We start from the raw sequence: 144,179 nt of genomic DNA, 5'->3' as shown, positions 1-144,179 counted from the left end.
GTTTTAGGTGAAGTACAGATTGTCTGTAGTCTACAGTAGTCAAATAAGTTTAGAATAATATAGCAGCTAATTTGCATGTCAAAGCTTTCTACCTTACTACTCACCCAAATTTTTGTATGATCTGGATGCTTTTATCACAAGGGAGAACAACAGAATGAAGGCTGAGCATCTCACTTTCCTAATGCTAGAATTCCTCTGTTTTTTCAGATACAAAAATCTGTATACTTTTAGAGAAACAAACACAAAGACTTTGCTTACTCCATTTTCTCCCTATTCAGGAGGCAAAAGGGAAGTTTTATTTGAACTGTCTGTCTAAAAAGCCAACATAATTATTTTAATTAAATAGTACTTTCTTCCAAGCTCACTCAACCTCTATTAGCTATTACAGTGTGTTTACTACATATGATTCTTTCCACCTCTACCATGCCAGGAAGAAGCAGAGCGTTTTCCTCTCTAGGCATGACTAGATAAGGACTCTGTGAACAATTATTTGATATGCAGGTGTTCGGCCAAGTTGCTTTTTAATAATAATGGGGACAGAGTCGACAAGCGAAAAGACAGTAAGTGGATGACACTCATCCCCTAGTTAAAGGTCTAAAGTCTACTAGATTTTACAGAATATTTGTTTAATTTCTCAGGATTTGATCCTGTCACTATTTGACTATCAGCACCAGAAGATAGATTTATTTATAAAAATAACCAGCACCAAATGAAAACTAATCAGCACAAGCATCCATCCAGAAAACAAGGAAAGCTATGCTGCTTTCTTTTGCTGTTTTTCCTATAACACCCCAAATCAACAAGCAAATAGCTTAGCAGTAACTCTATCAAAGTGAAAAAGAAAGCTATATAATGGTAACTAACTACCTGTTAAAGTTAGATAAACCCCCATATCATGATGGGCTAACAAAACTATTTACTTGGTTCTCCTCCAGTCGTCTTGACACCACCAAAATATTCTTTATGCTAGAAAATAACACACTGCAATAAGAAATGAAGAGTGCCAAAATTCAGATTATTTCACTTCCATTTGTTGGCATTTGTGCATTTTAGTCTTTTTGATTGATCAAAGCCTCCTGCTTGTGAGCTAGCAAGTCACACAGGGTCACTTTTAGCAACTGTGGACTACAGCTGTTCCAAGACTTCTGCTTTTTGCGCTAATTTTCAGAATAGACTAAGGGTATTCAAATATCCTGAACACCTAGCATGCAATTCTCCAGCAGCAGACAAAGAAACTGAGCACAAATACTGCTATACAGGAAGCAGAGTGTAGAATATCAATACAGTGCACAAGCGTCCAATTGCACACAACAGCTGTCACATCTAACCTGCTCCTTGACATTTATGCTAACCCTTTCTTAACAAAGACCAGGGTATGGTTTTATCACGACCTGATAACAAAGTAATATATTGAGTTATGGACTAGAGTGCTCAGAAAAGCAGGTCAAAATAGAGAATCTTAATACAACCCGTTAAAATAAAGAACAAAATAAAGGAAATAAAACAACTAGACCTAATTTTTACTGCCTTTTTCAACATTAATTTCCATAAATTTCATTACTTTAACAGTGGTTAACCAGCTTTACCTCTTATGCCTCACCCATCTGTACTGTCACTAATTTTCCCCACCTTCCTCCAGATCACTAGGATAGATGTGAAGAAGGGCAAGGGCTACTTAACAGAACCAAGTAGTAAACCCAGCTGAGCAAACTCAGCTTCAGAAGGAAGCAAATCAGGGCTTGCATTGTCAATATGACCAATCTCAACACCATAGCACTATACAGAACAGAAGAGCACACCAGGAATTGCAGTCGCTCTCTACCACTTGTAAGATGGCTGAAGATGAAAACAGCTTTGAGCTCCATTGCATCCCTGTGTCACTTGTTCATGGCATAGTTTTGACACCATGGCCTCTAAAGGCTGGCCATTTTCCTTTTCATGCTTCAAGCACAGTCTAAACTAGAGCAAAGTTTCATCTAATTTCATTGGACATGGAAGTGCCTTTCCTTTCAAGACAAATCCCAACCAGCAATTAGAGCCCAAAGCAACTTAGAGGTGACCAGTTCTGGTCAGGGCTCTTCAGGCTGCCGTGAGCCCTGTTATGTCAATACAGAAGCACTTCAATCTTTTAGGTCAGCTGCAATGATTTATTCCTATGTAGGTGACAAGCTGGAGTTTAAAGCTTCAACATATGAAGCTTAAAAAACCTTCTTCTTAAGTGGTTTAAGATTTGAATCACAGTTCCATCAGCTTGTGGACTTATAAACTGCTTTCAGCTCATGGAGCAACTGTATTAATTCCCACCAAATTGGAGGGCAGGTTGATTAAAAGATCAAGCCAAACATTTCTCAGTTCCTATCTTTCTAGCACTAGGCTAATGGTGTAAGAAACCACTGCCTAGACAAAAGTGCTGTGGTCTTCAACCATAAACCTATCACCTTTTACTGTATTTATTGTCTCTTGAAGTCAGCAACCTGCTCCTTGTGCTAAAGTAGTCACTTTATGAAAAGTGACTGTTAGATAGCAGCAGTTCAGTTAGATTTCTTGGAACATGTCTCCTTAGTATGAGACCAAATTTTAAGACACTTATGTGTAAACTCACTCAATATATATATAAAGAGAAGGGAGGGGAAAATGTGTATCCCTAGCTATTTTGAAACAAAGAGGCTGACCAATGAAGAAAACTCAATACATGTACTCATATGCTTATATTTATTTACAGAGCAAGAGGAAAATAAATTGTAGGAAAAAAGTGGAACAAATAGACATAGAAGTTCAACAAATTGCCTTAGTACAAAGAGAAAAAGTAGCTGTGTTTTTTAAGTGAGTTTAGGTTTCATACCTATGCATGCTCATGTACAAAGCAGTCAAAGCTGTTATGTACTTTCTGTGGTTTCTCTTTGATATGAAGAAGGTGATTAGGAGCGAACAGATTGAGGGACTGCCATGTAGGGTGTCAAAAGAAAGCAAGCTCATGTTATCCCAACTGCACTACCATAACACTTTCAACTACTACTTGCTTGTTAAAATGGAACAAAACTGAAAAACCAGGGAAACAAACAAGAACTAAAATAAACCCTAGTAAGTAACCCTTGGCAATAGATCTCAAAGCTCATTTAACTCTAAAGCTCAAGTAAAAAAAAAAAAGTGTTTCTAGCACCAGTTAGAGTTTCCAGGTATGCTTCATGATTGCTAGAAAATATATTGAGTTTTATTTGATCTAGATGAATGGGGAAAAAAATATTAATTCCTGTATCTGACGAGGCCACTAACAGCTCATTGATATGTTCAACTGAGCCTCTTCCAGTTTTTTTCTACTTTCCATAATACATATACTGGCAGTCAGTAGAAACAACAACAAAACATAGTATTTCACAAGGTAAGGAAAAAGCCAGTACATAGCCAAAGTTAAACATAGATCAGCATTTAAAGCAACTTTTTTCCTGTGTTTTTGCTTCTTCCTCTTAGTGTGTATCCTGATGGTTTTCTACAGTTATGTCCTTACAGGAGCTACTGTTGAAATTAGTATTAATTTAACATACTAACATATGGAAATCTCTCTGCTCTTGCAAGTCACACATTTCTTCCGGTATTTTATGAGGTTTTGAGATTCCAGGTCCCAGATGCCACTTAAGTTCCACTTGACACACATACAAACATAATGCACAAACATATCCATGCATAACATGAAATGTCCGTTCATCGATTCTTTCCCTCTCTCCATGCTTCCATTGCTACACAAGCAAATATCCACTTCTTCACTTTAAAGATTCCAATACATCTTAGCTTATGTCAGTTCCATAAAGCAGTTCCGGTAAAGACACTCATAAAATTCTTTGCAAGCGCACACTGAACCTGGCTCATGTTCAATTTCTCATTCACCAACACCCCCAAGTCCTTCTTCACAGGGCTGCTCTGAATCACTGTGCTGCCACATAGTATCACAAATGTGCATTCTTGCTGTTATTTCCAAATTACAGAAGGGACCAAGTAACTGAAAACTGCTAAATAACAAATAGGGAAAACAAAAAAGGTGACATAGCACAAATCTAATATAAATTCAGCTGCCAAAGTCAGACTTCATGTTGCTTTCTGTGGGCACTAGCTGTGTCAGCCAGGCACAGCTGTTGGTGATAACGGGCAATTTCAATGTTTTACAGTGGAACAGAGCAGAATATAAGTTAGTTCTTCCCAAAGAAGTTCCACCCAAGGGGGCATCCTTTAAATAGAAATATAAGACAGCAGCTCAGTTTGGAAGTAATGGAGAATAAAGGTGGAAAGCTTAGCTGAGGATAAGGATAATAGTATTTCTTGTTCTTAGGAAGGAAGGCATAGAAAAAATATAGCCTTCAGGAAAACAAACTTCTATATCATTACAGATGTGGTCACTAAGGTCTCATGGGGTAGATGAGAAGGGAATAAGGACAGCTGGTAACCTTTAAAGGGCACAGGTGCCAGCTATCACAGTGCAATGTAAAGATAAGGCTTGGAAAACACTAACTTGGCTAATTTATATCTTCAGTGATTTCACAAAGAAAGCTCAAAGTAGAAATTAGGTTAGATTATTCATTAATATTATTACTAATTTAAAAAAAAAACACAAGAAAAAATCTATAAAGACTAATCTTTGGAGAGTTAAGGAGAAATTAACCTTATTTGGTAAGTAATATACTAAGAAAACAATCACCAAAAGAGCTGGTATGATACACAATGGAGAGAAAGTGCTGCTTTAGAGTTCTCAGTGACTGACATATTCAAAACCGATTTGGTTCCTTCTTCAGTCTGGATGTGATCAATGTTTAATGTAACCAGCCCCGATGACAGAAAAGTAAGAACTACAGCCACTGCAGATTAAAGAGCATTTTGAACTTTTTCAAGCTGGCAGTGCTGTTGAAGTTCACCTTTGAATACACTGATGCTGGTATCTCCATGAACAGTGGATCCCATCTGATGGCACACTTGGGCTGAGATGGGAGGAACCTACCCCCTTGTCAGCTATGGGTGGTTTATTGGCCCATTCTACTGTCCTAAAACCAGTGCTTGCAAAAGGCCAAAGAAAGCGCCTCACGTTGGCATGTGAGGGGGATTCAGATTTCATAAGAAACCTGGATGAACTCGGAAAACTGTGAAGAGGACAGAAAAATACACCTGCTGTCTACCTTTAAAACAGGGAAGAAGAAAGGTTAGAACTTGGGACTCAAAGCCCTGGCAACTTACCTCCACTTCCTAGACAGCAGGAGAACAAGAAATATTAAGCACCAGAAAGGTAAAAAGTGAATGAGAAAGTGCCCCATGGAGTAGTAGCAAGCTATTCACACTTCCTCCGCTTCCTCTAACAGGACACAGATTCTCCAGAACGGGGTAGAAATAGTAAGTGTTACTACCTTGACTTTAAGCCTTGATTGTAAAGCTGTTTCAGATTATGTTCTTGTAAGAAATGAGAAAAAAACAAGTCAGAAGAAAGAAGCATATAGGACAAGCTAAATACAAAAACATTATCAGCAGGTTAGTGACATGTTGGCACAGGGTATGGAGTGAAGTTTTACAAGAACCTATCCCAAGCCCAGAACTATTCAGTATTTCTTCAGTAATTTGGATGAAAGAAGAAACAGGTACAGTTAGAAATTTACAGGTAATATTCAGGAATGAAGGACTCGATTATAATTCAAAATCTTAATTATCTGAATTCTTATTGATTACAGCAGAGGTTAGGCAGTACTTAGTAAGTGCAAGTGCAAAGGTCTACATTTAGAAGTAATCAGATGCACATAGTATAACAAACGATTGGACACACAGCTACATTGCAGAGAGAGATCTGAGAATTAACTGGTGTATTTTGTAATCCAGGGGGAATTGCATAATGGAATAGGTTTTATCACTCACAAGAATTCCTGCACTAGTTCAAGCAACAAAGTTGCTCTTAGCTGGAGATTCATGCCTAATTCTGGGCACTAATTCAAGAAAGATGTGAACCAGCTGGAAAAAGCAAGAAGAATAATCAGAGGTTTGAAAAACAGGAAAGGCTGAAAGATTTTGAGTTACTCAGTCTAGAGGGATGAAGAGGGATGTGGCAAAAATCCATATGTACACTGGCATAAACTTTTAAGAGCCATTGTCAAAAAGACAATAATGATCTTAGTTTAAGTTTTACTTTACATGCCAATAAAAAAGTCTTAACATCCAAGACTTTTAGAAAGAAGTGCCTGTGACTCTTCCTGTTTTAGAGCAGACTGGACAAACATCTATGATAGCTATACATCTGAATTAAAGTTGGGTTGTTTGCGTGGCAAGGATCTGGCAGCCGGGGGGGGCTGCAGAGATGGCTTCTGTGAGAAGCTGTTGGAAGCTTCCTCCATGTCTGACAGAGCCAATGCCAGCTGGCAACAAGACAGAGCCACCACTGGCCAAGGACAAGCCCATCAGTGACAGTGGTGGCACCTCTGGGGCAGAGTCCTGGCAGGAGCTGTGGCCCCATGGAGAGAGGAGCCTGCACTAGAGCAGGTTTTCTGCAGGGCTTGTGACCTCACAGGGGTCTCGTGCTGGAGCAGTCTGCTCCTGAAGCACCGCAGACTGTGGAAGGGACACATGCTAGAGCAATTCACAAAGAACTGTAACCTGTGGGAAGGATTCACACTGGAGAAGTTCATGGAGGACTGTCTCCTATGGGAGGGGACTCCATGCTGGAGGAGGAGAAGAATGTGGAGTCCCCTCCTGAGAAGAATCAGCAGAGGCAATTGACTACAACTCCCATTCACAGAATCACAGAATCACAGAATCCTAAGGGTTGGAAGGGACCTCAAAAGATCATCTAGTCCAACCCTCCTGCAAGAGCAGGGTAAACTAGAGTACATCACACAGGAACGGGCGGGCCTTGAATGTCTCCAACGTAGGAGACTCCACAACTCCCCTGGGCAACCTGTTCCAGTGATCTGTCACTCTCACAGTAGAGAAATTTTTCCTGATGCTCACATGGAACCTCCTATGCCCCAGTTTACACCCATTGCCCCTTGTCCTGTCACTGGACATCACTGAAAAAACCCTAGCTCCATCATCCTGACACTCACCCTTTACATATTTGTAAGCATTAATGAGGTCACCCCACAGTCTCCTCCAAGCTAAAGAGTCCCAGCTCCATCAGCCTCTCCTCATAAGAGAGATGTTCCATTCCCTTAATCATCTTTGTAGCTCTGTGCTGGATTCTTTCAAGCAATTCCCTGTCCTTCTTGAACTGTGGGTCCCAGAACTGGACACAATATTCCAGATGCGGCCTCGCCAAGGCAGAGTAGAGGGGGAAGAGAACCTCTCTTGACCTACTAACCACACCCTTTCTAATGCACCCTAGGATGCCATTGGCCTTCTTGGCCACAAGGGCACATTGCTGGCTCATGGTCATCCTCCTATCCACCAGGACCCCCTGGTCCCTTTCCCCTTCACTACTGTCCAGCAGGTCAGCCCCCAACCTGTACTGGTACATGGGGTTGTTCTTCCCCAGATGCAAGACTTGCACTTGCCCTTGTTGAATTTCATCAAGTTCCTCTCTGCCCAACTCTCCAGCCTGTCCAGGTCTTGCTGAATGGCAACACAGCTCTCTGGTGTGTCAGTCACTCCTCCCAGTTTAGTATCACCAGCAAACTTGCTGAGGGTACATTCAGCTCCCTCATCCAGGTCGTTGATGAAAATATTAAACAGCACTGGTCCCAGCACCGACCCCTGAGGGACTCCACTAGTCACAGACCTCCAGCTAGATTCTGCCCCATTGACCACACAACTCTCTGCTTTCTTCATTCCAACCAGTTCTTGATCCACCTCACTACCTAATCATCAAGCCCACACTTCCTTAGCTTATCTATGAGGATGCTGTGGGAGACAGTATCAAATGCCTTACTGAAATCAAGAAAAAAACACATCTACTGCTCTACCATCATCCATCCACCTAGTTACTTGCTCATAGAAGGCTATAAGATTGGTCAAACATGACTTCCCCTTGTTAAAACCATGTTGGCTGCTCTTAATGACCCCCTCATCCTTGATATGCCTAGAGATGGTGTCAAGAATAAGTTGTTCCATCACCTTTCCAGGGATGGAGGTAAGGCTGACCAGTCTATGACTACCTGGGTCCTCCTTCTTTCCCTTCTTATAGACCGGTGTGACATTTGCCATCCTCCAGTCCTCAGGCACCTCACCTGTTTCCCACGACTTACTAAAGATGATGGAGAGTGGCTCATTCCCCCATCCCCTTGCACCACCCTGGGGGTGGAGGTAAAGAAAATTGGGTTTGAAGATAAGCCGAGAAAGAAGGGTGGGAGACATTTTAAGATGTACTTTTTAGTTCTCGTTACCCTATTCTGATTTGATTGGCATTAATTAGTTTCCCCAAGTTGAGTTTGTTTTGCCCATGACAGTAACTGATCTCTCCCTGTCCTTATCTCGACCTACCACCCTTTTGTGGTATTTGCTCTCCCCTATTCAGCTGAGGAGGGAAGTGATAGAGAAGCTTTGGTGGGGAACTGCTGTACAGCCATGACCAATCCATGACAGCAGTAAGAGTGTCACACTTGAGGCAGGTCTCTTTCCCTTTTCATTCAGTGACTTCTGCATCCAAACCTTGTGTTTTATGATCCTTTAAATCTCACTAGATTGACAATTTATGGAACATATTCTTTGCAGATCAGATGCTATCTCTGTCTTCAGGAACTGAATCATGAAAAAGAAGAAAGTAATGATCTAGTTAGTATTTGTTAGTGTTTGTAAGCTTTACCACTGGAGATGGGATTAAAGAAACAGAAGACAACTGATTGATGTTCACTGTCTCATTTAATGATACACAAAGCACACGACGCTTTCTCATGCCAAACCAGTATTTCTACCAAGATTATCTTTATATTGCCCACGGTGGTATTTGTCATTTGGGCAGACAATTCAAATGCGATGCCAGAAATACGGCAGTAGGTGGCACTGTGATCTAGTGGAAATTTCAGCTCCACTCGTTTGCCTAAATCATACTGACCAAATATTTTAAAAGAAATAAGGGAAAACTGCTGTACACTTAAAAACACTGAGAAACTTAACAGACTGAGAAAGTATGATGCTGGCCAATGAACTATACAAGTAGAAACAACACAGTGGAAAATAGAGCTGTGTTTTCTTGTTAGAGGAAGTTGTGCTCTAGGCCCAAATTTTTATAACAGTGGAATCAAGCTGGAATTTGGGGTTTAAATTCCCTTTGCACAATTACAAACAATGAAATTTTCAGAAAAGAAAACCATCATTGTCTTATGCAGATGCATAATGTGGTTAATATTACTAATCCTTGCTTTAAGATTATTTTTTTCCATATAGATTTTAATGCAAGGTTGATTGGACATTATACTTCTGGTGGTTTTTTAAGGAATCATAATTACTAGAATTTAGAACTAACTATATATCAGAATTTTTCTCTGTATCTTCACAGCCATCATAGGTTTTCAGAAATTTCATGTTGAGCTGCTTTAAATTAAAGCTCTCAGCGAATTTCAGACTACAATCTCCAGTGATGAGTAGATATTAAAGCATGTCACTGTAAAAAAAAATGACACCATAAACAACATAATGTAACAGCTTCAGAGCCACAGTAAAACTAAGCTTCCACCACCAGTAGGGGTTAGCAGTACTTTAAAGAAGACTGAATTTCATGGTGCTTGTTTCCTCCGCACTTAAGAATGTTTAGAGATGCATGCTGTTTGAAAAATACTTTGATCTTTCTAGAGTGCAAAATAACTTCTTCAGTAGACATCAGCATTATCTTGCCCCTAGGTTCCTTACTCACTGAATAGACCACAGGCTCTCAGAAAGGATATAAATAAGAAAGACCTTCAAAAAGCTATAGCATCACAGCACCTAATAACTTTAACATGACAGCACCTGGAGACAACAGTGATCCAGGCAATCCCAATCAATCCTTCTTGGAATCACAGCTTTGATTCCCCCTTTCACCAGTTATCTTTACTGGTGCCTTTCCTTACCTAGGTAAGTTTTGAAGACTGTGGGGCAATATGATGCTCTTATGCGCAGTTTAGGCAGAAACATCACCATCCCCTCCCCATTTAATTACCTCTTCTTTCCTAGCTCTTGCAGGCAAGCATAATCTGTTTCTACCTTGTACTCAGAACTTGGTTTATTTTCCTGGTGATGCACAGCTTCTCTTCTGCCAGAAGAGCCTCGGCAGTATATAACAGGTTGTTCCACCATCTAAGCCTCTATATGGCACATTAGAAACTACAGAAAGGGACAGTTCCTCTGTACAACATTCCTAGCCCAAAACAATTTCAAATGCAACCTACTAAATTCATCAATACTAGTCAATTTGAGATGCCTATCAACGTGCCTTTGACTTCAGGATATAATCACAGAGAACAGTATTACTGCTGGCAGAGGGAAATACTTTGATGTAACATGACAGCATGGGCCTCTTTAGAACTTGCAGATTCTGTTCTCATATGCAAGTCAAATCAAGTTGCATCTTGATGGGGTTTAATTTAGTTCCTAAACAAAACAAGCTGGTTTGGGGAAAACGTTTTGCAACAGAAAATGTTTTGTAATTCTTCCTCTCCTTTCTCCTCTCCCCCTGCAGTACATGTACATCCTGGAATCCAGATGAAGCTTCCAAAACAGAACAAATATTCATTAGGCTCTCTTCTCCCAATTATTTCTACTTTGCAGGTAATGGATATTTGACAAGTTTGAGTCCACACATAACGAGTCTATGGTCTTTTCCTAGTTCCTTGCAATAATCTCTGCTAGAGAATCCATTCCATTGCTGGGGCAGGTGGGGGCAGTGAGAAGGCTGTTGTTAGTTGGTTTTGGTTTGGTTTGGAGGTTTTTCTGCTTTTGAGTTTTCTCTGGTTGGTTGTTTTTGCTTTTTTAATAACTGAAATCATCTAGATCTTTTTAGCTTCTGTATTTTTATTTCTGACACTGCCCTGACCGAGTTCTTCTTTACTACAGAAATACATTCTTCAGGCTCTTACAAGTCCTCCCTTTGAAAGAAGTCAGGGGCATTTACTTTTTTTTTATTTATCCAGTAACAGTTTTCCTCTTGCCCAGTGTCTTTTCACGTAATACCTGTCCCAGTTCCCTATTTGCCCATAGAAGTCAAGTCCTGCTTGCTTCACAGGACATAAAATTGTTCTCTGATAGAAATAAACTTTCTTTTTGTGTCAATGGCTTCTCTCAGCATTATTATATCTACTGTTCTTTCAGGACACTAGCAATGTACAGTTGATATTAAAAAAACAAAACAAAACAAAAAAGCCCCACATCACTTTAGATTAACAGCTCAATGCATTATACTTTTTATATTTTGTCAGCAGAATGCCTGCTACACTTAAAAAGAAACCTTATGACAGTTTTATTGTAGTTCAAGATTTTTGCTGATACTGGGCAAAATCTGCTGAAGTTTTCAAACACAAACACTGTTGTAAGCTTTTCCATCCTATAGGTTAAGATGTGTTTCTCCTTCTACTAATTGTAACAGCCTATTTGTTTTTTTCTGGTTGGATCTCCACATGCTCATATGCTAGTTTCTTTCACTGCAGTATTCCAAATTTGTAAATCATCTCTATTGTTTCAGGCACTATCTGCCTTCAGAATCCACTATCTGCCAAGTACTATTAGCTGCTTTGTCAAGTAGTCATTGTTTCTCAGAGTTTTTATTCAGTATCCAATATTTTATTGAAGACAATCTTGCCACAGCTCTCTCTGCTCAGAAAAAGTCATCTCTCCTCCAAGTTCAATATTTGCAAACACTGTATTCTTCAAGTCCCTATGTTCACATCTGGAGCTGACTCTACAGAACACATCCTTTCATATAACTTCATGTCATTACATCAAGCAACCCTTCAGATACGCCATGTCACAACAGCAACTGCTTGCTGGAAACCTGCATTATCACTCACTACCTATTTGTAGGGTCAAGCATGGTTTGATTTTTCTCAGCTTATCTTTACAGAATTTGTTGAGGCTAGAAGGGACCACCAGAGGTCATCTAGTCCAACCTTCCTGCTCAAGCAGGGTCACCTACTCAGGATTGTGTACAAAAGGCTCTTGACTATCTCCAGGAAATGAGACTCCACAACATCTCTGGGCAACCTATTTCAGTGTTGCCACTCTCAGAGTAAAGAGGGTAACATACTCATGTTCAGGTGGAACTACTGTGTTTTAGTTTATGTCCACTGCTTCTCATCCCTGACACCATCTCACCATCTTCTCATCATCTGACACCATCGAGAAGAGTCTGGCCCTATCCGCTTAACATGGTCCCTTCAGGTACACATTGATCAGATCTCCTCTGGGCCTTCTCTCCTCCAGGCTGAATAGGCACACCTGCCTCAGCCCTTCTTCATATGAGAAATACTGCAGACCCTTAATAATTCTAGTAGCCCTTCACTGAATTTGCTCCATCTTGTACTGAGGGGTCCAGAACATGACACAGTACTCCAGGTGAGGCCTCACCTGGGCTGAGTAGAGAGAGATTACTTCTCTTGGCCATTGCTCTTCCTAATGCAACCTAGGATATCATTGGCCTTCTTGGCCACAGGGGCACATTGCTGGTTCATGGACAACTTGCTGTCTACCAGGACCCCCAGGTCCTTCTCCACAGAGCTACTTTCCAGCAGAAGTCACCCCTCCCCAGCCTGTACTGCTGCAGGGGGTTATTCCTCCCCAGGTACAGTACCCTGCACTTGCCTTTGTTGAATTTCAAAACAATTGTCTCTGCCCATCTCTCCAGCCTGTCTAGATTCTTCTGAATGACAGCACAGGACTCTGTATCTGCCATTCCTCCCAGCTTTTTATTATAAGCAAACTTGCTGAGGAGGCACCCTGTCCTTCATCCAAGTAATTGATGAGTAAGTTAAAATATCACTGGACCCAGTATTGACCCATGGGGAACACTGCTAGTTACAGTTCTCAGACTAGACTTTTGCCTCTGATCACATCCCCTGAGAACTGCCATTCAGCCAGTTCTCAATCCACCTCTCTGTGTACTTCTCCAGCCCACATTTCCTGAGCTTGCCTATGAGGATGTAATGGAAGACAGTGTCAAAAGCCTTGCTGAAGGCTGAAGTCCAGGTAGAAAGCCTCCACTGCTCTTCCCTCATCCCTCCAGCCAGCTGTCCCATCATAGAAGGCAATCAATCAGGTTGGTTAAGCATGATTTCCCTGTGGTGAATCCATGCTGACTACTCCTTATCACAGAATCTTAGGATCATAGGGCTGGAAGGCACCCGAAGAAATAAAATGGTTTATGCAGAGGTTTGATTCCAGACACTTATTAGCTACAAAAAGCAAGCTTTCGCATCACTCATTTCTCAAGTACCTGTGATCTGCAGCTCTTCTGCAGGAAGCAGTCAAGGAATTGGCCTGCAACCACTCAACAGATGTAAGCTGCTCCTGAAAAGGGTAATGCCTCACCAGAAAGCAGGACAGAGCAGGTACTGCTGTTCAATGTCTTTAACTTTTCAGCACCTGCTAACTAAATATTGTGCTACTCAATAAAGAGCTATCAAGCATGTTGTGAACACAGACAGGCCATTTTTCTGGACAAAATTAACAGGTTTTGTGGCACCTGCAAGTTTTCATGTCGGTGCTTCATAAATGCAAGGGAATATAACTCCTGTGTATTTTTGCAACAAACTGCAATTCTCTTGCATTTTAATCTTCAGCTTCCTGCAATGTCTTTAGACTCTCTTCCAATGAACTAGCACAAAATAAAAGGTTTACCGTTACTTTACTCAACCAAGAGCATGTTCTTACAGTACTAATTTGGAAATAGTATTTGAAAAGATGGCGTAGCAAAACAGACATTGCATAGAAAATAATAAAAAAAAAATATACAAATGCAAGTCACTGTCAGGTCAAATCACAGCTACTGAGACATAATTTCTTAAATTATGATTGAGAATTAGTAAATTTCAGTGCAGCATTAGGAATAGCTCATGAAATAGCAGGACATTGTCAGAAAAAGCTTCAGGATTGTGGCAAATAATGTAAGGATATTTCTGCTTGCGTGAAAGATCCAAAATGAAACACATCGGGATTCAGGCTGTTCTCTAGGAATGGTTTAATTTAAAAGATTTAAAATGCGTAGTTGATTTTATTGACTTGCTTTCTGAATTTCAGATATCAAATGAATTCATAGAAAGCCATGCAAAGAAATGGGAAAGCAAGAAGTACTTGTGCTAATGATTATAAATGATTATAAAACCCAGCAGCAGGAATGAGTGATGGGACAGCATAGCCCACTCAGTGATGACTGATCCTGGCCTCCAACAGGTCATGGGCTATCTGCAGTCCTTCTACCACAACCTAGACCTTTAGGAGAAAAACATCCTTATCTGAAGGTGTCTGAAATTAAACAAATGAGAACAGGAACGAAGTGAATATAATTATGTAAGGCAAAGCAAATGTTTTTAGAAATGGTGTTCTGGGTTCAGCAGTAGCAGTCATTTTTCTCCTTCTTAGTACCTGGTGCAGTGCTGTGGGTATGACTTTCAGCCTGGGAACAGCATTGACAACACCAATTTTTTAGTTGTTGCTAAGTCATGTTTACTCTGACCAAGGACTTTCTGAGTCTCATGCTCTGTCAGGCAGCAGGGGAAGCCAAGAGGAAGCAGAGACAGGACACCTGACTCAAACTAGCCAAAGAGGTATTCCATACCACAGCATGTCATGCCCAGAATGCAGAACTGGGGACAGTTACCCAGAAGGGGAGATCACTGGTCAGTCGGGCTGGGTATCGGTCGGCGGGTGGTGAGCGGTTGCATTCTCTTCCCTTGTTATTTCTCTTATCACTATTACTATTGGTGGTAGCAGTAGTGGTTTTGTGTTACACCTTAGTTACTGGATTGTTCTTATCTCAACCCATGGGAGTTACATTCTTTTGATTCTCCTCCCCATCCCTCCAGGAGCAGGGGAGGAGGGAAGGGGGGCTGATCAGACTGTGTGGTCTGATTTTATGGCTGGGCTTAAACCATGACAGTTCATTTTGGCAACCAATGTGGGGCATGAAGGGTGAGATAACAACAGATAAGGCCAAAGTGTGTCTAACTGTATTCGTGATAAGCATTCATCGTTTTGGATTAATAATCATTTGTCACAATGCTGATTTATTGGCTCTCAAAGCTGTTGCTCTTGATCTCAGAGTTTCAGCATGTAGTACCTTACTTACAGCCAGTATTTGCTGTGTTAGTGTTTATTAAGTGGGGGGCTTGGGCTAAGGTACTTGTTTCATTGTACTTTATGGTAATGACTTGTAATGCAATAGACTCATTGATCATGAAACTGATCTGGCTTCTGTTCCCAGTGTGGTCACCACCTCTATACCTTGGGAAATATATAATGGAAGTATTTAACAATTATACATCTTTTTTATCCTCCTCGGGTGGTCAGCCTATGACGGAGCCATTCCCACACACCCTAGTGACAAGTACAGCAGCTGTTGGCAGTCATACAGAGTGTGCTTTTGCCATGACCATTTCATCTAATTTCAAGAGTTAAGAAGAGACAGCTTTAGGTCTTCTCTGTGGTTAGATGAAGATACAGGAGGACCAAGAGATTTTCACCAAGGCTGGACAGCCATGAGTGGCAGGGTGTGTGGGATATTACGGGCAAGTATCTAGGCCACTGGGGCCTTCCAGTGCTTTGGAATTTCACCACCGAACAAATGCAAAATCCAGAAAAATTAGAATGTAACTCCCATGGGTTGAGATAAGAACAGTCCAGTAACTAAGGTATAACCCAAATCACTACTGCTACCACCAATAATAATAATAATGATAAGAGAAATAACAAGGGAAGAGAATAAGATACCACCCGCTGAAATGAGCCCAACTGAGGAGAGAGTGCCCTTCCGGGTAACTCCCAGTTACCTCCCCAGGCATGATGTGCTGTGGTATGGAATACCTCTTTGGCTAGTTTGGGTCAGGTGTCCTTTCCCTGCTTCCTCCTGGCCTCTCCTCCTCCCTAGCAGAGCATGAGACTCGCAAAGTCCTTGGTCAGAGTAAACATTAGTGTTATCAGCTCTGTTCCCAGGCTGAAAGTCAAAAAACACAGTGCTGCACCAGCTACTAAGAGGGAGAAAAATTGACTGCTGCTGCTCAACTCAGGACACAGAGACGGACAAATCATGGCAACGTGCTCGGACTTGGCCTATGCTTACAGGGCCTTGTTCAACACTATTCAACACCTTCAAAAGGAAAAAAATGTCCCCAGATCTGAGGGCAAAGCAACAGACAGCGCAGCTACTCCAGTTCCAAGCACAGCAGCTTCACCACCCCCAGCAACAAGTACAGTCACTACTCAAACTTTGGCTGCAATAGACAGCGGCAGCTACCCCAGCAACAAGTACAGCAGCTACTCAAAATTTGACTGCAACAGACAGCACAGCTACCTCAGCTCCAAGCACAGCAGCCTCACCACCCCCAGCGAGAAGTACAGTAGCTACCCGAACCACAGTGATAATCACTGCAGCTAAACCAGAGGACCAATTCGTACCAATATTGGTTGCCCCTGTACATAAGAGGAAAAGCAAAAAAGAAGCAAGAAGGGTGAAGCAAGATGAAGAAACAATGTACTTACCAACCGAGCCAGCATCTGATCAGGAGTCATCATCACATCACAAAGAAGAAGAGGCGACTTCTTGATATAGGACCTCAACCCAGCTACAGAATATGCAAAAAGATTTTACCCGTCAACCAGGGGAGCACATCATCACCTGCTTGCTCCGATGCTGGGACAATGGGGCCGATGGTCATGAACTAGAAGGTACAGAAGCCAAGCAGCTGGGATCACTTGCTAGAGAAGGGGGAATTGACAAAGCAGTTGCAAAAGGGAAAATGTCCCTCAGTCTTTGCAGGCACCTGCTGGCAGCTGTGAAAGAAAGGTTTCCATACAAAGATGATGTTATGAGTCGTTCGGCCAAGTGGACTACTATAGACAAAGGCATCCAGTCTCTGAGGGAATTGGCCATCGTAGAGGTGATCTATCTACATCAAGCCGAATAACCCATAGATTCAGATGAAGTCAAATGTACATGACCCATGTGGTGAAAACTTACACGGAATGCACCGTCATCATATGCCCATTCATTGGCAATAGTAACCTGGAATGACATAGTACCACTAACAGTGGATGAAATGATTCATAAACTCCGAGAGTTCGAAGACAATCTCACCCCTTCCATCATCTCAGCTGTGGAAAAACTGTCCCAGGACCTCAAACAATTGAGGGACGATCTATCTGATCTATCCAGCTCCTCACGTGTACCGACACACGTCTCAGCTATTAACAAAAGGCGTCCTACTGTTTGAGAGAGAAGACATAGAAGGTGTACACCACAGGCCACCCGATGCTTTTACCTGCAGGATCACGGAGAAGACATGAGCAAGTGGGATGGAAAACCTACTTCAGCTTTGGAGGAATGGGTGTGTGAAGACAAAAACAGGAGTCAAGGATGATCATCCCATAAAAGCTGCAGCTTCAGTCTCTGGTGAGCAGGTTCCCATACAGAGTAGCAATGAAGATTTTACTCCAGCTCCTGTGACAAAGACTAATCCCTGTCAACAAGACTTCAGTGTCCAACGTTGTGATGACTATTAGAGGAGCCCTGCCTCCAGCCAGGTGGAGGTAGGGGCCAATCAGATTTACTGGACGTTGTGGATCAGATGGCCTGGCACATCAGTCCCACATGAGTATAACGTTCTAGTCGATACCGGTGCAGAGTGTACCCTGATGCCATCAAGCTGTCAAGGGGTGGAAGCCATTTATATTTCGAGAGTGACAGGAGGATCACAAGAGTTAACTGTACTGGAGGCTGAAATCAGCCTGATTGGGAGGAAATGGCAAAAGCACCCCATTGTGACTGGTCCAGAAGCTCCATGCATCCATGGCATAGTCTACCTCAAGAGAGGGTACTTCAAAGACCCAAAAGGGTACAGCTGGGATTTTGGTATTGCTGCTTTGGAGACTGAGGAAATTGAGCAAATGTCAGCCTTGCCTGATCTCTCAGAGGAGCCTTCTGTTGTGGGGCTGCTGAAGGTCAATGAACAACAAGTGCCGATTGCGACCACAATGGGGCACCGATGGCAAAACCGCACCAGTTGAGACTCCCTGGTTCCCTCCATAAGCTGATCCGTAGACTGGAGAGCAAAGGAGTGACCAGTAGGACTCACTCACTCTCTAACAACCCCATATGGCCAGTACAAAAGTCTAACAGAGAGTGGAAACTAACAGTAGACTATCATGGCCTGAATGAAGTCACACCACCATTGAGTGCTGCCGTACCGGACATGCTAGAACTTCAGTATGAACTGGAGTCAAAGGCAGCCAAGTGGTATGCCACGATTGATATTGCCAATGCATTTTTCTCAATTCCTTTGGCAGCAGAGTGCAGGCCACAGTTCAATTTTACTTGGAGGGGCTTCCTGTACACTTGGAACCTACTGCCCCAGGGGTGGAAACGCAGCCCTGCCATCTGCCATGGACTGATCCAGACTTCATTGGAAAAGGGGCAAGCTCCAGAACACCTGCAATACATTGATGACATTATTGTGTAGGGTGATACAGCAGACAAAGTCTTTGAGAAAGGGAGGAAAATAATCCAAACCCTGCTGAAAGCCGGTTTTGCCATAAACCGGAATAAGGTCAAGGGACATGCACAGGAGATTCAATTTTGGGGAATAAAATGGCAAGATGGACGTAGACAGATCCCCACAGATATGATCAACAAGATAACAGCAATGTCTCCACCAACTAATAAGAAAGAAACGCAAGCTTTCTTGGGTGCTGTGGGGTTCTGGAGAATGCACATTCCAAATTATAGTTCGATTGTAAGCCCTCTCTATTATGTGACCCGGTAGAAAAATTGATTTTAAATGGGGCCCTGAGAAACAACAAGCCTTTGAGCAAATTAAATGAGAGACAGTTCATGCAGTAGCCGTTGGACCAGTACAGACCGGGCCAGGTGTAAAAAATGTACTCTACACCGCAGCTGGGGAGAATGGTCCTACCTGGAGCCTCTGGCAGAAAGCTCCAAGGGAGACTCAAGGTCAACCCCTCAGCTTTAGGAGTCAGGGATATAAAGGATCTGAAGCCAGCTATACCTCAACTGAAAAAGAGATACTGGCAGCCCATAAAAGGGTTCAAGTTGCATCGCAAGTGACTGGGACTGAAGCACAGCTCCTCCTGAGACCTCAGTTCCCCGTGCTGATCTGGATGTTCAAAGGCACGGTCTCCTCTACACATCATGCAACTGATGCTACACAGAGTAAGTGGGCTGCACTAATTAGACAATGAGCTCAAACAGGAAATCCCAGTCGTCCAGGCATTCTAGAAGTCATCATAGACTGGCCAGAGGGTAAAGATTTTGCAATGTCACCAGAGAAGGAGGTGATGAGTGCTGAAGAGGCCCAACCATATAATAAACTGTCAGAAAGTGAAAAACAGTATCCCTTCTTTACTGATGGGTCCTGTCATACTGTGGGAAACCACTAGAGATGGAAGGCAGCTGTATGGAGTCCCCAACGACAAGTTGCAGAAACTGCTGAAAGAGAGGGTGAATCAAGTCAGTTTGCCAAGGTGAAAGCCATCCAGCTGTCCTTGGACATTGCTGAACAAGAAAAGTGGCCAGTACTTTATATTGACTCATAGATGGTGGCAAGTGCCCTGGGGGATTGGTTGCAGCAATGGAAGCAAAGCAACTGGCAATACAGAGGTAAACCCATCTGGGCTGCTGCACTGTGGCAAGATGTCGCTGCATGGGTGCAGAACCTGGTGGTGAAGGTATACCATGTAGATGCCCATGTGCCCTAGAGTCGGGCCACTGAGGAACACCAGAACAACCAACAGGTGGATAAAGCGGCTAAGATTGAAGTGGCTCAGATGGACTTAGATTGGCAACATAAAGGTGAATTATTTTTGGCCTGGTGGGCCCATGACACTTCAGGCCATCAGGGCACAGATGCAACATATAGATGAGCCCGTGATCGAGGGGTGGACTTAACAATGGACACTATTGCCCAGGTTATTCACAAGTGTGAAAGATGTGTTGCAATTAAACAAGCCAAACGATTAAAACCTCTTTGGTATGGAGGATGATGGCTGAAGTATAAATATGGAGAGGCCTGGCAGATTGATTATACCACACTTCCACCAACCCGCCAAGGCAAGCGCCATGTGCTTACCATGGTGGAAGCAACCACCTGATGGCTGGAAACATATGCTGTGCCCCACGCCACTGCAAGGAACACTGCCCTTGACCTTGAGAAACAGATTTTGTGGCGACACGGCACCCCAGAGAGCACTGAGTCAGACAGTGGGACTCATTTCTGGGATAACCTTATAGACATTTGTGGCAAAGAGCATGGCATTGAGTGGGTATATCACATCCCCTACCATGCACCAGCCTCTGGGAAAATCAAACAGTACAATGGGCTTTTAAAAACTACACTGAGAGCAATGGGTGGTGGGACTTTTAAACATTGGGATACACATTTACCAAAAGCCACCTGGTTGGTCAACACCAGAGGATCTGCCAACAGGCTGGTCTAGCCCAGTCAGAACTTTTACATACTGTAGAAGGGGACAAAGTTCCTGTGGTGCACATAAAGGATTTGCTGGGGAAGACAGTCTGGGTTATTCCTGCTTCAGGTAAAGGCAAACCCACTCATGGGATTGCTTTTGCTATGGGACCTGGATATACTTGTTTGGTAACGTGGGAAGATGGGAAAGTCCGATGTATATCGCAAGGGGATTTGATTTTAGGGGAAAACAGCCAATTAACTCAATTGCATACTCTTGCCTGCTATGTAGCACTTTTATAGCCCACCAACTAGATGTCTTCAGGTCACCAGTGACTGGCCTTGACTTCCCTCCGACCATCATCCCAACAGAGAACAAATTTTGATAGAACCGGATGAGTTCTGCGGCACAGGAACGGTCAGCATCAGCAGGCAACAATCCAACACTGCACACAGCCTCTCCTGCCCCAAAAGACTGTTACAAGAGATGGAACCCAACATCATGGACCGAATGGACTCAACAGCATTATAGGGATTGGTCTATGCACTAAGAAAATGATCTCTTTCTCTCGGTTTGTTTGTGTGTGTGGATGTATATATATGTGAGAGAGATGGTATATTGAAAATGTGGGATCTGAGCATGACGTGGTATGGAATGGGATGGAATAAGGAGTGGATACTGTCCTGGGTTCAGCAGTAGCAGTCACTTTTTTTCTCCTACTTAGCAGCTGGTGCAGTGCTGTGTTTTTTGATTTTCAGCCTGGGAACAGCGCTGATAACATCAATATTTTTAGTTACTGCTCATATGTTTAGTCTGACCAAGGACTTTGTGAGTCTCATGCTCTGCCAGGGAGGAGAGGAAGTTGGAAGGAAGCAGAAACAGGACACCTGACCCAAACTAGCCAAAGAGGTATTCCATACCACAGCACGTCATGCCCAGGAGGTAACTGGGAGTTACCCAGAAGGGCTGGTTCACTGTTCAGTCGGGCTGGGTTTCAATGGGTGGTATTGTATTCTCTTCCCTTGTCATTTCCCTTATCATTATTATTATTGGTTGTAGCAGTATTGGTTTGTGTTATACCTGAGTTACTGGGCTGCTCTTATCTCAACCCGTGAGAGTTACATTCGTCTGATTCTACTCCCTGTCCCTTTGGAGGGGGGTGTGGGGAGGGGTGGGAGGAAGAAAGGGTGGGGGGTAGGAGGGGTAGACTGCGTGGTTCAGATTTACGGCCTGGGCTTAAACCACGACATGTATATATATGAGATAAGAGTGATGGTATATTGAAAATGTGGGATCTGAGCATGACGTGAATGGTATAGAATAAGGGGTGGATACTGTCCTGGGTTCAGCAGTAGCAGTCATTTTTGTCCTTACTAGCTGGTGCAGTGCTGCATTTTTGACTTTCGGCCTGGGAACAGCATTGATAACACCAATTTTTTAGCTGTTGCTCAGTAATGTTTACTCTGACCAAGGACTTTGTGAGTCTCATGCTCTGCCAGGGAGGAGGGGAAGCCGAGAGGAAGCAGAGACAGGACACCTGACTCAAACTAGCCAAAGAGGTATTCCATACCACAGCATGTCATGCCCAGAATGTAGAACTGGGGGCAGTTAACCCGGAAAGGGGGAGATCACTGCTTAGTCGGGCTGGGTATCGGTCAGCAGGTGGTGAGCAGTTGTATTCTCTTCCCTTGTTATTTCCCTTATCATTATTACTATTGGCGGTAGCAGCAGTGGTTTTGTGTTATACCTTAGTTACTGGACTGCTTTTATCTCAATGCGTGGGAGTTACAATCTTTCAATTCTCCTCCCCATCCCTCTGGAAGCAAGGGTTGGAAGGGGGGAGTGAGACAGAGACTGCATGGTCTGATTTACGGCTGGGCTTAAACCACGACAAATGGAATTTGAGAGCAGGAAGCATAAGGAGGAACTTGCAATGGTGAATGTGTATGTCCTGGGTTCAGCAGTAGCAGTCATGTTTGTTTTTTTTTTCCTTTGTGCTAGCTGGTGCAGTGCTGTGTTTTGACTTCCAGCCTGAGAACAGTGTTGGTGAAGTCAATGTTTTCAGTTGTTGCTAAGTGATGTTTACCCTGACCAAGGACTTTGTGAGGCTCATGCTCTGCCAGGGAGGAGGGGAAGCCGGGAGGAAGCAGAGATGGGGCGCCTGACTCGGGCTAGCCAAGGAGGTATTCCATACCACAGCACGTCATGGCCGGGGTGGGGGGTGACTGGGAGTTACCCGGAAGGACACGGGGGCTTCCGGGCGGAACTCGTCTTCTTGGCCGGTGGTATCGTATTCTCTTCCCTTGTTATTTTCCCTTATCATTGTTGTAGTTGATAGTTGCGGTGGTGATTTGTGTACATTGGTTGCTGGACTGTTCTTGTCTCAACCCGTGGGAGTTGCACTCTTTCGATCCTCCTCCCCGTTCCTCCGGGAGTGGGGGAGAACCCCGGTGGGGGGGGACACACGGACCTCGATTGTTGTCAGCTCGGCACCACTCACTGGAAGTGAGTGAACAAGTTACCTGACTGGGTTTAAACCACGACAGTTCTTTTTGGTGCCCAACGTGGGGCACGAGGGATTGAGATAAGAACAGATCTGACTGGATTGGTAGTCACTCGTCACAATGCTGATTTATTGGCTCTCAAGGTTGTTCCTCTTGATCTCACAGTTTCAGTATATCGTATCTTACGTCCATCCGGTATTTGCTGTATTAGTGTTTTTCAAGTGTGGGGCTTGGGCTAAGGTTTTTGTCCCATTGTACTTTATGGTAATGACTTGTAATACAATAGAATCATTGATCATGAAACTGATCTGGCTTATGTTCCCAGTGTGGTCACCACCTTTATACTTTGGGAGGTATATGATGGAGGTGCTTAGCAATTACACATCTTTTTTCTCCTTCTCAGGTCCTCAACCTGTGAAGGAGACATTCTTTTACCCTCCCAGTCGTCCCCCCAGACCATTTACATTTGCGAGTTTTGAATTTTTTGAATGGCATTTTAATGCTGTTGAGACTTGTTTGCTGATCCTGATGGGAATCACCATGCTAACACGCATACAGAGTGTGTTTTGCCCACAACTGATTTCAAGAGTTAAGCAGATTCAGGTTTGGGTCTTGTCTGGGGTCAAACGACAATGTAGGAGGACCGAGAGATTTTCCCTGAGGCTGGACAGCCATGAGTGGCAGGGTGTGTGGGATAGTATGGGCAAGTATCTAGGTCAGTGGGCCCCTCCAGTAATTTGGAATTTCACTACCGAACAACTGCAAAATCCAGAAGAATTAGTAAAAGACTTAAATGAGGTGTGTGGTCATTCTGGCCATACCAGAGATGGACAAATCACGGCAACGTGCTGGGGCTTGGCCTATGCTTACAGGGCCTTGTTCAACACTATCCAGCACCTTCAAAAGGAAAAGAATGTCGGCGGATCTGAGGGCAAAGCAACAGCCACTACTCAAACTTTGGCTGCAATGAACTGCGCAGCTACCCCAGCAGCAAGTACAGCAGCTGCTCAAACTTCAACTGCAACAGACAGCGCGGTTACCCCAGCTCCAAGCACAGCAGCTGCACCACCCCCAGCAACAAGTACAGTCGCTACTCAAACTTTGGCCTCAATGAACTGCGCAGCTACCCCAGTGGCAAGTACAGCAGCTGCTCAAACTTCAACTGCAACAGACAGCGCGGTTACCCCAGCTCCAAGTACAGCAGCTACACCACCCCCAGCAACAAGTACAGTTGCTACTCAAACCACAGTGATAATCACTGCAGCCAAACCAGAGGACCAGTTCGTACCAATATCGGTTGCCCCTGTACGCAAGAGAACAAGCAAAAAGGAGGCAAAAAGGGTGAAGCGAGATGAAGAACCAATGAATTCACCACCCGGTCCAGAATCTGATCAGGAGTCATCATCACATGACGAAGAAGAAGAAGAAGAGGTAACTTCTCGACCTCGGACCTCAACTGAGCTGCGGAATATGCGAAAAGATTTTACCCGTCAACCAGGGGAGCACATCATCACCTGGTTACTCCGATGCTGGGACAATGGGGCCGATGGTCATGAACTAGAAGGTACAGAAGCCAAGCAGCTGGGATCACTTGCTAGAGAAGGGGGAATTGACAAAGCAATTGCAAGAGAGAAAAAGTCCCTCAGCCTTTGGAGGCGGCTCTTGGCAGCTGTGAAAGAAAGGTTTCCTTACAAGGACGATGTTACGAGTCGTTCGGCCAAGTGGACTACTATAGACAAAGGCATCCAGTCTCTGAGGGAATCGGCCATCGTAGAGATGCTCTATCACATCAAGCCGAATAACGGGGATACATCTATAGATCCAGATGAAGTTGAATGTACACGACCCATGTGGCGAAAACTTACACGGAATGCACCGTCATCATATGCCCATTCATTGGCAACAGTAACCTGGAATGATATAGTACCACTAACAGTGGATGAAACGGTTCATAAACTCCGAGAGTTCGAAGACAACCTCACCCCTTCCATCATCTCAGCTGTGGAAAAACTGTCCCTGGACCTCAAACAATTGAGGGACGATCTATCTGATTTATCCAGCTCCTCACGTGTACCAACACACGTCTCAGCTATTAACAAAAGGCGTCCTATTGTCCAAGAGAGGAGATACAGGAGGTATACGCCACGGGGTACCCTATGGTTTTACTTGCTAGATCACGGAGAAGACATGACAAAGTGGGATGGAAAACCTACTTCAGCTTTGGAGGAACGGGTGAGTGAACTGAAGAGGGGAGCAAGGGCCAAGACTGATCGTCCCATGAGAGCTACGGCTTCAGTCTCTGGTGAGCAGTTTCCCAGATGGAATGGAAGAGCTGATTTTACTCCAGCTCCTGTGATAACGAAGAATAATCCCTTTCACCACGACTTAAGTGTCCAAAGCTGTGACGACCATTAGAGGGGCCCTGCCTCCAGCCAGGTGGAGGTAGGGGACAATCGGATTTACTGGACTGTGTGGATCAGATGGCCTGGCACATCAGTCCCACAGAAGTATAAGGCTCTAGTAGATACAGGTGCACAGTGTACCCTGATGCCATCAAGCTGTCAAGGGCTGGAACCCATCTATATTTCTGGAGTGACAGGAGGATCCCAAGAGTTGACTGTGCTGGAGGCTGAAATCAGCCTGACTGGGAGGGAACGGCAAAAGCACCCTATTGTGACTGGTCCAGAGGCTCCATGCATCCTCGGCATAGACTACCTCAAGAGAGGGTACTTCAAAGACCCAAAGGGTACCGGTGGGCTTTTGGTATTGCTGCTTTGGAGACTGAGGAAATTGAGCAGCTGTCCACCTTGCCTGGTGTCTCAGAAGATCCCTCTGCTGTGGGGTTGCTGAAAGTTGAAGAACAACAAGTGCCAATTGCGACCACAACAGTGCACCGGCGGCAATATCGCACCAACCAAGACTCCCTGATTCCCATCCATCAGCTGATCCGTAGACTGGAGAGTCAGGGGGTGATCAGCAGGACCCGCTCACCCGTTAATAGCCCCATATGGCCAGTGAGAAAGTCTAATGGAGAATGGAGACTAACAGTAGACTATCATGGCCTGAATGAAGTCACACCACCATTGAGTGCTGCCGTACCGGACATGCTAGAACTTCAGTATGAACTAGAGTCAAAGGCAGCCAAGTGGTATGCCACGATTGATATTGCCAATGCATTTTTCTCCATCCCTTTGGCAGCAGAGTGCAGGCCACAGTTTCCTTTTACTTGGAGAGGTGTCCAGTTCACTTGGAACCGACTGCCCCAGGGGTGGAAATACAGCCCTACCATTTGCCACGGACTGATCCAGACTGCACTGGAACAGGGGCAAGCTCCAGAACACCTGCAATACATTGATGACATTATTGTGTGGGGCGATACAGCGGAAGAAGTCTTTGAGAAAGGGAGGAAAATAATCCAAATTCTGCTGAAAGCTGGCTTTGCCATAAAACGGAGTAAGGTCAAGGGACCTGCACAGGAGATTCAATTTTGGGGAATAAAATGGCAAGATGGACGTAGACAGATCCCCACAGATGTGATCAACAAGATAACAGCAATGTCTCCACCAACTAATAAGAAAGAAACGCAAGCTTTCTTGGGTGCAGTGGGGTTCTGGAGAATGCACATCCCGAATTACAGTTTGATTGTAAGCCCTCTCTATCATGTGACCCGGAAGAAAAATGATTTTAAATGGGGCCCTGAGCAGCAACAAGCCTTTGAGCAAATTAAACGCGAGATAGTTCACGCAGTAGCCCTTGGACCACTCCGGACCGGACCAGATGTAAAAAATGTACTGTACACTGCAGCTGGGGAGAACGGTCTTACCTGGAGCCTCTGGCAGAAAGCTCCAGGGGAGACTCGAGGTCGACCCCTCAGCTTTTGGAGTCGGGGATATAAAGGATCTGAGGCCAGCTATACCCCAACTGAGAAAGAGATACTGGCAGCCTATGAAGGGGTTCGAGCTGCTTCGGAAGTGATTGGCACTGAAGCACAGCTCCTTCTGGCACCCCGGTTGCCCGTGCTGGGCTGGATGTTCAAAGGCAGGGTCTCCTCTAGACATCATGCAACTGATGCTACATGGAGTAAATGGCCTGCACTAATTACACAACGAACTCGAATAGGAAATCTCAGTCGTCCAGGCATTCTAGAAGTCATCATGGACTGGCCAGAAGGCAAAGATTTCGGAATGTCACCAGAGGAGGAGGTGATGCGCGCTGAAGAGGCCCAACCATATAATAAACTGTCAGAAAGTGAAAAGCAGTATGCCTTGTTTACTGATGGCTCTTGCCGTATTGTGGGAAAGCATCGGAGATGGAAGGAAGCTGTACGGAGTCCTGGACGACAAGTTGCAGAACCTGAAGGAGAGGGTGAATCGAGTCAGTTTGCCGAGGTGAAAGCCATCCAGCTGGCCCTGGACATTGCTGAACGAGAAAAGTGGCCCGTACTTTATCTCTATACTGACTCATGGATGGTGGCAAATGCCCTGTGGGGGTGGTTGAAGCAATGGAAGCAGAGCAACTGGCAACGCAGAGGTAAACCCATCTGGGCTGCTGCACTGTGGAAAGATATTGCTGCCAGGGTGCAGAACCTGGTGGTGAAGGTACGTCATGTAGATGCCCATGTACCCAAAAGTCGGGCCACTGAGGAACACCAGAACAACCAACAAGTGGATAAAGCGGCTAAGATTGAAGTGGCTCAGATGGACTTAGATTGGCAACATAAAGGTGAATTATTTTTGGCCCGGTGGGCCCATGACACTTCAGGCCATCAGGGCAGAGATGCAACATACAGGTGGGCCCGTGATCGAGGGGTGGACTTAACAATGGACACTATTGCCCAGGTTATTCATGAGTGTGAAACATGTGCTGCAATTAAACAAGCCAAGCGGTTAAAGCCTCTTTGGTATGGAGGATGATGGTTGAAGTATAAATATGGGGAGGCCTGGCAGATTGACTATATCACACTTCCACCAACCCGCCAAGGCAAGCGCCATGTGCTTACCATGGTGGAAGCAACCACCGGGTGGCTGGAAACATACGCTGTGCCCCATGCCACTGCCCGGAACACTATCCTGGGCCTTGAGAAACAGATTTTGTGGCGACACGGCACCCCAGAGAGAACTAAGTCAGACAATGGGACTCATTTCCGAAATAACCTTATAGATATTTGGGCCAAAGAGCATGGCATTGAGTGGGTATATCACATCCCCTACCATGCACCAGCCTTTGGGAAAATCGAACGGTACAATGGGCTGTTAAAAACTACACTGAGAGCAATGGGTGGGGGAACTTTCAAGCATTGGGATACACACTTACCAAAGGCCACCTGGTTGGTCAACACCAGAGGATCTGCCAACAGGGCTGGCCCAGCCCAGTCAGAACTTTTACATATTGTAGAGGGGGACAAAGTTCCCGTGTCAGCATATGAAGAATTTGCTGGGGAAGACAGTCTGGGTAATTCCTGCTTCAGGTAAAGGCAAACCCACTCGTGGGATTGCTTTTGCTCAGGGGCCTGGATATACTTGGTGGGTAATGCAGGAAGATGGGGAAGTCCGATGTATACCTCAAGGGGATTTGATTTTAGGGGAAAACAGCCAGTGAACTCAATTGTATGCTGTTGCCTGCTGTGTAATGCTTTTATAGCCCATCAACTAGATGTCTCCAGGTCACCAGCGACTGGCCCTGACTTCCCTCCAGCCATCATCCCAACAGAGACTGAACTTTGAACATCATGGACCGAATGGACTCGGCAGCATTATAGGGATTGGTCCATGCACTAAGAAAATGATCTTTTTCCTCTTGGTCTGTATGTATATGAATGTATATATATGGGAGAGCGACGGTGTACTGAAAATGTGGGATCTGAGCACGACGTGAATGGTATGGAATAAGGGGTGGATAATGTCCTGGGTTCAGCAGTAGCAGTCATGTTTGGTTTTTTTTTCCTTTGTGCTAGCTGGTGCAGTGCTGTGTTTTGACTTCCAGCCTGAGAACAGTGTTGGTGAAGTCAATGTTTTCAGTTGTTGCTAAGTGATGTTTACCCTGACCAAGGACTTTGTGAGGCTCATGCTCTGCCAGGGAGGAGGGGAAGCCGGGAGGAAGCAGAGATGGGGCGCCTGACTCAGGCTAGCCAGGGAGGTATTCCATACCACAGCACGTCATGGCCGGGGTGGGGGGTGACTGGGAGTTACCCGGAAGGACACGGGGGCTTCCGGGTGGAACTCGTCTTCTTGGCCGGTGGTATCGTATTCTCTTCCCTTGTTATTTTCCCTTATCATTGTTGTAGTTGATAGTTGCGGTGGTGATTTGTGTACATTGGTTGCTGGACTGTTCTTGTCTCAACCCGTGGGAGTTGCACTCTTTCGATCCTCCTCCCCGTTCTTCCGGGAGTGGGGGAGAACCCCGGTGGGGGGGGACACACGGACCTCGATTGTTGTCAGCTCGGCACCACTCACTGGGAGTGAGTGAACAAGTTACCTGACTGGGTTTAAACCACGACAGTGTAGAAAGGCTTGCAATGGTGAATGTGTAGGAGTAGTAACTGCTCATAAAAGCACAGAACGTGAAGGGGAAATCCAAACTGTAATTGCTCAGGCATGGATGGCAAGAAGGGCTAACTGCAGGAAGTAGTCAAACTGGCTGGAAGGAAGGATGCCAGAGGCAGAAGGACTCCATGCAACAGAGTGAAGTTCCCTTGGTGACGAGTTAAGGAACAGTTCCAGTGTGGTCTTGTAGCCACCTTGCACATGCTCAAGGGCCACTTCTGGGCAGCAGAGCTGGACTGAGCATGGTCCCAGGGCTAGGCTGAGGTGCCCCATGCAACCGCTTACAGGATTGATGCTTGGGAAATACATTTCCACAGGCAGATGGAGAACACAGAGGGAAATAGAAGAGGCCAGAAGGCAGATATTCAGGGCACCACATGGCCAAGTCCAAGCAACGCCCAGAGGAGGAGCCATTCCACCAACTCAGCAGGCCAGGCACTAGCTGCAGCCCCAGCCCTGCCCATCACAACTCTTGCTCAACAAGCATTCAAGCAAGAGTTCCGAAGCTACTGCTGCAGCACAGAAGGCAAGAACACTTCTGCATGCGGGGGAGATGCCCAACAGGATAACTTCCACAATGGGGCACTTTGATGCCTAGAGCTGAAGACTTCCCTCTTCCTCCCTAGCCACCAGCTCCTACAGCCAATGGGACACAGCACTGCCCTGGTGTTGCCTACAACATTGCAAGACGGTTCGATTTAATGTTCAGATCACAAGCCCAAACATCTGCAGCTTTGGAAATGATGAGCAACAGCTAAGTAATCAGCAGATTCCTCTCTTGCTGCTGCAGCATGCCAGGTCACAGGCACCAGGCTGTGGCATCACTTCCATGCAGCACAGATGTCATGGTCACATTTGGGAGCTTCTCGGCACCCCTAGCCAGCCTGTGCCAGTTTGATGGTGCATGCTGTCTGGCAGGACTCAGCCCAGCTGCCCAGGGAAATGCCTACAGCTAGTCACCACTTTGGTCTAATCTTGACAAAAGAGTGTGAAAGGGATCCATCTCGAGCAGAAATATCATCTGCTTCTGCTCTGGGTAAATTCCTTCAGTTGACAGACTCAACTTCTCCTGTCCCTCCAGGATAGGCAAAAGAGCACCAAGTGATGCTGATCCAGCATCCGTCAAGGATACAAAGCGAGGACCACAGCACCAACAGAATGCAGCCCATTCCTTCAGAGGAGACCTCTGGTGAAACCAATGAATCTGTAACCCTCACTTTTCCAAAGAAACTCTGGAAAGTGCTCCAAAGCCATTGTTTTCAGTCCGTTTGATGCGTTGATGAGAGCATCTGCGTTGCCATTGATGAAGAAGCCTCCCTAAAGGAAGTGCCTTCTGGCAGAAGAAGCAGAAGCACCTTCTACTTACAGCAAGGTACATCACTTTCCTTTCACATGAACCCACCCTCAGGATAATTCTCACATAAGAGAATTACCTTCTGGTAACATAAACCTTGGAAATGGAGGTGTCACGGTTTAAGGTCCAGCCTGTCACTCAGAACTATGCAGCCGCTCTCTCACTCCCCCCCCCCCCCCCCCCCCCCGGCCTTAGTCCCCCCACTCCCGGAGGGAAGGGGAATCAAAAGAATGTAACTCCCACGGGTTGAGATAAGAACAGTCCAGTAACTAAGGTATAACACAAAACCACTACTGCTACCACCAACAGGAACAGTGATAAGGGAAAAAACAAGGGAAGAGAATACAACCGCTCACCACCCGCTGACCGATACCCAGCCCAACTGAGCAGTGATCTCCACCTTCCAGGTAACTGCCCCCAGTTCTACATTCTGGGCATGACATGCTGTGGTATGGAATACCTACCTTTTTGGTCAGTTTGAGTCAGTTGTCTTGTCTCTGCTTCCTCTCGGCTTCCCCTCCTCCCTGGCAGAGCATGAGACTCACAAAGTCTTTGGTCAGAGTAAACATTACTGAGCAAGAACTAAAAACATCAGTGTTACCAGCGCTGTTCCCAGACCGAAAGTCAAACCCACAGCATTGCACCAGGTACTAAGAAGGAGAAAAAATGACTGCTACCGCTGAACCCAGGATAGGAGGAGAGAAGGAGGAGGGCAGGAAACATTGTGAGATTCATTTCTTTGTCAGGTGAAAACACAAGGGTTGCTGTTACTTAACAGAACCACAGCTCCATTTGTCAGCCTAATCTTTAGGATTCAAATGCCCAGCAGACTTTTTCAAGACCTGTGCTGGTCTGTTGCCATTAGAAGGATTAGTTTCTTCTCTTGTTGTTTTCCCATCTCCAAAGGCTGTCAACTAACTGTTCGCCTTTTACGTGATTTATTTACTCTTCCACTACAACCCCAGCTTCAGGAGAGATGATCCCCACCTGCTTGAGAGGTGCAAGCAACGACCTGGTCACAGGAGAGCAACTGCATTGTCACCAGGCCTGGCTCTGAAGGAAAACTACCACAAAAGAAGCCCAGATCAGATATGCAGCCAGGAAGAGGGGGCAGCTACTGTCAACCTTGTGCCCCCTCCTGTTTACCAGCACAGTGCAGCCAGGCCCCACCTGGCCTCCATCAGGTTGCTTCTGCTGTACCCACTCCTTCACTGGGCCACAGCTCATCTCCATGAACAACTGGATACTTTGAACAGGAGGGATGGGGCTTCCCACCTTTCCATCCTGCAGACAGGCTCACCCCCAGCTGCCCTGCCTCCCTTCTGGCATCTGTGGCTTCCCATGGCTTTCCATGCTGGCAGCAGCCTCTGCTCTGGCTACCAACACAACTATATGGAGACTGAAAGAAACATCATAATGGAAAAAGCCAAAGCCTCTCAGGACTGGTATGTGTTTAGGTGCTATGCCTCCCAAAAATAAAAGGCAATGCAGGACCTAATGCAACCTTTGCTATGTATCTGCAGTATAAGCAAAGCAGGCCAGGCTTTCTTGGCTGTGCTTTTTGAATATTTCACCAACAGCCTCTTCAGCCTTTTAAAGACTGGGTAGTGTGAAACCTGGAGTGAAAGCAAGAGATCATGAATTTCATACACCAGCTGAAGCTCCTCTGAGAATAAGTAAACACAGGCTTGTTCAGTTAGTGGCTTTATAACAGGCTTTCGAGATTACATATCACCAACTGCACACTTTGGATTTAATTCCCATCGTTCGGGATAAACTGAAAGGCCCATTTTCCAATAGCACACAAATGCCTACATTTTGACTGACTGCTAGATGAGGGAAAAGTTTTCCATTTATCAGAATGAAGTCCGTTCAATAAGTAACATGGAAAGCATTACCAAAATTAGTAGTTCCAACACAGGGGATGAGAGGTTATTTTCAACACTGAAATATACAAAGAACTACTTTCCTTGGGAAAAGAACCAAAAGGATACTAAATACTCTCTTCAGTTACCACAGGACTGCAAGCTCCCACAAGCTGAAAAGTTGCTTTTAAAGTCTTCCTGTGCAGTTCTGGGTAGCAAAAATAGATACACACAAAATTAAAAACAAAAAAGGATTAAAATACTTGAAACTGCACAAGCTTACTTGCTTTAATAAACCCAGTTTTTACTTAATGAAAGAACAGTTTTTTTCCTCAGGCACTTCTAACAGCCAGCTGTCAAAGTAAATGCTGTGCATGCTTTCAGAAGGTAAGCCTCTAAATATACTCTTTTTCAATGTAACCAAGCCAGAAAATTCATCTGCTATTTCAGCTTACCTGGTGTGCAAATGAGGAATTCCCGATAGGCCATTAAGTGCATGACAAACCAAATACATTCTTCATGTCCCTAACATGAATTTAACTTAAGATCAAGTTAAATCACAAAGCAAACCAGGATGAATATCAAGCATATATAATCTGTTTCACCAGTTATGTAATTAAAAAAAAGTCCACCAATGCAGCTCAAATTGATTTGAGAGCTTCTTCTCCTGCTACAGATGTTATATACAGATAGAGAGGTTACAAACTGAAAAATGTTCTTTTGCAAACTGCTGTTATAATTCACTGACAAACACGTACATTTCTGCTTAGCAATACATAGGTTGCTTGTGTCAGTTTTTTAAATACATTTCTAAATATTGTCAACACATTATTCTTTTCAACAAATCCTGTGAAAAATTTGCAGAAGGAAACCTACAAGAATAAGGATGCAACAGAGAGAAAAAAATACTAATAGTGAGATTTGTAAAATGTGCAGCAGTTTCTTGCAGCCACAACACTCTTACTGTGGTTGAGGTCTAAGAACTATGCCAAGATACACTTTATGTCCACTAAAATGATGCTTAGTCCCATGTCTGTGTAACTAAACCATGAATTTTAGCACTAATGATGAAGCAGAGTTCAAACACATTCAATCCTTATTTTAGTTTATGTCGTACTGTTTCTTGAGCCCACAAAGTGTGTTCTTATAAGCAAAAGTATTAAATGTTTAAGGTAAATATGATGCAAGTACAGGCAGTCCACTATTCTAGCAATCCAGAACCCTGACTATGGACTATGTGGTTATCTGTATGCAAGAGGCAGAGCTACATGCTACTTATGAGGAGAAGTTGAGCAGAAAAATTCAGTCTCCAGACGATAAGATGAAGTTAGACACTGCAGAAGTCTTCAAAACCCATGGGTTCATAAACAGACAGATGTGGATGAAGTAATAAACAGCATAGTTTATGGAGATGTTGGTATTTCTGATCCCTCTTCCACTGCTTCCCTTTGAGAAAGTGGAATTTATAAAGTATTGTTCAGAGACACTTGGTTCAAAGATGCTAAAAGCAAGCAAGTTTGGGGGGTTGTTTTCCAAACAAGCAAATCACACAAACTGTTCCCCCCCCCCCCCCCACTCCTAAATAATTCACCTATAAATTTTCCATTGAATTTTCAGAATTCAAGATGCATACTTAGTTCCACATGTATTCTAGTCACAAGCTTGGCAAAAGCCTTCACACCTACTTTGATCCAGTCAGATTACTACATTATCTGTGTCTGCAAGCTTGTATCATACAATAGGCAGTCTGGATAACCATTCATCATTTTAACAAGTGCATTCCAGAAAGCAGACAAGCTATGGATTTGTAACTGAGCATAAATACCCTACCATACACAAAACCAATTCTTCTTTCTAAATCCAGATTCCAGAGCTAAACCTCCTTTGATTACACTTTCCCCCATCATGTTCAGGACATATTCAACTCTCATGATCAGATCAGATTAGTATCTAATGTGTCACTCTCCATAATTAATTCCAGACATGTGATTTAATATACCAAAAACCTAATATGCTGATGCTCATGCATATGAATTGGATGATGAGAAATATCCTCCTTAGAGGGCTGGGGAGAAAAAAAAAGCACTAAACCCTGCTTGTTGATGAAGCTAAAACAGAGCACAGACTCAGCAGTTCTGCAGTTAACTAGCCTTCTCAGAGCTATACATTTGCTCAAGTGTTTCCTTACTCATCTCTTCCTTTTTTTGAAGGCTCAAGCTTCATGGAAGTTTAGTTATTATTCACCACAACCACTATGCAAGATATGGATTATTCACCATTACCTTTTAATTAACAAACCACAAACATTCACATCATAAACAAGCTACAGCTTATGTAGCTGGATCTCACTAGCACTCACTCACACCTGGTAGACACATTCTACTCTGCTATTGAATAATTTCAGATGCAGAAAATACAATATTGTCATAGAATGTAAACAACATTGAGTAAAAACCAGCCTAATAATTTTTCTATGGAGAAAATATACTTGAAAATTCCTTTGATGTGCAAATTTTTTTCTTTCCGTCATTTTGCATTAAAACTAGAAAATAACTCACAGCAACTAAACCATCAAGCACCTGTTTTGACATCTGGCTGCTTTTGGATCTCAACTTTCTCTCTTGTTCCACCTCTCTTGGCACAACCCCTTAAAGGAGCTTTACATTCTCTTCCTGCAACAATAAACTACATTCAGGTATCATTTTATGAGAGTCAGAAGGGCTAATGAATCACAGTGGAAAAAGTTTTCTTTCTTTAGAAGAAAGACCATTGCTGAAGAGCTCTGTTAACTATTAATAAGTGCACTCCAGAGATATCCAAGAGCTTTCTCAAATGGGAAATATTTGTAAGGGATACTCTTTAACTGAAATGTTATCAGAGTAGTTTTTAGAACATATGAATCAATAGATTATTAAACATGTCAAATTAACCCCAAACCATAGAATATTCATGCACAAATATTTTGCAGTACTGTTTTCAAGACTGACTGCCAGACCTGCAGTTTATCATTTGTATTAGCCACCACCCCAAGCAAATGGGAACTGGTAGCTGCAGCACCACAAAGAGAGCTGCAGGTTTGGGGTCCCCGAGTCTGGCTCCACAGGAAGAGGCAAGCAAACACCTGCAGCACAGGCCACTGGGATGCAGAACCCATTAGGTGGTGCTGGTTGCCCGTATATTTAGAACCCTGAATTCGAACCAATGATAGCAGAATATTCACAGGGGAAGCAACTTTCTAAAAAAGAAGAAAACAGGATAAGGCTTCAGAAGATCATTTCATCAGCTTTCTTTCTGTCATCTCCATAAGTGGTACTGGCTCCATCATATCTTTTCCTTGAGGCAACATTAGATGAGAGAATTAAACTTTGTCCTAGTATTACAGGCTTGGAGAGGTGTTTTCCTTCTTTAACTGTTGCTCTTGAAAAAAAATTCAAGGCTTAGGCTGCCCTACTGATAATGTACATTATTCAGACATATACTAAGTTATACCATGTCAGAGACTTCTTATTTTATTACATCAAAGAAATAGTTAACATGTTTGAAAATAATTTACACAGAAAATGTAATTTACATTGTTGGGGAAAAAAAAACAACACAGCAAACAAAAAACCACATCAAAACCAACTTAGATTGTAGGGAGCAGAGCCTGACCTTTTGTTTCCTGAACTTTCTCCAGTTTATACAATGATATATGTCACAAGTTACCAAAGACAGTCATTTTCTCATGGAACAAAAAAAAAAATAAAATACCCACAACAAAATAATAAATAAAACCCCTCACATTATACACATAAGCTTACAAAGGGTTGAGTCATATGGAAACCTTACTGAAGGGGCTCAAGGGGAGAAAAGTGTGGAAAGTACTAAGCAAACAAAGCACAGCAGATTGCATCAGAAAAGATTGAAGTCATAATAAAAAAAAACAGTGGAGATTTAATCATTAGCACTTTCAACAGAATTTAGAAAATTAGTATCTTATTGCTGAAGGCCTGAATAAAGCTAGAGGAGAAGAATTCAAGACAGCAATTGCAGATGGTCAGTGAAGAATCACATCACAAAATGTTTCTAAGGGAAAGCTCAGAAACAACACAGAACACAAAAGTTAGGCTGAACATATGTTAGGCAAAGAACAATTCCAATGCTTACCTGAGTAACAATACTCAATCTGCTGATAAAAACTTCTATTATACATGCAAAGTTATCATCATAACTCAAGAATTTAGTATAAAACAGTGAGTTTTAACAGCATTCTCAAGGACATAGGATTAACACTACATTAGAATGTAGAACCAGGCTTCTTAAAGTAAGAAACAATTCTGATTATAAACCAAAATTTATTCAAAGTATGACTGCAGAGGTTTAATTTAATCTTTTAGATATAAAATCAACAAAAATGATAAGGGTTGTAAAAAAAAAAAAATCAAGTGAAGAAAAAGTATTTGTGTTATTTTCTGTCCTTCCTTAACACAAATAATCTACTGCCAGATTAGATCTCTCAGAAAGCAAATTAATAGGCAATAGTTGCTATAATTAAATGCTAACAATTAAACATAAAAGCTAGCTGTTAAAAAGCCTAGTAGTACTGTTTCCAGCTTTATGAACACTGGGCTGCATTTCCTGTTTAAGCATAAACACACTTTGTTCACTTTCAGTACTGTTATACTATTAATAACAAATTGATAGCTTGGCATAGTGAAATGACCTACAAACCTATACTTAGATTTAAACATAAAAGATTGTTTTGGACACACCAACAACTTATTTGGGTTTCTTATGCTATTAGCTTACTAGGTATCTTTGTTACATTTTTTGTTCACTATAGATGGTATTTTTCAATACAGCATAATACAGAGCAATGATCTGGATGAAAAGCCTAATTCTTTTTAAACTATAACCTATGTACCACTGGAAAGTACAAATGCTTGTTACATAGTGACAGATCTAATAGAGATTCGAAAAGTGTTTCCTTATTTTTTCACGTTTCTGCATATGCTAATCATATAATTTATAAATGTTTTCCCCCCAAATTGCCAGTTTTGTTGCACTAATATTTTTTTAGATTTTGATCACTTCCCTTCAAGGAATAGGAAAAACTGTCATAAGATTATTAAAACAGATATGTAAAGGAGGCTGCTAAAAACCCCAGTTACCATTACCCGATGAATGCATGCAGAGATGAGCAGATCAAAACTACCATGTTTCAGCTCCTTCAGTCAATGCTGCCTACTGCAGATTGAACTGAACAGTAACTTCATGTAATTCATTTGAAGTATTAGGGACCCCAAGGACACAGGCCGGTATTGCTGGTCAAACTGAAGAGTTGAAGTTTCGAAGGCTCACTTGTCGACATGACATGGGCTTGAAGAGGCTTTTCAAACACTCAGTATTAATTGTTAACAGAGACTAAATCAGAATCCTCTGAGTTCCTTTAACCTTCCCCAAATACCGTCACATCTTCAAGTTTCACTTAATGTAATTTTAAAACGAGGTCTACTGTTAATCAGCTCTCCAGGGTGGCATTAACTTCATTAGGTGCTGTTTGTACAATGTTTTAAGCTCCTCATTAGAACGTGCACAGGAGTATTTTAGACAAATGAGGCTCTATTTTTATAACCTTTTGCTGCATATTTGCAATTTCTTTTTAAGTAGCTGTTGTAGCACAAACTCTCGTAAATGGTAAATACTGGCATAACAAACAGTTTTCATTGACTTGTACTTTAAAATAAATTACTGTTAGGTTGCAGACTGTATATCTACAAGATACAGGCAAAAAATATAAATTAAAAAAGGCAAAAATAGAAAGAAAACTACACAGGTGACCAACACCTCACCCCTGCAGAAGAGGGCTGCAGCCTCCTTTTTTTCTCTGTGGCCCCACTAGACAGCCTGCTTTGCTGACCAGATGAAGCAAATAATACCCTATGCAGGACTGGTATATACAGCAACTCATGTGCAACACCTAAGAGTGTTTTGGGATTAAACAAGTTAAGCAAATCAAGGGAGAACCAAAAACAAAACCAAACAAAACAATGTCCAGGTTGCAAACAGGAAGTCTGCTTCAAACAGTTTCTGAACAATGTAATATCTATGCTCTCCTTTGCCCTTCAAGAAGGAAAGACATAAGGCTTATGTAATTTAAACTGTGTACACACAGCTAAATATAAAAATGTCTTCAAGGGAAAAGAGCCGCACCTTAAACCTTATCTTTCCTGATGCCCTAACAAGATTCCTTCTAACTCTCATACCTGGGTAAAACCAGTTTTGGTTTAAACACAGCTGCACAGAGAAAGACAGATTAAAACAGATATTTGCAGATGCAGGGGGATAGAAATTTATCTCTGAAAGGACATTCAAAAGGAAAAAAATGAAAAAAAAAAATGTGCAATCACTTAAGATTAAAGTTGTCTCTCCAACTTTTTCTCCTATTGTTTGCATTAAATACAATAAAAATATATGGTAAGAGTTATGGAATATAACAGCAGGGCCCATATTCTGATCAGCAGTTCACCAGAGCAGTATGCTGCCACTTTTATTACAAAGTTTTAAAGTGCTTAAGTTTCCTGGATTTGCTTACTTTCCTTATGGGTTAGCCTGAGAAAATCCAAGTAACCAAATCCATGATGGTTCAGACTGTCTTTATTGATTACTGTAGGCAAGTTCATATTAAGCAAGGTTTTTGCCAGCTATAAATTAAGTTCACACACTGTTGCAGCACAGGGCTGCCTGACAATGATCTCATTAGAAGTCTGATCTGATGAAGCTTCTGTTTATTGGGAAGGAGGGGGAGGTGTAATGTCTCAAATGTCCTTCCCATTTTAAGGATTTGCTGCACTGACATATTACAGCTGGCCTCATTGGAGTTTTATTCTTATTACCACCTTAGTGTTATTTTACCAACAACTGTATTACCAGCTGCTATCTCACAGACATCAATAGTGTCTCACAAGTCTACCTAATGCTACACTAGCTAAATATTACTGCAATTTCCTGTTTTATTCACTGGGCCATGCAGTCCTTGAGATGGGGTGTCACTACACAATCGGCAATGGTATTTTACATTGTGCAGTACCTCATTTACAAAGTGTTTGATAAAGCAGAGATCTAGATAGAAGGCAGTAGCATAAGCTCACCTAGAGATTACAGTACTACAGGTAAGCAAAAATCAGTATTTTACAGCTCTGCTTACTGAATTTATTTCTCCCTTTCACATCAGAAGCCACTAGCTTGGTAAGATATCAAGTAAACTCCTCATTCTTAGCAACATTTTACTCCAGGCCTGGCTGTAATCCTCACTGTTACTGCTTTGAAAGCATGACCTTCACAAACTCACCATATTCAAATGTGTAAATAAAAACTTTGTGGGTTTTTTTTTTTTTGTGTTTATTATTGTCTTTTTACACTACAAAGAGGAAGAGGAAGAAGAGAAGAATCAATTCCTGGTTTTTAATACTTAGATTGACAGTGCTGCAAGCCTCTAGGCATCACTTCAGGAATGAGAAATGCAGCTATTTACAAAATTTCTTTACTTTTTTAAAGCATATCTTGGAAACATGCATAAGGCAAAGAATGGGCTATTCACTAAAATAAGCAGCAGCCTGCAAAAGTCACATGCAGTAGCTTATTTACTTCACATGCCTACATTCTCTTGTTTACTACCACAGAGTCTATATTCCCATTCTCACCCAAGCCACTCAGACCAGACATTATTAGCAGCAGGAGTCCTTTAATCAGCTGGAAGATTCGCCTTTTTGTTTTTTTGTTGTTGTTGTTGTTATTAACAATTCAAGTCTCTCTCACTGGGCAACAAACTCAGGCACTCTGTCATATTTATCAGCCTCTAGTGCTCAAGCATTAAAGCTGCACATACACCGAAATTATAAATTTCAGGGTTTCCTACTGTTATGAGAAAATTTTACAAAACCTCATCTTCCGAGTCAGAGTTGCCTTTCATAATCCCCACAGACTCACTTCTCCACTCCAGCAGCTTTCTTCCAAGTTCACTGGGTGTGGGTTTGTTTTTTAAAAACCTCTTTACCGCCTGGAAGTAGAGGCTCCTAAATACAATACACCCAAGTACTCCATGTGGGTAAGTAAGTCTCATCTATGTAGTTCCAGAAGTTCCAGGGAGAGAAAGGTGAGCATTCATACAATGGAGCAAGCACAACTACATCTACTGAGATGAGCACGATGTCATAGAGCAAAAAAGCCATAGTTTTAAAGAGAGAAAATTAGTCACTGGCTTTCATAAACATAGACACCACACCATTCAGTTCCTTCCTCTATACCTGCAGCTGCCATTCTTCTTAGCTACGTTTTCATTTACCTCTCACTTCACACTACCTCTTTAAGTTTGTTGTCTCCTTGCTCCATAAACATGTTTCTGATTCTACCAGTTCTGCTCTCATTCATCATGCAGAGCAGCACAGAAGGAACCACAGAAATCCTAGGTATATGCCTGTAGCATTCCACATACTCAACAAAGTACTGATGTAAGTTTAAGCAGAAACAGGCACAACTCAAAACTCACTACATACAAACTGACTGTATCTCACTGCTTTCAGACTAAGCATAGGGTAGAAAAGATTAAATACAAGCTCGAGAGGAAAACCAAGAAATCTAATATTAAAAAGAGGAATAGAATATAGGAACCTAAAAGTAAAACTTACCTAAAAATGTCCAAACTGATTTTATAGTGAATTATATCTGATCCATATTTCATTCTGGAATTATCTGTGGAAAGCTGTACTTTTCAAATGTAGAATTCATAGAAAAAATACTAGGTTTTCCAAGGGCTTGGTCCAGGGAGTAAAAGAGAAAAAAACTAGATGTCATCCAAAGCATGAAAGACAATGTCAGCTCTGAATCAGAAGAGCTGCTTCTTTATATAACACAGAAAACAAAAATTATGTGAGTCAAAACTATAATGCAAGAACTCTGTGCTCTAGGCTACTAGTTAAATGTTGTCATGTCCCTCCCCACCCATTCAGTTATTTGAAGGATCATATCATACTCATTATAGAATCCTAATCACAGAATAGTTAGGGTTGGAAAGGACCTTAAGATCATCAAGTTTCAACCCCCTCTGCCATGGGCAGGGACCCTCACACTAAACCATGTCACCCAAGGCTCTGTCCAACCTGGCCTTGAACACCGCCAGGGATGGAGCATTCACAGCTTCCTTGGGCAACCCATTCCAGTGCCTCACCACCCTCACAGTAAAGAACTTCTTCCTTATATCCAATCTAAACTTCCTCTGTTTAAGTTTTAACCCATTACCCCTTGTCCCGTCACTACAGTCCCTAAGAAAGAGTCCGGCCCCTGCATTGTTTTAGGCCCCCTTCAGAGCCTGGAAGGCTGCTATGAGGTCTCCACGCAGCCTTCTCTTCTCTAGGCTGAACAACCCCAACTTTCTCAGTCTGTTTTCACACAAGAGGTGCTCCAGTCCCCAGATCATCCTCCTTGCCCTCCTCTGGCCTTGTTCCAAAAGTTCCATGTACTTTTTATGTTGAGGACACCAGAACTGTACACAATCAAGTGAGGTCTCATGAGAGCAGAGGGGCAGGATCACCTCCTTTGACCTGCTGGTCATGCTCCTTTTGATGCAGCCCAGGATATGGTTGGCTTTCTGGGCTGCAAGCGCACACTGAAGCCAGCTCATGTTCATTTTCTCATCGACCAACTCCCCCAAGTCCTCCTCCACAGGGCCGCTCTGAATCTCTTCTCTGCCCAGCCTGTAGCTGTGCCTGGGACTGCTCCAACCAAGGTGTTAAATACCTTGCACTTGGCATGGTTAAACTTCATGAGGTTGGCATCAGCCCACACCTCACAAGTGTGTCAAGGTCCCTCTGGATGGCATTCCTTCCCTCCAGGGTATCAACCAATCCACACACCTTGGTGTCATCAGCAAACTTGCTGAGGGCACATTCAATCCCACTGTCCATGTCACCGACAAGGATGTTGAACAAGACCGGTCCCAACACCCATCCCTGAAGGACACCACTCGTTACTGGTCTCTAGCCGGACATTGAGCCATTGACCACAGCTCTTTGTGTGTGGGCATCCAGACAGTTCTTTATCCACCAGGTGGTCCACCTATCAAATTGATGTCTCTTCAATTTAGAGACAAGGATGTCATGCAGGACAGTGTCAAACACTTTGCACAAGTCCAGGTAGATGATGTCAACTTCTCTACTCCTGTCCGTCAGCTCTGCAGCTTCATCATAGAAAGCCACCACATTGGTCAGGCAGGATTTCCCCTTAGTGAAGCCATGCTGGCTGTCACCAACCACCTTGTTGTTTTTCATGTGACTTAGCATGCCTTCCAGGAGAATCTGCTCCAAGATTTTGCCAGGCACAGAGGTGAGACTGACTGGTCTGTAATTCCCTGGGTCATCCATTTTCCCTTTCTTGAAAATGGGGGTTATATTTCCCTTTTTTCAGTCGTTGGGAACTTCACCTGACTGCCATGGTGTTTCAAAAATGATGGACAGTGGTTTAGCAACTTCATTTGCCAGTTCCTTCAGGACCTGCAGATGGATTTCATCAGGTCCCATGGACTTCTGTACGTGCAGGTTCTTAAGACGGTCTTGAACCAGATCCTCTCCTACAGTGGGCCTAAGGTCTTCATTCTCACAGTCCCTGCATCTGCCTTCCAAGACTTGGGTGGTATGGTCAGAGCATTTGCCAGTGAAGACTGAGGCAAAGAAGTCATTTATAACCTCAGCCTTCTCCAAATCCTGTGTAGCCAGTTCTCCTGATAGCTTCCTGAGAGGGCCCATATTGTCCCTAGTCTGTCTTTTATTTGCAATGTACCTATGGAATCCCTTCCTGTTATCTTTCACATCCCTAGACAAGTTTAATTCTAACTGGGCCTTTGCTTTCCTAGCCTGGTCCCTAGCTTCCCAGACAACATCACTGTATTCTTCCCAGGCTGCCTGTCCTTGCTTCCAACTTTTATAAGCCTCTTATTATGCGCAGTCTTGTTCCAATTCACAGGCCTCGGACTTAAAACAGGTGCAACACAATTGGTACTGCTCTTGTATTTCCTGCCATTTCTTTTCTCAGAAAAAATACTTCAGGAATTGAGAAAGCAAAAATAAACTACCATTTCTTTTCCTGGAGTAACTCAAAAACAAAAAAACAAAAAAAAATACACAGCAGTCATGAGGCTAAAAGAAGAAAAGAGAATTGTAAATTTTTCAGGACAAATTCTAACCTTTCAGCAATGGCCACTACAGACAGATAAAAATTGTGGTCAAGGACACCAACCACTTTTTTTCCCCCCTCTGCCTATCAGAACCAATTGTAACACTGCTAGACTCCACAAGATACAGTCTCACAGGTAAGAGATAACAGTGTCAGTGACAAAGGTCAGAATTAAAGGGCATAGTTTGATAACTGAGAAAAATAAGGATACACTTGGCCAAATATACATATGGAGTTGAAGAAAAGTAGATTACAGGAAAAGAAGGAGAAAAGCTGTTTTCATTATATGAGACAGAAAGAGATAGCCAAAACATGTACTCAAGCTTACAAGCCACTGAGGTACTAATTTCTTCAGAGCACGAAGAACAGTTCTCTGGGGAAAACTCTGTGTACAGCAGATAGCCACACCATCAGGGGTATCAACTTCTCTCCACACTTGATCCACTGCTTCAGAAAGAAAAAAGATATTGGTGTCCGTTAACTACTGCTAAAAGGTCTGAAGCAAGCAGCTAAAAAAAGCACTGTATCTGCCACATGCCTCTATAGGTGGCATTTCTGCAGGTATCTAAACCTCCCCTGAAAAATTTTACAGGTACCAGGAATCAGAAAGGCTGGGTATGACTGACTGCTTTAAAAATTTTCATACTGATTATAAAGCACAAAGTTTGCATAAACTTGCATCAAAATAGGGCAATCCTGAAGCTTATCCTACTTCTTAGATTCCCTTCCAATAAGAATGGCATGAATTCAAGTATTTTATAAAGGCACTATCACATCACTTGTTTTGGGTTCCTAACTGCAAACTGCCATCTCCTCTTTTTCCAGCCCCAAAACAATCTCCAAAACATCTCAAGATCACAATTGCGCAGTGGCACTAGGTATCAATAGTAAACTCAGTTTGTCTGAGCCTTACTAAGGAGCGGCACACTCCATCCTTTGGGCATATAATGACTTCAGTACCACCATTGTACCACTCTGCTCCCCCCTGAAATGCATCTTGAAGGCTTGATCCTCTTCTTTCCAACAATCCAGGCAATTACTGCTGCAACACTCAAGAAAGGTGAGCCCTCTTAATGAGCAGCAGCAGTAAGAGTCTCAGGGCACTGTCACACAAGCCTGTTTTGCCTCATATGGCCATACATAACGCCAGTGTCACTGCCACACAGTTCAACTGGTGGACTTCGCAGTGTTAGGTTTGCAGTTGGACTTGATCTTTAAGGTCTTTTCCAATCTAAATGATTCTATGATTCTATGTAGTCAGTCCCTGACCTACTCCTAAACTAGCTCAGTAATACCAGCTGTGTAGCCACAACAGCATTTAACTCACCACCAAAGTACCTGGCCTTAGTATAGTATAGTACTAGCATGGACAAAGCTAGAAATCTTCCAGGACAGGCACATGTGATTGCAGTCATATAACTGCAGGTTGGAAAGCATAGATTTAGCCTGTGGTAGCATATATGATGGAATACAGTAGTTTAGAGGGGAGCATGGTGCTCTGTGAGAGAACTTAATGGGTTTGTGGACAACAGCAAAGCCACATAAAATTGAGAGGAGGAAATTGTGTCATGGTTGCTCCTTGCTAAAAATGTTCCTGCAGTTACCCATTTAGGAAATTAAATTGCCCTCTCTGTGTACTTGCTCTTTAACATACAGAAGTAACATAGTTGCCATTTTGACTGTTAATTAAAGGGTTTCATTATGTTTTATTGCATAAATAGATTGTTTTCAAATATAAATACTTCATGTTAATAACTTAGGAGTTCACTATGTCATTTAAGAGTTCTACTCAGTTTTAAAGATGTTTGTTTCTTCTATAAGAAAAAAGACTTCCTATCCTAAGTGGATAGACGTGAACATCATAGAGCCAAGGCCAATTCTCCTCGTGACTAGAGAAGGAAAATAGATTATTTTTTTTTTTTTACTGTATTTGTTGAAGGTTATACTGCTTGTTTTATGGAGAAGGAATAAAGTACAGAGACTTTGCCTAGCTAGGCAGCCTTCTGTTTGTAGCCTGCAATCACGCAAGATCAAGCAGAATCAGGGTAACAAAAAGGCCTAGGAAACCAATGATGTATAGCACAGGTACTGAAGGAGGCATTAATTAAGCACATTTAACTCAGGAAAAACAGGAAGACCAACACAATTTCCAAGCAGCTTAAATACCGCTCCTAAGTACAAGCATTCAATTTTTTCTGTTTCACAGGAAATACCTAAGATAATAAAGAGGGCGTACTTCATTCTTTTTCTGCCTTTTTTTTTTCAAGATTTTTCACACTTTTGCAGAATCTTCCCTTCCAAGGAAACTGCTGCTTTGTCTATACCATTCCTTCTTAGCTATTAATGCTAACCCTGCTTTTGATAGTTACTGTTTCTCCTGTTGTTTCTGACATTTATAATTTCCTTACAGTTTGCTAAATACTGACCACAAAACACATTTTATATTTTATAACATAGTCATACAAAGAAACCAGGAACAAAATCACAAAAAAAAAAAACGAAACAAACCCCCACAGAGAAAGACATAGCGATTTAACTAGATGTCTTTGAGCATGCAAGTAAAACCTGGGAACAGTCTGAATGAATTTGTATTGCTTCACAAACAAACTGATTTTGTTCAGTTCAGTTCTGGCGCATTGAGAATTAAAAGATTATCTGTATAATCTGCTGAACCTCAATGACTTGACTTTACTGAAGCTACATGCAAATATGTGCACCAATGCGTCACCAGAGAAGTGCAATATAATAGTTTTAACATGTCAGGACAGGTGGATATAGTCTCTTCTGAAACCTAAACAATCATGTTACTCAAACTTCAGAGTGAGGTAGATAATTCACGAAGTAGAATTTATGACAGACCATGTTAAAGTTTTTTGGTACAAACATGTTAATGACACACCATTTGAGACAGTTTTTTTATTTTGCATTACCTCTTTTTCTTAATTCATTAAAACAAGTTATTGCTATTAATAATGACATTCCAAAGACACAGTGCACCTAGATTTGATTATTTTTGTTTCAAAATAAACCTATGAAGTGCATCGGAGAAAAAAGAAAACAAGCTTATGATGTCACATGAATATGTTACTCATTAACTGATTTTAACAACTAACCTGAGCTGGAGTCACAGCAGCACTGCACTTCCTACAGCAGTGAAAACTTGTGCGTTTGAAGGAGCATACTGGAACTGAACTTCCAAGCTTTGCAGCTAACTCCATTAAAATGAGGAGAAAAAGGAGTTCCTTAGAGGACTCTGTTTTTCATTCTCAAACTCAGAACAGCTTCGGAAAGTCAAGTAATGACACTCCAGTCAGCCCGACAGAGAGTTTTGGATCAGTATTTATAAGGTAAATCCTGATGAGTTTTGAGTATTCTGTATGCACTTTATTCTGGGGGGGGGAACAACACAGGAGGCAGCAACAGGGGACGGCCTGTGGACAAATACACCAGTGATAATACCCTGATGAGGAAGCTTTTAATATGAAATGGCAGTGCATGCAGAGTTGGTAATTTCACTTATGTTACTGATTGCACTGGAAAGGGGAGCACTACTGTAATGGAGAAATTTGTAAAGGAGGCAATTTTGTTCTCTCTTTGCTTACACTGAAGTAGGGCTTTGAGTGCATATAGAACTGTACACAAAGTCTTAAAATGACCTCTGCAAGGTCATCCAATACTGTCTATGATATCTGAGTGGATCACTGCACAAAAAAATGTAAGCTTTGAACAGAGAATTTAACAAAATGTTTTGATGTGTGTTTTGGCCCATATAAAATGCTTATTTTATAATGCTCATTAAATTGTATTTCAAGATAAAAGCTATCATAATCACAAGGAGTATTCATAGAAGCTGAGCACTCGAATGAATACTGCTGAAGGCTTTGCTGATAGAACAATCGCAAACAGTTTCTAAGGGGAAATCTGTTTTCTTACTTTGGAAGGGTGAACTCTTGTGGATTGTGGACTTCAATTGAGATGGGATTCACTGTAATGAAGAGCTCTGGATAAATCATGCACGTTTTAGACAGCACAGACACATGCGGGAATGTGGCATCAGAGGGTTACGAGCATTTACTACTTAGCCTTCCCCATCTACTGCAGGAGTGAGACAAGGGAACATCCATGGAATTTATGTCAACTCCTTATGAATAAAATATTCAAAGTAGCTTTAGCCATTTACTAGCTCTTAACCAATTTGAAAATTCTTTACCAAGCACTATCCTTAATATCTGCTCAGTGCCCAGCCACCCTGAAGAGTGATTTGGAGGGGGCACCTCTACATGTCTTTGTGCAGCTGAATTACATTTCTTTGTAGCTGTGCACAAATTCTTTATGTGGGGTGATAGCTTATATCACTAATTGGGTCACAAGTATAAATAAGTCTGCTGGCCTCATTTTTTCTCTTTTGAAATGTTATTAGGGCTTCTTAGTATTTTACCTGCGTAACATCCTTTCTTCCAACTCAAATGTCAGAGATAATGTCTGTTTGAACAGAGAATAAGGAATCAGAAATTTTAATTAGAGCCCTGTCATGGTTTAAGCTGAACCCAGGACAAGCCCTCAAAGGCTCTTACCTAAAATTAATCCCTTACAGCCTGCTTTTTTAAAAACATCCACATGTGGGGTTTTATGCCTCTCTTGATCTCATCCTCCAATTAGGCATGTAACACATGTATATACAGCAGCGTGTGGAGGCTTCAGCACAAGTAGGTGATGTTTAACCACTTCTAATTTGGGCAATAGAAAGTTTGCCCTCCTTTCTCTGTCCAACTCAAAACACTGGGCAGACAGATTTACCTACTTTTTTATTTACCACTTGATAACCAGTACACAAAAGAAAAGCTACTATATATGCTCTGACAGCATGTGATAAGCCCTTACAAAGAACAGAGTACTTTGCCTCAGATTTCTCAACGATCAACCTGCCTGCCAAGTAGCAAGTGGCAAGGGCAGGCCTTCTAGAAATCCAGCTCACTCAATTGCTGTTTCAGTAAGAATAATATGATCATAAAACCCTGCTGTGAAACTATACCTCTATCAATAGAAAAGATGGAATAGCAGGCTGCAAATACTAGTCAATCTAATAAGCAAATGCATGATCACAGAAGCATAGAAAGGGTTAGAAGAGACTTTAAAGATTTTCTAGTTCTACCCCTCCTGCCATGGGCAGGGACACCTTCCACCACACCAGGTTCTTCAAAGCCCCATCCAAACTGGCCAGGGAAGCTTGAACTGTCATCAAACTTGCTTTTCATGTGTTTGTCACTGCCATGATACACTTTTCCAAGATGAGCTACGTGAAAAATGAAGGAAAATGTCCTGGGGAGAAAGAAATGCAGGCTCTGCATTGTTAGGTACTATTTTCAATATGGTCCTATTTACTTAGAGCATATATATACATCTGTGATTGCTCTTGTTCATCCTAATTATTCATGCCTGAGGACAAAATCTGACTATATGCATAAGTTTTATATACCTCTGTTTTCCACACACTGCAATTGGCACCATGTAGATAAGCACACATTTGCCAGAATTCAGGGGGGTATTAACATTTCAGACAGGGAAGCTCACAGTTTATCACCATGGCAGCATGTTATTCCTGACACAGAGCAGAACTGATTTCAGAAGCAAATTAAGACTCTGGAGCTATAGAGGACATGTCCAGCCATGCATAATAGATGAGAGATTTGTATTGACAAAATTATTGGCCACATGTGTATGCAGCATTTTATCAGCATGAATGAACAGACTTGCTCTGACACTACAACAAAACATTTTCCAGCAGTCCAGATGAAAACACTGGCAAAACAATAGAGATCTCAACCTCCCTTTTGGAGCCTGCCTCTGTAATGCGAGTCAATACCCTGCATCCAGATCTCTTAAAGTTTAGAAGAATCTTAAGCCTCGCAGTGACCAGCCTTCAGAATGACTGTGAAAAAAGTACACTGAACACAAGAGAATGAGATTTTTAAACAATATACATCAGCTGACCACCAGCTGTCTTGAGTGTCACACATGGTATGTACGTTAACATCAACCTTAGCAATAATCAAATGTGGGTTGTATATCAAATACTCATTAAGAAACATCTACAGAGAGAAAATCTGAATGCACGGAACCTGTCCTGTGTCCAAATAAAACCCATCAGAGACAAAACAATCTTCATAGTTTTTGTTACAACTCGTCATACAGTTTTTCTGTTATTCTGCTGTGCACAAAAGGCAGGTAAATACTAATGTCAGATCACAGTTGAAAAACACAACTATTGTTATTTAATTGGTTAATGCAGTGCATCAAATGAGCTGCCAAGCCAGGATTAGAGACAAGGACCCTTTTGACTCCCATTTCCATGACTTTGCATTTACAGAATATGTCTCCATACTCTACTTTTTTTCCTGGTGGTGGTATAATAATTATATAATATTATAATATTAATATATAATAATATTTTTTACCTAATATGAATGTTACTGGCAAATGCTTCACTTTTGTTTTTTAACCAAGTATTTGTGGAACCAAGTATTTAGTAATGACTCATTTTTACTGTGCTGCAGGTATCAATTTAGTTGAATATAGGGGGTTTTCTACACTAAATGACTTGACTAATTAAACAGAGTGCTTTGCATACCATGGGAGTGGAGCCAGATAAAACTAAACCAGAGACTGTATTCCAGGGACCAACTAGCTCCTTTCCAGTACACGTCTCTACCACTGTGGCAGAGAGAGGAACCTCTGGAAAAGAGTGAACAAAACACTCCATGACAGCATTTATTTCCTGCAGCTAAACCTTCCAGAGACTGAGAATATAAGCACTCAAAAGACAGTTATTTGTTCAAATACTAAAAAGTCAGATTTTTGCCTACTGTAACCCAGAATTACTCTGCTGGAGTGACTGCAGAATAGTTTGACTTGGCCTCAAAACTGGCACTAAAATAGCAACCAATACCTTTCTAATGTAATGGAAAGTCTCCAAAAATGAGATGAAGGGTAGGCAGTCACTTTACCTACTGTTTCCAAACACATTGTGCATGCCTTGGTAGCGTACACTGATACGAGAATAATTCCCATGGAACCCAAGGCCTCACAGAGGTTGCTGCACCCCAGCAAAGGGTCCCGGGTCCAAGCAGACACAGGATGCCAACCCTGCCTTCCCTGGCTCTTTCAGTTTCAGCTTTACTCGCAGCCCAGAGAGCTGAAACAGGGCCTATCCTATTATCACTTTGATAAATAGGGTGCCTCTATATAGCAAGAGGTTGTGTCTGGCATAAGGGGAGACAGAGACTGCAATGCAGCACCAAATCTGCTCAGGTGCTGCACAGAGGCAGCAACCAAAGTTTCACAGATGCAAGACCTAACAGGTCTGAATAATCTTTCATGTAAATTACTTCTCATTTCTCATCCAGGTATGCCTTGGTTTCTACTTTGAATAATAGATAAACATTAGTTAGTTATGTATCCCATAAATACAGGCATACACATACATGGTATTTGGTCTTTGATATCACTGGTGGTCATTTCTTGCATCATCACTTCTTTCTTTGGTTGAACTTTTGGTTTGGAAAGTTCCATTGGCAAGCTGCCCACCACTAGTCCAGTTCTAACTGGCCATCATGAAACATTTATCCAAAATATTTCCTTCTTGCTATTATTACTTGCCATCAAGGTCAATGTTGCTTAGATACAAAGCAGAACTAAGTTTACTTCTGAACAAAAGAGTATATTTTATTTTGCACTTCCCTCTTTCAACAGCCTAAAAGTCAGGTGAAGGCTACGCTCATTGCTTTTTGTACAACGCCAGGTCGTTTCCCTAGCAGACAAACCAGCCCAAGCTGCTCGGGAAACAAAAAGCCACCGCAGCCAGCCGCAAGTGGAAGTGCCACATAGTCACCATAAAAATTCGTGTTAGTATAGCTGCCTGGACACTGGAATCGGTGTTTGGAATACCGCCTGTTTGGTGAGCCGGAGCAAGCAGCCCCGCGCGCCGCTCACTGGCCAGCTCGGCTGCCCTCACCTCGGGGCCCCGTTCGCTCATTGAAGGCGCCTTTTGTTCGGGACCGCGAGAAGCACCGTCTCACACAAGGTCCCGGCTGAATCATTTAAGGCACGTAACGGATGAGCCACACTGAACCCGCCTCTCGGGGCCGGGTTGGCCTCTTCTCAGCTACAGTCAGCCCGAAGCCAACGGAACAGGATTCCACAACACCCCACACTACACCCGCTCTCTGGCTCCAGTATGGCGGAGAGAGGACCCGCCTCGGGGCGGGGCTGCGCGGCTAAGTCCGGCGGTTGAGTTCTCCGCGGTGGTGGTGTGTGTGGTAACGATGGTGCTCGTGATCGAGCAGCGGTGCAATGCGGAGGAGCCGAAGGTGGTGCGGGAAGCTGGAAAGGGGGAGAACAGGGGCACCCTGAGGCTGTGAGTACTGACCAGGCCGGGGACCGTGCGGCTCCTACCCGGGCTGACTGCCGGGGTGGGGGAGGCGGCTGTGGAGAGACCCGAGGCGGCCGCAGGGCTCGGCGGCGCGGGGCTGGCTTCGCGGCTCTGGGCTGCGACTGTGGTTTGGAGTCTGTAGGAGGGAGTTGCCGAGGGGTCTCCGCATCCAGGCTGAAGTTGAGCACCAACACATCTCCCCTCAGCCAAGTTACGCGGTCTTCGGGAGGCGGCCCCAGTCACAGCACTAAACTCCGAAGTCGTAGGAGCAAGGCTTGTACCGCTTGGAGGAATTCCATGCAGCATCCTGGAAATCCTTCTCTGCCGTGGCACAGAAACCCAGCAGTTGTGCTTTAACATTTACGTGCATGGCTCCAGCGGGAAGCTGTGATACTGCCCTTTGGGTGCCAGGAAAACCCAGAACTTTGTCAAAAGTTCACAAACTTTTGTACAGGCAAGATGCAGTAAAATGCAAGCTCAGCCTGACTCCTATCCCAGAGACAGGACAGACTGCTCCAGAAACACAGTGGGTGCTTGCTTGCCTTGGCACAGTTCCCCACCATGCTTCTTGCCCAGTGTGGCCATAGCCTTATCCTGCTTTTTAGCCTGAGAGATACTGTATAAACTGAGCAGGTGAAGAGATAAAAAATACTTAATATTCTTCAAGAGGAAGAGGAGGCCTTGATGGCTGGCAAAGGCTGCTTAGGCTAGCAGATGGAAGGTAAGAAAGTCAGAAGGCTTCCCCTTCCATGGGTGGAGGTATCCCCTGCACTCCCCAAGGACACTGACTTCCTTCGTGTGATACTTGCGGATGCCAGATGTTGAAGGCTGCATCTTCTGCATTGGTCTTTGCTTTTCAGTGAAGGTCTCAAATTTTTTAAGTTTTTGTATGCCATGATATGATCATTACATGAAAATCTTGCTGGAATCAAGCAGCTGTCCAGTTCTGTACCAGACTCCCAGTTCACGTGGGACTTGGTAGTACCAAGGATGCTGTTTGAGAAATTAAGCATCTGTGAAATAAGGAACGAAAAAATCTGGGTGTTTCTCCTCAAAAGGAAAAACAACAACAACAACAACAAAAACACAGAAACAACCTAAATTTTTCTACCCTGGGATGATTCCCCTCCCCAGAAAACTTTTATTCACAAAGATTTAAGATTAAACAGCCTCCCAGAGAAAGGAGAGCAAGCACTTTCTCCAGAAAGAAACTCCAAGGAGGTCTGTGGGTGCTTTTTATTTCCCAAGTGTTGTATCCCTGATCTCTAAGCAGGTGTATTCCCTAAGTATGTATCACAGTGAAATCTGTTGCCAGAAATAACTTGTTAGAGAACACTGGGCATCTAAGTGTCTTCTCAGTGTCCTTTATCCTGTGTGGAGTAATCACATCAGTCTGAGACTTAATGTTCCAAATGAGGTGTAATTTCTCCATCTCCTTCAGAGCTTTCTGACTTCAAGCCTTGGGTTCTGATCCCTCATGCAGAATTATGCCAGTGAACCAAATGAAGTTCTTCAGGTATGCAAGATCTGTATCAGATTTTTCTCTGTAGAACAGGACTAGAGTCCAAGCCAGTGTATAGAAAGCTTGATGTCAGAGGCATTGCACATATGTTGACTAACCTTCTGTCTTGGGTTCAGCTGTAGCAGTCATTTCTGTCCTTCATGCAGTGCTCTGTTTTTGTCTTTCAGCCTGGGAGCAACACTGGTAACACTGATGTTTTTATTTCTTGCAAAGTAATGTTTACTCCGCCCAAGGACTTTCTGAGTCTCATGCTTTGCGAGGGAGGAGTAGAAACAGGGAGGAAGCAGAGACAGGACACCTGACCCAAATTAACCAAAGGAGTATTCCATACCGCAGCCCATCATGCCTAGTATATAAACTGGGGGGAGTTACCTGAAAGCCCCAGATCACTGCTCGGGTCAGGCTGGGTATCAGTCGGCAGGTAGTGAGTGGTTGTACTTTTGCTTTGACATCAGATCCAGGGACATCTTTTTGTATGCCATCCATTTTGTATATGCACATATATCCCATATTTTAAAATACGGGATCTGAGCATGACATGAATGGCATAAAATAAGGGGTGGATACCAACAGACAATGCAGCTACTTCAACTCCAAGCACAGCAACTACACCAACCCCAGCAGCATGTACAGCAGCTTCTCAAATCCTGACCACAACAACAGCGCAGCTACACCAACTCGAGGAATAGCTCCTCTTAGTACCCCCATTGCCCATGCTGGGCTGGATGTTCAAAGGTAGGGTCTCCTCTACACATCATGCAACTGATGCTACACAGAGTAAGTGGGCTGCACTAATTACACAATGAGCTCAAACAGGAAATCCCAGTCGTCCAGGAATTCTGGAAGTCATCATAGACTGGCCAGAGGGCAAACATTTTGCAATGTCACCAGGTGATGCATGTTGAAGAGGCCCAACCATATAGTAAACTGTCAGAAAGTGAAAAGTGGTATGCCTTGTTTGCTGATGAGTCCTGCTGTATTGTGGGAAAGCATCAGAGATGGAAGGCAGCTTTGTGGAGTCCCTGATGACAAGTTGCAGAAACCGCTGAAAGAGAGGGTGAATCGAGTCAGTTTGCTAAGGTGAAAGCCATCCAGCTGGCCTTGGACATTGCTGAACGAGAAAAGTGGCCAGTACTTTATACTGACTCATGGATGGTGGCAAATGCCCTGTGGGTGTGGTTGCAGCAATGGAAGCAGAGCAACTGGCAACGCAGAGGTAAACCCATCTGGACTGCTGCTCTATGGCAAGGTATCGCTGTCTGGGTACAGAACCTGGTGGTGAAGGTATACGCTGTAGATGCAGATGTACCCAAGAGTTGGGCCACTGAGGAACACCAGAACAACCTACAGGTGGATAAAGCTGCTAAGACTGAAGTGGCTCAGATGGACTTGGATTGGCAACATAAGGGGGAATTATTTTTGACCTGGTGGGCCCATGACACTTCAGGCCATCAGGGCAGAGATGTGACATAACTATGGGCTCGTGATCAAGGGGTGAACTTAACAATGGACACTACTGCCCAGGTTCATGCCACATTCATGAATGTGGAACATGTGCTGCAATTAAGCAAGCCAGGCAGTTAAAACCTCTTTTGTATGGAGGACGATGGCTGAAGTACAAATATAGGGAAGCCTGGCAGATTGACTATATCACAATCCCACCAACGTGCCAAGGCAAGTGCCATATGCTTACCATGGTGAACTCCAAGAGTTCAGACAGAATCTCGCCCGTTCCATCATTTCAGCTGTTGGAGAACTGTTCCAAGAGTTGACTGTACTGAAGGGGTTTGTTGGCCAGGAATCGAAGCCTCCCTCTGTTTTGTCTCCAGGTGTTTAATTTTTGATTGCTGAATCAGATACAGATGTAAAAGTGAGGTTCAGTTTTAACCAGTGTGGTAAATGGACTTCTCACTCACTGTGACTCTCCTATTTTAGCTGTCAATTTTTGCTGTTCAGTAGGAGGTTGGTGTGATGTAGGGGAAAGCTAGGTGGTCTGTTATGCTGCAAGCTGCAGTGTTTAGCAATACTAGCCTGAAGAGTGTGAAAAGACTGGGTAGGCAAACGAAGTTGAAACACTTTGTCTTAAACTAGAAAACTATTTAAGTAGTTGCTGGCTGGAAACAAAGCTGGAATTTATTTGCCAATCCCATTTAACAGGTAGCTGGATCCTTCTGAGAAACCGTCATGTTCATTTAGCTGTGAGTTAACCTTTGAAATCAAGTAACTTTGGTTTGACTAACTTGAAGCTACAGGGCAGATTGTTCAGCTGAAGAACAAGGACATAATATGGGGGGTTTGATTCCGTCAGAAGTGAACTCGCTACAAGTTGTATTGCTGAAGATTTATTTTTAGAAAACTTTGTAAATCTCTGTGGTTGTGGTGGAGTTTCATTCCCTTCATGTTTTCATTCCCTTCAGCTCATGCTGACCTCTATTTAAAAAAAAACACCACCACAACAAAACCCAAAAAACTAGCAGCATTGTAGAGGCTCAGGGAATCTTACGGTGTTTTTCAAAGCTCAGGGGAGATTTAGGTGAGTACTGTAATGTAAACTTTCAGGAGGTATGCTTAAAATGTTCAGTTTAGAGGTGGACTTTATAGCTGGGTATGCTTCTGCTGCTATCACAAAAGTGTTGCTGGGGGATAGGTTCTTCTGAAGGACTGACGGTGCAGAAATGTTTCAGGGTGGTGGTGTTTTTTGTTTGGTTTGTTTTGGGGTGATCTTTTGGGTTTGTTTTTTGTTTGGCTTTTTTTTGTTGTTGGGTTGTTTATTATTGCAAGATTAGATCTGGGAAGTGATTCAGGAACTTTATACAGAAGGAGTTAAGTCCGTTCACAGTGATTTAGAAAATGGGCTTCTCTGGCATGTTTGAAGGTTCCTTCCAACCCTAACTGTTCTATGATTCTATGCTTAGCAACAGTTATATCTTTGAAAAGCGTGCTGTACGTCTCCGTGGGTTGTACAACCCCAGAGATAAGTCTGTGTGAAAGGCGGGTGCTGTTATTATCTAGACTCAAAATAGCTATGTGCAAAAAGTTTGTCATTATGTGGAATTCCTCCCAAGCAAATCAAAAGTTCCTGAACAGAAAAAAACCTTCGAAGTGATGTTCTGTGACCATTGCATCCTGATCGGTCAAAAACGATTTGACCTTGCTTTGTATTTTTGTTTGTTTGTTTGTGACTTCAGAGTGTGGTATGTTGTGTTTGTTGTGGAACTGGACCTGCCTCAGAAGCTGTCAGCCCCAGTGCAGGGACAGCTGGTGGAACAGATGCTGTATTGTTGAAAACAGAGTGTGGTGTGTTAAGGAGAAATGGCAGAGGTATAATAATAAGGAGTCTGAATTCCATGCCATCCTCCTTCTGCTTTCACACATACTTGCTTCTGTTGAAGTCAGTATATTATTTTTGGTTTCTACAGGTAGTGTTTGGCCTAATACAGCTAAATCTGTGTGTATTAGGGCAATGTGCTGAGTTACTGTATGGTAACATACCCCACTACGTTAAGTGGCAGATTTTGTTCTCTTACAATATAAGGTAATTTCCAGTTACTGAGTGTAACTTAAAGAAATGAGGAGGCTGGACTTCAGATTCCAGAACGTTTGGAAAGTCTTAGTGGGTGTTTTTTTGAGGGTTTTTGTTTGGTGGAGGGTTTTGTTGTTGTTTTGTTACTGGGTTTTTGCATTTTGGGTTTTTTTTTGAGAAAAAATACATTGCAGATAGTGGGGAAAATATGCTACTGAAAGCAGTGGAAAATGCTTACAGGCAGGCAAACTACATAATTCTGGGAAAAGAGGGAATGTGATTTTTATGGGTTTGTTTGCCTGATGTGTTATGCTACCGTAACAGGTGTTTCCTAGTAACTATTGATAAGTTAAAAGACATTAATTGACTGACCTGTGCATAATCACAACTCCCTAACTTTTTTCCTAAACTTTTTTCCTAAACTGACTTTCCTAAAATGTCTCTTATACACAATACAGAGAAGGAAGGGGAGGTTATTTATTACTGATTTGAAATTTATTTCATCTTTGAACCAGATTAACTCCATTTCAGCAGCCAAACTTCTGTGGGTTGTTTTTTTTTTTTTTTGTGAAGGGAAAAAGATATAGGTATGTACCTACTTTATTCATGATCTGTATGTTCAGTGGTTGAAGATATTAACACATGTTAAATACCATATTTTTGAATTCTTCCTTGGTAGTTTTTTCCCTGTTTTTTATAGCAAAAGTTGTAATGCGTGATCTGAAAAGGACAGCCTTGCAAAGTGAATCATGTAAATTAGAGGTGTGACAGAAAAGAGATTTCCACTCTGGATGACCTCCATTTGTTCATGGTGATGATTTTTAATAGCTCCTATTTTTTATTATATTCCTGTTGTTCTTTGTTCACTGTATATACATCCCTAGGTTGCAAAAGAAACTTTTTAAAGATAGTTGTGCTATGTGTAAATGCACACCATGAATCTGAACAGCCTTTTCTTTGTACTGAGCTGCCTCTTTGGCTAACTTGAAATACACCCAAATGCCAGTTATATGCAGTCTGTGACAAATGTTTGTTGGGCAACATAATACTATAGATAAGCTTTGGTCAGCAGGATTTGCTGCTGCTGTTTGACAGGTGATGCATAAACATAGCATCAGAGTATTGTCTTTTTACCACCATCTCCATAAATGTTGCAGTCATATGGTTAGAAATTATGTGCTTATCTAATAATACTGCTGCTGGGATTAATGATCTGTACCTTAGCTGTTGCCAAGACCATTCCTTTTCTTTCAGCCTTTTTAGACTTACGTTATTGTTACACCAGAGAGATTTTGTGTTTGGTTTGGCAACCTTTACAGACCTCTTTTGTGGTACTTATTTTAACCAAAATTCATAGGTAGCTATCTGGATCCGGCTAGGCTGATCAGCAAAAGTCTCTTCAAATATTGTCATCACCGAGCAAATAATTTTTCTGCAGATAATCAGAATACAGTAGGACAGGTTGTCTTTCCCCATTTCTTCACTTTTCCTTAAAAAGAAACTTCTTGTTTTATCTAGGAAGATTTCTGAGCTATTCAAAATTACAGAGGGATTATTTTTTCTTTAAACAAATATTTGAAACTCCCATTTTTTCTTCCAGGTAATAGAAGTGGGAGATTCCAGGAGGACATGGGCATCTGCTCCCTGCCAGCCCAGTGTATAAGGCCCCTTGTCTCTTTATAAAATGGCATAATGTGCTGTTTCATGCTTGGGTGATTGTTACAGTAATGGAATTCTGTACTGGGAAGTGGGACACCTAAATAAAATGGAGAATCAGTGGATGTGTGGAGAACACAGTTGCCTCTTCTTGCTTCTCTGCTGAGCTTTAGTGCTGTACTGAAATACATGTCCTTAAACTAAACTTCTACCTGACACAGACTAGCTTTGTGAAAATAACACACTAAATTGAAGGAGGTTAATAAGCTTCCAGAAAGTGGCAGGTAATGGTGTGGAGATTGCAAACAGGCAGCAGAGAAACTCAGCAGGGTAGAGAATTCAGACTGAAGCCTTCACCGCTGTGAACAGATGGGGGAAGAAGCCTTCTAGTTACTTTATTATGAAACACCAGTTCTTGATGCCCTGCCAAGAAACAACCGTATCTAGGCATGTCCTCTAGCATTCCTATAGGCACCTCAGTGGTTTAGTCCTCTAGGAATCTTAGTTTAGGATGTTTACAAAGGACAGACCACCTAGGCAAAGAACTTTCTTGATGATAATTTTACAGCTACCATTTGTGCTCTACTAGTTCAAGAAGGGGCGTTTAGGTTTGTTCAGCCTTTTCTGGACAAGAAGGAATGTTATAGTACAAAAACATCCAGTAAATAACAAAATTAGATATATGCCCATTTGGTTTTGTCAGAGTTTACAATAAATATGCTATAGCATAATGCTATGGCAAAGTTTACGTAAATATGCTCTGGCACAATAGGACAGAGTGGATGTTGCTGTGGAGGACAGTGTGTGGCCAGGGGAAAGGTTCATACTGAAAAAAGGAGGCTTACAGAACATTCAGACAGTGTCCTGGTGATAGAAAATAAATTCAAGATGGCCCTAGAAGGTATCTGGCCACCATGTGTCACATCTGATTCTTATAAAAATATCTTTTTCCAAGACTTTGGAAGGAAAAAATGGTTCTGTATATACATATATATATATCAGAGTCAAAAGGCACTGTTGTGAATAGCGTCAGTGAGACCCATTGTTGGAAGCAAGTATTTCCTACTGTGAAATAATAGTTCGTCTACACTGTTCTGTCTTTTCTGGGAACAGAGAGGCGGGCCTTTAAGAAAAATCATAGGTTGCAGAGATAATGGTGAGAAATTCAGCATTGCTAAGCCCTTGGTAAACAGTGAACCTCTAACAGTGATTTCACTTTGATCCCCTTCCATTCTTAATGGAAGATGTGAGGAAATGGGAGATAGACACAATTATATGTTCATTTTCATCTCAGTTGTTGTTTTGCACTGTTCTTGCTGGAGAACCTACAAAACCTTTGTTTTCTGGCACCCCTTCTCTTTGTGTACAACCTGTATGAACAACCAGAATTATTTTTCCCATGTACATTGGTTAAAACACTTTGTGTGCAGCACATTGATTCATTGTCTCTGTGCAGCATATTGAGTCATTATTTCTAAACGTGCCATAAAACAAAAGCTTCTGATCAAGTGATTCATGGCAGCTTCATTTCTTAACTCTTCCTTTTTTTTTTTTTTCTTCAACAGCAGAGAAAGGAATAATGATGTTGGCAAGATTGCTCCCATACCTCTATCATCATCTGTAACTGTTCTGCATTCTTAATAGCATCTATTAATAGAATTGCTGGTGTCTGTTTTTATTTATTTTTGCCTTTTCAAATTAAAAAAAAACACAACTAATTCAGTTTGATGTGATTCTGTGGCATAAACTTTTTTCAAAATCACAGTCACATTGGAAAACTAACAGCCAAATCTTGTATCTTGTCAAGGCATGTTGCTCTGGAATTCTTTCTCAAAAAAAACAGAGATGTAGTTTCAGGTAATGAAGCCAAACATTTATGCTTATGCTCTGATGATCAAGCCCCATTTGTAAAGATACTTGTATTGTTCCAGGGAGAGATTTGTGTTGTTTCTGCCTGAGTTATGGAGAAGATCTAATTGACAGATGCCTAGGAGGTCATACTGAACACGTGAATTATGTTTAGATGCAGTATTTATCTTTTGTTTTCTGAATTCAGCATAGAACAATTGGTAGACCTTACATGTAAGTGCCTTTGCCCTCTTTTCTGTACCCTGGTCAGTTGTATGTCAGGAATTCTTCTTTCTTTTACTTTTTTTCCAGTTAGCTCTGTAAGCTAAAGATAAAAATGGGATCTGATATGAGGTTGCATACTTCCTCTTCAGTAGGAATTGTGGTCCTATTTTTTGTCTTGTTCTGGGTTAAAAAATAAGGTAGGCTAGAACTAGAAGGTAGGAAATCTTTTCCTCCAAAAGGCTGCCAGTGAGTTGGAAAATGAAAAAAAACACATGCTCCAGTCCAAAGCAGATGTGAATGAGTATCTCCCCTAAGATCTCTTTCTTCACATTTGTTCTGAAATGCACCTGTTGAAGGTTCGTGTCATGTACTGGATTTAGCCCTGGCTGTTTTCATGAAAATAGCTGTTGGTAACCCTGCTTGGACTCCCATAAAAATTGCATCATGGGAATCTTGTGGAGTTGAGTGAAAATATGTATGAGAAGACCTTTGCTTTTTGAACTGGGTATCTGAAACGGAAACTCTTGACAAGAGAGCTAAATGGTTTATGTTGCTGTTCCAGTGTTAACTTCATAAAATATCTCATTATAGTGTCTCATGTTTCAGAGCACAGGGAATTCTTCTGTGGTGTTTTGTTTGGTTTTGTTTTTCGGCCGAACTTGATAGCAGTCTGATTTTGATTAGACAGGGAATACAGATAGTTAATAATAGATGGTATTTAGAGAGGAGAATCTACATACTTACTAATAACATCTGCAGTGTCAAAGTGATCTTGCTGATGACCAAGTGCAAAACTTGATCTGCTTATTATGTGAAATGTCTGTTCAGCTGAAGAAAAAAAATTCAGGATTTCCTCTATTCTTAACAGTGCTGAAGGGGGTTCTGTTCAGTATTAACTCAAAAATTCCATTCATCCTTTTAATAAAAATATAGCAACACAGACATACAAAACTACTCACAGGTCGGCAATTGTGTTCCAAGCTGTGAAATAGATCATAGTAAATACTTCTGAAATTAATTACCTTCATATATAAAGTAAGATTCACAACTTTAAAAAGTCTTTAGCTATTGGTTTGGCTCCTCTTTCAGTGATAGCTGTAAAAGAGATTCTACCTGTGCCTGCAGACCTGTTTCAGCTTAGAAATGTATAGGGAAACATATGATGTATATGCATGTGTGTTCACCCATATGCATGCCATATTCATTTAATGTGCAGCTGTATAACTTTGTCTCCATTATACCATGTTTGACTGCTGTCTCATGAGAAGAGAATGGGTCTGCTCCTTGAACAACCTGAGGCACTTAAATCATACCTATTCTGATTAACAAACTGACCCTTTCCCTCATGCAGGGTTTCAAATCTCTGCTTCTTGATTAATGCTTTGTGTATCTCCATATTCAATATAAATGCATCTGTTGGCTGTGTATCTGTCATACAAAATACATAAGAAATGCTGTAATTCAGAATCAGCTGCTTTACTTCCTTCACTTTTCAGCCTTAAGTACAGGCTGTGTACTAAGTGTCTGGGTTTATACAAATACCAAACACATACATTATGGCTATCCTTAACATTTATTATCGCAGCTGTTAAGTAGCTCTGCTGTTTTGTGACTAGGGTAGCTGTAGCTCATTTTCTGTCTGTTTTGACAGTTTTGGAGTCTCAGTGCTAGTCAGTATTTGGTTTTCCATTTGCACAGTAGAAGTGATACTTGGGTTTAGAGGTCAATGAAATCATAACATTATTCTGAGGCATATATTTTTAGGAGATGTATTTTCTCCCATAAAGAGTGCCTTGTGCCACTTAACACTGGAGCATGGCTGTAGTGCTACTGAAGGCATTTTGCTTCCAAGTGGCCAGATTTTGTAGAAACAGACATTTAAATCCTTGACCTTGACTATTGTTAGTTTTTCCAGTACCTAAACCACTCTAAACTGATATGAGTAGGACAGCAGGAGTCTAAACAGACTTTACAATGGAAAATGTATTTTCTTCAGTCTAGGGGTGAAATAATTCAACTGTGTAAAATATGAAAGCAAGCTAAAGCACTCTGAATTCTGATTACACAACCAAAAAAGGCTTGTTCAGGCTTTTGGGGCATAGTGAAGATGTTTAGTGGAATGTTAGGCCATACCTTATGAAAGAAGGTTTAAGACTTTAGGCCTTGTAAAAGGAAGGTTGAGATGATTACCCCTTCAGGGAGTGATGGGTCAAGGAAAGTCTATGCTGAGGATGCCTTTGGTCTGCAGCATGATTGGCAGGGTGTTCTTTCAAGAATTAACACAGTTCATCTTAAGCCCTTGCAGTCATCTCTGCTTGAAGCATGTTGCCAGTATGTCTCCAGGATGCTTCCTAGATAGGTAATTCACAGAATGGCTTGAGTTGGAAGGGACCTTAAAGGTCATCTAATTACAAACCCCTGCCACAGACAAGGACACCTCTCACAAGGCCAAGTTGCTCAAAGCCCTGTTCAACCTGGCCTTGAACAGTAAGGAATTTTTTCCTAATGTCTAATCTAAATCACCCCTTGTGATTTAGATTAGATCACCTACCATTTGTCAGCTTAAAGCCGTTCTCCCTTGTCCTGTCACTGCATGTCCTTTTACAAAGTCCCTCTCCAGATTTCTTGTAGGCCCCCTTTAGGGACTGAAAGTCTCTCTGAGCCTTCTCTTCTACAGGATGCACAAGCCCAACTCTCTGAGCCTGTCTTCATAGGAGATGGGCTCCAGCTGTCTGATCATCTTCACGGCCTCCTCCAGACTCACTCAAGCAGGTCCCTGTCCCTCTTGTGGTGGGGGCTCCAGAGCTGTATTCAGCACTGCAGAGAGGGGGACTCTCTGCAGAACAGAGTAGAGGGGCACGATCCCCTCCCTCAACCTTCTGATCATGCTGCTTTTGGTACAGCCCTGCACATGGTTGGTTTCAGGGCTACAAGTGCACATTGCTGGGACATCTTGAGCTTCTCACCAACCAGTGCTCCCGAGTCCTTCTCCTTAGGGCTGCTCTCAATCCATCATCCACCCAGCCTGTATATGTGCTTGGGATTGCCCTGACCCAGGTGTAGGACCTTGCACTTACCATTGTTGAACTTCATGAGGTTGGCATTGGCTCACCTCTCGAGGCTGTCAGGGTCCCTCTGGGTTCCATCCCTTCCCTTCTGCGTGTCAACCACACCACATAGCTTATTGTCATCAGCAAACTTGCTGAGGGTGCATCAGTCCCACTGCCAGTGTCACTGACAAAGATGTTGAACAGGATTGGTCCCAACACCAGCACCTGAGGCTCTTTACTGGTCTCCACATGGATATTGAACCGTTGACCACAGCTTTCCAAACCTGATCCCTGGCTGCTCTATTTCTCTGTATTCCTCCCAGGCTACTCATCCTTGTTTCCACCATCTGTAGGCCTTCTTTTTGTGTTAAAGTTTGTCTAGGAGCTCCTTGCCCATGCACTCAGGCCTCTGACATTCCTGCCCAACTTCCTGTTTGTAAGCATGCATTGCATGCATTGCTTCTGAGCCTGAAGGGGGTGATCTTTCGAGTATTAACAGTCTTTGCCCTGCTCTATCTCCTCTGCTTTTAAGCCTGCCAAAGGCTGTCATCTTGATTTGGGATCATGTAATTTTTTGAGCCTCTTCCTTTAGCTTTTGGTTTCTGAAAGAATAACCAATTTCTTTGTCTGAATAGACTCAATTCTGGTATAAGAGTAGCTTAGATAACATTACCTCTTAGTATTTGGGCCTTTTGTGATACTTGGGTTCCTACGTCAAAGCCTTTCAGCCTAACAGCTAGTCAGCAAATCCAATAGTTACCCAAGAGAACCAAAAGATACCGTACATCACTGTACTTCTGATGGATGTTTCCTCATACATTGTACTAAGCATGATTATGGACACTAGGGGAGAAGTTACTCTGTGCTCTTTTGATTGATCATTTGCAATAGTGCAGCAGTCTAACAGCTGTTGCAAAACTAATCCTGTTTGTATAAAAGAGATGAAGCAGGATAAGAGGGTTTCTAAGGTAACATGATGACCTGATATGTATGCTCCATTAACAGAGGGGAATGCACCTGAGGGGTTGCACCAATGCTCACTCACATTAAGCCCTAGGGAAACTCTAGTTTGGCTACAGTTTTGCAAACAATCGAAGTTGAATCTCTGGTTATTCAAGATGCAGTTTTCCTCCTACATAACTGATCTGCAGTTTGTGGTCTGGGGGACTAGTTTGTTGTAACTTCTTGTGGCTTTTGAACTTTTTAGACCTGTTACCAGATGGACCAAGTAGTGTGGGTGTCCTTTAGGGTGGATCTGAAGAAGCTTTGTAGAAAGGTTGGTGTGGTTGTGGGGATTTAAAGACAGTAACCACTGTACAGTTCCAGAGTTTTTGTTACCTCTTACATAGCCTGGGAAGTGTTCACGTGTGTAAGCTTATATTGGAGCTGTCAAAGACAACAGTTGTTCCTTGAAGCTCACTTTCTAAACTGTGCCTACTACCACATCTCTCTCACATTATTTCTGTTCATTGCTTCTTACTCAAGCTAGTTTTGAAGGGAACAAGAAAACAGTTTCTATTTAAATTGCTGTATTTAATTATTTTCCTCTTGAAAAATCCTAATTAATATGACACAGCATAATTTTTACTAGGAGTAGGAATTTCTCAGGTCCTGGAGAAGGTTAATGCCAAACAAGAAAACTTTCTGAAATTCAGAAAGCTTTCTGCAGTGTGTGGAACTTGACACATCTGTCTGTCAGCAAGTTTTTTGTTTCACAGAAACCATTCAAATCAGAAGAGATGAAGTTCCTTTGACTTCTAAAATATGTTGACAAATAATGTGCTTCTGAACACTTCACTAGCATGAAACTTAGAGCAGTGCCTTGGTTAATGTATTTCATAGCACTTCCCCTTTTCTGTTATTTAACCTTAAATTACTCAGTTCAATTATTGGTGTATATTTAAAAAGGAAAAAGAACCATCTCTTGCAAGAAGTTAGAGTGCAACGCTGAGCCACAAATCATCTGCTAAGAACTAAGTACTATCACACAAGATACTTTTCTGCAAACTCACCAATTAAATTAATTTCCCTTCGTCATCACATCTGAGTACTGAAGATGGAATGACCTTTTCCTGAACAAGGCATTCTCTTTGGAATGGAAGTTCGAGCTACAAATTTTATGAGGGCTGAAATGTCCATGGCGTTTTTCAGTTTTCCTCTCTTCATTGCTGAAATTTCAGTGCTGGAGCTCAGAATACTGTTCAGGTATATACTACTGTCAAGTCAGTAGATGAAGACTTTTCAGGACTTTACTATAAAAGACATGTCATAATTTTATTCTTTAATATGTGCTGCATTGTCAACATGTTGCAGTGCCATTTGACATCAGTATGAATCCTGCAGTACACATTTGTATCTTCTTAATTATTTTATTTTTCCCTCTGCAGTCCAGATGGAGAAAATGGAACAGATGAAAAAAGAAAGGCAGGAAAATTACCTACAGTGTTGCAGACCCCTACCAGTGAAATGGAATATTTTGATGACCAGAAGAAAGTTGGTGTTGCTAGGTAATGTCAGAAATGCTGTCAGTTCTAGTCAGAAGGAATGCTTACAACCCTTTCAGGAAGCTACACTGAATAGCAAGATTTATCAAACATCCTACTTGCAAACAGTAATCAGAGCCACATTCCAGGGGTTGCTGTTGCCCACCAGTCAGAATTTAGACTTGGGCTGCCATAGCTTCCTTGTTGGAGTTAAAAATACATTGCACTATTTCCTACTACTAGTTACATCCCTTTCACAGAAAATTTCACAGGCAGTCAAACTGATCTGCAGTTTGAGTACTGAGTTTTTATCAGAGCACTTTAATTCTGGAGTATTGATTGATCATGGTAAAACTATGACATAAGTTTTAATTTTGGACTATGAGCTGTATATTGCATCATTACTGTAATGTCTCTGCAAAAACAGTCATTCTTCCTTTTTGAAGAACTGGAATGCATTTGAAACTCTTCTAAAAGAAAGCAAATGATACTAAAATCACACTAGGAGGGCCTGAATACAAATTTTGCATCCCTTTCACTTTGTCAACTGAGCAGCCAGTGCAAAAGTCAGCAGTCAGCCTGACTGTGGTTTTGGTCGCAAAGCTGATATTTAAAAAACATCAGTTTCCTGAAGCATCTTTGAGGAGATTTGTTGGGTTTGTTTTTTTTTGCAAACTGTCCTTCCAGTCTTACTTTTGACAATGTAACGGAGTGTGTGCTGGGCAGGGATTGGCAAAAGAGCCTTTTTTAAAAAAAAAAAAAAAATTCACTGTGCCTTTCAGTTTGACCAGTGCTTTACATACGCACACAAGTATGTGTACAGTGTATTCTAGAGTTTTGTTCTGTGAGGGGCCACTTGAGATCTGCAGCCAGTCCTCCTTCTACCTGAATCAGCCCTGCTCTACAATCACTTTTCTAAATCCAGCTGCATCTCCATTACTTGGGGGTTCTCTTCGTGTCACCCTTACAATTTCTACTGGAAATCCTGAACCTCTCATGTTTAGGAAAGTAAAGAAAACTTATTGTGCAGGATAAGTTGCAGTAATGGAAAGTTTTGTAGTGTATTCCTTTCCCCCTTGAATCTGAAGCACAATATGTTCTTCAAGTCATTCAGTACAGGAGTCCCGTTGTGATTTTCATTTTGCTCTTCAGTCCTGCTGTTCAATATGCATCTGAAGGCCTCTAAAAAATGCTTAATATGCTTTTGTTCTGTGCTAAATAGCTCTCAAGAATAATGTTTGTCTCTTCCTGATTTATGAAGCTGTTATCCTACACGTTCTTGTTTTCTGAACAGTCCATGCCGTTAATTTCTCCTTTATGAAACAAACAAAACCTTTCCCAGCCATCTGCAAAGGCTTTCCTCTGTACTTGTTCTGCTCTAGAGTTTTTGGGTTTTTGGTTGGTTTTGTTTTTCCAATACATATGGCTATAGCTGTACAGGTGCAGCCTCCTGTACAACTGGCGCTCACAATTCCATTTCACCTCCTCTAGGATTGCTGGCTATTTTAATGATTTCATTGCACTGTACTACACAGTTTATAGCCATCCTCTGACTTGTGCACCTGTTTCTTCTCACTAGCACTTTCCAAATGTGCTCAGATTTTGTAATAAAAGTTCACAGCTTTCTGTATACTGCCTTGCACTTTCAGCTACCAAGTTTTACCTTACTTTATCTGACATTGGTAAGCAACATGCATAGTGCTAGTATTTCACATTTTACTAAGAAACAAACAAATGTGGACCTAAGCACTGTGGTCATTGATTAAGATGTAAAAATGTCTTGAACTTTCTTTACCTTTTTACAAGTAGCAATTCAAGATATTATTTCTGAATAAAAGAAGAGCTTCAGTGAGAGTCAGCATAGTTTAATAATAATATATACTCTTTATTGACATATAATCCCTGATGAATCAGATAATAGTTATTAAAGGGTTAATATGTTTCATGGAAAAGCACATCCTGTTAGTAACTTACCAAGACTAGTGAACTGAGGCCAAACTGACAAGGCCTTTTTGTATCTTCAGGACAAAGATCAGCACAGATAGTCCATTCCTGACAATGGATATCAAGAGTCACTCCAAGATTGAAAGGAAAAAACGTGCCTCAAATCAGGTAGGCCAGAGGACAGGCTTGTTTAATTGCATGTAGCAAGAACAAATACATACCTCCCATGAGAGCCCCCTTGTTTAGCAATATTATAGTTCATGGTTGTATAAGGACGTAGGTTCCTTTTTTATCAGTGTGTTATGTACCATCAGAGTGTGGGTGTAAGCAAAATACAGACTTAATAGTCACATAGCAAAAATGAGAATTTATTGTAAACCAAGTGGTCAAAAATGAGAATGTACTAAGAGGACAGGAAGTGGAGTGGGTCATTTGATTTTAATACTGTCTAATAAGGTATGTGTCTCTGAGTGTGGGCTTTCTTGTTTTTTAGCTGAAGGCAAATGCACACTTTCATAAGCTGTTTCTAGATGTTCCTATTGATGAGCCACTGAAACAAAGTAAGTATTAACTCCCTTGTCATTGCTGGCTGTGGATCAAAAATAATGTTTCCTGCCAACTGTGGTGATGTACAAGACGGACTACCTAAATTTTAAAAACCTGAAACTCCAGCTGCCTAGAGCTACAAGGGCTTCACCTGCTTGCAGTAGGTGTTTTTGTTGTGATCTTGCAAAACTTAAATCTTCAGACACTGGGCATCTTTGGAAATCATAGCTCCCTTTGCACTTCTTAGCAGAGTAACCTAGTACATTTTTTGGTACTGAAGCTTCCTTATTAAAGGCGTTAGTTGAGACAGCACTGGTCAAATGATTAGTTGAAGTTTTTGCCGTTGATGATGCTTTAAGATCTAAAACACTTCTACAACTTGAAATGTTTAAAGATTCTGCTGTACTCTGTGGTAGTTATAACACAATTCTACATAGGTATAAGAATGTTTCTTGAAAGGGAAAGAGTTAATGCGTGAGAAATGCTTTGCTTAATGGTTGTGAAGTAAAAGCAGTATTACTTTACACATGTTGTACCTCTGTTGGCACTTGTTCTAGATAACTGCTATGGATCTAAAAGCTTGAAGCTAAAACCTTTTCGTTAAACTCTTCACATTTATATAATATTGTTACCTGTAAGGTAGTAAAAACATTTATAGGAAGCTAGGTAGTAGTAGTCTCTTAGAAAGAATTTTTGGCTTCTGGGAGCCAGTTGCATTTCAGTCTTTGTCCTTCAGGTATTTTGAATCTAAACTTAGGCCTGTGAAATCTCCTGAGCCTGTCAGTGTTATTTAAATTTACTGAATATTTCAAGGGTTGACAATGTTTATCAAAAGCCGTAAACATATACATATTACAGCTTTGGAAAAAGAGCGAAACAAAAGCCAAACTGATAATAGTTGGCTTGGGTTGTGGTTACCTTAAAGATTATAGAGTATCTATTTGTTTCAGGCTTTACCTGTGCTCTTCAGAAAGAAATTCTGTACCAAGGAAAATTATTCCTTTCTGAAAACTGGATTTGCTTCCATTCTAAGGTTTTCGGTAAAGACACCAAGGTTAGTAAAATCTTTATGTACAGAAGAGTGATGTTATTCCTTAACACTTTGTTCATCACCAGAAGTTCACATTATTATGCAAGGCTAGAACACTACTAATAAATACTTCTATGTATTACTGAGTGCAGTCACTGTTCAGAAGTGATGCCCGAAAGTCACATTAGAACTGGAGCCTTATTATTAAAGATCAAAGTCTCTCTCTTAAAGACTTCCTGTCTGGAAAAAAAAAAACAACAAAACCAAAACACAAACAGATGAAAGGAAAGGATCTTATATGCAGCAGTGAGAGCATTGCCAACCCCATGTAGCATAAATTATACAAAAATGTCCCCCTTGGGGTAAGTATGGAGAAGAGGAGGAAGGGAGGCTGAGAAGTATAAGAACTGTTAAGTCTGTAGATGGGGAACTGGAAGGAAAGATATGGGATATTAAGACACTTAAAGAGGCTTCTGAGTTGAGGGGCAAAGGTCTTTAAAGGATAATTCTAGCACTCCTGTTCTGCATAAACTGAGAATAGGGAAAGAAGAGCCAATTTGCTAGGTTTTTACTTGTGAGCCTAGTATAAAGAGCAGAAATGAGACATGTACAGTCAGGAAGATCCTAATGTACCAGATCATCATTTATGCTTTCTTGGGGCAGATATGACCAACCTAGGGCTTGGGCCCCTGTGCTGAATAATATGCATACAGATAAAAATAAATCCTTTCCAAAAAAGATCTGTGTTCTAGTTCTGTTGATTTGGAGCATTTGGAGTAGTTCTGTTTACATGAACCCTGCTTTGATTTTGAGTTTTTATTGGGAGAGAGCTGGATTTGCTGGAATGATTTCTTTGGCATCTTTCTCAAGTACTTCCTTGAACATAGTTCCTGGTTAGATCCAGACCCTCAGTGAACTGGGTGTCGAAACCTGTTCAGGAGTTCAGTGTATCTCATTTCTCTGCTGTCATCTGTTTTGGTGGGACACCATCTGTCTTTGAAACGGCTTTTAAAAAGTTGGAATAGGCTTACAGAATGCTTAAAATTATTAATGGTACATTGTTCATATTGACCTTATGGGTTATTGTTTTACTGCTTGGCCTAAGAAATTCGGTTATTGTTGATTCCTGGTTAATGGATTCTGTTAGTCAGAGGCAGTATGTTAATGCAGATGGTGTGTATGTTGGTGAAAGCCATTTGGCACAAAAGGAAATAAACAAATGGTTGGATACTGTAGCGGCTATCTTGGCAATTAGTTTCATTAAAATTGAATCTGATGTACTAGCAATCCACCATTCACCAGAAATAAATAAGACTACTTCAAACTGTGGGACAGCTTTCTAAATTCAAACTAAGCTAAATATTTACAAAAATCTAGTAGAACCCTACCAAGTAATTTCTGGGGAAAAAAGAAGCATAATAATAATGATGTTTTACTAGAAAAATTATCTTTGTCTAGAGGGCTTAAAATGCAGAGGTATGCATGTTTATGTGTACAATGAAAAGGAGAAACATATTACATGACAAGGTAGAGTAGACAGTATTTGTAGATGTGGCTGTAGTGATATTCCAAATTACGCAATTCTGGGTCATTGTTTTCAGAAAGCATTGCAGAGAAAATAAAGCATGAAGGAGATACACCTGACCATTTACTTCCTGCTTTCTCTATCCCTGAAATACACACTTGAAACTTTTTTTCAGGCACAAGTTTTTAGGAATAGCATCAACAAAAAAGCAGGAAAATCAGGTATATAATGAAAAATAATGTAATGGAAGGAGCAAATCAAGTTTGACAGGACCATGCTTAGTAGTCAGATACACTGTCAAAGTTTCAGATAAACGTTTACATGTTCTAATAAATTTGTCAACATAAATTCTTCTACCTGCAGATTTTTTTTTCTCAAAAGATTTGGTGAAGGGAATAGCCATGCAAATCAGGAGATTTGAGTCAGCAGTGTAAACACTGCATATTCAAAAATAAAAGACTGGTTCTGCAGGATTGAATAGGCTTTAAAAGACATCACTGTCATTCCAGATGTTTCTGGTTTGTTTATATGTGTTGGCCTTGAGTCTTTCCTGGAGATAAGCATTTTCTTACACATTTTAGTTGCTCTCCAAATTGCCTGCAGGTAAGCCTTGTTTCCTGAAATAATTATTATTTTGTCCAGATAAAGTACTTTGCAGTGATTTTGCTATTTTAATCTAATGCTGAGGCAACAATGCAGTAAGGAAGTACTTAATCCCAAGTAAGTACACTTTAGTCTTGATTAATGTTATCCATCAAAATAGCGTGCAGTAGAATGTCATTAACATCTCTGATTTAAAGTTTTTCAAGGTGAACTGAACCAAGTGCAAAACTTCTAAGCTGCTTTTTTATCGTTACTGTTAGCAGGATTTTTGCTTAAAAATCTGCTAGTTTGGTTTTGGTTTGGTTTGTGGTTTTGGTTTTTTAAAGGTATGCAGATTCTGTTCTGGCTGCTTGAAGATTATGAATTTTTCCTATCAAACATATGTTGTAGCTGCTTCATTCACCCCACTCCCAGAAAGAGCTGTTTTCTAAAAGTGTTGCAAAACTTTGTGGAATTATACAATGTCCAGTTTAAGAAGAAAAGCTAAAGAGGATGACCTGTTTAATCACCTGTTTTCAGAAAACATGGCTTCTGAAGCAGGACTAAAAGAGTTAATATGTTAAAACAGCAATAGAACAAATGTTGACCAGAGTTACAGATTTTTAGACCAGGCCTGGGCCTAAGAATAATTAAAATCATATGCTTTGGGTTGGTTTGGTTTTTTTCTGCTAGCACACTTTAATGAAACTATGTACCAAGAGTGAGTTTCTCGCCCTTACATGACAAGCAGGTGCTTGACTAGCCATGCTCCAACAGTGGTAGCAGTCTATTGCTCAGACTAATGTATGCAAATGTACTGCTTTGTTACATGAAACAGTTTTTCATTTCATTACGTTGTCTTGCTATTCTGAACAAAATGTAAGGTAACAAAAGGTTCTGAACAAAGTTTTACGAAACTATGGGCAGAGTAGCTTCATTCTCCTCCTGCACTGATAGGTTTTTAATTCAGTGCTGTGATCATTTATTTGACAATCTTTGGACACTTTTAATCTTGCTGCCAAATTACTCAGGTAGCTGTGACAGCGTGTGCTTGTGAAAGTTTTAACAGGAGCTATACTGTATTTGCTAACTTGCTAAACTTAAGGCTTTTCAACTGGAAGTCAGACCAGGTACTTGGTCCTTTGTAAGATGGGGTTTACAAAAAGAGCTCATCCAGAATATCAGAAGTTAAGTACTTTAAAACTTAGCAGGCATTACACTTATGGGGCTGGATGTAAACATAAAGCAGGAAGGAAATTTGAGAACTTTTCAATGTAAATGCAGACAGTCTGGATGGCACACGTAGAAATCCATATTAGTCAGTGGGTGTGTGGATACTGGAGCTTTCAACATTACTGAAGGACAGGCTGTTTACTCATTGCAGGCTGAAGTATCTGCAAGTCATGAGAAGACTTTTATATTCGTTCCTCAGCAAGCCTCTCTTCTCTGACGTGTTTCTAAACAAAGAAGCCTCACTTTGAATGGTTTGTTCTTCAGATCCACAGTGAACTGAGCCTGTAGTCTTATAAGAGCCAGAAGGGATAAGGAAAGGAAGACACGAGCAAAAGCTTGGATTGTCACCTGATAAAAGCAGAAGCAGAAATAGTTGAGAAATAGTAATAATGTGAAACCACATATGTTCCACATGAAATGTTAGTAATCAGGGACATAGTGGAGAAATCTTTGGGGAGTGTTTAAGGACTTCCTTATCACAGTTGGTAGGTTGGCTCCTTGTGAAAGAGCATGCAGATTTGTATCTGCACACTGGGGCTCTAATGCTATGTTGATCTCATTTTAGATTAGTATACCTGTGCTCTCAGTGACACTTTTGAAGAAAACCAAAACTGCCCTTCTTGTGCCAAATGCTGTGATCATAGCAACAGTCACAGATAGGGTAAGTACTGGTAGAGAGTGAAGCTGATTACACTTTGCCTCCTTTCTTTTTCCTTTTTGTTTCTACTTTTCCCCTCTCTGCCCCCCAGTTGGCAGTAATGTGGGGGTTCTTGAAAGTGCCAAGTGGCCACTTAAACAGCAATAGGAGTTGGTCACATGTGGGCATTTAGACTCAGGACCTTGGAGGATCTGGTTTCTTAGGGAATTCTAGCTTCTGCCCCCTCTCTCCTGACAGGCAATGACCTTTTTTTTCCCTTTTACTCCCTGTCTTTTTTCCTTGGATCTGCAGTAAACAAAGCTATATAGAACTTGGTGAGAAAGTAAGAAACAATAATAGAGTCAATATTTGCTACCTGCTCTCTGTAATCTCTCATTCCCTGTTCTCCAAGATTGCTGTGTAATAGCAATGGGTGAACTGAGACAGCTGGGTCAGTTTTCCTGAGCTCGTTGGCAGCTGTAACTGTATTCTTTCACTTACATGGGTCTCTTCCCTGACCAGCAATATCTTAGATGCACAAAATATGGTTGCCTGTGATGGTACTCAAGTGATGCAACACAGTTGCATAAGTGAGTAAGAAATGTGATTATTCTAAGTGCAGCTTTAGAACCAGCCTGTTTGCATTGCACAAACATCTTGTGGGTACAGGAGACTGTTCAAAAACTGAGTTGTGGTAGTTGATTTGTGTTGGTTTTTAGTTTTTTTTTTGTTTGGGTTTTTGTGTTTGGTTTTGGGTTTTGGTTTTGTTTGTTTTTTTTTTTATTGGGCCTTTTTTGTGATTTTTTTTTTTGTTGTTGTGTTGGGTTTTTTTTTTTTGCTTTGTTTTGTTTTTAAGAGGTAGATTTAAAAAGTATGCAAAGCCTTCTTAAAAAAAGAATGCATCTGGACTATGCTTCGATCCCTGCAGTGGTACATGGTAACTTTTATTTGCCTGTTCTGTGTTTCTTGTGATTAACGACAGGTGAGGCTTAGAAGGAGTGGAGGTTTTTCCTGCTATGTGTAAGTTCTTGACAATAGTTACTTAATCAGCAAAACTGTCTGTCAGTTTTATTTATGTAAGAGAAAGCTTTTACTGTATGACTTTTCTCAAGCAGTTTTGGAACTTTTTTTTTTCAGTACATGTTTGTCTCCTTACTCTCGAGAGATACCACCTACAGGCTATTAAAATCTATCTGTAGACATCTTGAGGTAGGTACCAACAGCAGTGAAGATGGTATGTAGCTTTGTGTTCATTATTACTGCTTTACTGTTTTTAAATGCTAGGTAGTTTCTGAGTGTTCTTGTTAACACTGCTGCTTTTTTCAGGATATGAGCATGGGCAACAGTTCAAATCCCTCTTCTGCAGAAAACAGCTTCAGGGCGGATCGTGCTACAACTCTGTCCTTGGTAAATGGCTTAGATGATTGTTCTGTTGTATAGCACCTTTCATTACAAGTACTACTTAGAAAGTCTGAAGAAAGAAAACTGAAGGAAATCATGGTGTGTGTTTCCAAAACTTCCATGGGTTTGTTAACATTAGGAAGCAGTGGGAATGATTAGCATAGGTTTAATTTGATCTTATCACATGCAATGTATATACATGCATAGGCTTTGAATATATTCCAAAGTCTGTAAGCTCTACGTATCTCTCTTTAGCAGTCATGTTTCACAGCACTCTGTACTGACTTAAAGTTGCCTCTTCCTCTGCCATGAACAGTTTTTGAAGTTGCAGTCATTTCTCTGTGAGCCAGTTCAGACATCTGAAAGAACTGTGTAGCCACATGTGATGACCAGAGTCTAATTCTAGTGACACCTTTCTTGGACTTCTCAGTTTGTCTAATTTAACAGTCTGTCTTTTGCACACAGACTTAATCTTTTCACTTAAATAAAGACAGGGAATGAGACTTGAGTTCTGGTGATCATACGAAGCTTGTTTTGCTAAGTTGATCTTAACATCTTGAGATCAGAGATTGTCAATGGTTAAACAGTTTTAAATCTGTAATTGTTGGTTCAGTTTCTGAAGAGAGGTCAGAGAAAATAAGGTTGCTTACATTTAGAGCTTGGCTGACCTTTCTGGTGACTCTTTCTCCCCATCAGGATTTCAATGAAGACTATTCTGATCTGGATGGAATAGTGGAGCAGCGGAGACAAGAGATTGAAGAGTCCAGCAGCTCAGGCTCACAGACCCCAGAGTTGGAATGCTTTGAAGGTGAGTGGGATCATAGGCCCCCAAGAAACTGAGAATGGCTTAGCTCTCAGTTTTGCTTCTGTAATCGCCCCCTGAAGGGAGTCCTAGAGAGTTACATGGTTTCTAAGGTCTTCCTCAAAGCCGCAATACTGCATTTTCATTATTATCTTCCTTTGCAATCCAAACAGGCAATGACTTGGTCGGCAGTGGATCTGATTGTCACTACTGCATCCAGTTGCTTATAAATGTACTATTTTGCCTCCACGTCTTCCATCAGTTATGCTAGCAGAGATATAATGTAGGAGATGTTCCTCCTTTACATAAAAGAAAAATGAACAAGTAAAACTCCCTATTCTAAAGTAGTTCAAATCATGGTGTGACTTCTTCTAATCTATGCAAATAATGTTCTGTACTGTGGTAGCTTTTGGTCATCAAAAAAAGTTATTTTTGACATGTGTTTTTGTGGTTTTGTTTTTTAAAACCTCATTTTATTCTTTACAGTTCTTAGGAACTTGAAAATACTGTCCAAAGTTGCTCCTTCTTCACATTGCTGTTTGTAGTCTCATGTGCCTCAAGTTCTTCACCTAATTAGCAGGAATACTGTGTAGAAAGTCACAAGTTCATAAGTATAGCAGAATTTGGTTTATGTACCACATGCTGAATGTTATTAGCAAAACCTAGGGTATTATTCTGCTGTACAACTAATATATTAATGTGTTGTTATGGTATTATTACTCCAGGTTCTATATTCACTATAATAGAATTAGTATCATACGAAACTTTTACCCTTACTTTAAAATTAAATACTGCTCTTTTTAATAGCAGTTTTCTGTCCCATTAGTTTTAATTATTTTTTCTTCTTTTGCTATGTGTCTTTTGGTCAGCAGTATGATTTGCTTTCAATGGTCTTTGGTATATACTGTGTGTTATATGTAATTGTTTGGTGTGTTTGTGAAGCAGTAACTAAATTGTGCTGTCATCACTTACCGCATGAATGCTTCCGAATAATGGCTTAACTTGCTGTCTTACTTCTTTATGGCTAGTAACTCCTTCAAAACTTTCTGTTTTCCCTCTCCACAAATAAAAAACAATATCCAGTTAAAGAATCACTGTAGGAAAAGGAACTGAGGGGTGAGGGAGAGCACATCTGTCACAAGTGAGATTCTTTTTCTTGTGCATCATTAGTGCAGTCCAGGGTGTGCAAGTAGAGCCTGAACAAAACTGAGTGTGACTGGATTTTTCTGTACCATCTCTTTCAAGACATCATCTGTATATAAAAAAAACATCAAGAAATGGGAGCTCTAATCTCCTTTTTAAAGTAACAATGCAATATGTCCATTTGAAGTCGCTATTAAAAGTCATTTGGAATCATTACTCTAGAACATTCGTCCTTTTGGAAGATAACTTTTGTGTCTGTATAATCTTCTGGTAATTCAGAATTTGCATTGGTTGCCACCTTTTAAGTAATCTGGAAATGTAAATACAACATTCATCATCCTTGTTCAGTCCAGGTGCTTCTTTATATTTTGTGATAATGTGGAGATACTATGTAAACTCTTTTAAGACTACTAAACTGACTGCTGCTTTCTGTCGAAGTAAGTAAGTGCTCCTTTTAAAATCCTACACGTCCCTACCTCCTTGACTAACTTAAGCTACAACAACTTTCTTTGACTTCATATTTCAGATTTATTAAACATCTGGCTTTTGACAGATTATCATGTGGTTGAGACACAGACTCACTTGAAAGTTTCCAAGACTGAGGCAAAGCCTGTCCATTCAGATTCACATGGTAAACGTGGAAGTGATGGAAAAAAACAGAACCGTCCTCAAAATGGTAAAGAGTCAAGGGCAGATCGTCAGCAGGAGTTAGTTGAGATAAGTTTGCATAATTATGTCGGTTTGCAAATTTGGAAAATCCCTTTTTTGTTTCTCCCTCTGTTTATATAATCTGTTGAATGCTTTGAAAGCCCATTTGTGTGCTGTGGCCTGCTTTGATCAATCTTAACAATTGGTTCGTTTCTTTGCAGGCCATTCTGAAGCCTTCAGGTTCTTCCACAAAGTGAAGTCCCAAAAGCTGTTGTCTCTGAACCATGTACTTGTATTTTATGCAGTTCTGTAAGTGAGCAGTTAATAACAAGATCGTTAAAATACTGGGGTTAATTAACATAATCTAAGCTTCACTCAAAAAAAGGAAATTATTGGGAATTGTGGCCTTTATACTTTTCAGAAGTAGAATTGCTGGGGCAGGCTTATTTAAGAGGAATTTATTTTTAAAAGCAAAGGATTTTTTTTGTTTCAGGAAACATTGATCTTGCAAGTAGTTAAATGATTTTGTTTTACATATTGCTTAGCAAAGTTGTACTCAGTGCTCAGATTTTCATAACTGTCTGAATGCCACTGGTATTCCTGAGATGTTTATCAGAATGATACCTTTATTATTCAGTATATCAAGTAACAATTTAAATAAATGTCAGGTACCTGTAAAGAGTCCATTAACTGGTGTACATTATTTTCCTCTCTTACAGTGTCTGTGTATTAATATTTTCTACCTTCTACATGAGATATAAAATCAGTATGCTGGAGGAACGTCTGATTTCCATCACATCCTTTGATTCACATATTAAGGAGTAAGATATACTCTGTAAAATTTTGGGGGTTTAATATCTTCCAGTATCTGTCATGTTTGTGTTTTCTTCACAAACTGTGATACTGTCATGCCGTCATGCTACTTCAGTGTCCTGTAGTTCTTATTCTGGCCTTATCTCACAGCTTTCTGTTTAAGAATTTCAGTACGAATGTGGTATGTCATGATGTACTACTGCCAGGACAATGTTTCAGGTATCTGTTAGTAACTTCACTCTGAACTGCTGAAGTGAGCAGTTCCTTTCCAGAGCAGTGATTCTGTAGAAGATATATAACTTCTGTGTTCAGTCTTTGTATCATTTGATTAGCCTAAGATGACAGAAGGTACTTCATAATCTTTGGGCTAATACATCTGACTTTCTTGTATAATGTTTTCTAAAGCTTTGGGGTGCCTATTCTCTTTATAAACTGGTATTGTTAAATTTTTTATTTTTTTTAATCTGTGTTGCATGGATAGGAAATACGGAAAAATCAAATGGAGAGGCAGTGCAGGGGCATATACTACAGCGGTATGACACTGTGAGTTGTATCAGCTTCCTGCTCCTCTGTTACGACTGAAGGCAGTTAACTGGATACTTCTGAGAATACTAACTGACTTATTCAGCATTAAATTTTGCATTAACACTTTGACTGTTCTTATAACAGTTCTTTTCTCTAAACTGTTCTGCAAAGCATGCCTTCAAGTCATTTGTAAATCTCAGTGCAATACCTGCCGCCACATGCAGCTTGAGTAGGAACGCTGGTTAAGCACCACCTGAAAAACAAGAGTGGGGAAATAAAATTCAAGATGGTGCTATACCCAGGCTGGGTGAAACTGTCTACAAAGTGTTTCAGACCTGTAGCAAGCTCTTGAATAAGTGGGCTTGTTAATTCAGCTTTCTGTTGTGATCTATTAATGACAAAGAGGTCACTGGCAATGCTCTTGTGGTCATATTGAACAATGACTGTGCTGCTTAGGATCCAGCCTGCTCTCAGCTGTCTTCTGTAAAATGTAATAGGACTTTTATGCATGTGTTAGAAGACAGAGCTAGGTTCTTGATAATGGAATAGGAAGGAAATGGTTCTTTATCTTAAAATACAAATGCAAACCAATAATGCAAGGAGAGGTGTAAACCTGTCTCTAATAGGCAATGTCAAAAGCCATTTTCCCACTTTTGGCATGTTTTTATTAGCAGCATGCTGTGTCCCTCTTCTGAAGCACTCTTACGTGAGGAATTCCTGATTTCTGTTGCTCTGATCCTAAGCAGTACAAGGTATCCAGTGTGCACTTCTACGGTGTTAAGGGGTTAGGCTTTTTGATTTCCCCCAACTCACAGAACAAGGAACTTTTCAACTTTTTTCTACTGGAAATAGCTGTAAAGTTTTCTATCCAGACTTCTGGAGAATGAGACCACATAAAGAATTAAAGAATGCAGTCAAAAGTGCAGAAGTGACTTAGGCCTTTGTTTCTGTGCAAGTACAGTTAACAATGTTGCCACTGTATTCCCACCTACGTGTATCTCTCAGTTCTTTTTTTTTTTTTTTTTTTTTTCTGTAAGACTTACATCTTCATTCTGTTCAATAGACATCCAGTGCACCAAGGTTTGGGATCTCATCTGCAAATTAATGCTGATGACCTTTGTGATGAGTTAACTGCTAATCTTATAAAATTGGAAAAGGTAACTTCCCTTATGATGTAATGCAAATGCTGATGTACTAATCACGTTCTTGCTGAATATATACAGTCTCATATTTTGAAAAATGACAAGTTACCCCCAGATTTGATACGAGAACCTGTCACGTTTTCCCAGACAAAGGCTTGGGTTTTGGACTATAAATTAGGCCAAGTACAAGCATTGATAAGTGTTACATTGCCTTGAGCTGAGGCTTACAGACAGAAAAACTAATAAACCGGAACCTTCAAAGGAGATTACTGCATGTAATGATCTCAGATTTTTTTGTCCATCAAGGCTAAGAATTCTGAACTATTATTTGATGAACTTTTCTGTCTAGGGATTTTGTTTGAGGGCTTTTCTGTTTGTTGGGGTTTGGTTGGGTTTGTTTTTTGTGTTTTTTTTCGATTGTTTTGTTTGTTTCATTAAGAAAAATGATGCTAACTTCTGTATGTAGTCAGCCTCTTCACATGAAGTGGCTGGAATCTACCTGTTTCATTTTAGTAAAACAAATTCTACTGCACCAATTGAGTAATTCCCTATACCTGACCTTTACTTCTTACCGTCCTCTAATTGCAAAACGAAATGTACTTGCTGACTTAAACTGGAAACCTATGCAGAAGAAGAGTGGGTGTGCAGACCTTATTTCCAGTTCAGGTGGTGTGGTGGGCAAACTTTGGCCAGCAGTCAGACACCCACCTAGTTGCTCTCTCACTCTCCTGTCCTAGCAAATACGATGAGAAAGCTCGTGGACCAAGAAAAAGGCAGTGAGTTTGCTTACTAGTTCCCATCACAAGCAAAACAAACTCAAGGAAAATGAATTTAATATAGTACCAATTAGAACAGATTTGGGTAGTGAGAAAGAGCAAATGATACAACATCACCTTCCCAGTTTTTCCAGGCTCAACTTCACTCTTTCACTCCCAACTCTAACCCACTCCTTGCCCTGCAAATGGGGCTAGTAAGGGGCTGCAGTCAGTACATAACAATTTTTTCTTTGCTGCTCCTTTCTTCCCCCATTTTCCTCCTGCTGCAGCTTGGGCTCCTCCAAGGACTCCAGGTCTTCAGGAAATAACCACCTCCTCTAGAATAGATTCTCCATGCACTGCAGCATGGACATCCTCTCTGCCATGGAGCACCTTCTCCTCCTCTACTTCTGGTGTTGCTTCAGCTGTTTCTCATCCTGTTACTCTCCTCCTGTCTCTCTGCAGTGTTTTCCCTTTTCTTAAATATGCTTTCCCAGAGGCTTCACCACCAGCTGTGTCCTGCAGTAGGTGCACTGGAGGCTGATGGCAGGGATGCCTCCAGCATGCGGCAGCCCCTGATCTCTTCCCACGACCACTGCCCCTGCAGCCCCCTGTCCCACCCCTGCCCCCAGACCTTGACAACTGTACAGGAATATAAAATATCATGTGTTGGGAACACACACACTGGCCAAGCATAAAAGAAAAGTATTAGTGGAGTGAAAACAAAAGTTAGTTAAATTACTATGTGCTTAAGTCACATAAGATACTGTTGTCTCCATTTCTAAAAGTGAGTGCCTGCTAAGGTCTTTCAACACCTTTTTTTCCCAAACCAAGTTTCTCAAGTAGCATAAAGCTAGGGTTACATAACATCACTTGGTTTTGTGTGCATCATAGGTTTTTAGAGCCTGCCCAAAAAAGGTTTCTGCCCCCACATCTCCACCCCCTTGGCTGTGGAAGTCTAGAGTAATGCCAGCATAACTCCCCTATATGTCCTGGATAATAACAATATGAATACAAGGGGAAAATGCTTACCAGATGATGACCAGTTAAAATCTTTAGCCAAATTAGGTCATTTAAGAGGTTATTGCTTTCCAGCTCTCTGGGGCAGGCTGGCAAGATGGTTGATGGGAGACCTTGCTTCATTTCAGTGGGAAAACAGCCAGCTGTTTGCAGTGGGTCTAGGCACTTTCCCACTCCCTTTTATGGTCTTTGCTTGGAGACACAGTAGAAGGCAGCTGGATGGTCGTATCATTCAGCTATTCCCAGAGAAGTGACCCGCTATCCTGAATTAACTTAAGTCGTGTGCTTTTTTCAGTTAGTGCCTACAGGATTGGCCTCTTAAAGTCTTACGTTGTATTTGCCAAATACTCAAGACACAGTTGACCAATGTGCACATGACCTAGAGGAGTATTGCCTGTAGCTGCATATTACTACATCCCAGTCCTCTCTAATCTAGATGAGCAGTGGTTAGAACAGGATGTTTGACCCTACTCTTCAACTGCAAAACTAAATTATTTAGAAATTAAATCCTATTAAAAATCTAATAGCTTTATATTCCCTGAGCAAAGTTACTGGAGTTGCTTAACTGCTTCATATGCTTCAGTGAAAAGGACTAGTAATTTGCTGGAGCTGGCTTCAGCAGCAAAGGTAACACTGAAGTTCCAGTGTAACTTGTCATTTCTCTGCTCATTTTGTATGTGACTGCAGCAGTGTAAACCAGAGCGCAGAAATTAGCTAGATGTAAAAACTAAAAATTATTCTCCAGTTAAAAATTATTCAGTGCAACAGTATGTTGCAAATGACTTTTTCAGTGTGACCTTGTGATTTTTACAAGCTCTGCTTCATCTGTGGAGCCAGGTAATTACTTGGCCAAGTTTTGCTTTGGCATTTAAGTGTATTTAACAGGTTGTTAAAATGCACCATGTGTATCAGAGGATAAAGCATTAAATTGGGGATAGAAAAACATAGCCAGATATTCCTCATTCCCTTATTCTAACGTAGCTTGTTAAAAGGAAATTTCTCTGTGTGTGTTAGGTGACTCTTAGAAAATTAGGTGCTTCTTACTGTTTTCCTTTCCCCAAAATACCACTCTTAAAAAATTGCAAGAAATACTAGGGTAGGATTAAGAAGTAGTATCATTGAACAGGAGGTACGATGTTCACAGCAAGAGCTTACAACTCTTCTAGTTAAAGCCTGAGAGTAGCTGAGTAAACCTTCTGTGCCAGTGACTGCTAGTTACTAAGATAGAGAGCACATGTGCCAGGGGACAGTATATTCCCCCCTCCCTCTGCTTTGAAGGACAAGGAGATGAAAGGTGGATAAATATGCTGTGTGAAATAGGTCTGCACAAATCATCTTTGAGGGTGCAAATGGCTGCTATTGTAGTTCAGTGTAACTGAGGGAAGATAACCTCAGTGAATACACTAAATCTGGCAAATGGGCCATATCTGCTAATGGTCAGAAGACCTTATTTTGATGCACACACATCACAGCCAGCTGTGTAGCTGAAGCTTTTACGAAACTATTATTTGAATTACCCACTTAAGAGCTGCAGCTTTGAAATTTGAGGCTTTTCTTGGTTTTTTATGAACTTCAAAATAATTGGGTTTCTTGTCCCTTTCTTTCTAGCTTTAGTTTTTCTTCTGTCTTGTTTTCTCATACCAAGTGAAGGAGAGAGTCTACAGGAGGAAATTGCAGGAGATTCTCATAATATGAGAGCTAGGTGTGCTGCTGGCTGATCATATCCATATGTTTCCTTGACTCTAGTATAGGAAGCATTTAACATGAATACCATTAGTATGAGTAGTTGGGACAGAATTAACATGCACACAGAGTGTATTAAAAAGTGTCTTGATTGTTTGGTATCCCTTTAAATACAGTTTGTACCTCCCAATTATTTTTCTCTTTTTCTGAAAGGTACAGAACAACTTGCAAAAACTACTTGAAGATGATGAATGAAGCATCGAAGTTCTTGGACTGCTTCAGACCTCATTCTTCTCTCTTGATAAACAGTTCCAAAAGAGCTCTGCTGGCCAGAGTTCGAGCTTCTTTATTTTCAGTCCAAGCCAAGCTTTAAATTACTGTAAAACCTATGTCATAATGCAGAAAGTCAGTTTATTCTTGAGCATGTACCTATATGTTTTGAAAACGTACACGTTTTGATCTACGTGTATCTATGTTTTGAAAATGTGGGGATTTTTTTCTTCTCTTTTGTGTGTGAATTAGTGGATTTTATAGCTTGCTTGATTTTAGACTTGCTTACACCAGTGTAAACCTGGTTCATCTCCTTTTACCTCAGCATTTGCTTTCTGCCTACTGTCATACAAGTGTAAATGGGAAGATTTTAGTGACGGCTTATGTGCTGAAGTGTTGTGTAAATGATCTGGTACCTATCTAAGCTATGGTTATGGACCAGTGCTGTGCTTTTCATTTTTATACTTTGTGCCCTGGCATCCCAAAGATTCAGAAAACAAACACCTCTGGATTTGGCAACACAAAGTTCTGAATGTTCGAGGTGTGCTCCATTCTCAGGTGCTTTAAAGAGGCTCAATTCCATTGCATCACTGCTGAGGGTAAGGTCTGTTTCTACTGGGGATTCAATTTCCATTGAAATCAGCTTGAAATACGTATGGACTTGCCATCTTAACAATCAAGTGGCTTATGAATAGCAGTGTAGGGGATGACGTATCTGCACAACTTAGAAAAACTGTTAGGGTTTTTTTTGTTCACTCATACAGTCTCTATCCTTTAAGTTGATCAGTGTGAAGACCTTCAGTCAGCTTTTCTTAGAGTTGCATGGGGTTTTGGATGACTGAGCAAGTGCAATTTATGCTCCAGTTGATGGAAATCTAGTCTTAGTATATGACTCCAGGGACCAGATATTTCCACATAAAGGAATTGGTGAATTAATGGTGCAGCAATACAAACAATCAGTAGAGTGAATAAAATAATGGATATCTGCTATGCTATATCATAAATTTTTTTTTTCCATAGTGTCTAAGATAGGATAACTGGGGAATTTTAACTTCCTGATTCACCAAGAAGGTTGGTTAGTTTTTAAAAAGCAGTATTTAGGGTAACAACCAGTATCTGTAAAATAACAGTATTGTTTGTAATATGCTATGCATTTTATAACCATTTCTGTGAAATGTACCTACTTCATTTAAATAAAGTTATTTAAAACTACACTTTGTTGTACTGTAATTTGAATGAACCTAAGTTCTGTCCATTGGGTTTAGTCAAACATGATATTCATAGTAATGAGACTCGTTCCTCACAGTACAAAACCCAGTACCCAACACAAAGAATTATGATGTGCTTCCTCTCATTCAGCTGTACTCAAGGTCTTCCCAGACTGCAAAGACATAACAGTAGAAGCAAATTTGGCGCTCAGAGTTTTGAGGAAATCTTAGAATCATAGAATAGGGTTGGAAAGGACCTTAAGATCATCTAGTTCCAACCCCGTGACATCAACAGGGACACCTCACACTAGACCATGTCACCCAAGACTCCATTCCACCTGGCCTTGAATTCTTCAAGGGTTGACGCATTCACAACTCCTTAGGCAACCTGTTCCAGTGCCTCACCCCCCTCATAGTAAAGAACTTCTTCCTTGTATCTGACTTGAACTTCCCCTGTTTAAGTTTGAGCCCATTACTCCTTGTCCTAACACCACAGTTCCTGATGAAGAGTTCCTCTACAGCATCCTTGTAGGCCCCCTTCAGATCCTGGAAGGCTGCTGTGAGGCACGTGTTTGAAGCGCAGCTTCTCTTCTCCAGGTTGAACAGCCCCAACTTTCTCAGCCTATCTTCATATGGGAGGTGCTCCAGTCCCCTGATCATCCTCGTGACCCTCCTCTGGACTTGTTCCAACAGTTCCATGTCCTTTTTATGTTGAGGACACCAGAACTGTACATAATACTCCAAGTGAAGTCACACAAGAGCAGAGTAGAGGGGCAGGGTCACCTCCTTCGACCTGCTGATCACACACCTTTTGATGCAGCCCAGGATACGGTTGGCTTTTTGGGCTGCGAGCACACACTGAAGCCAGCTCATGTTAAGTTTCTCATCTACAAGCATATATGTATGTACACATATATATACATGTGTGTATATATATATACATACACACATGTATATACATATGTATATATGTATACATACATTTATATTATGTATATATACATATGTATACATATGTATAAAAGTAAAAAAACACAGCACTGAACCAGCTACTAAGAAAAAAAATGACTGCTACTGCTCAACCCAGGACAGTATCCACCCCTTATTCCATGCCATTCATGTCATGCTCAGATCCGACATTTTCAATATACCATCGCTCTTACATATATACATGCACATACACAGACAGAGAGAAAGAGATCATTCCTTAATGCATGGACCAATCCCTGTAATGCTGCTGAGTCCATTTGGTCCATGATGTCGGGTTCCATCTCTTGTAACAGTCTTTTGGGTCAGGAGAGGCTGTGTGCAGTGTTGGATCGTTGCCTGCTGATGACACTGCGGAGCTCGTCTGGTTTTGTCAACGCTCATTCTTTGTTGGGATAATGATCAGAGGGAAATCAAGGCCAGTCACTGGTGACCTGAAGACATATGGTTGGTGGGCTATAAAAGTGCTGCATAGCAGGCAACAGCATACAATTATGTTCATTGGCTGTTTTCCCCTAAAATCAAACCCCCTTGAGGTACACATCGGACTTCCCCATCTTCCCTCATTACCATATCTGGGTCCCATAGCAAAAGCAATCCATGAGTGGGTTTGCCTTTACCTGAAGCAGGAATAACCCAGACTGTCTTCCCCAGCAAATCCTTTATGTGCACCACGGGAACTTTGTCCCCTTCTACCGTATGTAAAAGTTCTGACTGGGCTGGGCCAGCCCTGTTGGCAGATCCTCTGGTGTTGACCAACCAGGTGGCTTTTAGTAAATGTGTATCCCAATGTTTAAAAGTTCCCCCACCCATCGCTCTCAGTGTAGTTTTTAAAAGCCCATTGTACTGTTTGATTTTCCCAGATGCTGGTGCATGGTAGGGGGTGTGATATACCCACTCAATGCCATGCTATTTGCCACAAGTGTCTATAAGTCTGTTCTGGAAATGAGTCCCACTGTCTGACTCAATTCTCTCTGGGGTGCTGTGTCACTACAGGATTCTTTTCTCAAGGCCCAGTTCCGGGCAGTGGCATGGGGCACAGCGTATTTTTCCAGGCATCCGGTGGTTGCTTCCACCGTGGTAAGCACATGACGCTTGCCTTGGCGGGTTGGTGGGAGTGATATAATCAATGTGCCAGGCCTCCCAGTCTCCCAGTATTTTACTTCAGCCATTGTCCTCCATACCAAAGAGGTTTTAACTGTTTAGCTTGTGTAATTGCATTATGTTTCACATTCATGAATAACCTGGGCAGTAGTGTCCGTTGTTAACTTCACCCCTCCATCATGAGCCCATCTGTATGTTGCATCTCTGCCCTGATGGCCTGAAGTGTCATGGGCCCACTTGTCCAAAAATAATTCACCTTTATGTTGCCAATCTAAGTCCATCTGAGCCATTTCAATCTTAGCAGCTTTATCCACTTGTTGGTTGTTCTGGTGTCCCTCAAAAAGTCCTTGGTCAGAGTAATCATTACTTAGCAGCAACTAAACCCACTGGTTTTATCAGCATTGTTCCCAGGCTGAAATTCAAAAACACAGCACTGCACCAGCTACTAAGGAGAAAAATGACTGCTGCTGCTAAACCCCGGACGCCATGGAGCATAAAGGAGTGCTGGGATATTTTCTAGAAGACTCTCCTGGAAGCTCAAAAATGGCTCATTCTCTTTAAAGGAAGCAGATGGTGCAAGAGAACTCCTTGGCTTAACTTCAAGCTTCTGCGTTTGCTCAAACCCGAACGAGAAATATACCAGAGATGGAAAAGCAGGCAAATTGAAATTGTCCAGATATCAGAAACTACAAGAAATGGTTCTTCAGGTATGTTAACAACAAGCAGAAACAGTAGCGAAATACTGGCCCACTGTTGAGCATGAGGGGTGAATTAGTCACCAACAGCCCTGAAAAGGCAGAGGTTTCCAACATTTCCTTCACCTCTGTCTTAGCAGCACTGAGTCCCAAGCCCTGGGAGCAAAAATCCAGACCCATCCTCAGCAAAGGAAGAGTTGGTATGTGAAGTATTACAGGAGCTTGACTCTGTGGGACCTGACAATATCCACCTGAGGGTATTAAAAAGAACTGTCTGGCATCATCCTGAGGACTGGAGGAAAGCAAAAGTCACTCCAGTCTTCAAAAAGGGTAAGAAGGAGGACCCGGGTAACTATAGACCGGTCAGCCTCACCTCCATCCCTGGGAAAGTGATGGAACACCTTATCCTTGGTGCCATCTTAAGGCATATCAAGGATAAGAGGGTTATGAGGGGCAGTCAATATGGCTTCACCAGGGGGAAATCATGCTTGACCAATCTCTTAGCCTTTTATGAGGAAATAACACGGTGGATGGATGATGGCAGAGCGGTGGATGTGGTCTACCTTGACTTCAGCAAAGCATTTGACAGAGTCTCCCACAGTATCCTCACAGCTAAATTGAGGAAGTGTGGACTGGATGATCAGGTAGTGAGGTGGACTGCGAACTGGCTGAAGGAGAGAAGCCAGAGAGTTGTAGTCTATGGGGCAGAGTCTAGTTGGAGGCCTGTAACTAGTGGAGTGCCTCAAGGGTCAGTACTGGGACTGGTATTATTTAATATATTCATCAACGATTTAGATGAGGGAATTGAGTGAACTATCAGCAAGTTTGCTGATGACACTAAGCTGGGAGGAGTGGCTGACACGCCAGAAGGCTGTGCTGCCATCCAGCGAGACCTGGGCAGGCTGGAGAGTTGGGCAGGGAATAACTTGATGAAATATAACAAGGGAAAGTGTAGAGTCCTGCATCTGGGCAGGAACAACCCCAGGTTCCAGTATAGGTTGGGGAACGACCTGTTAGAGAGCAGTGTAGGGGAGAGGGACCTGGGGGTCCTAGTGGACGACAGGATGACCATGAGCCAACACTGTGCCCTTGTGGCTAAGAAGGCCAATGGCATCCTGGGCTGTATCAGAAGGGGGGTGGTTAGTAGGTCGAGAGAGGTCCTCCTTCCCCTCTACTCTGCCCTGGTGAGACCGCATCTGGAATATTGTGTCCAGTTCTGGGCCCCTCAGTTCAAGAAGGACAGGGAGCTGCTGGAGAGAGTCCAGCGCAGGGCAACGAAGATGATTAAGGGAGTGGAGCATCTCCCTTATGAGGAAAGACTGAGGGAGCTGGGTCTCTATAGTTTGGAGGAGACTGAGGGGTGACCTTATTAGTGTATATAAATATATAAAGGGGGAGTGTCACGAGGCTGGAGCCAGGCTCTACTCAGTGGCAAATGATGACAGGACAAGGGGTAATGGGTACAAACTGGAACACAAGAGGTTTCACTTAAACTTGAGAAGAAACTTCTTCTCAGTGAGGGTGACGGAACACTGGAACAGGCTGCCCAGGGAGGTTGTGGAGTCTCCTTCCCTGGAGACATTCAAAACCCGCCTGGACACATTCCTGTCTAACATTATCTAGGTGTTCCTGCTCTGGCAGAGGGATTGGACTAGATGATCTTTCGAGGTCCCTTCCAATCTCTAGCATACTGTGACTGATTACTGTGATCATTGCAAGGCTGCTCTCCATAATCTTTGAGGAGTCGTGGAGACTGGAAGAAAGCAAATATCACTCCCATCTACCAGAAAGACTTAAAGAAGGATCCAGGAAGTTATTGGGTCATCAGTCTTCCTTCAGTCTGCAGGAAGGTTATGGAGCAAATCCTGCTGGGGTTTATCACAAGTCAAGTGAAACACAAGATTGTGAAAAAGCACAGATTCACCAGGGGCAAATCCTGCTTGACAAACCTGATCACCTTCTATGACAACTTCTCTGTTGATGCACAGTGAGTGGTGGATGTTGTCTACCTGGATTTCTCCAAGGCTTTTGATACTGTTTCCCTTCTCCTAGAGAAGCTCTAGACAGGTAGTCAATGTGGTGGTGGCGGGAGCTGGTGACCGGCTGCACCCAGAGGGTGGTGGTAAATGGCTCCTTTTCAAACTGGCACCAGTGGAATCCCCCAGCAATCGATATTGGGCCCAATGCTGTTCAATGTCTTCACATAAGTGATCTAGATGGTGGGATCAAATGTACCATAACCAAGTTTGCCAATGTGTCATGGTTTAAGCCCAGCCAGTAACCAAGAACCACGCAGTAGCTTGCTCACTCCCCCCACCCTTATCTCCCCCCACCCCAGAGGGATGGGGAGGAGAATTGAAAGAGTGTATCTCCCGCAGGTTGAGATAAGAACAGTCGAGTAACTAAGGTATAACACAAAGCCACTACTGCTACCACCAATAATAATAATGAGAAGGGAAATAACAAGGGAAGAGAATGTAACTGCTCACCACCCGCCGACTGATACCCAACCTGACCCAAGCAGTGATCTCCCCCTTCCAGGTAACTGCCCCCAGTTTATATACTGCATGATGTGATGTGGCATGGAAAACCCCTTTGGTTAGTTTGGGTCAGGTGTCCTGTCTATGCTTCCTCCCAGCTTCTCCTCCCTGGCAGAGCATGAGACTCAGAAAAGTCCTCGGTCAGAGTAAACATTACTTAGCAGCAACTAAAAACACCACCCCAACCCGAGCAGTGATCTAGACCTTCCGGGTAACTCCCCCAGTTTATATACTGGGCAGGATTAGTATCATGGTCATCAGAATATACAGTTGGTAACTGCTGTCCCACACGCTTCCAATCCTGCATTTCATGAGAATCTGTAGGAGGGAACCAAGGACAATTGCTTCCTATCTGTAGCAGCAAAAGAGTCACTTTCTGGGGGGCCACATGATACCCTTGCTCCTTTGTGATCCACATCAACATTTGGTGATGTAATTGCTGCGATTTAACTGCAGTCTGCCCCATTATGCTACCCTGGCAGCTTTCTTATACCTGTGCAAAACACCTGCAAGGAAGAAGAATGGATGCATCGTAGTTCTCTCTCCTGTTTGGCTCACTGGGGGTACTTCGCTCGGTGAGTGAAGAGTCCCTGTTTGGGCATCATTTGCAGCAAAGTACAAGATGGAGACAGCATGCGTGTACAAACTGAATCACTTTTACCGAGTTTCTTACCATATTTATACAAAATCACACAAGCTATTTTTAGACAAGCTATTTTTAGATCTTGACTATTCAACTGTTATCGTTGTTTTTTACTAGCTAAGCTTTGATCAGTTCCTACACTACAACTCACACCATCCCCACTTATCAGCTTGTGTCCTTCCATAAAGGATATGCTACATACCAATGTTTGTTATTCACATCTGTGATGATTTATGGCTGTTCTGGTTATGTCCTTCACATCTTCGACTGCCTGAGGTTTTCGGCAGGCCACTTGTATTCCCACAAGCTTATGTAACATTTTGGACTCTGACCTTATCTTCTCTGTTCTTCTTTACTTCCCTCCCTTTAATTCTAAGTAACAGAAATCTGTAGTTCTGTTTATGGTTTAAAAATTGATGCCACAATTTTCCTTTTTCGAAGGAACTTCAAGAAAACCTAATTACACCCAGCAACTGAACTGAGTTAGCCTGTTACTCCTTTACAGCAACAAGGATGTGTTCACCAGGGAAACAAGGGAGAGAGAGAATATTTGGCATGTGACTTATGTGAAGCAGGCAGGCTAAGCCATAAGTAAACAAAATAATTCCCAGGGTGAAGGTAATCAAAGCTGGATGCATGCTGTGCCAGAGAAGGCAAGTCTGGACAAAGGCATGACAGTGTCTTTTCAAATGGCAGAGAAGCAAATTCCACTGCAAAGAAAGAGCTGGTGCTTAGCACTTGTGACCCTGTGATCACATCAGCTCATGGGGCAGTCAGTGTGGCCTCTTCTCTGCTTTTCATCTGGTACCTTCACTCCTCCTTTTCTGAGAGAGAGGAGGAAGGATGTCTGGAGGATGTCACACTGTTCATAGTATGGTGCACCTGGGCAGTGTGTATGCAGTACTGTGGTACTTCTAAACTGGGAGAGGGAGTGCATGCAAAACCCTGTGGGGCAAATTTCAGAAGTGTGAGTGAGTGAAGAACTGAAGAGGAGGGGTTTGTGTCAGTCCTGTTTGGGAGATAAGTACCAACAGCAGTAATGAACAAGGAAAAGCTGCTTCCTGTAAGAATGAGAGTCAAGCAAAGAGTAAGGCGGCTTATCCTCCCAGTGTCTGTTAGGCAGTGAAAAAAAAGGCCATGAGGTGCTGTTGGGTAAAGGCAAAGTACTAGTTTGCAGAAATAGGTGGGAAAAATGTGCAACCTCAGGGAAGTCTGAAATCTACACCAAATGTTTAGTACACAGTGTTAATAAAACTGAGTTATTAGTTGCTGTGTAGTCTGCTTGGAAATCTGATTTTTGAAAGGTAATTTTCTTTTTTCTCTTGGTTTTGTTTTTCCAGTTTTGTTTATCTGTTGTCCCTCAAAGCATGGTGGCTAGAAAAACGACTGGGTTCCACCAGCCATGAAGGACCTAGTAGTAGTACCAGGCTCTGGCAAGATGCTTTGAAACTGCAGATGTATAGAAGGCAACAGGGACACATCACTAACTAATGTTTTCTTTATTGTAGTTCATAATCTAGTTATTTTTTCTTAATATTCTTATCCCAGCCTTCTTTAGTTCATATGAGTGCTTACACTAAAGGAGGGGGACAAAAAAAAAAAACAAACCAAAAAAAATGATCTTCTGATGTTTTAGAGCTCACCTATCTTCAGGCTGCTGTCAAGAGGAAGAGTCCTCTTTCCATTTCTCCCTTCTTCCATATTCCCAGTTGTTATTTTCTTCTACATTCTCCCAGACATTCTCCCCCCCCCAGAAACGAGGGGGAAAAGTAATGTGGGTTTGGAGAGGCTGGTTGGGTTAGGGGGTTGTTGAATTAGTTTTCTGCCAAACAAATTGCCTGACCTGGCTTGGGCTGAAGGTTATCAAGTTTATGATGCTGTTAGTGTGAAAGATAAAGCTAGCATTCTAAGAAGAGGAGGTATTATAAAGCCCCCTCTCAGCAGAAAATAAAATGTAGTGACCCACATTTTTTCAGCATTTGCTGAAAAAACAGACAGATCTGTGTGTGCATGTGTTTCAATTTAATACTATCACTGCTTTCACCTGAACCTTCATGCAGTTGTGTAGTAATGCTCCCCACTTCCTGCTAAGCCTGTGCTTTCATTTCCATGTTCCATAGTCAGCTGACAAATGCTATATAAACTTCCAGGATGGTGTTATAGGCTCAGCTGCAGCTGCCAGTGAGGTGTGACTCCCGAGAACACAGAAGATTTTGCATTTACAGAGCAGGTGTGACATGCAGTAATGCTCATGAGAAAACTGACTATTCAGACAGAAAACTGAGCAAACAGCCTCTGTGCGTACACTTCTGTAAACAACTGAGGAATAGCATCACTTGGAAGGATTTTGCCAGCACCTGCTTTCAGTTTGCCTGGCAAGACTATCTGAGCCTCACATGAAAATTTGCTCAACAGGGAAAATTGAGTAATCGCATTTGGCACTCCTCGGTTTATGCTTTGAAGCCAGTGGAGCTTTTTGCTAAACATGGTTGCATGTAATGAGACTTCACAGAAGGGATGAATGGGTTTTTTCCTTGAGTTATAAAATCAGTGTAATACAATTTTTTAATTGTGGAGCTTTGTGATAGCTTGTTGTTTAGTGAACAGCCGCAACAAATTGCCAGCAAATTTCATTTGTCTCTTAAATTACTCTGTTTTATCCTGGATTAAAAAAAAAAAAGTAAAATCAGATGCATGTTATAAAACAATCTAGTCTACGTACACTAACTCAGCAGCTGTTGTAACAGTTTATTCCCTGAGCTTCACACAATGTTATGATGCCTGTAACTACTACTGTCCAAAATACAGGCATTTTACTTGTGCATGCATAGTCGGTTTTAGATCTGTTTTTCCTCCTGGTGACATCTAATGACCCCCAAGATTCCATTTAGTCAAACTGTCCTGCAATACTGTGCCTAAAGATTAAATCTAAAATAGTTTGGATGACTAGGCCCACATCCTTACCGCACTGTGGTTAGAGCCTGTGTCTACATACCTGCCAAGTAGAACTCTCAAAGGGAATGATCCCAAGAAAGAACTGATTAATAAAGTGCTCTGAGAGGATGTCAGCAGGATTGGTACAATAAAAAGAAGCTTTTGTCTTTCTTATGTAACTGGTATCATCTCTATTCTAATTTACAAAAGAGGCCAGGCTGCAGAATCATAACAAGCAGACTTTGAGCAAGAATTCAAGGTAAATATATGTTAGCGAAGCATTCTCCAAACTTGTGTTTCTAATAAAAAAGCATAAGAATATTCCAGCTATTCCCTCCTGAAGCTGCAAATGCTTTGCATGAAGCACTTTACCATTTTTCGCCACTAAGGGTAATATTTGTCAGCACACAACAATCTTTCCTCTCCTGGAAGGTCCAAATGCCTTTCCAAGAGAGTAGCTGTTGGTGGAGGGAATACCACCCTGAGCTGGATGTCTGTTTACCTAAGCAGACCTCTGGGCCAAAAAATTAGAAATTAGTTTCTTGAAGAGAGTGTCCTAAAATTTGTTACCCTCCATATAGGTTTCATACTGACTGGGCTCACTAGCTTCCTAGATGACTCTGAATTCAGTCCAGAGAGGACTTCTCCCCCCCATTTTTTTTCCCCTTTTGCCCATTGAGTCTGGAGCCTATGCCAATGTATTTTATTGTGTATGTGACCTTCTTGCCTTGCCAGTTTTTCTTTGGATACTGTTTAAAAGTTCATTTTGTTCTTAAAGTTGAAAAGGTATTTTTTCCCAGGATTTACATAACAAACAGCAAGCTCATGTCATGATGTTCTTAACTGAATCCTGTTCTGCAGGTGTGACGTTCTATATTAAGCTTCGTAACAAGCATTTGTTAGTCTTTGGCAATGCAGGCAGCTTGGACTGTGCAGTAAAGGCCTTCTCAACTGCTGTTCTCACTTTAATGGTATCAATAAGGCAAATTTCCACTGACTTGGAATTTTAGGAGTGCTTAGCAGGAGATTAAAGGAAAATCATTACAATATGCTGTCAAGTACAAAATCAGAAAACAGCTTTTTGCCCTAGATAGATATGGGCTCCTTCCAAGAAGAAAAGTTAATAGGTAACTTAATTATAACCTTACATGCTGGACCTGACACACAAGGCAAAATACATCTCTGAGTCCTTTCTACACTTGCACCTTGCTATCATGGCAATATGCACAATTGACAGCATTCTGGAGCTGGGGCAATGTAGGAAGAAAGCTTGTACTAACAGCTGTTTCTGTGACATCTGTAATGAACAATGAACCTTCTCTCACAGATTAATCATGTGAAAAATAAATGCTTTATGACACTGGTTTATGACACTAGCATGAAGAGATTTTTTCTATGTTTTCCCCCAAACAGTTCAAACCAATGCTACTGGGGAAAAACAAACAAACAAACAAACAAAAAAAAAGCCCAGAGAAATCTACATTAGCTGCTTTGGAAGTGGTTGGCCTTCTAAAGACTTCAATAATAACAGCTATAAGGAAGACTGTTGTTGAGCTGAAAGTCTTCAACTTCTTGTTTGGGGGAACACAACTTAAACACTTCTCTTCCAAGTCCGTTCATATATTTGTGATACTGAAATCACACTTAGACTATCACAGTGACTCCTGCCATGAAAAGATTTTGTGGTTTACAGTCTAATTAAACTACTAGGAGCGTAACAGTTGGATTGGGGTTAGAACTAAAGAAACAAGAGCGCTCAGAGCTGAGTATCGAGAGCTCCCACAGTTACTCCCTCTATCTTCTTGTAAGCCCATTGTCTGCTTGCATTTCCCTTCTTGTGTTAACAGATGTAACCTGGATTCAAAAGCTGTTCTGCTAAATAACAACCCATCCAAAAACAAATTTTCCCCTTGCAATTCCCATTATTATTATAATTACTATTGTTGTTGTAGTATCATATTCTATTTTGAACTGTAAACTGTATTATTAAACTGTTCTTATCTCAACTCATGGGTTTGTACCCCCCTGGGGTGGGGAGTGAGCAAGGGGTTGTGTGGTGCTGAGTTAGCAGTTGGGTTTAAACCACAACTGAAAGACAACCTAGTATCAAAAACAAGCCTGTTCAGCATGCCTGAAATAGTAATTTAGGAGTTTTTATGATACTGTTACTTTTCCTTCTGTTGTTTTCTGTAATTTTAGTCCATGCAAAGTGAAACAACATTGGAAACTGCAAGAATGTTCTGAACCAATTCTCCCCAAGGAGCCATGGACACAGAGGGATGACATGGGCCAAATGCATCAGCAGCGGTAAGTTAGGCTTCCACACAGCTCTGGTTTCACTTAATTTCAGCGAAAACTCCTCTTAACATATGGCAATGGAGGATTACCAAAGGATAATGTATTTGTCCGATGATTGTTTATTTGTGTTCCCTCAGGAAGTTGATAGTGTTATCTACTGCAATTAGACCTCTATTACCAACCTATAGAAATCAGATTTATTTTTTTTTTAAGTTTTGACCTTTAGCCTTTAATGTCAAAATTGGAAGCACGTCAGCCATAACAACTATGCCCCAGGATAAGAAGGCCTGTAAGCTAAGAACAATAATTTTGCTCCTGCAAAATCAAGGCCATATGCTGGCATACTTCACTGGGTTTTTCATCCTTGTTTTGAATGGTGAAATCAGTCTTCAGGCACTGACACCAAACAGAAATCATCTCTTCTTTTCTCTGCTTACTACTTTTATTTTCCTATTCACTTCTTTATGAATCTCCTCTGATCTGCTATAAGAACAATGGCCTTCAATTCCTGGGAGTATTTTAAGGTTTATAATAAGATCTTCAAGTTAATGTTAGAAACTCCATTTGTATTTCTGCATTTGGAGAAAAAATGTGTGGTGCTGGTGATATACAGTATCAACTATACAGTTTTCTGTATAGTGTTCTTTTCAAAAGCTTTTTTTTCTGTCTTTCTGAAAATCTTTTTCGCTCACAGACTGAGATCTTTAAACTAGTTTGATTTCCAGATTGTGGGTATTTATTCTGGTCTGAACTGATCTGTTCTTTCTTATATAATGTGCAAGAATGTACTGCAAAACCAGATGTATTCAAATCACACTGGAAAAACAGAGCTGTTAATGTCTAAATCATAGCACATGCTTTTTCCGTTGTGTTTTTCCAACAAGGTAAAATCTGTTACAGTACACTCAAGCATGAATAACCAGGGCAATAGTGTCCATTGTTAAGTTCACCCCTCCATCACGAGCCCATCTATATGCTGCATCTCTGCCCTGATGGCCTGAAGTGTCATGGGCCCACCAGGTCAAAAATAATTCACCCTTATGTTGCCAATCTAAGTCCATCTGAGCCACTTCAATCTTAGCAGCTTTATCCACCTGTTGGTTGTTCTGGTGTCCCTCAGCGACCTGACTCTCAGATACATGAGCATCTACATGGAGTGCCTTCACCACCAGGTTTTGCACCCAGGCAGTGGTATCTTGCCACAGTGCAGCAGCCCAGATGGGTTTACCTCTGCGTTGCCAGCTGCTCTGCTTCCATTGCTTCAACCACCCCCACAGGGCATTTGCCACCATCCATGAGTCAGTATAGAGGTAAAGTACTGGCCACTTTTCTCGTTCAGCAATGTCCAGGGCCAGCTGGATGGCTTTCACCTCGGCAAACTGACTCGATTCACCCTCTCCCTCAGGTTCTGCAACTTGTCGTCCAGGACTCCATACAGCTGCCTTCCATCTCCGATGCTTTCCCACAATACGGCAAGACCCATCAGTAAACAAGGCATACCTCTTTTCACTTTCTGACAGTTTATTATATGGTGGGGCCTCTTCAGCACGCATCACCTCCTCCTCTGGTAATGATATCATCCCATAGTGAATGTGTCTGTCTATGCTTTATCTGCCCTAATTGCACCCTTATGTGTTAGGTTAAACTACATCTGACACCTCTCCCTGTTATCATTCAGTAACTTTCTTATCCTTTGGTTCCTTTATACTATATTCAGAAACATGCTCTTCAAATATGTCCTATTTTGTGCACTCTGCCCCACCTCCCATTTGCAATGGTCCTGCCTTATCTTCTTCCCCAGCATTCCCAATGTAACATCCAGCATCTAAAAGCCTAGTATTAGGTCATCTCTCTTTTCTGCAGCACTGCCTATGTCTTTCTCCCAGGCTTCACCACCTCCTTTGCTGGTGGTTTTGAATTCCTTATTCTCACTTTCAAGGCACATCTTTTTTTCACAGCCAGTGCTGCCTTCCTACAGGTTGCACACTTACAGCACTTGTCAGACTTTGCCCAGAGTCCCTTCAGCATTACATCACTGGCATGAAAATAAAAATCAGTAATACAGCTAACCAAAAAATACAGAAAGGAAATCAGGAGACGAGACTGGGGCACAGCATCTAATGTTGGTTAAGCTTGCTTGGAACAGCAGTGCTTGACTGACCAGTTTTAGATTTTCTACCTTGTGCTCCATCCCTGTCTTTTCTCTTATTGCCCTAAGTTTCTGTCTCCTTTGCTGTCATTCTATGATCCCACATACCCTCTCCTTCAGATAAGGTCTTTACCTGTTTTTTTTAACCTACAAATATTTAATACCATAGCAAAGCTTAGGAGGATTGTTTGACTATCAATCATGAAATTTCACCATAACCTTACTCTGCTATTTGTTCTGCCTTAAACTATGACCATAAATCAAGCTGTCTGGGTCAAATTGAGGAGGAGGAATGTCTTTACTCTTTTATGGGGCAAACAGATAACCCTCATTTCTGAGCCATGTAATTGTAAGCATATATAGTCACAAGGGGGTACAGTCACATATGTGCTAAAAAGAAGTTCATATCCTGGGATTATTTGAGTACGTAAACATACAGTAATTGTGTTTAAAAATGTAGTTAGAAGAAATACAACTGAAAGAACAGGTATGTGCTGCACTTTTTAGATACTTTTAAAGTACAGCTGCTGCACCAGGCTGAGAGGTTTCTATCATTACAGGTCTGTCTAAATCACAGGCAAATCAGTGAGTAGTCTCTTATAATCTGCAAAAGACAGAATACTGGTACGCAGTAATAGATTGGGCATTAAATGAAAGCTTTAGGAGCAAAAGAAATGGTATTTATCTTCTGTTCTTCTCAGTTTCTCACTTTTAAACCTGCATGCTGTCACTTCACTACCTCTGTAACATTCCCCTGAATAAGTAAACAGGTGATGCTAACTTCATTACCACATCTAAGGAGGTTTGGGTCACCTCTAAGGATGCATGAAACAATTACAGCAACTTCCAGCATTCCAGACTTCAATGTAACAAAAGGAAGTGCCTTCCTCTGAAGTTCAGAGAACTAGATTGCACTATTTGTTCCTTTTAACCCGACCTTGAAATCAGGTTTCAGGAAAACAGAGCCGAATGTCAGAGAATAGTCATGTATAGGGTCAAGTATGTATTAAGCAATTTTCTTCCCTAGAGATGAGTATGTGGCTGAAACACTGTTAATTTTATCCTTTCTCTTTTGAAGTTAATGTTTTACGTAAGAATTACACCAGTCAGCTGAGGCTTTTGCAGAATAAAGTGTATTTAATTACCAGCTCGGAAGCAGTGTTTCCAGATGTGCCAGAATACCAAAGACATTCGGATGAAGGTTTGTGTTTTATCCAAGCAGCTGGCGAACGAAAGGCTGCCCTCAGCAGGCTTTAGCCTGATCAACAGGGACACCGGCAGGAACAGAATGATTAAAAAAAATAGCTATGTCCCACCTTCCTGTGCAAGTCCCAGTCTCAAAATGCAGAAGAGTTTCCCTACTATCTGGAGAAAAGCAATGAGCTGTATGGAGAATCTAAGCTAATTACTTAGCAGAAGAGAGAGGCTGTGAACAAGTATGTACCTGTAGCAGTGTGGTCCCCCACTACTTAAGCCATAACCACAAGTGGGGGTTTTAACGACTGCATCCAGATCACTCTGGACTTCGGGAAACAGATGGCTACATGGCAGCCAAGAGCTATCTGGAATGCTGCCCCAGACCTCCTGCTGGTATGCAAACATGACTGTAAATCAATCATCTTGCTCTAGAAGTACTGGAGAGCCCAGGTCCAAGCCCGGGTGAACTCTCCTGCAAGGCAGCTAGATGCGCTCTCCCCTTGAGTAGGGACATCTTCCAAAGTTATTCCTCAAGGTTGAGAGATTCCTTGCTACAACAGATCATTGGTAAAGTGATTAACAGCATGCTAAACTTTGAAATCTTAGCTAATATAAGGTGCTGTGCATATATAATCCTTTAGACATAAACCATTGCCCAAGTCTGGGCCTAGGGGTGGGTGGAGCTGCACCTGGACTCCTCTCTGAGATTTAGGAAGCAACGGGGTCCTTCCTGAACATCATGATTCCCATCAACATCAATGGGAAGGCTTCCCTGACAGCTCTGTCTGACCCCATCCTATACAGAGTAAACAATAAAATTTACCTTGTCACTGGATCTTGTTAAACCACTGTCATATTCACCTTTGAACTTTGCTGTATCAATAATGTTGCTTTTCTTTTATGAGGGAAGCGCAAGACTTAATCCGTGGCAGAACCTTTGTACCAGGTACTGTCAGGCAACCATGTTCAAAATGCAAGGTTAGATGAAACACTTTTCACTGCTTGAAAGGAAGTACTTTAGTGGCAGGAGAAATCTGCAAACAACTGAATGCAAACAATCTATTAGTTTTCAAACACTAGTCATAGCAAACGACAGCATGTTTTGCTGATTAAGCAATACACACTTCAGAATACCAAACACAAGACATTAAAAAAGACCTTTTCAAGTCATTAATTTTACTCAATAATTTAATTCTAGGCAATCAAGTCATTTTACCTACATATAAGACAAACATTTTTGTATACTGTTGTGCAATACAGGCCCAACACCAACGTGGCATAGAATTCAGAAGACAATCCAGGCAAAGAGGGCTCCTGTAATTTACACTTTTTTTTTTTTTACATAGCTCCTGTTGAGATTAATGAAGAGACTTGAATGAATTAGTACCTAATGAGTCTTGAATGCAGCAGCTATATATGTAATATCTCACACAGAAACGTAAGTGCCACAAATAAAGCATTCTGGTAGCCCATGGTTTTGAACCATCTATCAACCACACACAGAACTGAGCAATGGAAATGCCACGAGAAAACACCGTTATATAATACAAATGGGTTGGTCTGTTAGTACTGAAAGATAACTGCACTTTCCCAGTTGTTTTAATATCAGCACTGCGGGGCAGTTATTTGCAAAAACCCAAGTTTAGGCCATTATTGGTGAGTAGCATTCCTGGTTCCTGAAAACAGTTCCCAAACTTGCTTTTAGAAACTGTGATAGGATGAAACAGAAAGGAGCTCTCTGTGGCTCACAGCCTGCAGGCTTGATTTTTTTGTCATTCATTAGAAAGCAATTGTTCTGTTAGTTTATCAGTAAAAATGCCATTAGAGGAATTTGCATTTTCCTTCAGTTAGCAATAAGGAAAAAAGAAAGGAAGTTACTTGCAAGACTTCCCATCAAGGTCATTTCACAGTAAGCAATACTCTGCTAACAAATGAATTATTGATCATGTGTCATTTAACACTTGTTACTCACTGGTGTTACACACTCGGTGGTAATTAAGTTTATGCAACTGTGGAAGCCACTGATAGAATCTGCATGAAAATTGCAAATTCCGTTACGCTGCACATACCAGTAGTTCCAGCACGTTTTATGAACTCTCAAATTGCTTTCCTAGGGTGAGATAACCCAATGACAGCTAATGTAGTTTACAATCTCTTGAGTGGACTTTTCAAATTAAAGCAGAAATTGAGAAACAGGGTGCTTACAGTACCTCTAAGCCTCCAATATTTACCCATAATTGCTTATAGGTACCTAAATCCTTACGAAAACCTATTGCAGTGTTCAGCTGTCTTTAAAAGGCCTTCTTCCCAGAGCCACTTCACTGAAAGCCATTGATCCAGTCAGCTCAGGTAGGATTCTTCAACAAAAGGTACAAGGGTGGAGAGAAGTAAATTGCAAATATCATCTAAGGAATTCAAAGCTGTCTGGGAAGCAGATGAACCATTGCCATTACCTGTTTTAATACCATAGCAGCAGTCCAATGGCAACGTAGATAACACAATGTTTGTAACAGCAATGCATATACTCAGCAAACATCAGGATGAATTTGTAATCTACTTACAGAGAGAAACTATTACTTGCCTACATAAAGAGGATCTAATACACTTACACAAAATATATAGAGGTAGTTATACAAGTATTTCAAGCTGAATCCTCTGTAAGACTACTCAACAGTTTGTGTTGAAGTAAGAATTATGTATCAAAATGCATTAACCTTTTAAAAAAAGGTTTGGTGTGTAATAGTCACCTCTTTTTGATTACATACTACATTTTTTATTCATACTCCTGTTCAGATAGTGATTTCAAGACCAGTCAAGCATCAGACTCTTGATTCGTAGAACTCGCTCAGAACTCAACAACAAAGTTGACAAGCAGGTGTTCTTTATTGCAGCACTGGGAGAGACAGGAGATAGCTCCTCCCAGCCTGTCTCTGCCAAACCTCAAGACTGTGGTTATATTGTTGCTTAACATACATATTCATTAAAAGTCATATATATTCATTAACCATCTGAGAACTGCTTTACATAATTCTCCGCCCATTTCCACATGTGAACAGCAACTTGGTAGTGGTCTTTGGGGGTCATTTACTTCTTCCAACAATCTTCATCACTTAGCTGCTTCTGGAACTCTTGTTCTGGCAAACTTCAAAGCATGCACAGTAGATAAATGCTTACACCAGCTTAATTGGTTTGGTAACACCACAGACATAAGAGAATGATTTCATCCTGTCCTTCTACTTACCAGTTAGCTTAGCTACAGCACATCCTGGACATCTGCTAGCTTCAGATACTCTTTATCTACACATCCTGTTTCTTCCAATTATTTTTGTACTAAGGTTATAAAGACCTAAAACTACACCAACTACAACAATTTACCTTATGCAAGGATTCTCATTATGTTCTTTGGCTGCATTCTGACTAGTTTGTACAAAACACTTGCCTAAGTTACTTTCCATTGCTATTGTTAAAAAACCATCAAACTTAATGTTATTTAGGACTGAATTTATTTACAAAAGATTACATTTCATTTTGTATTTCCTTCTCTCACCCACCATCCCATTTTTGTTCCGTTCCATGGCCTGAGTTCACATATCTTAAGCCAATGGGAGAATTAACCCTATGCCTGCAAATTAAAACACTGGGATTGTAAAATTATTTTATCCAAGAAGAGTAAAAAGGTCTTTATTTTCTCAAGCAGCAGATGTGACATAAGGAGGATATCCAAAAACTAAAGGAGCAAGAAGAGGAGCCTTCCTGAAGTTTTAATTATTGAGAATTTCATAGTAGCACTCACTGGCTACATAACAATTTTAAAGAATACAGCTTCTGTAACTTGTGCAATTTTCAGAATAATTAAACTTGTAAATTTGATTGTTTCTTTGCCCTCTATCTGTTAATGATTTGTCTGCTTAAGGGGTTATAAGCTCTTTCTGTATGCTAATACACAACACTCTTTCATGAAATCTGTTTTCTAGTTAAGTGACGAAAGACAAAGAACTATGGGAGAGAGTTCACATGACTTTAAAAGACTCAGTAAAAAAAGCTTTGACTGCCTACCATTTGCTCTACAGAAGGTGACACCCAAAATATCTTCTATAATATAGATGTAAAATTCAAAACACTACGTATTTTAAAACTAGATATTAAGGTAAAAGACCAGCTAGCACTGTGGTATGCTGGACTTTTAGAACAATTTGGATGACATGACCTTAGCATCAAAAATAAGTAAGAAACTGAATCAGAGTCCTAGAATCTGAGCCCCAGATGAACAGTCCTGCCATGCTCATTGTGGAAAAATGGTACATAATAGTGAAAGAAAAAGATGTTTCCTCAAAAAATGATACATTAAAAATCTCAGAAGTTACTCTGTGGAAAGCTAAAATCAGCCTCACAGCACCATTCCTTTTCTCATCCTGGATTCTGAGCAAGGCTAAATCAGCTGCTGATGGCTGTAGTCTTCAGTGGCCATGGGATATCCGCTCCTAATGTGAAAACACATAAATAATTGGCATTTCCCAGGCAAATTCCTTCTAGGAGAGTTTTCCCTCCTGGCTGCATCTCCAGTTCTTCAGCCAGTTTGGCTGTAGAGTGCCACAAATTTTGTGACAACCCGAACTGACTCCTTCTAGTCTCACAAGGAAGCTCCAGGAGAGTACAGTAGCCTTTGTCTTACCTCTTACCTCCCAACACACAGGGTCAAAGTCTTCTTTCTGAAGGGGAGGCAGGAAAACTGAAGTGGTCCTTTTAGCCTAGTGACATTTCTCCCAGCTAGCAGCTCAAAGTTTGTGAAGATGGACAGTCATGTCCTGAATGTTTCTGCTCTAAAATAATGAACAAAAAAACCCTGGAAGTGCAAGGTATCTCACAAAATGTACCTTTATTTACGTTTTAAAAATAGCCCTGTATCACCCACCCTCCACAGCACCAGTTACCTACACAAAGCGCATAATTCAAAGCATAGATCTACTAGCTGGAAATATCAGTGAACAGTGGGGAGGCAGGAGATAGTGTTGATACTGAAATGTAGTAATAAGGCTACAGATTATCCAGGCCATCTGAATCCAAGTTTGTTAGTTTTTGTAACCCTCCCTTCTTCCCAAAGACCACATACTTCTCATATGAAGACCAAAGCAGTAATTTTATATATTGAAACTGAAGTAATTTTAGAGTAGCTGATTTTTTGACAGAATTGGTATCTTTGCTGCAGGTAAGTTCCACATAATTAATTTTCTTCCTCATGAGGCTTAGAAGGTGCTTGGTTCTGAAATGCTAGGTGACTTCATGGCATGGCCATTCACCAGGCTGTCACTGAAACTTGATTCCTTGAGCCAAAGGTAAATCCTTGCTGTAGTTGATTGTACTGGAAGAGAAACAAGTATTTAGAGAACAGACTCAGTCACTGAGACAGATTATGTAATCTGTTTCCTGCGTACAAGGATTCTTATTTCTGCCACTTGTATACAAAAGATTTCTATAAGCAGTTTGCCTCTTTAAAGTTATGAACTGACTAGTCTGGTTTTCTATATAGTAACTATGTATAGGGAAAGATCACATTCCCCATTACCTCTTCCTTGGTAGATTAAAGTAACACTATTTAATCTCTTACTAGGAGAATGTCCATACAGAAAGAATCAAGGTGGGATTTATCACATTCATAAGCCTTTGTGTGAAAACAAAGTCAGCACAGGTAAAGGTTAGGGAGGCCAGCAGAGAGCATGAATGGTCACCCACTACAGGGTGTCAGGAGATTTATCAGGATAGACACCCAACATGTAGCTAAATTGCCAACCACTGGCAATAGTGGCCCCCACACTGTTTGCTACTTCATGTATTTCCGGACAAGTTTCAGCAATTTATATTTTAGCCAAGTTTAAAATCAAAAAAGTTGGGTTTTTTTGTTTTTTTTAACTTTTGAGGAACAGTGAGTGAAGATAGGTCTTTATTTAGACTCTTCAAATAACCTTCCACTAGGAACACAGATGTAAATTCTTGCATGAAGAAAAGGCAGTTACACTCACTGTTACCTCACATTTAATGAAGATAACCTCCTATAGTAAAGGATTTATATGTTTTGAACTTTTGCAAGTTTATTTGCAATTTACATTTACTTTGAATTTTAAAAGTCAGTCTTACCAAGTAGATCGTCTCATATAAAGTTTCCATGAATCACTTCCAGATTCTCTTCCCCCACCAGTGTGCTTTTCACCACCTGTAGGAAAAAGGTTGTAAATGAAAACTTGAAATTTTTTTGAGCATAGGAATCTAGACTGACTCCAGGTGGTGAGACATTTTATAAAAATTCCTGGGAAAAACTATTCCTTTGCCCTTGTTCTGTGTCTGAAATAAATTACCAGAACATCACAACACACAGCTAACTCTTTCCTTATGCTTAATCCAAAAAATATCTGCCTGGAGTAGAAAGTCTCATCACGCTGGCACCACTGGACCTTATTTAAAGATATTTCAACATGAGACAAGAGTACAAGACCATGATTCTTGTATTGTATTGTTTAAATTGTAAGGCGAATATTTCTTCACACACCCCACCTTCCTTTAGTATAAACAAAAAAGAGAAATATGGACAAAAATGTATTCAAAAACTTTCTCACAAATATATTTCATGCTGTAATTTTATATGCAAACATACAAACTAAAAATGCTCATGACTGTTTTAATTAAAAGTCTTTTAAACAGTTTTCCACTCAGCCACATCTCCAAACACATTCAGAACATACTTCTGAGTTATATTCCCTTGATGGTTTGGAGGGGATGATACACGCAATATTTAAAATCAAAATACAGACATTTTTAAATGCTGAAATGCAACTATCTGTAGTCAATTTCTGGTTTCTACTAAAGCAATATAATTAAAAATTAACTGATTTCTTTGGATTTAGTGATTTAAATGGACTGATTAAAACACTGAAAAACAAGATGAGGAGATCTAAATTACACTTGTTTTATAGTGTTAATGCTTTATTTTCTTCCAGAGTCGTTAGAAAACCATAAAACCACCCCAACTTTAAAAAAAATACATAAATAAAAAAAGAAAAAGCCCAAAGAATACCACCAAGTCTCTAGAACTGATGCTGAGGACTTCATCATCAAGAGGGTAAATATAAAAGCATAAGTAACATACCAAAAGCACCTCCAATCTCAGCTCCACTGGTTGGGATGTTGACATTCACAATGCCACAGTCAGATCCCTTTGGTCTGCAAACAAAGGTAAGACACAGTTATTCCTCAGGATCAGGAAAGGCTGCTTCCCTAAATTGAGAGATATAAAATGCTCAACTAGTATTGTGCATAGGTTTACAAAAGACATGAGAGGCTGTGGTCTTATGCTTCAGGAAGGGTGAAAATAATTTAAACTATACCCAAGCCAGCGGAAAATCCTTCCCAAATCTCTGGTAAAGATACTGCTGGAAAGACCTTGTTTTACTTCATTATTCCAGGCAAAAACTTCCTCTTCCTCCTAAAAGGAGCATGTGTCAATGGTTAAACCATGATCATTGAAAGCAAAGCAGTTACAAAGAAACACTGTGAGAAAAAACTCAATGTACTACAGCCATAATGCAAATATATGGAATGCCACTTGGCAAATACACGTGCACCAAGTCAGCTATAGGATACCTCCACCACTGCACAAAACACACAACCAGCTTTTGAGCAAGTTGACATGAGCAATAAAAATCTCTTCCTGTACAGACTCTCATCTTAACTCCAGCGCTCTTCACCAAAAATGCGTAAAAGTAGCTACACATTTACCTCACACAGTGAGGTAAGCTATTACAGTGAATATCCTACAGTGCAGAACAACACTTCCTCAATGTAACACTTCTTCCAAGAGCTGGGACAAAAACATGAACATGTCATACATCTGAAACCTCTCTCCTGAGTCTTCTGTTAGCATCCTTGACACCTGACCAACTGCCCACTGTAATTTTACCTTAAATTTCAGCACATACAGTATGGGGGCAAATGTCTCAGTGTGGACAATGGGTGCATTATGAGGAAGGCCAGTCACAATGGTTGGTTCAACATAATTTCCGGAGCGATTTATAACCTTCAAAACACATAAAAGAGAAAACAACTTAGTAAATTCAAACTAGCATCCTGCTTAGTACTAGTGTAGGAAGGGGATCCTTCGCAGTCTGATTACTATAGTTGTGCCTAGCAATCAGAAACAGAAGGTTAGATCATCTGAGTAGATAAATTAAATTTTACTTAAGCATTTCCTTTAAGTATTTAAACTACAGAAGCATAACTTAGTCTACTAAAGAAACAATCAAATCTCAAAGTCTAGCAGCTGACAAAAAACACTTCCTTTCTTCTGCTTGTAAGTTGATTAGTAAGCTGATTTGAACTTAAAGATATTAAGAATAAAGAGGGTGCCAGTAAAAGACAACAATTCCCAGAATGCTAAGTCCATGATAATGAAACATCCTATATGATAAGGACGTGCAACTGGCTTTCCTGAATCTTCACCATTTCCTGAAGTTTTATGTTGTGAATCCAAGGGCAGAAGAGAATTTTTTTCCTTGTTGTATGTTTGGTACTCTCCATTTTTATTGCTGTATTTTCACTATCTCCTGCAACTAGGGAGCTAAAAGCCAAAAGCTTTTAGCCATTTCTGAGAGGAGAAAGTAGCTTCCAAGTAGACCTATCTTTACCCTAAAGACAAGACTGCAATTCAAACATTCTCAGACTGACTAACAACATTCTGCAATGGCTGACAGGACAAACTGAGAGGCAATCTCAGCCAAAGCCACAACATAACTGTTCTTTTTTTCCCTAGAGCACTAAATGCAGCAGAATAAAAGTAAGTCACCTTTCCACCATAAACCACAGAGCCACCCTGTTGTTTCGCTTGTTCTATTGCATCAAGGAACATTTTCACTGCTTCTTTGGTATGAAGAGGCCCATACAGAGTGTCAGCTAAAACACAAAAGATATAAAGACATACTTTCAGCATAACTGCAAGTGTGTATAATGACATCTGGGAGTAATTACTTCTCCTGTCCAAGATAAACAGTATGAAGCTAAATTCTCATCTCCATTTCAGAGTTAGTACTCTAAATGAAACCAGCTATCCCCCTTACCTGACAAACTGCCAAAATTAGATAGCTTTAATCTATAATCTCAGGTAATTTAATTAGAAAGAAACAAACAGAAACTTGTCTCCTAAACCCATGATGCGAAAATAGCTACTTACAATCCCACGGATCACCAATGCGGACCTGGGCATAGGCCTTAGCAAGCTTTGTCACCACATCTTCATGGATGCTTTCATGGAGGAACTAAACAAAATGTGGTAAGACGGTTGTAAGACAGCTCAACCTATGTAACTATTCCTGAAGTACTACTGCACTTAGAAGATGGCTGAATGAAGTGTGGAGATAGTGTTGCTCACATGCAGCAAATCCCAAAGTTAAAAATAAACACATAAGCAAGGCCTCGAAACAGGACCAACACCATGACATGAAGATTCAAAAGCTTCAGCATGAAGATAGCAAACAAGCAAAGAAACAAAAACCTGTTCTCATTTTACAAGATATCAGATCAATGGTATTAAAGTGTTCTGTAAACTCTTCAGTTAAGAATTTCAGGACAAATACTCAAGTAATTTTTACTGCCACAATTTGAGGAATAACTGCCCTTCTTATAGACCCAAAGCTAATCTGCATCAATTTTGACAAATATTTACCCAATCAACACAACTCTGAAAAAACTAGACATAGGCTGACACTGTAATACCTTTAAACTTGTTGAAAATGACTGGTTAAAAATTGGCAATAATGTAAACAGCACACATAGAGTTGCTTTGCTGAGATCTAAACCCCGAACCAAAATTTGCTGGAGACACATGTAAAGAAGCTCTGGCAATGAAAACAGAGAAATACAGAAGTATAGAAAGGTTTCTTTTCCTGCATTTTAGCAACAGGTACATTTGGAAACACAAAGAAACAGAGAGAGAATTATAGTGGAATGACAAACTACCATCTTGTTTTCCCATCATACTCATTTTTGACAAAGTAAAAATATGCTTCAGAGATTATTTGCTGCTCTCCATAAAATCAGGAATTGTTAGGCATTTTCTGAGCTAATTTGAATTAACTTTAAACTCAGAGCTACCCAAGCCAGACAATACACATTTACTCACCAGCCTTCTAGCAGTTGTGCACCTCTGACCCGCTGTTCCCACAGCAGCAAATAGAGCAGATGGGATGACCAGGTTCAGATCTGCATCTTCAAACACTTACAAAGTTTAAAATATGAGCATGTTAGTGAAATAAACAGGCAGTTTGCAATATTTAAGACACTAGACAATATAATAAACTGACATGCTGGTCAAGTAGCATTAGGAATAATCGCACTAACGTAGCACCCTAAGATATACAGAAATACCTCAAAACACATTACTTTTACACCTGGAATTAGACACACACAATTGAAAATAAATGTAGAGATGAACTACTGAAGAAAGCCTTTTGCAATAAGGCTTGCAAAGAACTGCAGCTTCAATTTAATTCAAGAAACTACAAGCAATTTCTTGCCATCTCTTCACCTTGTCCTTCCCCCACTGAGAAGTCTAGCAGTGTAAAGAAACAATGGCAAAGTGTATCCACATGGGATGCAGAAAAAGTAGCTAACACACAGGTATACAGTAATGTAAAATATAAATGAGCTTAACAATTCATCTGGCTAGAAGACACTGGGATGTTTGAAGCAGAGCTAGTATGTATAAGCCTCATTAGATCCCTGAAATATCACTCAGCTTCACCAGTCCTACATAATTCTCTAAGTGTCCAAAATAATTATTAAACTTGCAGCGAAGCCCAAACAAACTTTTTATGCCATCATTCTAAGTCAATTCCAGAAAAAGCAGGACTTTCATGTGAAAAAGGAAATAATTTCCTAACTACAAAGCATGTTTATGCTACTAGCTTCAAAGCAGCATAGGAAAAAAGACCTGCTCAAATGTGATTTTTAAAAGAGCTTAATATTCTAGATAGCCAATTACATTTGTTTAGAATATGAGAAAGGTGAAACAGAAGGCTCCAGAACAGCACAACAGCAATTTAGGTATTTGTATAGCTTATATTTTCTTTCTGTCATATTGTTCAGCATCACAGTATCTATGTTATGTTTATCTGAGAACTATATCATACCCTAAGCTACTTAAACCTGTAAAATGTGCTACTAAAATAAATACCTGCATGCTTTGCTTTTCAGTACCGCGTCTTAAGACTCTGTATGTATGTACTTATATTATAAAATTCTAAAAATGTATTGATAAAATTATAACTATCCTAAAATCAAGATTATTTAGCATTGTCCACATCCCATTACTGAAGCTTACTGCTTTTCTCATTCTCTTCTTCAACAGTGAACATGTAAGAGCTTAAACTTTCATTTTTAAACTTAAAACACTACCCCTCCACAACACTGAAGAGAGAAAAAAACCCAAACATTCCACTACATACTTTTTAAAACCCAGTGTGGAAAAAAGAAGAGGGAAAAAGGGACAACTTTCTACAAACATCTGCATATGAACTTCCAAGTATCATCTATGTGACTAGATTTCTTTAGTGCCTATTACCAATAATGGCATTGTTTCCTCCCAGTTCCAGCAGACTTCGACCTAATAAAAACAAGACAAGTTATGGCATACACACATGTATTTACCACACCTCACTGAGTGAGGTCACTTCTACCTAGAGCTAAGTTACCATTAAACACATTTTCCTGGATAGACAAAAAGTTTTAGGCATCTCAGTCAACTAATCACTCTAGCCAAAGCAGAAAATTACCTTAAATCTATCACATATTGTGAAGAAAGATACCAGGACAGCAGTTATGACAGAAGGAAACTTAAAAAATAGACAAAAATAGCACTGGAAAGAAAAAGATGAAAATAGAAGAAGGTGCGGCATAAATAGTATGATGCAGACAAAGAAGACGAGCAGTTGCTATAAGGATCAAAATGCACACATAAAACTTAATGAGGCTTATTTGTTAACAGTTTTACCTCAAATCTGAGAGAAAGAAATGCCATTTACTTTTGGGTGAACATTTGCAATCCATTTTTTGGTTTGTTTTCTTTTTTTTATTTTTACATTCCATCTATGAACTTCAAACATGTAAAATGAGAAAATCCTGTTCTCAAGGTTTTCTGTTTAATACTAAAAATTTAGAATTCAGCAGCTCTGCATGGACTCCTGCATTTAAATATCTGCAACAAAACCAGCACCTCAAAAATCATACCTTTTCTCCTGCATCTATAAGGAGTAAAAGATGAAAGGGCATTTCTCCACAAACACATTACCAAAAGGCCATAGGCCCTGGCAAATCTCCACAGTAATTTTCACGGACACCACCTCCCCTGCCACACCCCAAATTCAGTTTAGGACCACGGATTTGTGGATACCCTGGGAAAAAAGCCAAGTTGTGACAGAACTGACTGAAAAAAAAACCAGTATCTACCTCTGAGCAGTTTCAATACCCTACTTCCACCAAGTTAAAAATTAAAGTAACACAACAGGTAAGTGAAACAAGCTATTATTTATATAAATCTTACAGGGCTTCCCTGCCTTTCCCAATCATGGAAAGAAACAGAGATTCCACACACTCACCAAATCTCTCCTGAACCATAAGCGCTACCTGCTTGCCCACTTTTGTGCTGCCAGTGAAGGACAACAGGTCCATTCTCTCATCCTTTGCCATTGCTGTCCTGCACAATGGGAGACATACTACCATGTTCAATGGAACAGCTGGAAAACCTCCTTGCATCTTCCACATAAACCAACTTCAACCAGTGAGATCTTTGAAAATCATAGCAACTTCTTTGAAAACACCATGTGAGTGAGTGAACAGACAGCAGCAAAGCTGCTTCTTCATCAGAAAAGAGGAACAAGGCTGTTTCCCTCCTCCTTTTCAGACAATAAAATCATCTCCTGTACTAACTTTGAAATTCAATCTAAAGTACATAGTCAGATCAGTTCCAATAGTTATGTTCCCTAAGAAAATATGCATACCTATTTCTTACCATGTTTTTTCTTCTCCTGAAATGCTCAAAATATACATCTGAATATCCATTTGTACTGTGAATTGTCTTATTGTAATAAGCAAACAAAACAATTTGATTTTTACAGCTTCCAAGCACAAGTAAGCTTCTATGAGAAAGTGCAGAGTCCTGTGTGAGCATGGAAAAAGAAGAAGTACCCACAAGTGCTCCAAGAGGCTAATGCGCTAAACTTGAAAACTCCTAAGAACACTATGAATGGAATTTAATATTAGCTGCATTCTTTGGGTGTAAGAACATTTGGAAGTAGAATATAAACTCAGATGTATCTCTTCAATAAGTACCTGATAAGTTATTTATTAGCCACTGATCTCACAACAGCAAGTAGAAGTACATAATATGCTTATAGCACGGTCAGAGTTTTGAACCAGATAAAAATGATGGTAACAGGTACGTGCATGTCCTAGGAACTCCTGGAGATAAGAAAGAATTTACAAGAAGTACCTCAAAGAATATTCTTTACCCTCTATACATCTTCACAAAACACTACAAATGTTACCTACCCAATGTCTGCTCCACCACAAACCAGAGAACAGATAGCTCCAGGCACTTTGTTATCCTCCAAGACTTTGGCAATTATTCTAGAATCGAAGATATAGAAATTTCAGAGATCTCTGAGAAGTGCATATAATAGGAATGCACTATTAAAACCATTCTTCATGCATATGAAGAATCTACAGATTTTTAAAAAGCAGGAGTCTTGCAGTTAACTGACATGTAGTTTGTACAATGCATAAGTCTTAGCAAGAAGTTCTGTGTTACAATCATAGCTCACAGCAAAGTAAAACTCTAAAATATATTTATTATGTGTCCACACAACCAGCACAGACAAGCATTAGGTAAGCATGTAAAAACCTTGGCCATACAGTCTTTCACCATCAGAAAGAGACATTTATGTACCTTCATGAAGCTACATAAAATACTTTAAAGTAATTTCAGGCCATTGTTCTCAGGGGTTAATATTAAAGCTACAAGACTTAATAATTATTTTAAAGGGGACTATTTATATTTAGCATTTAAAAATAAATGCTATTTGTAGCACATAATGGATAAGTATTTAAAATGCTAATATAACAAGCAAAGTAACAATAAGCGTAGAGCAAACGTCACTGGAGATTTATTCTTTGGGGTTCTTTTCCCTTTTATAAAGAATGAGTTTCGAACCCTGGAAATGCATGCTAAAATGTTACAAGGTTTGCATAATACAAATCACGTTAAGCCATCTTCAGGATATAGGTCTACACAACCAGCCAGAAGTATTTGCCAAGAAGCTGGTGCTGATGTTGGGCTGAGACTCACAAAAAAAGGGCTTATTCTGAAACATCAGTGCATGATCAAAGGAAGCTGAATTTTATGAGCAAGTCATCTTCTGCAAGGAAGCAAACCACATAACTACCCCTACTTCAGCAGGGGTACAGACCTTGGTCATAGAAGAAACTGGCCAGTAGTACAGGTAACATCCCATATATACCACTGTTTCTTAAGTGACAAGGGGAAAGCGGTTCTTCTGACCACTAAGCACTACCTCGAACACAAAAGATGTTTAAAAAGCAAAACAGAAAGCAAATAAACCTGAGCTCACTTTGTAACAGCAACACTAATGAGGGATGTTGTGGGAGCACCCTTCCTAAACAGGAGAAAAAAAAAAGACATTATTTTCTTTTCAATTCTTCAAGAATAAGAAATAATTCAAATACGTAATTTTTATGGTATCTGAAATACAGTACTCTTTGGTTAGGCTTAATTGCAGGTGTGTGTTAAGACAGGATCTCAAATATTTCCACAGCTGAGTATTCAGAGCTTCTACTCATACCCACATGAACAAGACTTATGCCAGACATTATAGTGAATGAAAGCAAAATGAAGATAAAATTAAGATAAAGCAAAGAAGGAGTTGGGAGGTGAAGTAAAGCTACTTACTTAATCTTTTAATTTTAGCTGTATCAATTCTGAAAATATTAACTGCTTGCTACTTGCTAACTTGCACTGCTGCAAGACCTAAACCTCAATTCTTTATAAACTGGCTAAGTCCTGGACAAGTCTGAATCTCAATACGTCATAAAAGAGGTTACCACAAAATACAACAAAGCTCTTTAACTACAAGTGAACCTAAAAATATATAGAAATTAAGCCTATATGAGATAGATTCAAATATACAGAAACACCAGACATTTGATTTCATGCTTACATAACTGCCCTCTCATTTTAAAATACTGTTAATACACTGGAGTCCTGTATCTTACCAGAGGCAAGCATTTCCACAGATCATTGCAATTGCGCTGTTCCACCCATAAACTGCTACAGGGAAGTTGAAGGCTGTGATAATTCCTACTAAGCCAACAGGGTTCCACTGCTCTATAAGGGCATGGCCAGGTCCTGAAAGCAAAGACACAACATAAGGTAATTTGCGGTTATTCAATGTTTTGGGTTTTATAAAGAAACCATGTAAGCAATGGAGCTAGCATCACTGCTCTGTTCATCAGAACAGTAGCTTGTTAAGAGCACTATTACGTATGCTCTGCAGCTTACAGAAGCAAGGTATGCTAGATGTCCAGGAGCCATGGAGCTCAGAGCAGCCAGAGCCACCAAGGGAGCCTCAAGTCCTCGACAGGACTTGCCCAGGAGCCAGCAGCTAACTGACATGAGCAGCCGACTCACAGGAGGCAGAGCCAGGAGGGACAGCACCAGTCCTGACTGGTTAAAACCGACCCCAGGGAGCAGGAGTGAATTGGTGAGCATTCACCTTATAACCAGGGCCTGGTCTGGGAGCTCTGCTCTGGCTGCCCTGGTAGTGGCCAGCATAGGCACCCAGACAGAGCCGACGAGATGGGAGGCTGCAGCACAGAGCTCAGAGGGTAGAGAGTGCCTGCACTGGACTTGTGAGGGGAGGGTGCACAATGGGCAAGGCTGCACTCAGTGCGCCCTGGTGCAGGTCCTCCTGCAGCAGGTGACTGAGCTGCAGGACACTGTCAATAGGCTACAAGATGTCAGGGAAGCTGAGAGGAAGCAGGACTGCTTGCTCCAGGCCCAAACTGTGCAGGGGCCTCAAGCGTCCCCTGTACTTCGTGGAGGAAAGGAAGCTGATAACCCAAGAAGCTGGGAAATAGTGACAAAAAAAAAACAACAAAAAAAGGAGGAAGAGGACCATTAAAAGCAAGTGGCTTCCTCCTATATCTGTTGTCCCCACCCAGAATCGCTTTGCAGGTCTACAGGGGGCTAACAAAGAAACACACTCGCACCATTAAAAACCGGCTGAGGCACTGATAAAGATCACTACTGGTGCTGCCAGTGGTCACAGTAGTAGGGGACTCTTTTGAAGGGAACAGAAGCATTCAGCTGTCGGCCTGACCCAGCCTCAAGGGAGGCATGCTGCCTACCAGGGGTTTGGATCAGGGGTGCTGCAGAGAGGCTGCCTGCTCTAGTAAGCCCCAGTGTTACCCACTTCTAGTGATTCATGTGGGTGCTAGTGATAATAGACAGCAGTAGACTGGAGAACATAAAGAAGGAGTACAGAGCCCTGGGAGAGGTGGTTAGGGGCTCTGGAGCTCAGACAGTCTTTTAGTCAATTCTCCAGGACAGAGGGGAGGACCTTAAAAAGGCTAGGCGGATTGGCCAGGTTAATAAATGGTTAGGACAGCGGTTAGAACAGTTAGTCAGGGGTCTGGGTATCTTGAACACGGGATTCAAGTTAGTAGGCCAGGTCTAGTGGAGGCTGGTGGAGCTGGTCTGACAATGAAGGGGAAGCGTGGTTTTGGTAGGAGGCTTGCCAGGCTGGTCAAGAAAGCTTTAAACTAGATGTGTTGAGGGAGGAGGGCATCATTCCATCCCAACACACCCAGTCAGTTGCCAGCACCTATAATAAATGCTCGGAGCAATGCAGAGATATTCCAGACGCTCCAGCCGATGAGCCGGCTTCATTTGCAGCTTGGCTCAGATGCCTCCATACAAACGCCTGTAGCATGGGGAACAAGCAAGAGGAATTAGAGATGTGTGCACATCTACAGGGATATGACATAATAGGTATCACAGAAACATGGTGGGATGGCTCCTATGACTGGAGTGTTGGAATGGGAGGTTACAGGCTCTTTAGAAAAGACAGGCCTGGCAGACAGGGAGTGGAGTCGCTATTTACGTTAGGAATAGGCTGGAAAGTATGGAACTCTGTCTGGGGACAGGTGAGCAGTCAACAGGGAGTTTGTGGGTCAGGGTTGAAGGGAGAACAGCTACAGGAGACATTACTGTGGGGACCTGTTAGAGACCGCCTGATCAAAAGGATTCTGTGGATGAAGTGCTCTATAGACAAATAGCAACAGCCTCATGCTCGCATGCCCTTGTCCTCCTGGGGGACTTCAACCACCCTGATATCTGTTGGAGGGACGGTATGGCCCGGCACAAGCAATCCAGGAGGTTACTCGACTGTGTGGAAGTCAACTTCCTTCTGCAAGTAATAAAGGAGCCAACAAGGAGAGGTGCCATGCTTGACCTCCTGCTCACCAACAGGGAAGGGCTGGCTGGAAATGTGACACTCCAGGGCAGCCTTGGTTGTAGCGACCATGAGATGGTTGGGCTCGGGATCCTCAGGACAGCGAGAAGAGCGTGCAGCAAGCTCACTGCTCTGGACTTCAGAAGAGCAGACTTTGGCCTCTTCACGAACCCGCTTAGTAAGGTTCCATGGGATACAACCCCTGGAGGGGCCCAAGATTCAAGGATCACCTGCTACAAGCTCAGGAGTGTTGAGTCCCAACTAGAAGGAAGTGCAGCAGGAGGGCCAGGAGACCTCCTTGGATGGATAAGGAGCTGCTGAGGAAACTTTAAGGGAAAAAAGAGGCTTATAAGAGGTGGAAGCAAGGACAGGCAGCCTGGGAAGAATACAGGGATGTCATCCGGGAAGCTAGGGACCAGGTTAGGAAAGCTAAGGACAAGTTAGAATTAAAATTGGCTAGGGATGTGAAAGATAACAGGAAGGGATCCTACAGTTACACTGCAAATAAAAGACAGACTAGGAACAATGCGGGCCCTCTCTGGAAGCTATCAGGAGAGCTGGCTACCCTAGATTTGGAGAAGGTTGAGGTTCTTAATATCTTCTTTGCCTCAGTCTTCACTGGCAAAGGCTCTGACCACACCACCCAAGTCTTGGAAGTCAGATGCAGGGACTGTGAGAATGAAGACCTTGGGCCCCGTTGTTCGAGACCATCTTAAGAACCTGAACATGCACAAGTCCATGGGACCCGATGAAATCCAGCCGCGTGTCCTGAAGCAACTGGCAAATGAAGCTGCTAAGTCAAGCCACTGTCCGTCATATTTGAAAAACCACGGCAGTCAGGTGAAGTTCCCGATGACTGGAAAAAGGGAAATATAACCCCCATTTCCAAGAAGGGGAAAATGGATGAGCCAGGGAACTACAGTCAGTCTCACCTCTGCACCTGGCAAAATCTTGGAGCAGATTCTCCTGGAAGGCATGCTAAGGCACATGAAAAACAACAAGGCGCTTGGTGACAGCCAGCATGGCTTCACTAAGGAGAAATCCTGCCTCACCAGTTTGGTGGCCTTCTATGATGGGGCTACGGAACTGACGGACAGGAGTAGAGCAGTTGATGTCATCTACCTGGACTTGGGCAAAGTATTCAACACTGTCCCACACAACATCCTTGTTTCTAAATTGGAGGGACATCAATTTGATGGATGGAGACTCAGTGGATAAAGAACTGGCTGGATGGCTGTATGCAAAGAGTTGTGGTCAATGGCTCAATGTCCGGCTGGAGACCAGTAATGAGTGGTGTCCCACAGGGATGGGTGTTGGGACCGGTCTTGTTTAACATCTTTCTTGGTGACATGAACAGTGGGATTGAGTGCACCCTCAGCAAGTTTGCCGATGACACCAAGCAGTGAGGTTGGGTTGATACGCTAGAGGGAAGGAATGCCATCCAGAGGGACCTCAACAAGCTTGTAAGGTGGGCTGATACCAGCCTTATGAAGTTTAACCATGACAAGTGCAAGGTCCTACACCTAGGTCGGAGCAATCCCAGGCACAGCCGCAAGTTGGACAGAGAAGAGATTCAGAGCAGCCCTGCAGAGAAGCATTTGAGGGTGTTGTTCCATAAGAAAGTGAACATGAGCCGGCTTCAGTGTGCGCTCGCAGTCCAGAAAGCCAACCATACCCTGGGCTGCATCCAGAGGAGCGTGATTAGCACGTCGTGGGAGGTGACCTGCCCCTCTACTCTGCTCTCGTGAGACCTCACCTGGAGTATTGTGTACAGTTCTGGCGTCCTCAATATAAAAAGGACATGGATCTGTTGGAACAAGTCCAGAGGAGGGTCAAGAGGATGATCAGGGGACTGGAGCACCTCCCGTATGAAGATAGGCTGAGGAAGTTGGGGCTGTTCAGCCTGGAAAAGAGAAGGCTGCATGGAAACCTCATAGCAGCCTTCCAGGATCAGAAGGGGGCCTACAAGGATGCTGGAGAGAGACTCTTCCTTAAGGACTGTAGTGACAGGACAAGGGGTAACGGGTTAAAACTTAACCAGGGGAAGTTTAGATTGGATATAAGGAAGAAGTTCTTTACTGTAAGGGTGGTGAGGCCCTGGCAATGGGTAGCCCAGGGGGGTTGTGAATGCTCCATCCCTGGCGGTGTTCCAGGCCAGGTTAGACAGAGCCTTAGTGTGAGGTGTCCCTGCCCATGGCAGGGGGGTTGGAATTAGATGATCTTAAGGTCCTTTCCAACCCTAACTATTCTATGATTCTATGGGGGAAAAATCTAAGAACATGCAACATGAAGTTTCTACTATTTAAACTATTCAGTTAACAGAATAGCAATTCCTTGCTGATCAGTAACTGACAAAAAAGTCTCTCATTTCTATGTACACTATTGAACTTTTTATGTACTTTCTGCCAGCACCTTCATTAACAAAGAAATCGGAGAATCTAATACTTCAAGGAATGGAGAGAAAATCTATTGCCTCCCTTGCTACATGCCACAGGCTAGGTACATCATTAGGTGGTGCTTCTGCCTGTAAGCGTTATCTGTTCCTAGACAACATGCTCCCTAACTCCCAGAATACAGATTTCCTGTACTACATCACTGTATGTTTCAGACAGAAACTGTATGTTTCTTCATCTCTCCATCTGCACTCAAAAAAAAAAAAACAAACTCAAAACCAACCATAAAACCAAACCAAACCGAAAAAAACCCACAACCAACTAACCAAAAATATGCACCAAGAAAAAAAAAAAACAAAAACAAAAAACCCCACAAAAAACCACCACCAAGAAAAACACAACATACAGAAATACTTACTTTCTGATGGCAAAATAGGTCCACCAATCATTCGGGACAAACCAACAGCGTAGTCGCAGACGTCAACATACTCCTGCACCTCCCCAACACCCTCAACAAAAATCTTTCCCATTTCCAAAGAGACCTGAAAAAATTAAGAGCAAAACCAAAGTTTTTGGGTTTCTTTTTTCTTTTTCTTTTTTTTAAATTCCCTTACATCCCAAATACATTTCTCTCCCACTAATATCAGGTATATCTGTACACCAACACAATTTAATATATTTTTTTTCATTAGAAGATTCACCTCCACCTCAGTTATTCACAGCTTAGAGAACAAACATGGTTCCAATAGGATCCCAAAAGAAGGAAATTAGAAGAGAAAATTAACGAACAGAGGAAATGAAAAATGATCTACTGAAAGGAGTATCCTACAGTAATGAGGTTTATAGATTTAGATCACTGGAACACTGAATTTCCATCAGGGCATTTGTATATATTGTGGACCAGCCATGAAATAAATTGGGAAAGAGGGACTACTCTGCTCCAGCAAAAGAAAATGGTCATTTACATTTTTCATAAGCAAACTACTTATTTTACAACATCTCAAAGCGAGTTTCAGACACTGCTGAAAAAAGTCTACACATCTCCAGTATTTTAGTAAACTGCGATATTTAGGATCAATATCCTTTCTTTTTAGCTGAAGTCAATCCTAAACTATGTACTTCTGTTAAAAACATGTTAGAGGCATACAGCAAACATACAGATTATCAGTGGGAATAAGATGGTAGTTGAAGACTTTTTCCTCCAGAAGTGAGAAAATTCATTAATTTAGTAATTAAGAACTCACCCATTTACCCCCATTTAATTTTACAATCATGCTCTGATATCTAGGTGCAACTTTCATGCTGGTATCATCTACCAGTTTAAACTGTTGACTGTGCTTTGGAAAAGGTTAAGTGAGGAACAGGGTTTGAAGGATTGCCACAAAACTTTAATCCCCATACAAAGGTTAAAATAAAGATGACTAAATGTATTTCTAGGTATTTCTATGATGCCTGTGGTCACCTTGAGACAGAAGGATTAGCCCCTATCTGTGACCAGAAATGGACAGACATCAGGCATATTTACTAAGAAACAGGGGTAAGTCCGTAAGTGCAGTAGAGATGCACCTAGATACTTGGCAAGGACATTGTCAGGCAAGGCTGGAAATTTGCAGCAGCATATGAAAAGGTGAGTTGCCATACAGTTGCCTTTTACATAAAGCCAAGAAAAGTCCTAAAATCTGGATGCTTACTGCACAGTTTTCACCCTTAAGTTCACACCCTATCCTGAAAGAGCTAGACAGACCTATCTGTTTGGGGAAATGAGAAAAATGCTGTGGCAATAAGTAACAAGTTTTGTCCAAGGAACATACAGCAAACCTGTCTGTCCACATTCACTAGGGAAACTGTGCCATTTTTGAATATAAAAGTGCATCAGCACTCTAATTCCACTACAGAAACGGTGCTGAGGAGACAACATCAAGGGAAACTGCAGAACAAAGTTTTGTGGGTTAACAATATGGGCTTGGCTACACATAGTTATTCACTGAAAACTGTTTCTGAATAGCAGCACATACAGGCAAGCCCTTAAAGGAAAGTGGCAAGTCCCCATTTTGTATCCTTTTCTTCCCTAGCAACTGGTGTTTTAAAGAAGCAGTCCTTCAACCTTTATGTCCTGCATAGATCTCCTGCAAGAGATCTCCTTAAGACCATCTCACCTTCTGAAGCATTACATCTCCACATGTCAGTTCACAAAATCCTGTGGACCTCCAGAAAGAGCTCAAGGTTAAAAGCTCTGTATTGGAGTAAGGTCTTTTTCAGGACACTTTCAGTATTAGACAGTGCCCTACCTGACAGGCTGGTGGGAAAAGCAGGGCAAGGGCTGTAACACTCCTCCCAGAGTACAGGCTCAGAATGAATTACGCTTTTTTTCCTATTATATAATATCATCTTCACAGTAGGATGCCAGAATGCAACTTTTTTTTTTTTTTTAGTTAAGATTTCCGTAGGCAAGCTAATAAAACTAACAGCATTTTAACAATTACTAATTTTAGTATTGCAGAATGGCAAGTTACAGAAAAATAAGAAAAACAGTTTTGACCCCTCCTCCCACCAAAGTTAAGCAGCTTCTTAGAACACCTTACCAAGCTTCCCAGAACTTTGATTTTTTGTCTCAGGGCATCACCAATCTGTCGCACTATTTCTCCACGCTTCGGAGCAGGGATCTAGTCAAAGCAAAAGAAAACAGAAGAAGCTACTTCAGATTGAACATCTGTGACTTCTGCTGCACATATACACTGCTAGTTTTCCACCCCCGCAACAAGATACCACTGACTGCTGCGCTTTTCCCTCTACCTTCCCAAGACATTGTTACTTGTTTTTTTTCATGCACACTGCCTTACAAAAACTGTTTCCTGCCTCACAGAGACTGATAACACTGCACACATTTGTGTTCATTCAAGAGCAGTTCCACTGAATATAGCCAGAAGCATTCAGATTATCAGTTCTGCTACTTAAGTTACATTACCACAATGCACCCAAACAATCAGCTGCACCTCAAGAAACAAGCAACAGTGTTCTCCCAGGAAAAAGCATGTAGCAACGCAAAGTTAAACACACCCACAGGGATAATTTGCTTGTGACAAGTTTTCTGAACTTCAGCAGACGTGTTGGCAATGGCTTACAGGCACAAACCTAAGTGAACTTGCCAGGCTTTTCGAAACAAACGTTTTCCTCTGTACATCAGCGGTAACGTACACAAGTTGTCTGGGTTTGTTTGTTGAGATCTGTATCGCAGATTTGTGCTTTAATGCAACATACACAATATGAACATGTTTTTACACCTCCATCTAACAGGACAATTTAATGGGCTTTACCTGCCAGAGATATGTTATAAAAGAGAAGCCTCTGGTAACTTACATTAGCCCAGACATTCCATGCCTCTTTAGCCTTCTTTACTGTTTCTTCATAATCCTCCAAACTAGCCTACATGGAGAAGCATGTCAAAGAAAAGGTTAGGAAAACCAAAACCCCAAAACAAATGCCACAGAAAAGCTCTTGCATCCAGCTCAAGACAGTTCTAGTGGGCAGTACTGCACTAGAGAATACACACTTCCACAAGAAGTTTACATTCTGACAATACAGTGTGTTGAACTGCTAGAAGTTACTGTTGAGGAAAAGCATTTGTGTTGCCTGAACAAAGAAAAAAAGAGTGAGCAGATGACAAAGATGATAAAGGACACTCCACACAGGATGCAGGCTGTAAGGGAGGCATCATATGTAAAATTATGTATCTCCTTTTATCTTGGATACTACTACTACTAACAGTATTAAGCAAAGGCTGTGAGTACTGTCCTACTCCACCAGCCTCACTAGGCATCAACAGCTAATCGAATCCCAGCATACCAAAGAAGCAGGTTAGACCCACAGCACTATTCCCAAGACAAAAAAGTTCACAAATTCACCACAATGCCACGTCGCTCTTGTTCATACCTCCCCTGGGCACTGCTCCACCGAATGGCCACAAGCCATCCCTATTCTGCAAAGCGAAACAAAGAAAAACAGGCCCTCGCTCGTCCCAGCACTAGCTACAGTGCAGAGGGAGACGGGAGGATGAGAGGTATAACCACCTGGTTTTTCTATCACAAAAGCCACACACCATCCGAGCAGCGGTGAGCCTCACCGCCGGCCTCAGGGGCCAAAAATCCATGGCCCCTGCGGGTCCGTGCCCCCCGCCGGCTTGGCCGACGGGAGGAGCAGCTCTCCTCAACAGCCCTTTGGACCACCCCCGCCCGAACGGGCCCCGCTCACCTGCCGGACGCTAGCGATGGGTTCGTTGTTGGCTGGGCAGAACGTCGTCACCACCTAGAGCAGAGCGGAGGGAGCGGCGGAGGCGGGTCAGTGCCCAAGGCCTGCCGCGGCCCCACCCTCTCCTCTCCGCGCCCAGGGGCCCGCTCCCCACCACAGGCCGCGCCGCCGCCCGCACCTGCCCGCGGCCGCCCCAGCGCCCATTGTAGACACCAGGGTTCTCCTCCTGAAGGCCCAGCTCCCGCAGCCAGGCGTAGTCGGGCTGGCTGACCAGCAGAGTAGACATGGCGCCTGCCGCGACCCCGGCCCGAAGCGGTAGGAGGGCGGTAGCACCACGGCGTAACCGCAGCATCGCTGAAAGCTGACGGGAGGGGCGGGTGCAAGCGGTGATGCGCTCCCCGCCTCCCTGCCCACAGCGGCGATTGGTGGAGGTGCTGATGCGCCCCCTTGCCGGGCCCTGCCCCCTGCTGCCTGCCCCCTGCCTGACTGCCTGCCTGCCCCCTGCCTGCTGCGTGACTCCTTCCGGCCTCCTACCTTCCCCCTGCCAGCTGCTAGCCCCCTGCCTGCTGCTAGACCCCTGCCAGCCTGCCCCCCTGACCGCTGCTTGCCCCCTTCCTGCCTGCCCCCTGCTTGCCTGCCATTTGCCTGCTGCCTGCCCCAGCCCACTGGGGGTGGAGGCAAGTAGAGCAGAGCCCAGGGGCACAGAGTTCCAGATGCCCCCTTCCCGCTTACCTTCAAGGACTACCACACACTCCCATGGGCAGAGGGTCTCTCGGTTGAGTATTTCTAATTGCAGGATAAAATCGGAGCTCAAAAACAAAAATGTAGCTATCCTTACTGAACAAAGGCAGTAATAATAATGAATGATTACAATATGGAGGAGTATGCATTACCCTTTTCGTTCTTTAATACCATGCTTCTCAGTGAGAAGAGATGGCTTCGCCTCCTAGGCTGGCCACTTGCCCACACTCCAGTGTTTGTGATTTTACAGTCTTTTTATGTCTCCCTTCCTCTGTACAGGGCTAACACACCTCACTTGATATGCACCCATCTTGCAAAACTGCAAGTATTTTTTATCCCATATTTTTAAACTTCAGAGGCTCTAAAAATTTAGAGGACTTATTATGATCAAGAAATACTGTTTGTTTTCAGGAATGCAATGTTTTCTGAATGACCAACCCAATGAGGAATAAACCCCAAGACTGAACTTTAAGTGTCTTAGCACATAAAGGATAGAAGAAAAATATTACTGATCTCAAAAATGCCATAATTTATGGTTTGGTTTCCACAACCATGCTCTTTTTCTTCTGTAGATTGTATTACCTATAAATAATTTGCTTTTTAAGAAAGAGTTGTTCAAGTAATTTTGTTGAATGAAAAGTATCTTTGGGTGGTGTAACCATAGTAGTGTTATAAATTAAGTCTGGCAAAGTCGAAGAACGGAATATGCCGTTGGCTTCACTGCATGCAAGATCAAATTGTCACTTGCACAAGGAAACTGGGGTTGGATACCATAAAACTTTTATCAAAAAGGCAGCAATCCATTCACCTTTGAGAGGAATACATAAAGAATCTTGAGCAAAAGCAACCCAAATGGGAAATTAGTACATCTGAAAGGCAGAACTCTTTTTAAGCAGGGGGATGATACCCTTTGCCTACCTGGACAACAAATGCCATCAAGAGAACAGCAGTGCAGCCTTTCTTCCACTGCTCTGACACCATGCTTTTATAGCCTTGACCTCAAGAAGGTATCCTACCAGTGCTGTGGTAGATCAACCCCCAAATCTGTTCATTATAAGGTAGCAACGCCTACCAAAAACCTGATAGGTGTCCATCACACCTGGATGTGGAGAGTTACTGTTAAGAAATAGTAGGACTAGGTGTATTATAAACATTTGTAAAACAATTCTTATTTCCTCTTAGTTCCTGAAAATTCATTATATATTGAGTAACATACTAATTTCACTTGTTCTGCAAGGAGCTCTAAAAGGTTTTGACTGAAATTTTACTTTCTCCCAAGGGATTCTCCCAACCAGTGTCCTAAACAGGCCAAAGTCAGTCCTCCAGAAGCCCAAGGTGGGTGTTTTGCTGACCTTCTGTTCTGCTGAAAGACAGGGTATGCCACAAAGTGAGCACACACTAGCTGTATAATATGTAGAGTTTATTAAACAAACACACTAAAGCAAATAAGCAAACTAAAGCAAGCACACTAACGTGAATTAGGTAAATATCTCTATATAGGGAATAAGTACAATAAAGCAAATCAGAGATATAGATATATAAGTACTGAAGGAAGTTAGCAATGCATTAAAACATTACTGATTAGAGAGAACAGAGATTAAGAAGAAATACATCACTGATTACCACTGAATCATCACCCAGGCCCACACTTCCAGCTGGGAAACCCATTGCAGCTGACGTCAGGAGTCTCAGGTAATTGGAAAATTCCTACACGGTACATCAACACATAGGTGAGGCTTCTCCCACAGCCACAAGAGGGTCTTGCTTTTATACCCTTAGAAAACCACAGCTTTATGCCAGCTCTGTAACTGTTTACTCCTGGGGCCATGCAGTTTCTCATGATCTTTGTTGTCCACTCTGAGAGCATTGGCCAGGTGCCCCAGTGTGGCCAAGTATGAAAGTCATAGAACAGCTGCACACCTATGTTTTCCTGCCTCTTTCTGACAAACTGTCATAACGAACATAAACTCTACTGAATACACTGTGACAAAAACATACTTTATTATGCCTCTCAGTCATGACAGGGAATCAGCTCCCAGCCAGGTTCCAATCCATTACACTTTCTTCCTGACTTCTCCAAGGTCTGAAAATTCATTTTGTGATCACTTTGCTCAAGACAGCCTCCAACCTTCACATCACGCACCAGTTCTCTGTTTGTTTGTGAACAGCAGATCTAGCCAGGCATCTCCCTTAGTTGGCTCACTCACCAGCTGGGTTAGGAAGTTATCTTCCACACCCTCCAAGAACCTCCTTGATTGTTTCCTCTCTGCAGTATTGTACTTCTGGCAGACATCTGGTATGTTGAAGTCCCTCATGAGAACAACGACTAGTGATCATGAAACTTCTCCCAGTTGTTTGAAGAATGCTTCATCCCTACCTCCATCCTGGCTAGGTGGTCTATAACAGACTCCTACCAGGATATCTGCTTGATTGGCCTACCCCCTGACCTTCACTCACAGACATTCAGCCTTCTCGCTAACAGCACTGAGTTCCAGGCAGTCATTGCAATAATGTACTAATACATCACCATGCACCTCATCTCACCAGAATTACATTCCTTTTGTGAGTGGCACTCCCTGGAACAGTGGTACCTTTTGATGTGCATAGGATATTTTGGATATTTTGTTTGTTTAGTGTAGAAATCCAATAATAATAGGCTGTGTGTATTTTCATATCCCCTAGACAGGCTCTGATTCACATCAGAATCTAATATGTGCCATATTACGAGCTGTGCAGTCACTGTAATGCAGATGACCCTTAAGGAGAGTGTGCATCCCACCTCCCCCCAGTACACATAAGACATAAAAATCCCTCCATTCTTAAATTATTTTGAAATGTGTGACTTAAAAAACAACAGAAAATTGCCCCGTGCTTTTACCTGGAAGTTCAGATGGCCAGAGAGAATGCAGGTCTTGTATGACCAATAATACATTTGCACTGCTAATAGTGCTGAGGCCCTGAACTAGACATTAGCTTTTAGGTCCACCTGTTGCTTACCACATGAGGACAGGAAGCAAAAGAGGCTGTTAAACATTTTGTCTGTGCTGATAATTGCTCCAGAGAGGATGCCTTCAACACCAGAGCGGAGAAAAGCTCAGCGTCTAGGAGCCTCAACTCAGAGCGAGAAAAACCACGGAATCAGCCTCAGATCCTCGACAGGACCTGCCCATGAGCCGGCAGCTCAGCTGATTCGAGCAGGGACTCACAGGGGGCGGAGCCAGGAGGAGCGGCACCAGCCCTGACTGGTTAAAAACCTGCCCAGGGAGCGCGAGCGGTGAGGGTGGGATGGGACAGTTTGTGCATGAAGGCGAGTGGAATGGTGAGCATTCACCTTATAACCAGGGCCTGGTCTGGGAGCTCTGCTCTGGCTGCCCTGGTAGTGGCCAGCATAGGCACCCAGACAGAGCCGATGAGATGGGAGGCTGCAGCACAGAGCTCAGAGGGTAGAGAGTGCCTGCACTGGACTTGTGAGGGGAGGGTGCACAATGGGCAAGGCTGCACTCAGTGCGCCCAGGTGACTGAGCTGCAGGACACTGTCAATAGGCTACAAGATGTCAGGGAAGCTGAGAGGAAGCAGGACTGCTTGCTCCAGGCCCAAACTGTGCAGGGGCCTCAAGCGTCCCCTGTACTTCGTGGAGGAAAGGAAGCTGATAACCCAGGAAGCTGGGAAATAGTGACAAAAAAAAAACAACAAAAAAAGGAGGAAGAGGACCATTAAAAGCAAGTGGCTTCCTCCTATATCTGTTGTCCCCACCCAGAATCGCTTTGCAGGTCTACAGGGGGTTAACAAAGAAACACACTCGCACCATTAAAAACCGGCTGAGGCACTGATAAAGATCACTACTGGTGCTGCCAGTGGTCACAGTAGTAGGGGACTCTTTTGAAGGGAACAGAAGCATTCAGCTGTCGGCCTGACCCAGCCTCAAGGGAGGCATGCTGCCTACCAGGGGTTTGGATCAGGGGTGCTGCAGAGAGGCTGCCTGCTCTAGTAAGCCCCAGTGTTACCCACTTCTAGTGATTCATGTGGGTGCTAGTGATAATAGACAGCAGTAGACTGGAGAACATAAAGAAGGAGTACAGAGCCCTGGGAGAGGTGGTTAGGGGCTCTGGAGCTCAGATAGTCTTTTAGTCAATTCTCCAGGACAGAGGGGAGGACCTTAAAAAGGCTAGGCGGATTGGCCAGGTTAATAAATGGTTAGGACAGCGGTTAGAACAGTTAGTCAGGGGTTTGGGTATCTTGAACACGGGATTCAAGTTAGTAGGCCAGGTCTAGTGGAGGCTGGTGGAGCTGGTCTGACAATGAAGGGGAAGCGTGGTTTTGGTAGGAGGCTTGCCAGGCTGGTCAAGAAAGCTTTAAACTAGATGTGTTGAGGGAGGAGGGCATCATTCCATCCCAACACACCCAGTCAGTTGCCAGCACCTATAATAAATGCTCGGAGCAATGCAGAGATATTCCAGACGCTCCAGCCGATGAGCCGGCTTCATTTGCAGCTTGGCTCAGATGCCTCCATACAAACGCCTGTAGCATGGGGAACAAGCAAGAGGAATTAGAGATGTGTGCACATCTACAGGGATATGACATAATAGGTATCACAGAAACATGGTGGGATGGCTCCTATGACTGGAGTGTTGGAATGGGAGGTTACAGGCTCTTTAGAAAAGACAGGCCTGGCAGACAGGGAGTGGAGTCGCTATTTACGTTAGGAATAGGCTGGAAAGTATGGAACTCTGTCTGGGGACAGGTGAGCAGTCAACAGGGAGTTTGTGGGTCAGGGTTGAAGGGAGAACAGCTACAGGAGACATTACTGTGGGGACCTGTTAGAGACCGCCTGATCAAAAGGATTCTGTGGATGATGTGCTCTATAGACAAATAGCAACAGCCTCATGCTCGCATGCCCTTGTCCTCCTGGGGGACTTCAACCACCCTGATATCTGTTGGAGGGACGGTATGGCCCGGCACAAGCAATCCAGGAGGTTACTCGACTGTGTGGAAGTCAACTTCCTTCTGCAAGTAATAAAGGAGCCAACAAGGAGAGGTGCCATGCTTGACCTCCTGCTCACCAACAGGGAAGGGCTGGCTGGAAATGTGACACTCCAGGGCAGCCTTGGTTGTAGCGACCATGAGATGGTTGGGCTCGGGATCCTCAGGACAGCGAGAAGAGCGTGCAGCAAGCTCACTGCTCTGGACTTCAGAAGAGCAGACTTTGGCCTCTTCACGAACCCGCTTAGTAAGGTTCCATGGGATACAACCCCTGGAGGGGCCCAAGATTCAAGGATCACCTGCTACAAGCTCAGGAGTGTTGAGTCCCAACTAGAAGGAAGTGCAGCAGGAGGGCCAGGAGACCTCCTTGGATGGATAAGGAGCTGCTGAGGAAACTTTAAGGGAAAAAAGAGGCTTATAAGAGGTGGAAGCAAGGACAGGCAGCCTGGGAAGAATACAGGGATGTCATCCGGGAAGCTAGGGACCAGGTTAGGAAAGCTAAGGACAAGTTAGAATTAAAATTGGCTAGGGATGTGAAAGATAACAGGAAGGGATCCTACAGTTACACTGCAAATAAAAGACAGACTAGGAACAATGCGGGCCCTCTCTGGAAGCTATCAGGAGAGCTGGCTACCCTAGATTTGGAGAAGGTTGAGGTTCTTAATATCTTCTTTGCCTCAGTCTTCACTGGCAAAGGCTCTGACCACACCACCCAAGTCTTGGAAGTCAGATGCAGGGACTGTGAGAATGAAGACCTTGGGCCCCGTTGTTCGAGACCATCTTAAGAACCTGAACATGCACAAGTCCATGGGACCCAATGAAATCCAGCCGCGTGTCCTGAAGCAACTGGCAAATGAAGCTGCTAAGTCAAGCCACTGTCCGTCATATTTGAAAAACCACGGCAGTCAGGTGAAGTTCCCGATGACTGGAAAAAGGGAAATATAACCCCCATTTCCAAGAAGGGGAAAATGGATGAGCCAGGGAACTACAGTCAGTCTCACCTCTGCACCTGGCAAAATCTTGGAGCAGATTCTCCTGGAAGGCATGCTAAGGCACATGAAAAACAACAAGGCGCTTGGTGACAGCCAGCATGGCTTCACTAAGGAGAAATCCTGCCTCACCAGTTTGGTGGCCTTCTATGATGGGGCTACGGAACTGACGGACAGGAGTAGAGCAGTTGATGTCATCTACCTGGACTTGGGCAAAGTATTCAACACTGTCCCACACAACATCCTTGTTTCTAAATTGGAGGGACATCAATTTGATGGATGGAGCACCCAGTGGATAAAGAACTGGCTGGATGGCTGTATGCAAAGAGTTGTGGTCAATGGCTCAATGTCCGGCTGGAGACCAGTAATGAGTGGTGTCCCACAGGGATGGGTGTTGGGACCGGTCTTGTTTAACATCTTTCTTGGTGACATGGACAGTGGGATTGAGTGCACCCTCAGCAAGTTTGCCGATGACACCAAGCAGTGAGGTTGGGTTGATACGCTGGAGGGAAGGAATGCCATCCAGAGGGACCTCAACAAGCTTGTAAGGTGGGCTGATACCAGCCTTATGAAGTTTAACCATGACAAGTGCAAGGTCCTACACCTAGGTCGGAGCAATCCCAGGGACAGCCGCAAGTTGGACAGAGAAGAGATTCAGAGCAGCCCTGCAGAGAAGCATTTGAGGGTGTTGTTCCGTAAGAAAGTGAACATGAGCCGGCTTCAGTGTGCGCTCGCAGTCCAGAAGGCCAACCATACCCTGGGCTGCATCCAGAGGAGCGTGACTAGCAGGTCGAGGGAGGTGACCTGCCCCTCTGCTCTGCTCTCGTGAGACCTCACCTGGAGTATTGTGTACAGTTCTGGCGTCCTCAATATAAAAAGGACATGGATCTGTTGGAACAAGTCCAGAGGAGGGTCAAGAGGATGATCAGGGGACTGGAGCACCTCCCGTATGAAGATAGGCTGAGGAAGTTGGGGCTGTTCAGCCTGGAAAAGAGAAGGCTGCATGGAAACCTCATAGCAGCCTTCCAGGATCAGAAGGGGGCCTACAAGGATGCTGGAGAGAGACTCTTCCTTAAGGACTGTAGTGATAGGACAAGGGGTAACGGGTTAAAACTTAACCAGGGGAAGTTTAGATTGGATATAAGGAAGAAGTTCTTTACTGTAAGAGTGGTGAGGCCCTGGCAATGGGTAGCCCAGGGGGGTTGTGAATGCTCCATCCCTGGCGGTGTTCAAGGCCAGGTTAGACAGAGCCTTAGTGTGAGGTGTCCCTGCCCATGGCAGGGGGGTTGGAATTAGATGATCTTAAGGTCCTTTCCAACCCTAACTCTTCTATGATTCTATGATTCTCTAAATCTTATCTCAATGTTGATGATGAAGGCAGTTAAAGAAATAGGGATTTTGTATAGCTATCATAATAATCTTTGCAAAGGCTTTTCTCAAGTGTAACTTAGCATGTAAATGTTTCTATGGGTGGTAATATACCTGTGAAAACAGTCAACAGCCTCCTCCTTTCTGTGACTTTAATTATTCACTGCTTTGCTGATCTGCATTTCTTGTCCTTTCAGTAGTACTGCTTGATGAGAAAGACTGGCTGTTTAGCTCCTACAAGCCTTAGGCAGAGTTCTTTTTAGTGATTTAGAAAATTACTACAGGGACATGAAAAATATAATTTAAAAAATTTGTTGTCCAAGTCTTAGCTCAGGTAACTCTGGATTTCATTATGACAACATTGCATATTAAGTGGGTGTAGTAATGAGGCCTGAGACCATGACATATATAGTGAAGGGGTTAATGAGGTGGCAGAGAATGAGAGCAGACAACAGGACAGGCTTGCTCTTCTCTCCTCCGCAAAGCAGGGACACCTCTTTGGCAAGATTTGCAGTTCTGACTGGGTCAGATGATGTCCAGGTGAAACTAAGCTTAATGAGCTACCAATTATTTTTTCAATATAAGCTCAATTAATTGTTGGCTAGCTTGGGATTTTAGTGCTAATGCAGTAAGAATTTATCAATGGCAATTCCAAATCTTCAATGGTATTTCAATAAACTGCACAAGTCGTGAAGCTGTAATCATGAAAGTTCTTACTGAACATGACTGGATGCAGAGTGTCAGATGGGCTATAACCAGAAATTAAGCACAACCAGCCTCTTTCATCTCTGAGGATTGACTGGAACACAAGAGGGGGTATTTTCTGCCAAATTTCTATATTCTTGATGCAACAAGAGCTTGAGGGAAGAGAATATGTAGGAATGAAAAAAAACCCACAGTAGTTTACAATAACTGGCTCTTACAGAAGCATCGCATCATTGAGACATATGCTTGAGTTCAAGCCCAGGAATATGTCCACAGGAAAAGAAAAAGGTATTTATTTTTTTATGCTTCAATACCCAGCTGAATCAAAGCCTACAAGAACTGAAGAGACACATTCACACCAGGTCAAAAGGAATTCAAGGGATTAAATTCCATGTGAAGCTCCACAGGTTTTGAGGAGCAAAGACTGTCCTAAGAAACTTGGCTCAGTAGCTATTAACAAGCTCACCCTCCTTCTCTCGTTCCCTCCCTCCCTCCAATATTCCCAGGAATATTACAGGTTTGGGGCAAAATATGGCATGTCTGGAAGGGTTTTGAGTTTGTTGCTGTGGAATAGGTTGGTGTTAACTCCTAAACAAAATCTGGAAAAAACCCAAACCCTTCCCCTGCCTATTTTGTTAAAGGAGGGAGGGCTTGTATTTGACCTAATCAGCATCTTTAGAGGAAATGAACCTGCAAAGCCTGGCCCTATGTGTAAATCCAGTGGTTATGGGTCTTTCTAGGCTGAGAAAGGCATCTCAAGAAGGACTCAACTCTTCTCTTCCAAAATAAAGTGGAATTACTTAACACTCCTTTTGAAACCCTTCAGTCCAGCAATAAGTTCTTCACTTAATATACTTATCTCCAAAATGAAAATACCCACTCCTGAACATCTGTATCAGTCAAAGTAATGGTTTGCTTCAATGCTTAACAAGACATACAGGGTTAATTAACACTTCACGTTGACCCTGAAATCCCTTTGATTTCCTGGCAGCTTAGAACTGATGAGGAAAAAAAAAATCCACAAAACCCAAAGTAATTCCACTCAGTAAGTTACTGGAAAAAAAAAAAAAAGATGAAATCACTATTCAGCTTCTTACAGTGGAGTGTTCATATTTAATATACGTATATCTTTCAGCCTACACAACCAAACTGATAGTACATTATTAGCTTTCAGGTTTTATTTTGGGTTTTGATTTTTTTTTTTTTTTCAGAAGACAATAGACAGATCCAAATAGCTGTAGATTAGAAATTATGTGGTAAGATTTTATTATAAGATGCAGAAAGTGTGATTTGGTTTTTCAAGTTGATAAATCATTTAAACACACATCAGAGTACATTGATTAAGCCTATACCACTGTGGTTCTGACTGAGGATGTTCTTAAATGCTTTGAATTAAGGCACTAATTGATGAATAAATATCTAATAAAATGTGAGAAGTTAACAGAACCTTCACTAGTATGATTCTGAGATTTGTCTTTCCACAAATTTATGCTCTCTGACCAGTCTGAAAATGGCTTAATTGCTCTTAATTTTAGGAAATTAATTTTAGGAAAACAAACAAGCCTGATGAGCGTTTTGGAGGCTGCCTGCAGCTTGATCTGAAAGCAGTGAAAGAAAATAAACTCTTTCATAGGAATTGACTGGTTCCATTTGTATCTAAATGATAATTGAAAGCTTCTGAGAATCCTTCTTTAGTACTATGTGTTAGGATATTAAGAAACTTTTATAGTAATTTTTACTGTTGTTTACATTTAAATAAATAAATAGGAATGTGATGTATTTGGAGTGTGATAATCCTATAGAGTTCTTTTTGGCATGCCCCCTTTTTTTTTTTAATTTTTTGCTCCATCTCGTGTAACCTGCATCAGCTCAGAATTAAGTCATCTGGATAGTAACTACTTTAGCAAATGAAATAACAGTTGTCGTGGTTTAAGCCCAACCAGTAACTCAGAACCACACAGCTGCTTGCTCACTAACTGCTGTGTTTTTGACTTTAGTTTGAGAACACAGCACTGCACCAGCTACTACTGTTACGGCTGAGCCCAGGACAGCAGTGCAGAATAATAATAGTAATGGACCAATAAGAACATCAGAAAAAAAACCAGACAGGAATTATTTTACCACTTTTGTCACTAATTGCTTTAGAAGAGCTTTAAGTTTTTGTTTAAAGAGTTTTAAATACATCATTCAAAATATTCAGTTAGTGGCAAGAGTTACAAAACAGGTGACACAGTCTAGTTCAAAAGAAAACAGCAAATAACATGTGTTTTAAAATTTTACCTCTAATTACCTGTTCAGTAGAGAAAGGACTCTTAGCAAATGCTAAAATTCAATTGGCTTAAATCCTTAGGTGGTAATTAGTGAAAGTGACTACTTTTAAGACTTTTATATATCCTGAACACACAGGGTCTACTCAAATATGTTGAAAATACAACATCACCTTGATCGTTATCTTTCACATCACTGTTTACTATATAATGAAGTTGACTTAGTGGGAACCTTCTGCAAAATTCAGCTCTATAGACAGTGCCAGTGTGTTCAGTCCAAACTGCTGCAGCTCAAACACACCTCCCATTTGGAATTCTGAGGAAATCAGGAGGTGGTCCTAATGGATTGGAGCTTAAATTATATGAGAATTGAGAAACCTGAACTTCCTAGGGAGTGCTTTGGAGCAGACTGCCATGAACTTCAGATCTGTGAGGAAGCAGGCTTGAAGGCAAGGCTTACTTCCTCAGGACCTTAGCTCTCAGCAGCTTTGTGACTGAGAGGAGCATGAGTTCCACTGGGCAGCTGCAGCATCTGTGGAACCACTACAAAGAGAAATACAAAGTCTGTATGTATATGTACATGACCTGAAACAACATTCTACTGGTGGCCTGTAGCAGGTAAGTAAGGCTTGATTTTACTCAGTGGCACAATGACAGTCCACTTGAGCATCTTCCTGCCAGTTATGTTCTTTACTAGTGGAAACACACCCCATTAATAACTTGCTTCAGCACACATAATAATGTTCAGTGAGGAGCAGGGCTTGCCTGGAGGCAAATTCTGCAGGTGGTAGTGGGCACACTTGTCAGAGATCTCGCCTGAGCCAGGCACCTGTCTGACATCCATGGCCAGCAGCTATAAAACCTTAATTTCCTTGCACTTCCTGAAGCATTTACTGCCAACAGACAGTCTGGTCCAAACCCCTTTTCCACATGACAAAAGTTTAATGTTTCTGGAAGAGGTTCTTAAGGTTGAAGCTTCTACTATCCAGCAAGATGACCATAGAATCAAAGAATGGTTAGAGTTGAAAGGGACCTAAAGATCATCTAGTTCCAATCCCTATGCCCTGGACAGGGACATCTCACACTAGTCCAGGTTGCTCCAAGCTCTGTTCAGGGTGGCCTTGAGCACTGCCAGGGATGGGGCAGCTACAGCTTCTCTGAGCAACCTGTGCCAGTGTCTCACCACCCTCACAGGGAAGAACTTCTTACAAATATCTTATCTAAATCTCCCCACTGATTGACTGTTAAAGCCAACCCTCTTTGTCCTATTCCTACAGGCCCTTGTAAAAAGTCCCTCTCCATATTTCTTGTAGGCATACTTTAGGTATTATAAGACTGTTAAAAGGTATCCCCTGAGCCTTCTCTTCTCCAGGCTGAACAAGACCAACTTTCTCAGCCTGTCTTCGTAGGAGAGGTGCTCCAGCCCTCTGATTATCTTCATGACCTCTTCTGAATGTACTCCAACAGGCAATGAAGAATGGGATTACCTGAAAAGATAACTTGTGTTTTCTTAGGCATAGGGGAGATATTGTAAAGGACAGACATATTTTTGCATGTGAAAAAGCATTCCTTGCAAAATAATCATAAGGCTGCTTTGCAGTTTGTATGAATGTCCTTAGTGCACAGCGTGTGAACACACAGGCTGATAGCAAGTCATGTGAACATACACAGAATTAATACTAAAATGTTATGTAGGATGCATTTCTTTACATGCAAACAGTATTCTGAATGACAGCCTCCCCTTCTTAAAGTTAAAGCTGGAAGGAGACTCGTCCTGAATAACAAAGCTCATATTTGCCACAAAGGATTATTATTATTCACAGGATCTACTTTTCTTTCAGCCTTTCTGACACTGATAATAGAAGATACATGCATGTATGGTACAAACTGAAATCTTTGTAGAAAGCAGTTGAGCCAATGCCTTGGAAGTCTGCTCAAATAGTCTCCCAGAAACTGAAAAGCAAAAATTACTCTTTGTAAGAAAATTGCTTTTACAGGGGAAGAAATGCAAAGTGGTTGGTAGGTTTATAAAATATTGTATAGGAAAATATATGTTTTTCTGCAACAGTGTCATCAGCCAAATCAGTTTTCCCTCACACACATACTGAGGTAGTCAACCTTGTCTTGGAGAAATGTGACCTCTTACATGCAATTCACTATTTTTCTAATTTGGAAAAAGGTGTAAAATGTTACATTTTTCTTTGGTACAAGACTTTCTCCATTTTCTTTGAGTGAGTGTGCATTGATGGTTTTCTGTTCTTGACAACCTTCATTCTGTTTTCTTTCCTGGAAGCTGGTCGTGATGCCAAGAGAGGGCAGCAACCAATCGCAGAAGCTTCATGCTTGGTCCTGTATTGGGTGACAACGGAATTTAATTTAAAGGATCGTTAGCATAGAAGCTTTGTGTCTTACTACAGTTACTGCTCAGTGTACATAGCCCACTGACAATTCATTCTTACTGTAAAAGCAAACCTCTGAATTGTTCTGTTTTCCTCATGCTGCCTTTTAAACAAAAGAAATAACCCCAAATTTCTGCTGAATAATTGGAAATTGAGTTCTGTGCCATGCTAGACAAACAGGCACTGTCCTGGCGCTACTGTATAGAAACATTGATAACATAGCTGCATTTCCACAGCTTTACAGGAGTCTAAATGCACATAAAGATCCAGTATACAGCTACAATGTATCTTTATATCCATGTATAAGACATTTTCATTTTTCATGCTGTCAGCTTCCTACTGCATTACCATAATACATTGGTCTGTTCTCTAATGAACAGCATTTTGTCTCAAGTCCACCATTCCTGTAAGATCCAGAGCCACCTCCTTCATATGTGAGGCTGCATGATAAGATCACCACATATCCCTGAAGACATACTTTTTCCAATAATTATTGACTTGATCCAGGTTGAACCTGCTTCAAAGAAGAGAAGAAAAAAACAAGGAAACAAAAATCCCCAACAAAAAAACCACAACTACCACTACCAACAAAAAAAAAACCAAATAAAAACCTAAACAAGCAAAAAACCCCACCAATCTGGTTGTTTTTAATGCAGTTTATTTTTACCCCAGAAGGAGGTGCAGTGTTTTGGCCCCTGCCCATGAAGGCATATGGCTCTCCTGCCCATATTTTTAAGATTGCAACTTTAAAACACACCATTCACGGAGGACTTCCACTTAATGAGGAAAACATCTAGTCTAACAGAAAACGAAGGTAGAGGGAGGCTCTGCGTGGACTTTGTGTTACTGCAGGATATGAGTGTTGCTGCTCTCTGGGACTCTGCTCTTCCCCTGTCAAGCATGGACACTGCCACTGGAAAACACCTAAAGCTCTACTGGTAAGGTGAAACTGGCACCTAAGGAGAGAAGTACACTGTGCAGAGCTAGACGGGGATAGAACAGTGGGAAAGCGTGAGGTGGTGGATGTCTCCTGCCACTTGTATTATACTTAGACTTGAACGGACTATTGCTTGCTTAACATTGTGTACAAAAAAAAAAAAAAAAAGGAAAAGCTGTGAGGTCAGACTGAGACCTAGCTGTGGGAGACCTTGATGGGCTTTTCAGGCAGGAGGAGCAGAGGGAGCACCAACCCCACAGGAAGGTGTGCAGCCAGTATCAGGCCCATGTCAGAGACCTCTCTGGCTGGCCAAGGAGAGCACCCATGGTCCAACCATGCCATGTTCATTTTATCTCAGCTAGGAGGCTGTGGCAGCAACCATCTTATTAGTGGCAAAGAGATTAAAAGAGCAGATAGCAAATGCGGCATGGGAGCAGTGGGGTTATGCCAGGCAGACACTGCTCTCTGTGTGGGTACTACTGCCTTCACTGTCTGAGGCCAGACTCTGCACTGGATGTCCTCTATTAGGCAGGCAAGGGCACTGAAGCCCAAATTAATTTAAAGACCAATTCAGTTGCCTAAATTCCCTGACAGGTGTGAGCGTTGGCTGCACCTTCATGCTACAGCTAAATCAGTTTGGCAGCTGCTGAATGACCCCTCCTGCCCTGCTCTCCCCTGGGGGGGTTGCTCAGGTCTGCAAGCAGTGTCAGCAGAATTAAAAACCCCAGAGCCTTCAACTGCTTTGTGCAAATGGAGGATGTTCCTGTAAGCTCAGCTCAAGCTGTGCAAATGAATAAGAAATAAACAGTAATGAGACAACAAAATGCTAGCTGTTCAGTTTTCTGCAGGTGATGTGCCTTTTATCACCTCTCAGAGCTGATGTATTGGCTTTGTAATGCTTCTGGCAGATGGGAAGCCCCTGTGTAACTGTCACTGATTTTGGCTGGAGTAAGAGCAAAGGTCACACACAGGATGGATGAGCTTCCACTCTGCCATCCCTACACCAATATCTTCAGCAGCACAGCCACAAGAGCTGGACCCCTTGGATGGACTGGTGGGTCTCCATGGCAAGTGTCTGGCCTGCTTGCAGATTGGATTTTTCATCAGCAAAAACAGCTGGAAACTACTGAACTTGAATATCAGCTTTTCTCCCAGCACTTCTGCCTTCTTTCATTAGCACAATACATCCTCTAGTCAAATAAGTTTGTTGTTTAAAAACGGCAAGGAATTCCTTTTTCACATTGTCCTAGCAGTCAGTAGTTCTTTTGCCTTTTTCTTTCTCTTTTTTTTTTTTTTTTGAGTGGAGAAAGCAGACATTATTTACACTGACAAATCATTTTTGGACGTGTGTGGTTTTGTAATGGGCAGTAGTAGCTCCAGACAAATCACTCTTAGCAGAGAGCAGCAAAAGGCTAACAGCTTGAGTACAGGTCTAGGAGACTGCAAGCCAATTTATGAACTGTCAGGCTTCTCTGCTGAAATCAGGGGACCTACAAGCAGGACTTAATGAGTTTGCAGCAGTAACAATACTACTGAGGTTGTTTTCTAGGTTTGTGACTCTGTGCACTGACAAAGATGCAGAACCTGCTGCAGAATAAATTTGGTGTTAAATCTCTAATAATCTTTGCAGTGATGCCTTGTAATAAACATGTCTTGTAAAATTTAAATGATGGTATCAGTGGCTCAGCATGGACCATTATGCTATGAAAAAAAAATTGTGAATGCATCTTGGTATATGTTTCAGTCTTTCACCTCCCTTTTAAATGCTCTTAACAGCAGAAATTACAGCTCTCCAATACGTGGGAGGCCACTGAATAACCGTGTTACACAGGAGAAGACTTCTTTTTTTTTGTCTTTCGGACTGTTAATGCCCTGTAGGAGGATTGTCCTGGCTTTGCAAAACAAGTGGAGAAAATTTTCCACCATTCTACATATGAGCAAGAGTGAGAAATACAAAGCAAGGAAAGGATGAAACAGAACCGAGAACACTTTTTAGGGAAAAAAAACCAAAGCTGTGAAGACAGAAGAATAAAGCAAATATTATATTCCTTGATCTTGTTTTATAAAGGAAGGGAAACTCTTCTTCTGGTGAAACTAATGGTAAAGTTCTCCACCAAGCATGTTAAGGACTGCTGAATGCATGCCATATATGAAGGTACACATGTCACTATGTCTACTTAGAATTACAAAATGCTGCCAACCTGAAACCCCAGCTATATTTGGCTTTATCTTGTGAGCTCTGCCAGAAATGTGCTGTTTTCCAATAATAACATACAGCTTTTCATATCTTATAGCTGATACTGAAAAATACTAAAAGCAGAAATACCTGTAATCACAATGAAATCAGTGCATTATGAATGGCACTCTATGAAATATGGTGTTACTTTGAGAAATGGGTATTTCAAAGATGCCTTAGTTTTGTTATGTTTAGGATTTTTGCTATAAAGTCAACATTTGCTGATTTGTTTTGTTGTTTCAAGAAATATTTTCTTGGCTCTGACTAAACTTTGTCAGGCATATTCTTTAAGGGAAAATATTAGGCAATTATATTGGAGAAAATAGAGTGGGAGACTGGCTTAAGGACAAGTGTTCTGAGCTGAGGCTGGAAAAGGAGAGCCACAGAAATGTCACCTATTTTAATTACTTGTATTTTGTGCACTTCACTTATCCCAGGTTTTAAGCATATTTGAACAGATTTAAGATGGATCTTCAGTGTTCTTCTTTCCTCCTGTACTTCACAGGACCATGAGTGTTAGTTAAGATTCAGTACGCCAGCTTGCATCAGGTTTCACTGTAGTTTTATATTGCTGATGTGGAATGTAATTCCTAAAATAGCATTGGTAATCTTTGCTTTTCTGCTAGAAATTAAACTGAAACATGATGGTTGTTTCCCAAATGACTGAAATCTGGTTATTCCTAATGTAAGGATTGTCATCTCTGAGCTAAACAATTTGCCCCTTACTGAAGACAAAAAGCAGCAAGAGGGCCTTTAGTGTCTGGATCAGCATCAATACCAAGCTTGTAGGAGGTAGCTGACGTGATAGCTGTGCCATTGCTTGCATGCGGTGTGGTTCTAGACACAGTATTTTGTGTTCTGCTTCTGTTCCCTCCTTTGCAAGTGAGGACAATAACAGCCATGTATCTGTGTCTCAGAAGTTTAGGGTAAGAATCAGTTATGGACTCATTATGTGTCCAGGTAGGAAGGCTCTCTTTCAATCACCCCCAGTGTCCCCAGTGCTGCGAGTGATTCCTCCAAAAACAGAGGGGTGCTTATGATCCCAGCTCTGGCCACCAGATCTCGACAAAGGAGAGAGACACCCTGCAGGAGACCCAAAAGCACCACAAGCATGAGTGGAAGGTTTCAGCTGTGGGAGGCTTTCAGAGTTCTGACAGTGCCGATTCATTTAAGTGCTGTCTACAGTACTTTCTACTTTTTCTGATTTCCCCACAGCGTAAATGTACTTTATCCTGTGATGTTTAAAACAGTAACTGTAAGACAACCTGTCTATAAACCGTCTATCGAGTGTATAAACTGTAAAAATGGGAAGATTATGCCAACAAAAAAGACAGAAGGAAAAGTGAATGGGAAGAAGTCTAAAAGAAATAGGAGGTGATGTGGTCTGTTCTGGGCTGTTACGCAGCTAAATGCTTCCAAAAAGGGAAAGCAGTTATCAGGTTTGGATAGAATCTCAACAACCTAGAGACTCCTGTTCCTGAGCTAATAGACTGCTGCATTGCTGTTGCTAATTTCTTCCACCTCTATAAAACCATTCTTTCTGACTGATCCCAGCAGATATCAGTTGGTTTGCTGGCAAGAAGCCCACACTTGCAGTGATAACCCACTACGCTGCTCTCAGGCAATGTTTGAAGGTTAAAGTCCCCAGATCATTTACATTTTAATGTTGTTCTCTTTCAGTAGCTAGTGCAGGGAAAAAAAAAAAAAAAAAAAGTTGTTCCTGAGAGTTTTGCTGTCTCCTGCATACTGCCTGCCAAGAACCACACAGACAGCTATCTCGTACACTAGGTGTCTCATTTTCACGCAGAAATGTGTGCTTTGTCTCTATTGAGGACTACCTGTCTTCCTGCTGGTCTCACGAGGCTGCCTAGTGTGCTCCAGTCCTGATGGCTGACAGCTGCTTAGCCACTAAGGGAGGGTCTGTCTGGGAGCTGCACGCTCCAGTTGAATAAAACTGCTGTTCCTTGTCTTAGGCTGCATTTGCTGCTTAACACAGCTCTGCTGTACCTCTTTGCCAGACAGTTGCCTTTGTAGATTTCCCCAGCACTGCAGCAGAATGCAGTACTTAAAAGGATATGTGGGGATAGTTTAGCTAAAGGGGAAATATTTATCTTGCAGGAAAGGAAAACTGGGAGGAAATTTATATCCTGCAGTAACAAAAGAGCAAGAAATGCATGTCATCTAAGCATGACCTGCCCTGGCTCTCGCACTTGTGGGTGCTAGTGCTTGAAAAGCAATCTGGGTGACCCTCCCCGTCTTTGGTAAGGTAAGAGAAAAACAGCTCAGGAGTTTTGAGCATACCGCTGAGTGAGCAATACTGCATTACAAAACACATATACGGAATTATATCTGAAGCTGAATTATTGCTCTCTGGTAGAAGCCAGAGCACTGTTGCCATGACTACTTCATTTGCAAGGGAGAGACTTTCTCCTGTACCTCAGAGCACCCTGCAGCTGGCAGCCTCTGCGCTGCCTCCTCTCTCTGGAAGTCCCAAATGTCACCTTGACTTCCTGTCTCCTCGGCACACTGTCCTGGCAGAAGTCAACACAGAGTCAGAGTGTGGACAGACCTCAGGAATGCTGAGCATTGTATTGGATGTGAGCGAAAGGCTCCTGGCCCTGGTGAGGGAAGGGGGGGTGGTTTTCTGGTTCAACAACAGTGTTTGAGGTTTAAATAGTTGGAATTAACAGCATTATTGATGCAAAATTTATGGCAGAATTGATGGTAGTATTAATGGCTGGAAATTGGACACGCCCAAACAGAGAAGGGAGTGGTGAGTCCAAGGGAAGGGACAGCAAGGCAGCATGCTGGAAAAGTGCTCTCTGGCTTTAGTCTCAGTTCCCTCTCCTTGCAGCCTGCTTGGAAAACTCTGTGTGTTTTCAGCTCTTAAACAAGAGCAGCTGTCACAGAATGCTACCTGTATTTTATTTACCTTATGATAGAAAGCAGTGCACAATTGGAAGCAGAACTGGCACACTTCATATGCCTAATGGTGTATTTGGCTTTCTCTGCAATAAGTTATTTGTGATTTTAAATTTTCCTTTGCTCTGTCTAAAGGCCTATACTTCTGAAAAAAAATGCTCAGGCTTATTCACTGGAATAAGCCATTTTCTTTTTTTTTTTTTTTCCTCACTTAAAA

The 144,179-nt window shown here is 41.9% G+C and overlaps 2 protein-coding genes across 5 annotated transcripts; one reads left to right on the top strand and one right to left on the bottom strand.

Moving 5' to 3' along the window:
- Positions 1–47,176: 47,176 nt before the first annotated feature.
- Positions 47,177–85,671, top strand: GRAMD2B (GRAM domain containing 2B). Of its 4 annotated transcripts, none has more exons than XM_061478513.1 (14): positions 47,177–47,370; positions 66,663–66,782; positions 68,783–68,870; positions 69,196–69,262; positions 70,199–70,302; positions 74,184–74,279; positions 75,393–75,464; positions 75,582–75,662; positions 76,353–76,464; positions 78,155–78,277; positions 78,471–78,558; positions 78,969–79,070; positions 80,651–80,744; positions 84,401–85,671. In XM_061478513.1, exons 1-14 carry the CDS (start codon positions 47,246–47,248, stop codon positions 84,440–84,442), a joined length of 1,314 nt encoding a protein of 437 aa, XP_061334497.1. In that variant the 5' UTR covers positions 47,177–47,245; the 3' UTR covers positions 84,443–85,671. The 4 variants fall into 4 exon arrangements, with proteins under 4 accessions (XP_061334497.1, XP_061334496.1, XP_061334499.1 ...); XM_061478512.1 differs by having other exon boundaries at positions 78,128–78,277; XM_061478514.1 differs by lacking the exon at positions 47,177–47,370 and adding an exon at positions 52,339–52,436 and having other exon boundaries at positions 78,128–78,277.
- Positions 85,672–105,071: 19,400 nt separating this feature from the next.
- ALDH7A1 (aldehyde dehydrogenase 7 family member A1) lies at positions 105,072–124,800 on the bottom strand. Its single transcript, XM_061478525.1, has 18 exons — positions 124,596–124,800; positions 124,421–124,474; positions 123,530–123,595; positions 122,755–122,835; positions 120,591–120,714; positions 115,540–115,672; positions 114,879–114,923; positions 113,800–113,877; positions 112,848–112,945; positions 111,815–111,856; positions 110,375–110,469; positions 109,427–109,511; positions 109,043–109,149; positions 108,161–108,277; positions 107,589–107,686; positions 107,351–107,424; positions 106,345–106,420; positions 105,072–105,571 (listed from the first exon to the last, which is right to left on the bottom strand). Exons 1-18 carry the CDS (start codon positions 124,767–124,769, stop codon positions 105,517–105,519), a joined length of 1,602 nt encoding a protein of 533 aa, XP_061334509.1. The 5' UTR covers positions 124,770–124,800; the 3' UTR covers positions 105,072–105,516.
- Between the last annotated feature and the right edge of the window lie 19,379 nt (positions 124,801–144,179).

The sequence above is a fragment of the Pezoporus flaviventris genome, unplaced genomic scaffold (genome assembly GCF_033815535.1).
Source record: "Pezoporus flaviventris isolate CSIRO_AGI_PZ_B2104156 unplaced genomic scaffold, CSIRO_AGI_Pfla_v1 ptg000126l, whole genome shotgun sequence".
In the NCBI taxonomy this organism is placed as follows: Eukaryota; Metazoa; Chordata; class Aves; order Psittaciformes; family Psittacidae; genus Pezoporus; species Pezoporus flaviventris.
Note: the sequence above shows the minus strand (reverse complement) of the source record. Positions and strands in the feature narration are given on the sequence as shown.

What these genes read in the sequence shown, in the direction of transcription:
- GRAMD2B (XM_061478512.1), top strand. Translation starts at nt 47,246, where the DNA reads ATGAGGAGAAAAAGGAGTTCCTTAGAGGACTCTGTTTTTCATTCTCAA. An exon ending in AAAAACGTGCCTCAAATCAG is followed by an intron (nt 68,871 to 69,195) that starts GTAGGCCAGAGG and finishes CTTGTTTTTTAG; the next exon opens with CTGAAGGCAAATGCACACTT. An exon ending in AGAGTTGGAATGCTTTGAAG is followed by an intron (nt 76,465 to 78,127) that starts GTGAGTGGGATC and finishes TTCATATTTCAG; the next exon opens with ATTTATTAAACATCTGGCTT.
- ALDH7A1 (XM_061478525.1), bottom strand. Translation starts at nt 124,769, where the DNA reads ATGCTGCGGTTACGCCGTGGTGCTACCGCCCTCCTACCGCTTCGGGCC. An exon ending in TCAAAGTTCTGGGAAGCTTG is followed by an intron (nt 120,715 to 122,754) that starts GTAAGGTGTTCT and finishes TAATTTTTTCAG; the next exon opens with GTCTCTTTGGAAATGGGAAA. An exon ending in TATGGTTCAGGAGAGATTTG is followed by an intron (nt 111,857 to 112,847) that starts GTGAGTGTGTGG and finishes TGTTTTTATTAG; the next exon opens with GTCGAAGTCTGCTGGAACTG.